We start from the raw sequence: 144,179 nt of genomic DNA on the forward strand, positions 1-144,179 counted from the left end.
CTGGATGTGAATGATTCAATGAATGTGAATGATTTATCTGGATGTGAATGATTCAATGAATGTGAATGATAACATCTGGATGTGAACGATTCATCTGGATGTGAATGATTCAATGAATGTGAATGATTCAATGAATGTGAATGATAACATCTGGATGTGAACGATTCATCTGGATGTGAGTGATTCATCATTATACTGTATGTGTGTTCTATGCAGGACGCCTGTAAAAGGGCTCGGCCCGTGTGCGGCCACAATGGCGAAACATACAACACGGTGTGCGAGGCCTACTCGGACCGCGTTGCCGTGGACTACCAGGGGCGGTGCCATGCCGTGGGGGCGGTGGCAGAGTTTGCCTCTGACTCAGGCTGTGACATGATCCCCTGCCCCGCCCTGTCCACCCCGGGCTGCATCCCTGTCACACCACCTGGTCAGTACAATAGAGACAGAAATGATATCATATATAATGTTCTATTAATGCTATGGTCAGTACACTCAGTGACCTGTTCACAGGACGATCTACCTGTCCCAGACCTGCTGTTTTCAACTCTCTAGAGATAGCAGGAGCGGTAGAGATACTCTTAATGATCGGCTATGAAAAGCCAACTGACATTTACTCCTGAGGTGCTGACTTGCTGCACCCTCGACAACCACTGTGATCATTATTATTTGACCATGCTGGTCATTTATGAACATTTGAGGCTGAGTTTCTGTACAGCACTTTGTGACATCAGCTGATGTAAGAAGGGCTTTATAAATACATTTGATTGATTGAACCACATTCACTTTGTCATATACACTCAGTGGCCAGTTTATTAGGTACACCACCCTGTTCATGAAAATGGTTCGCTCCTACAGACGGGGAGTCATGTGGCCGTAGCTTGTTATATAAATCAGGCAGACAGGCATCGAGGCATTCAGTTACTGTTCAATTGAACGTTAGAATGGGCAAAATGAGTGACTAGCCAACTGTCAACGTGGTATGATCATTGGTGCCACGCTGCCTGGTGTCAACGATACAAGAGAGTAGCGGTGGAGTAATGATGAGGGGAATGTTGTCCTGGCACAATTGAGCAACGTTTCCATGCCACGAAGAATTTGGCCTGTTCTGGAGGCAAAGGGTGGTGGGTACGACCCAGTACCAGATGGGTGTACCTAATATACGGGCCACTGAGTGTAAATCTCTGTTATACTTATGATTTTTTCTACATGGGAACACAAGTCAGATTCAGATATTGTTTTGATTGACACCTATCCTCTGACCCCTGACCTCTTGGTGCTCCACCTATCAGGCGCCTGCTGTCCTCTGTGCGCGGGCATGCTGCAGATCCTGTGGAACAAGGAGCAAATGAAAGTCTTCGCTAAGGTCAGAACCGTCTGCCATGCGCCTCAACTATCTGGGTGTGGGCCTGGGGCTTTGTTCCATTTCAGAAAAGTTGTCTCCTTCCCTCTCACTCCTTTATGGATCTGTCTAAGTCACTACAGTAACTCCACCAAGTTCAGTATGCTGTGTGCAGGTTTAGATTCCGCTAATAAAGGGCGTACAATCGTGTGTGTTAGAGCAGGGCAGGAACAAAAGCCTGCACACCCAGTTGAGTAGCTCTCCGGGAGATGGATTGGCCACCCCTGGGGCACAGGCTGTGGGTTTTGAACTGTAGTGACGCAAGACGACCACTAGAGGGAGGCATAGATATAAAATACCTAGCATCAACATTTACATTTACATTTAAGTCATTTGGCAGACGCTCTTATCCAGAGTGACTTACATCACATGCCTCCTTCTGGGATACTTAGCAAGTTTGAAATGACTCGATCGGACGCAGCTTAAAGAGCTCAGAAATGCTTTGTATACATGCTAATAACAGCTAATAAGAAATGCTTCGTATACATGCTAATAAGAAATGCTTCGTATACATGCTAATAAGAAATGCTTCGTATACATGCTAATAACAGCTAATGAAAAATGTAATTCAAAGCAGATTCATTATAAATGTGAGCTAGGGCTATTAGTCCTTAATCTCCAACACAATTATCTTATCAACGTTAAGTCTAGACCATAAGCCTGCTAATTCCAAACAAATGACCTTTGGAAATGCTTTCACGCTGAAATCATGTAGCGCTGATTAGACAACGACTCGCTCAGACCAGCCATGGAAACAGACAGCGTAGATTGTCAACCTACCCTTCATTCCCTGACAGTAGGCACTGTAAAACATTCACTGCACTTTCAACAACTGTTCACAGACACATTTCATGTTTGTTATTAAATCGGGATGAATACAATTTACTCACCACATAGAGCCAATAAACCTGTTTTTCAGTTCCGTTTTCCTCAGTCTGCAGTGAATTGAATCTCAAACTCTACATGGCTCTGGTTCTCTGTCCTGCTGGTTTGGTGTGTCAGTTGAACAGGAAGCAACCAGTGACGGTCCATGACATCTTGAGGATCCTGCGTCTCCACATCTCCGTGCCGCAGTGTGACATCTTCGGTTACCTGAGCATCGACTCAGAGATCGTCATCCTCATCGTCCCCGTGGACCAGCAGCCAACCCCACTGCAGGTAAACACACAGAAACTGAGTTCACACACTGGCTACACACTATCACACACTGGCTACACACTATCACACACTGGCTACACACTATCACACACTGGCTACACACTATCACACACTGGCTACACACTATCACACACTGGCTATACACTATCACACACTGGCTACACACTATCACACACTGGCTACACACTATCACACACTGGTTACACACTATCACACACTGGTTACACACTATCACACACTGGTTACACACTATCACACACTGGTTACACACTATCACACACTGGTCACACACTATCACACACTATCACACACTGGTCACACACTATCACACACTGGCTACACACTATCACACACTGGTCACACACTATCACACACTGGTCACACACTATCACACACTGGTCACACACTATCACACACTGGCTACACACTATCACACACTGTCTACACACTATCACACACTGGTCACACACTGGCGACACACTATCACACACTGGCGACACACTATCACACACTGGCTACACACTATCACACACTGGCTACACACTATCACACACTGGCTACACACTATCACACACTGGTTACACACTGGCTACACACTATCACACACTGGCTACACACTATCACACACTGGCTACACACTATCACACACTGGTTACACACTATCACACACTGGCTACACACTATCACACACTATCACGCAATGGTTACACACTATCACACACTGGATACACACTATCACACACTGGTTACACACTATCACACACTGGCTACAGACTATCACACACTATCACGCAATGGTTACACACTATCACACACTGGATACACACTATCACACACTGGTTACACACTATCACACACTGGCTACAGACTATCACACACTGTCACACACTATCACACAATGGTTACACACTATCACACACTGGTTACACACTATCACACACTGGATACACACTATCACACACTGGCTACACACTATCACACACTATCACACACTGGCAACACACTATCACACACTGGCTACACACTATCACACACTATCACACACTGGCTACACACTATCACACACTATGAGACACTGGCTACACACTATCACACACTGGCTACACACTATCACACACTGGCTACACACTATCACACACTGGCTACACACTATCACACACTGGCTACACACTATCACACACTGGCTACACACTGGCTTGGTTACACACTGGCTTGGCTACACACTATCACACACTGGCTACACACTATCACACACTGGCTACACACTATCACACACTGGCTACACACTATCACACACTATCACACACTGGCTACACACTATCACACACTGGCTACACACTATCACACACTGGCAACACACTATCACACACTGGCTACACACTGGCTACACACTATCACACACTGGCTACACACTATCACACACTGGCTACACACTATCACACACTGGCTACACACTGGCTACACACTATCACACACTGGCTACACACTATCACACACTGGCTACACACTATCACACACTATCACACACTGGCAACACACTATCACACACTGGCTACACACTGGCTACACACTATCACACACTGGCTACACACTATCACACACTGGCTACACACTATCACACACTGGCTACACACTATCACACACTGGCTACACACTATCACACACTGGTTACACACTGGCTTGGCTACACACTATCACACACTGGCTACACACTATCACACACTGGTTACACACTATCACACACGGGCTATACACTGGCTACACACTGTCACACACTGGCTACACACTGTCACACACTGGCTACACACTGTCACACACTGGCTACACACTGGGTATGTAACCGATGTGAAATGGCTAGCTAGTTCGCGCTCTCTCTCTGTCTCTCTCTCTTTCTCTCTCTCTCTGTCTCTCTTTCTGTCTCTCTTTCTGTCTCTCTCTCTGTCTCTCTTTCTGTATCTCTGTCTCTATCTCTCTGTCTCTCTCTCGGTCTCTGTCTCTCTCTTTCAGTCTGTCTCTCTCTCTGTCTCTCTTTCTGTCTCTCTCTGTTTATCTCTCTCTGTCTCTCTTTCTGTCTCTCTCTCTGTTTCTCTCTCTGTCTCACAGAGACCTGTCGACTGACAGGCCATTGCCCTGTTTTGTTTTGATTCTCGGTTGATCGGATGATGCATGACCTGGAACCTAATCAGCATAGCATACAGTACACCTTAGGGCCAAATCATCCCATCATGGTGTTGTGAGCATTTTTGTTTCCTACTTAGAACGGAGCCCCTTTCAGACAACACCAGCAGCATTCTCTCCCCCCTACCCTCCACCCTACCCCCGTCACTACCCCTCTACCCTACCCCCCACGCCTGTCTATAAACGCAGTGGATTACACAGTGATTACTGCAGAAAGGAGGAGGCATTTGTTAACAAGCTGAGCAGTCACACAGAGGATGTGTTTAGAGACATCTACCAGGTGTATCCATCTACCAGGTGTATCCATCTACCAGGTGTATCCATCTACCAGGTGTATCTATCTACCAGGTGTATCTATCTACCAGGTGTATCTATCTACCAGGTGTATCTATCTACCAGGTGTATCCATCTACCAGGTGTATCCATCTACCAGGTGTATCCATCTACCAGGTGTATCCATCTACCAGGTGTATCTATCTACCAGGTGTATCTATCTACCAGGTGTATCCATCTACCAGGTGTATCCATCTACCAGGTGTATCCGTCTACCAGGTGTATCCGTCTACCAGGTGTATCCGTCTACCAGGTGTATCCGTCTACCAGGTGTATCCGTCTACCAGGTGTATCCGTCTACCAGGTGTATATGTCTACCAGGTGTATCCATCTACCAGGTTGTTGCCCTTGTCCACAAACCAAACCCGGGGATTTCACCTGTTTGACGGTGACCTATACCCCTTCTTTTTATTTCTCCATTAGCCATTTTCACATGAGCTATACCAGCCAGGGAAAGTAGGCTCGGCAACGTATTCTCAGGGGGGGGGGTCAACTACAAGCCGATCTGTGGGTTTGACATAATGTTTTCATTCCAACCGCCAGTGGATTTGTTTTTTTGCGGATCAACAGCAGGGAACCTTGGGAATCCGACCCGATGCAGGACGAGTCTCAGGCAATGACTCCTAGGCAATATTTAACTGTTATTTCGAACACTACCATCTCCGGTTTTTCTCTCGAAAAATTAGATTTAATTGAGATAGGACTAACCTGGATAAACAGAAGGTTAAACAAAGATTTTCTCATGACACCAGAAACTTAGATGATGAACGAGAGACCCCCAAACCCCCGTCTCGCTGAGAGACAATCTAACTCCTCTCAGAATCTCTTTCACTCCATTGGGACTAATAATCAGACTTTTCATCTCTGCCAACAGTTCTGTCGCATCGAGTGTGAAACTCCCAATTAAGTTGGTTTTCATACCCTTTCCACCCCTTCTATTGATATCTCTGCAAAAAAAAACAGCCCAGAGCAATAATTATCGATGGAAACCAGGAAATGAAGGTTATGGACCGGCCTCCTGTCATTCTCTCCAGGAACTATTAGTCAAGAATGTGACTCACTGTCTGTAACTTTTAGGTGGTTCAATTAGGAATGTTTCATACACAAACAAAGAGCCTGGTTTGTTATGTTATAACAAAATAACGCGTTTGGATCTGCTATTTCAGAAGGGATTTAAGACCATGCATAACATCATACATGTATATGTGTGTGCGTGTGTGTGTGTGTGTGTGTGTGTATCATGTCTCAGATTGAAGCCTGCAGCATGGAGGCGGAGAAGATCGACTCACTCATCAACTACGGCAGCCCCACCCTGGTCTCCCACGTGCCTCTGTCTGCTTTCCTCACCTCCGACGTCTCCATCTCTACCATCAGGTCCACGGGATACCCCAGCTCCTCGGCCTCCTCCCTGCCCATCTTCCTCTGCCTCGCCTTGGGCCTCGTCCTCATTCTAGCTCCAGGCATAGCCGAGGCCTAGCTAGTCCCCAGTAGCCAGCCACGCCCTGGTGGCACGAGGCCTGGTGTATTGTGGACTATTCTAAGGGACCCTCTCCCAGGTCATTGCATGGCAGGAAGCATCATCCTGTAAAAGCCTTGACAATCAACCCTATAAACTCTACTGCACAAGCGTCAATCATAGACGAGAAGCTATGAGATTCATCTTGTTCCAATGACAGAGGAGACACAATCACATTCCAGCTTTGGTTCCATAGAACTCTCTATATATTGTGACAGGGAGGATTCGTTTTTTATTACACAGTGTTTTGTATCCAGTAGCTCTCTCCATCTCTAAAGCTGTGTGTGTGTGTGTGTGTGTGTGTGTGTGTGTGTGTGTGTCCTCCTTACCTTTTCCCTCGCCCACTTCTCCTCTCCCTCTCCTCTCCTCCCCTCTCCCTCACCTCCCCTCTCCTTCTCCTCCCTTCTCCTCCCCTCTCCTTCTCCTCCCCTCTCCCTCTCCTCCCCTCTCCTCCCCTAACCTTCTCCTCCCCTCTCCTTCTCCTCCCCTCTCCCTCTCCCTCTCCCTCTCCCTCTCCCTCTCCCTCTCCCTCTCCCTCTCCTCCCCTCCCTCTCCTCCCCTCTCTATCCAGGTTATGAATTTGTACTATTGTAAATAGAGAAGAAGTTGGGAGTTGCAGACTGAGACAATCTGACCGTCAGACAGGTGGAAGACAAGCATCCCCCCACTCTATAAGCTGAAAAGACACAAAAAGGGATTCCCGTTATTCCTTTAGTGTAGATAAGATATATTTAATAAAATAACAGGAACAACAGCCATGTTTTTAATGAAAATGACAATCATCACTTTACCCAGCACTGGGGTAAAACAAACGTGGGACAATATGCCTTGTATATAGTTCCCATAGAAAGCAAATGCAATAACTCTGTAATGTTGATAATAATTATTCTGAAAGAATTCTATATTTGATATGGATAAGACATGGATTGAAACGTGATTCACTATGTGCCTTTTTTATTTTTTATTTGATGTTATATTCTTGCATGATGACAATTTATTTTTTATCCAGAATGTATTGTATTTGTCCTGTCCGTTTGATTTGATGATGTTTCTATGCCTACGCAACACGAAGTGTTGTCTCCGTCGTTCTACAGTATTATCGAGGCAGCTTTGAAGCAGCAAGGGTCTTTGTAGTATTACACCTGTTTGTCTCTAAGAGTTTTTGTTTGTTTTGTTATTTTTTTGTGATATCAAATGCGTTCATATTGCCAATGTTTAGAAAGAGTAGAGATGTAGACACTTACGTAATACTTTAATCATCACTCTATTGCATCATTTTCTCGGGGCGGAGATGCCAGTACTTTGCAATGTGTAAAATGCCAACAGAATGCATATTTTAGGGAATATAAAATCCTCCAATCAAACAGACCGGTTGCTTTTTGTTTTACATTACATCATAACTCTTTTGGAATATATATATATATATAAAAAAAAAAATCATATTTCACAGGGAAGTCGAGTACTACATAAATATTACCAATCTAATCAATGTGATTTTGCTCAAGAGTGAATTAGAACTGAAACATCACAGGTTGAACTCTTCATTATCTTCCGGGACTTTCGCATTTGTTTTCCTCATCTTCCTCGTTTTCAAACGGAGAAGTTCCAAGATCCCTCCTCTCAGTTTGGTTTTGTGAGAAAGAGGCAAGGGGAGAGGACACGAGGAATCAAAGGAAAAGCCCAAAGCCCAAACCCGGCAACTCTAACATGTAATAACATACTATTACCACTAGGGGGCAGGCTGTAACAGATTAACGGAGACGAGAGTGTCTGCTTCCTCAACACTTCCTAGGTCCCCTTGTCTGTAGTGCCCCAGAAAGTGGATGAGGAAGTGGAAAGACTCTGGTGTCTGATAATGGTCTCCCCTTAAGTCTGATTTACATGATCCACTGTGTAATTAATGACCATGACAAGCACAGCCTCCATGGGTCCTCTCTCTCTCTCTCTCTCTCTCTCTCTCTCTCTCTCGCTCTCTCTCTCTCTCTCGCTCTCTCTCTCTCTCTCGTTCTCTCTTCTCCTTTCTCTCTCCCTCTTCCCTCTCTCTCTCTCTCTTCCCTCTCTCTCATCCCTCTTCCCTCTCTCTCTCGTTCTCTCTTCTTCTTTCTCTCTCCCTCTTCCCTCTCTCATCCCTCTTCCCTCTCTCTCTTCCCTCTCTCATCCCTCTTCCCTCTCTCTCTTCCCTCTCTCTCATCCCTCTTCCCTCTCTCTCTCTCTCTCTTCCCTCTCTCTCATCCCTCTTCCCTCTCTCTCTCTCTCTTCCCTCTCTCTCATCCCTCTTCCCTCTCTCTCTCTTCCCTCTCTCTCATCCCTCTTCCCTCTCTCTCTCTCTTGCTCTCTCTCGTTCTCTCTTCTTCTTTCTCTCTCCCTCTTCCCTCTCTCTCTCCCTCTTCCCTCTCTCTCTCTTCCCTCTCTCTCATCCCTCTTCCCTCTCTCTCTCTCTCCCCTCTCTCTCATCCCTCTTCCCTCTCTCTCTCTCTTCCCTCTCTCTCATCCCTCCCTCATCCCTCTTCCCTCTCTCTTATCCCTCTTCCCTCTCTCTCTCGTTCTCTCTTATTCTTTCTCTCTCCCTCTTCCCTCTCTCTCATCCCTCTTCCCTCTCTCTCTCTCTTCCCTCTCTCTCATCCCTCTTCCCCCTCTCTCTCTCTTCCCTCTCTCTCATCCCTCTTCCCCCTCTCTCTCTCTCTTCCCTCTCTCTCATCCCTCTTCCCTCTCTCTCTCTCTTCCCTCTCTCTCATCCCTCTTCCCTCCCTCATCCCTCTTCCCTCTCTCTCATCCCTCTTCCCTCTCTCTCGTTCTCTCGGATTTGGGCTTGTGTGTGTCTGCTTGAGATGTGTAAATATTTTCAGTGGGATGAACCCCTCTCGGCTCTCCCTAAGAGCAGTAATGTGATCCACTACTGAAATACCTCAACCATTGTAAGTAACAACCAGTGACCACAACCAGTGACCACTAGAACCTACTGCCCATAACAGTAATGTACTAATGCACAGATGATGTGATGAGGGTGTAATCATTAGACCAAAACGTTTTGCAACGAAGACCGTTTTGCTTCAAAACGGAAAGCGTTTTTTTTTCTCCAATTCAGGTAGGTCCTCTCCCTCTCTTTCGTTCCGTTTGCTTCCGTTCCCAGTGAAGACGCCCCTGGCTTGGGCCGTTCCCAGTGAAGACGCCCCTGGCTTGGGCAGTCATGTGATGGAGATTCCAGCGAGATCTAGGGAGGAGCGGAGATGAACCTTTTCAGGGATTTTCCAGCTTCCTGTTGTAAAGGAAGTCCGAGCGCCACTGTCTGATAATCCTAACTAGCCGAAGACACCACAGGTCACATCTACAGCCACCTGCCTCTCGAACTTTAGGAACTGCTCCTCTCTCGCTGGCTCTGTAAAGCAGTGTGGTATGTCGTCCTGTTAGATTACAGCAGAATTTATTCGATACACAGTCACTTTTCTTTCCTTTCGTGCTTATGATCATAATGGATTCAATTAATGTAACTGCTTTCAATTACAGCTCCCAAGGCTCTTTACATGGCGAGCTGTGAGTCATTTACTGTAGATCACTCATCACTGGTCATAATATCACCAGCTATAGTGATGCATGGCAGCCATTTTGTGCCAGATGGCTCGTTGTACATTAGCGGTAGCCGTGGAGAGATGAGAGATGACTAAGGTCAATACTGAGATTCCTGCTAGTGAACTCTATCCCTGAGCTCATTGTCACAATCTCTCCAGAGTGGCTCATACCTGCTTGGCAATTTACCTGCATTACAGGTTCTGCCCAAAATCATCGCTCTTGAATAGAGAAGTGATTTCTCATTCTTCCTCAGCCCTAACCCTAAATATAACGTCAAAATGCATTTATAGTACCCTTTTTTTAAACTAGGGCAAGTCAGTTAAAGAACAAATACTTATTTTCAATGACGGCCTAGGAACAGTGGGTTAACTGCCTTGTTCAGGGGCAGAATGACAGATTTCTACCTTGTCAGCTCGGAGGATTCAATCTAGCAACTTTTCAGTTGTCGCATTGCTCAGTCTACTATAATAGATCACTCCAAACAAAAGGTTCTGGATCACGTGAAGCCTTAACACTCTCCAAATAAGTAAAGTACACATTCAATTTCATGGCAGAAATTCTCATTGTTCGAAGCTGAGAAAGAGAGAGTCAGTTTAGAGCAGGTATATGATTCATCACATCCATAGTTTACAGCAGGTATAAAAGCTGCAGTGCTTGTGTGCTAGCTTCCTCAACGTTACAGAACAATGACCAATATCAATTATATCAATAATATATTATAGGAATAAATATATTATATAAATATAACAGTGTTATCTTGTGATCAAGCCGTCAATGTTTCGTCATTATTGGTGTCGTAAAAAAGGTTTAACTAACGGGTTAGCAATTAGCATGTTTGACATTTCAGTGGAACTACTACTACTATCAAATCAAAGTTTATTTGTCACGTGAAATGCTTACTTTTTGATAAGCGGTTTAGCAAAACAAGTACATCCTGTATTATCGGCATACGGCCCCCAGTTATTGGCCACCTTACTGTTTTGTTCAATTCTAAGAAATATCCGTTAAATGTTGTTCTAAAAAAGAGACACCAAAGTGTTAACTAGATAGTTAGCTGGTTGGCTAGCTTTCCGGTAAAAAAAAAAATTACTTGCCTGAAATATTTTAAATATATTTCAGAGGTAAAATGTTGGATGTTAAATGATGTGTGGTCTGTCACGCATTCACATTTTACAATATACAGTGGTCCACAAAATGTCTATATATATTAGTTTTTTTTGTTAAACTCTCAAAACCTAACTTACATAAATTGCAATGGAAATCGGTGGTCAGCTACCTAGAAGGGTGTCTTTAGTTGCAAAACGTACCGATATTTTCCAGTCCATTTAAATGTTAAACTCGAGGTGATTTAATCCTCTAATCGCTAGACCTCTGACCTCTGAAGTTAGGAGGTGTACGAAGTTAGGGGGTGTACGAAGTTAGGCGGTGTACGAAGTAGGGGGTGTACGAAGTAGGGGGTGTACAAAGTTAGGGGGTGTACGAAGTTAGGGGGTGTACGAAGTAGGGGGTGTACGAAGTAGGGGGTGTACGAAGTTAGGCGGTGTACGAAGTTAGGGGGTGTACGAAGTTAGGGGGTGTACGAAGTAGGGGGTGTACGAAGTAGGTGGTGTACGAAGTTAGGGGGTGTACGAAGTTAGGGGGTGTACGAAGTTAGGAGGTGTCCGATGTTGGGGGCAATTAGCTAGTAATTAACTGACATATACACAATAGGATATGTAGTATAGATTGTTAATGTGACATGTCAAGAATGACTTTATTTACAAATGTAGAGTGGATAGTGTCACAAAGTTGAATCAATAGTATATAATAGAACAGCAGCATTATGTGTGTGTGTGTGTGTGTGTGTGTGTGTGTGTGTGTGTGTGTGTGTGTGTGTGTGTGTGTGTGTGTGTGTGTGTGTGTGTGTGTGTGTGTGTGTGTGTGTGAGAGAGAGATAGAAAGACGGCCTTAGGAACAGTGGGTTAGCTGCCTTGTTCAGGGGCAGAGTGACAGATTTCTACCTTGTGAGTGTGTATATGTGTGTGTGTGTAAAGGATAGATGCATGGACAGTCAGTGTACGTCTGTGCAGGAAGACAATTAGGGTTAGCTGTACAGCAGTCTGATTGCCTGGTGGTAGAAGTGGTCTTGCAGCCTGTTGGTCCGAGGCCCAGACAGTAAGTCTTCCTTGTCTTCCTCCTACACCTCCTGACATAAATGACGGCAGGCAGGGAGCTCGCCCTCTGTGATGTATTGGGCTGTTCTCACCACACTCTGTGGAGCATTGCGGTTGAGGGCGGTGCAGTTGCCATACCAGGCGGTGCAGTTGCCACACCAGGCGGTGATACAGCTGGTCAAGATGCTGTCGATGTCGCAGCTATAGAACTTCTTGAGGTTCCTAGGGCCCATTGCAAATTTTCTTCAGTCGTTTGAGGTTGAAGAGGCGCTGCCGAGCCATCTTCACCACAGTGTCGGTGTGATTGGACCATGTCAGGTCCTCTGTGATGAACACACCAAGGAACTTGGTAGTCCACAATCAGCTACTTGGTGTTGGTGACGTTGAGGGATAGGCTATTTACCTGGCACAGCTCTGCCAGGGCTCTAACTTCCCTTTTCCACACTGCAGAATCCCATTGTGTGTTTGGTTTACAGGTGACAGGTTGGGGACACGACACGGTGTTGGTGGCAGACCCCTCTTCATGTGGTAAATGGGATGTCACCAGCTGTCTAGGCTGGTACATCCAGGATCCTATTTGGGAGCCATATGTGCATGCACCCCGCATCATTAGTGGGAGAGAAGGAGGGCAACACCATTAATATTCACATCTGTCACTCACTCCTGAAAGACCCCCTTCCCCCTCCCCCTCCCCCCACCACCACCACCTGGCCCCGTTGCTCCCTCTCTTTCACTTAAACTCAAAAGTACGCCCCTTTTTAAAATTGTCGCATATTATCACCACGCATTGTCACAGAGAGACACAGATGCCACGTTTCCTTCTTTCCTTCCTTGTTTACTTTCTTATTTCCTTCCTTCTTTCTGTCCTTCTTTCCTTCCTATCTTCCTTATTTCCTTCCTTCCTTGTTTACTTTCTTATTTCCTTCTTTCCATCCTTCTTTCTGTCCTTCTTTCCTTCCTATCTTCCTTATTTCCTTCCTTCTTTCCTTCCTTCTTTCCTTCTTTCTTTCCTTCTTTTCTCCCTATCTTCCTTATTTCCTTCCTTCCTTCCCTCGCACAATGCCAGACCTAGTAAGACTGAACAAAGATATGTGTAGTAAATCCCCATGTTACTGAGGAAAATGCATAGGAAAGGTGATGACATCCCTGCCAAAGGCTAAGCTAACCGAACAAGAGTGTGCAAAGCTGTCATCAAGGCAAAGAGTGGCAACTTTGAAGAATCTCAAATCTCAAATATATTATCAAAATTCTTCAGGCTCTGTTAGATTGGTTGTTGATCATTGCTAGACAACCATTTTCAGGTCTTGCCGTAGATTTCCAAGTGGATTAAGTCAAAACTGTAACTCGGCCACTCAGGAACATTCACTGTCTTCTTGGTAAGCAACTCCAGTGTATATTTGTCCTTGTGTTTTAGGTTATTGTCCTGCTGAAAGGTGAATTTATCTCCTAGTGTCTGGTGGAAAGCAGACTGAACCAGGTTTTCCTCTAGGACGTTGCTTAGCTCCATTCCGTTTATTTTTTCCCCTTAACGATTACAAACATAACATGATGCAGCCACCACTATGCTTGAAAATATGGAGAGTGGTACTCAGTAATGCCCTGTATTGGATTTACCCCAAACATAACCTTTTGTTTTCAGGACATAAAGTTAATTGTTTTGACAGATTTGGAATTCATGTTTAGGAATATTTTAATTCTGTACATGATTCCTTCTTTTCACTTTGTCATTTAGGTTAATATTATGGGGTAAGTACAATGTTGCTGATCCATCCTCAGTTTTCTCCAATCACAGCCGTTAAACTATGTAACTGTTTTAAAGTCACCTTTGACCTTATGGTGAAATCAGTGGAGGCTGCTGAGAGGAAGACAACTCATAATAATGTCTGGAACGGAGCAAATGGAATGGAATCAAACACATGGAAAACATGTTGGATGTATTTGGTACCATTCCACCTGTTCTGCTCCAGCCATTACCACGAGTACGTTCTCCCCAATTAAGGTGCCACCAACCTCTTGTGGGTGAAATCCCTGTGCAGTGTTTTTCCTCTCCGGCGACTGAGTTAGGAAGGACGCCTGTATCTTTGTAGTGACTGGGTGATACACCATTCAAAGTGTAATTAATAACTTCACCATGCTCAAAGGGTTAAGCTAATTTTAACATCTGAACTTATTTACGCTTGCCATAACAAAGGGGTTGAATACTAATTGACTCAAGACATTTCAGCTTTTTACTTTTAATTAATTTGTAAACAAAACAACAAAAAATAGAATTCCACTTTAACATTATGGCAGCGTGACTCTGTCCTTGGGACCCCAAGGAGTGCACGTTTGGTTACTGACCTAGCAATACACAGCTGATTCAAATGATTAATGATTGATGATTAGTTAATTATTTTGGATCAGCTGTGTAACCCGAAGACCGAGTTAGGGAAACCCTGCATTATGGGGGAATGGGTGTAGACCAGTGACAAAACAAATCTAAATGTAATCCATTTAAATTCAGGATGTAACGCAACAAAATGTAGAAAAAGTCAAGGGGTGTGGCTACTTTTTTCTGACGTCACTTCCTTTTTGGTTGTTTGTAAAAAAAATGTTTTTTTTGTTGTTTCTCTGTAATACTACTAGACACTTAACAATTTTATGAAGTTGTCTTCAGCCCAGATAGGGTTCACAATCTCCAAACCTCATAACTAGATACAAAGAAGCCATTTCAGGCTATCAAGTTAGAGTAGCTCGCTTGTCTAACCATCTCAGCTGGCATGCCTGCTGGCAAGGTTGGTAGACTTTGGAAAAGCAAGCAATTACTAAATGTACTGAATAAGACTCACATTCCTTTCAAACTTTTACCCCAATTTCAGCAGAAATGCAGTGAAGCATATTTATTTTCTTTAAAAAATATATATCCACCAGCCAGGAGGATATACAGACAGCTCAAAAGGTATACTTAGATATTCAGAAAAATATACATATTTATTTTACATAGAATGAAGCATAAAACAACAGGCGTAGACTAACAGTGAAATACTTCCCAACAATGCAGAGAGATATTGAAACATTTAAAAAAAAGTAATAACACAAGGAAGAAATACACAATGAGTAATGATAACTTGGCTATATACACGTGTTATCAGTACCGAGTGGATGTGCAGGGGTATGAGGTCATTGAGGTAGATACTGTATGTACATATAGGTAGGGGTAGAGTAACTAGGCAACAGGATAGATAATAAACAGCAGCAGCTGCGTATGTGACGAGTCAACAGGATAGATAATAAACAGCAGCAGCTGCGTATGTGACGAGTCAACAGGATAGATAATAAACAGCAGCAGCTGCGTATGTGACGAGTCAACAGGATAGATAATAAACAGCAGCAGCTGCGTATGTAACGAGTCAACAGGATAGATAATAAACAGCAGCAGCTGCGTATGTAACGAGTCAACAGGATAGATAACAAACAGCAGCAGCTGCGTATGTAACGAGTCAACAGGATAGATAATAAACAGCAGCAGCTGCGTATGTGACGAGTCAACAGGATAGATAATAAACAGCAGCAGCTGCGTATGTGACGAGTCAACAGTATAGATAATAAACAGCAGCAGCTGCGTATGTAACGAGTCAACAGGATAGATAATAAACAGCAGCAGCTGCGTATGTGACGAGTCAACAGGATAGATAATAAACAGCAGCTGCGTATGTAACGAGTCAACAGGATAGATAATAAACAGCAGCAGCTACGTATGTGACGAGTCAACAGGATAGATAATAAACAGCAGCAGCTGCGTATGTGACGAGTCAACAGGATAGATAATAAACAGCAGCAGCTGCGTATGTGATGAGTCAACAGGATAGATAATAAACAGCAGCAGCTGCATATGTGACGAGTCAACAGGATAGATAATAAACAGCAGCATGTGATGAGTCCAAGCACTCTGTAAAAGCGTGTCAATACAGACCATTTATTTGTCTTATGGTTTGGGAGTAGAAGCTGTTCAGGGTCCTTCCTGTTGGTTCCAAAGTTGGTGCGTCGGTACCAAATGCTGTGCCAAATGCTGTGCGATAGCAGAGAAAACAGTCTATGACTTGGGTGGCTGGAGTCTTTGACCATTTTTAGAGCCTTCCTCTGACACCACCTGGATGGCAGGGAGCTCGGCCCCCACTGCCCTCTCTATCGACTTGCGGTCGGATGCCAAGCAGTTGCAATACCAAGCGATGGTGCAGCCAGTCAATATGCTCTCAGTGGTGCAGCTGTAAAACTATTTGAGGATTATGGCTCAAAATTGCAGGAAAATGCTGTTTTCAGGTGTCCGAAAAAATACTAAATTCTTGTGCCACCTCAGATATTTGGGGTGCATGACGCCCCTGAGAGAGAGAGAGACTCTGGTTTCAGTGCTCCGCCAGATTTACTCAGCACATGGCTAATTTGCCCCTCCACCTATCTGTTCCTCTCATTTGCATGGCCATGTGGTGCAGTTGGTTTCCTTCCAAGGAGAAGAAGCCACTTCAAACTGAACCAGACACGAGCTACAGAGACTTTGGTGGAGGCCAGTGCACTTTCGAGAGACATTTCTAATCAACAGTTACAAGGTTTCTTCGAACCAACTGTTACATGGTTTCTCAAGAGAAGCCAAAACAAAAGCATGCCGTGGGAGCTGCTCACTGATAAGGGAGATGTTATCTACTCGGCTTGATTGCCATTGTGAGTCAAACGTATTGAAGTAACCATTTCCTGTGTCCTCAATAGAGAAGTAGACACAACAGAATGCTGCTGCCTTTGGTTACTCCCTCTGATAAAACATATTTATTTATTTCATCTTTATTTAACTAGGCAAATCAATTAAGAACAAATTGTCATTTATAATGAACACCTACCAAAAGGCAAAAGGCCTCTTGTGGGGACGGGGGCTGGGTCTAAAAATACAAATATAGGACAAGACACGCAATCACGACAGGAGAGAAACCACAGCACTACATAAAGAGAGACCTAAGACAACATCGCAGCATGGCAGCAACACAACATGACAGCACAACATGACAACACGACATGACAACACGACAAGACAACATGGCAGCAACACAACATGGCAGCACAACATGACAACACGACATGACAACATGGCAGAAACACAACATGACAACACGACATGACAACATGGCAGAAACACAACATGACAACACAACATGACAACATGGCAGCAACACAACATGACAGCACAACATGACAACACGACATGACAACATGGCAGAAACACAACATGACAACACAACATGACAACACGACATGACAACACGACATGACAACACGACAAGACAACATGGCAGAAACACAACATGGCAGCAACACAACATGACAACACAACATGGTAGCAACACAACATGACAGCACAACATGACAACACGACATGACAACATGGCAGTAACACAACATGGCAGCAACACAACATGACAGCACAACATGACAACACGACATGACAACATGGCAGAAACACAACATGGCAGCAACACAACATGACAACACAACATGGTAGCAACACAACATGACAACACAACATGGTAGCAACACAACACGACAACACAACATAGTAGCATCACAACATGACAACAACACAACATGACAACAACACCACATGACAACACAACATAGTAGCATGACAACAAAACAACATGACAACACAATATGGTAGCACCACAACATGGCAAAACAACATGGTAGCAACACAACATGACAACACGACAACACAACATGGTAGCAACACAACATGACAACACAACATGGTAGCAGCACATGACAACACAACATAGTAGCATCACATCACAACATGACAACAACACAACATGACAACACAACATGACAACACAACCAGGCAGCAACACATGACAACACAACATGGTAGCAACACAACATGACAACACAACATGGCAGAAACACAACATGACAACACAGCATGGCAGAAACAACATGGCAGAAACACAACATGGCAGAAACAACATGGTAGCAACACAACATGACAACACGACATGGTAGCAACACAACATGACAACATGACAACACAACATGGCAGAAACAATATGGCAGAAACAACATGGTAGCAACACAACATGGCACAAACAACATGGTAGCAACACAACATAGCAAAAACAACATGGTATCAACACAACATGGTAGAAAAACAACATGGCAGAAACACAACACAACACAGAAACAACATGGTAGAAACACAAAATGGCAGCAACAACATGGTAGCAACACAACATGACAACACGAAAACACAACATGGTAGCAACACAACATGATAGAAAAACAAATTGGCAGAAACAACACGGTAGCATCACAACATGACAACACAACATGGTAGAAACACAAAATGGCAGCAACAACATGGTAGCAACACAACATGACAACACGACAAGACAACATGGCAGCAACACAATATGACAACACGAAAACACAACATGGTAGCAACACAACATGGCAGAAACAACATGGTAGCAACACAACAGGACAACACAACATGGTAACAACACAACATGGTAGTAACACAACATGGCAGAAACAACATGGTAGCAACACAATATGAAAACACAACATAGCAACACAACATGACAACACAACATGGCAGAAACAACATGGCAGAAAGAACGTGGTAGCAACACAACATGGCAGGAAAAACATGGTAGCAACACAACATGACAACATGGCAACAATACAACATGACAACACAACATAGTAGCATCACAACATGACAACATGACATGACAACAACACAACATGGCAGAAACACAAAATGGCAGCAACAACATGGTACAACACAACATGACAATGCGACAAGACAACACGACAAGACAACATGGCAGAAACACAACATGGCAGCAACACAACATGACAACACAACATAGTAGCATCACAACATGACAACAGCACAACATGGCAACACAACATGACAACAAAACATGGTAGCAACACAACGTGGAAACAACACAACATGACAACACAACATAGTAGCATCACAACATGACAACAACACAACATAACAACACAACATGACAACACAACATGGCAGCAACACAACATGATATCAATACAACTTAACAACACAACATAGTAGCATCACAACATGGCAGCAACACAACATGGTAGCATCACAATGTGACAACACAACATGGCAGCAACACAACATGACAACACAGCATGGTAGCATCACAACATCACAACAACACAACATGACAACACAACATGGCAACATCACAACATGACAAGAACACAACATGAAAACACAACATGGCAGCAACACAACATGAGACACAACATGAAAAAACATGACAGCATCACAACATGACAACAACACAACATGACAACACAGCATGGTAGCATCACAACATGGTAGCATCACAACGTGACAACACAACATGGCAGCAACACAACATGACAACACAACATGGTAGCATCACAACATGACAACAACACAACATGACAACACAACATGGCAGCAACACAACATGACAACACAACATGGCAGCAACACAACATGACAACACAACATGGTAGCATCACAACATGACAACAACACAACATGGCAACATCACAACATGACAAGAACACAACATGAAATCACAACATGACAACAACACAACATGACAACACAACATGACAGCATCACAACATGACAACAACACAAAATGACAACACAACATGGCAGCAACACAACATGACAACACAACATGGCAGCAACACAACATGACAACACAACATAGTAGAATCACATCACAACATGACAACAACACAACATAACAACACAACATGACCACACAACATGGCAGCAACACAACATGACACACAACATGATATCAATACAACTTAACAACACAACATGACAACAACACAGCATGGTAGTAGAACAACATGACAGCAACACAACATGGTAGCAGCACAACATGACAACAACACAGCATGGTAGCATGACAACATGGTAGCAACACAACATGGCAACAGAGCAATATGGTAGCAGCACAACATGACAACAATACAGCATGGTAGCAGGACAACATGGTAGCAACACAACATTGTAGCAACACAACATGGTAGCAGCACAACAGGTAAAACAACACAGCATGGTAGCAGCACAACATGGCAGCAACACAACATGACAACAACACAGCATGATAGTAGAACAACATGGTAGAAACATAACACGGCAGCAGCACAACATGGTAGCAGCACAACATGGAAGAAACACAACATGGTAGCAACACAACATGGTGGCAACACAACATAGCAGCAACACAACATGGCAGCAGCATAGCATGTTACAATAGCAGTACAACATGGTAGCAGCACACACGGTGCCAATATTGTTAGGCACAGAATTCAACTGATTGTAAACATGGGCGAAAAAGCCAGTCTGTCACTCGGAGACAAATCAAAAGGCTGCAAAGGGATAGGAAGAATATGCAAATTGGAGGAAGGTATCATTGTGGGACGTAAAAAAAAATATACACCTACAGAGGATCTACTTTGTAAGGCCTCGCAGCAAGCGACGTCTTGCGGAAATAAAGACAGCAACCTGTCATGAATTATATCAAAGTGACTGTGCTGGTGTAATGTTATTTTTAGGATTGTATTGCTTGAACAATTGTTCACAAAGTGGCTGTGATGTATTTGTATTGATATAGCTGCATTATGGTTGGGGGGGGGGGGTCTGCGGGCTTTCAGCTTCGTTCTACTTCAGCAGATAAGCTGCTTCCTATTGGGGGGGCAAAGAATGCACACCACTTTTCATCAAAGGCGAACACCAATGATTCAAGTTTAAATCATTTTTGTGCCTCCCTGTACTCTTTCCAACAAGGAATTCTGGAGAAACGTGTAGTGGTCAACATGAAGGACAAGACTTGTAGAGATATTCAGGAGCTTTAACTTTTCTCTTTTTTCTTCTTCTTCTTCTTCTTCTAATTAGTACAGATATTCTGTTATCTTTCCAGTACTATGTAATTCACTGAACAAGTGCACTCGAGAGCAAGTCACTCCCTGAAGATAAAATATTTTTTCACTTGCCCTACTTAAATCCTTTACATTTAAACAGAAACAGTCTGGTTTTTTTGGGAGTTGAACATACATGATGGAAATGACTATGGTTCAGTGGACTGATTTGTTAGTTGCCATCGTTTCAGACATTACAAAATATGTTTAGAACATTATGTCATCTTCACTTTGACATAACGTCAAGGTTTTCGTCTGCGACCTTTACTCATCCAGATTACTAAGCCAACCAGGTTGGCTGAACATAGGCTACTGTAAGTGTGATAGTCGAGCTCATTGCCTGGCAAATACGTTGTACCCCAAAATGGTGCAAAACTGTATTGGAAGGGAGCTACTTCAGAACAATAAGAACTGAAAATTATAAAGTGACATATTATACATAATTTGACCATATGTCCTGGTTCTGATCTCGGATCAGATTTACGGTTTAAGCTCAGCCTTACAGACAAGACCAGGTGGGAGGGAGAAAACGTATTCAGGACCATCGGAATGGGCCACGCCCTCCAGAGTGAAATGACACAATTGTCAAAAGTCAACATCTTGTCTGGGGGCTGTCGTGCTAGTCTGACACAGCGTAGCATCTGTAAACTCTCCTCAGCCTTCTGCTCTGTCCCGAAGGGGACAAGACGCCACAGTGGCCAAGATCCTAATGGTGGTGTATAGAGGGGATTTTTTGGGGACCAGGTCACCCCACCAAAAATAGGAATGACAGATAAAGGACACCCAACCATTCCCGGCCTGCGCTGGCACTCCTCCATCACCACCACCAGAGCCTGGGCTGTTTCTGGGTAGATGACTCCAAGAGGGGCATAGTCCACTCTACTCTCTCTCTGTTGAGCAAACACTGGCCTGCCGGCTGTCGCAATATCCACAGAGCAACGTTTTCACGTTGATTCCCACTTCGTTTTTTTTTTTTTTAGGAGGGGACTCATTAATGCATCTGTGGGGGTTTGGTGGGACTGCAGAGTGTGCAAACTGAATATTCAGGAAATTACACAGATGAAGATCAAACAATGGACCAGCATCAATCTCTGTCACCAGCCACAGGTATTGGAGGGGAGGTCAGGGACAGTATCCTGTTGAGGGTAGCAGAAGGGCAGAGTGAGTGAGTGAGTGAGTGAGTGAGTGAGTGAGTGAGTGAGTGAGTGAGTGAGTGAGTGAGTGAGTGAGTGAGTGAGTAAGTGAGTGAGTGAGTGAGTGTGTGTGTGTGTGTGTGTGTGTGTAAACCTAGCCCTAACCATTGTAATTAACCCTTCCCCTGACCCTATCCTTAATCTAACTCCTAACATAACCCTAACCGTATTAACCCCTAAATGTAACCCCTAGCCGAGCTAACATTAGCATTAGCCACCTAGCTAAATTTAGCCACAACAAATTGGAATTTGTAACATATCATACGTTTTGCTAATTTGTAACATATTGTAAGTTTTGCAAATCTAGGTCCAGTTTCCTGATAACAATGAAACTTAAACTTGTGAGTGTTTGGACATTGTACGAATCAGTGCACTTGTTACAAATTGAAATTGAACGGATTATTTTTATTTTATTTTTTTATTTCACCTTTATTTAACCAGGTCGGCTAGTTGAGAACAAGTTCTCATTTGCAACTGCGACCGGACCAAGATAAAGCAAAGCAGTGTGACACAGACAAAAACACAGAGTTACGAATATGTAGCGAGGGCCAGCCGACTAGAGCATACAGGTCGTAGTGGTGGGTGGTATAAGATGATTTGGTAACAAAACAGATGGCACTGTGATAGACTGCATCCAGTTTGCTGAGTAGAGTGTTGGAAACTATTTTGTAGATGACATCACCGAAGTCGAGGATCGGTAGGATAGTCAGTTTTACTAGGGTAAGTTTGGCGGTGTGAGTGAAGGAGGCTTTGTTTTCAAAATAGAAAGATGATTCTAGATTTGATTTTGGATTGTAGATGTTTATTATGAGTCTGGAAGGAGAGTTTACAGTCTAGCCAGACACCTAGGTATTTATAGTTGTCCACATATTCTAGGTCGGAACCGTCCGGGGTGGTGATGCTAGTCGGGCAGGCGGGTGGGTGCGGGCAGCGAACGGTTGAAAAGCATGCGTTTGGTTTTACTAGCGTTTAAGAGCAGTTGGAGGCCACGGAAGGAGTGTTGTATGGCATTGAAGCTCGTTTGGAGGTTAGTTAGCACAGTATCCAAGGAAGGGCCAGAAGTATACAGAATGGTGTCGTCTGCGTAGAGATGGATCAGGGAATCGGCCGCAACAAGAGCGACATCATTGCTTTAAACTGTGTCTTTACAGGAGCAGTCTCGTGCTGAAAATTATTCCAGAATATTGGCGAAAGAGCTCGCTGTAGCTCTTAAATCATTTAGCGTCTGCTAAATGATTTATGGCTATTCATATTTTTTACACAATACATTTTGACCATCAAGAGAAGACTGTAGTCCATTATGTATTCTAAGTGTTTGTATTATGTTGGCCATGTGTTCTATATTCTAAGTGTTTGTATTATGTTGGCCATGTGTTCTGTATTCTAATTGTTTGTATTATATTGGCCATGTGTTCTGTATTCTAAGTGTTTGTATTATGTTAGCCATGTGTTCTGTATTCTAATTGTTTGTATTATATTGGCCATGTGTTCTGTATTCTAAGTGTTTGTATAATGTTGGCCATGTGTTCTGTATTCTAAGTGTTTGTATAATGTTGGCCATGTGTTATGTATTCTAATTGTTTGTATTATGTTGGCCATGTGTTCTGTATTCTAAGTGTTTGTATTATGTTGGCCATGTGTTCTGTATTCTAAGTGTTTGTATAATGTTGGCCATGTGTTATGTATTCTAAGTGTTTGTACTATGTTAACCATGTGTTCTGTATTCTAAGTGCTTATAATATGTTTGCCATGTGTTCTGTATTCTAAGTGTTCTATCTTGCTATTTTTTATGCAATGTTTGACTATGTAAATTCTGCATTTCTTCAGTTTGTGTAAACTGTGAGCAAGAATAAATAAAGCCAAAGCTGCTTGTTCCTTCATTTGCTATAGAAAATATCAATGTGACCTAAAAATAGGATATAATGACAATGGTTTAATACATGTCCCCCCAAAAATCAGATATAGGACAGACACTTCAGAACAAGTTCCTTTAGATTTTTTTGGGGGGGGACTATCTGTTATTCCATGTTGTGAATCTGTTGTTACATGCGTTTGTATGGGCTAATAGCATTAAGGCCAAAAATATGTTTTTATCAAATCATTTTTTAATATATATTTTTTGATACTTCACGGGGTCTTAAAACTCTAAATCATATAGCAAAATTATTTTGGGCAATTAGTCCTGGCTCGCAATCGACATTCCAATTAATCTCAAAGGTGTTCGATGGGGTTGAGGTCAGGGCTCTGTGCAGACCAGTCAAGTTCTTCCATGCTGATCTTGACAAACCATTTCTGTATGGATCTCGCTTAGTGAACGGGGGCATTGTCATGCTGAAACAGGATAGGGCCTATCCCAAACTGTTGCCTCAAAGTTGGAAGCACAAAATTGTCTCAAATATCATTGTATTCTCTAGCTTTAAGACTTCCCTTCCCTGGAACTAAGGGGCCCGAACCATGAAAAACAGCCCCAGACCATTATTCCTCCCCCTCGGGGAGGAGGAGCTTGCAACGCTAGGGTTGTGGGTTCAATACCCACGTGGGACCAGTATGGAAATGTATGCACTCACTACTGCAAGTTGCTCTGGATAAGAGCGTCTGCTAAATCACTCAAATGTAAGTGCATTTTGCCAATTAAGACAAGCAAGCTGTAAATAGGCTTGTAAAAGTTCAGTGGCAATTTTAGCATGTAAATCCTTGTGAGGCAAAAAAATAATAACGTTTTAGATGCATGCCAGCAAAGCCACAACACAATACTAAACAATAAATTAATTCCATTATAACGGTGACAAACGGTGCCCACAAACTGTTCAGGCCTACATAAAAGCTGTCCCAACAGCAGAGCTTTCTTTTCAGCACCATGGAGTGAATCCTTAAACCACTGCTACACTTTGCAATCAGCGGAGCATTGTCTTGCAGCTTTAACAGTTCATTTAGTTTAATTTGCTGCCTTTTTTTTCAGCTGACACGGCTGACTTTCTTTAAAAAAAAGTGGTTTCTACTGACAATTGAGATGAACAAATGGATAAGTATGTAAACTGTCAGGAAATGTTTACAGCGGCACGAGAAGGCTTGCTTGGTCTGGGCGGGGTTTGGTACCAGCGGTACCAGCCAATCAGACGGGTTTCCCTCAACCATGGACTAGCGAGAGAAGTTGAGACAGTCAGTCTGGAGTAAGTCTCAACTACGATGGATGCAGTACCCTATTCTCTCGTGTTAATAGTCCTGTTCTTTGGGACTATGATTCAAGAAAATTATGGTAAGTGAGTGAGGTTATGTTTTGGATTTTTTAATTTAATTTGTACGTTGTTATTTTAATAGGTTGTGGACACGAAGTTGATTTCGGGGCGTCGGTTGTTTGCTCTTTGTTTTCAAGAAGCGGCAGCCTAAAGAGACTTCTCAAAGATGGCGCAGGTCAGACTCGGAGCAAAGCGGCGCTGTCAGAGCCGATGTTTATTGTTGAGGGGAACGTCTTGCGAGAGAAAAATAGCTTTTTTTTGTTGTTGAGGACTTTGGCTTTAGACCAAGATCAATGCGCGAAGTCATTTGTAAACATGATGTTTTCGAGCTTTGACTGACTTAACTAGTAACTTGTTATTTCTCAGTTGAGCAAAGACTTTAGTTTGTATCCCTCACATTTGTTTGTGTTTGTTTTGTTTATTGGTCTTAATCGTTCATTTCTCGTGCTGGACACTGACCGAGGAGTTAGATGAAAACCTCATGGCAGAAATGTCCAGGCAATGGTTGTGTTTTTGCGTTTTTGTTCGTGTAGCTAAATAGTCACTGTTAATAAACAAACTGCTCCGGTTGGCTGTCTATTTTGAGGGAGGATTCCCCTTTAGTTAACTAGCAAATACTTATTCAATCGAAAGAGATTGGTTTAGTTGAACTTGACACCGTAATAGCTATACCGTTGGTTATAATTAACCTATTTTAGCTAGTCTTTTTGTTGTTGTTGCTACAGTATGCAGTTGCTCGTCACTCATGCTTTTTGTTTGTTTGTTGTAAAACAAGGTTTTAACGCCGTTGACAAAAGTTAAACGGCAAAACTAACGTTCGCTAGTGACTGATCTTGAGGGGATGTTCAAAGTCATTGTACGAGCTGAACTGGCAAGACAAACTGCATCTCACTCGTGGTGATTTTCAAAATAGCCAATATTTCCTTGACACACGGATTGCTGGTAACATTGTGGCTCAGAGGTTACTCCGACACCCCCGAAATAGTAATGTGAGCTAATTGTCAGCCATTGACCAAGTAAGTATTATGTAACTGACTAGTCGTTTTATCAGTTTGATGAATTTTGCTCGAAATTGTGCAGGAACTGCTACTAAAGTGTAGAGCTGGGCAGCTTAAAGTTCTCGTTCAACATTTTATCCATGCAATTGAACATCGTGATACAACCCCATAACAAGGACTTGGACCCCCCCTTTCTATGCTTTCTAAATTCCTAATGTCGATTATTGTACATTCCATAACAGCTATGTGGCTGACAATGTGCATTCACACGTTTCACGAACCTCGATTCCCTTCATCCTAAATGCCATTATTGTTTAATTAAACACACAAAAAATATATTTTTGAATACGGTCAGCCTGTGATTACCACAAACTAACTTAATTATTAACTAGAATATAGAGTAATTCTGCTGGTTTGGAACCTTATGATATTCCTTTGTGTGGACGGAGAGTCGATGGAAACATGATGACTACAGTCCCAGCTCACAGCGCTTGTATTTTGATCACGTAAAGGGAACCGTTCCCATACGTTTTAACCAGTGTCCTTTTTTTAAAAAGAATGTTATTAAATAAAACTCAAATTGTTATGTTGACCTGCAGAGAGTATTTTTTTTTTGTTGTCCGTTTTTGAAATACGATTGACATGCTTTCGGTGACGTGGGAGCTTAAACGAGGCCGGGTGTAATTTGCATTAGAAAGAAATCCATATGCTTGATGCATATAATCCTACGGATAAAGGAGCAGACCACTTTCTCATATTGAAGGTGCTGGACTATTTTTTTTGGATTACATTGACTTATTTTTACACCAATAAGAAGCTTAGCATCTAGGTGATCTATGCATTTCTGGGAAGCTGTTGTGTGTAAAATAGGGGGGTGAATCTGTACATCCCCAGTTTACCTCCCCAAGAATATTTGATGCTATCACCGCTGTCGTAAATGATGCACAACGTCAAGATACTTAGATATGAAATAGTTGACGCGAACACACGTTACGTGTCCTTATGTCAGCTCGTTGGTGATAGTAGTGCTCACCATGCAGTCGGTAACATGCATGACACACTTCCCTCTGAAATCGGACAATTGTCAGTTAGATTGGACCTCCTACCAATGCTGTTTAGGCTTCATCGTGGTGCTTCTCTCTAAACGGACTCTCTAAAAAAATTCCATCACCTTTAGCTGCGTTGGATGGGGCATTTGGTGACAATAGCAGTTCATTTCACATCTGTTCAGACAGCTGGTGTTTGACCTTTGCGTCCTCCAGTGACCTTTTGCAAACCTCATTACTGTCCAGCGTCCAGCTCCCGTGGTGTTCAACAATCCTGTGTGCCCGGCTCAGAGCCCCCTTTAATTTGCGATCTGCTCAAAACTTGCGTTGCTTGCTCCCCGCATACTGCAAGTAAACAGAGCATGTTAATCAGGGAAATAAAAAAATATGTGCAGCTTAGTTTAAGTGTCTTATCTCCATGTCACGATAAGACCACATCAAAAGCTTTAAGCACCTGTGCTGCCGTGTCGACTCAGAATCAGAAAGAGGGATAAACTCCAGGCCGCAGCAGCACAGTGCAGAGCAAGACTTTTGAATTCAGTCACATTCCATAACCCCTCCCCCAACTAGTCATAAAGGGGTGTTTGCTATGGTCAATACAGTAATTTTGCCTTTTGGTCAGAGGAATGTGAAACATTTCAGTGACTGACCCCCAAACTGCCTCTTGTCCTTGGAATAAGGAACCACAACTAATTTGAGAAGTTGTATTTGTGCCCGGCTGTGATTGGATTCAGGGGTAGTGATGCATTCAGACGGCCCCCGTCTTTTACCCGGGATCGAGAATTCTGCTGCTACGAGTTTTAAAATTATTATAAAAAAAATAAAAATAAAACTTTTCACATGAGTTCCAAATATCTGTAACGGTCTCCTCAGCGTGAGTTGTTTTATAAACGTGATGTCAGAATGCACTCACTGTTCTAATATGTGATTTGTTACGCAACAGTGCAGTGAACACATGCTGCCTGATAATTATCTATAGGCAATGTTTCGTCTTGTCAATTTCAAATTATTTTCGGAACAAGTTTTATTTCCGAACGACAGTTGTAAATTGAGGTGTGTTCCGCCCTTCTCCTTAATTCACATAGAGGTAGCCCATTTCCGTGTTGAGGACAATTTTATTTTGGAGGCATTGCTGAGTCTGACAAACTTCTCTCTTTGAGGAGAGCCCAAGTACTTCCTAGTTTTTCCGCAGATCAAGTATGCAGACATTTACGCAGTCTTGCACGAACTGGTACATTTTCTGTCTGGAATTTATAGTTTAATTCACATGTTTTCAAGTACTGGTGACATCAAATGTATTCTGATTATTGCATAGATTATTGTAATGGACACGTGTGTAAAATACAGTTTTGAAGGTTGTACTGATTTACAATGAGCTAATGATATGCTGTTTGCCAGCTCTGTGTGGCGCCATGTTTTTTGACATTATACAATGCATTCTGGGTGTCACATAAACGTCTGTCAGACCAAAGATGTTCTACTGAGGTGAAGGAATGGCAACTCATCATTCAAGCAAACTACCGGAAGTGAATGATCGTACACGACCCCCGTCCGCCAGAGCGACGACACCCGTCTGAGCGTACGCTGCATGGACCCCTGTAGAATGATTACACCCGTCTGAGCGTACGCTGCATGGACCCCTGTAGAATGATTACACCCATTTGATGGTACATGTGAAAAGGGCTGAAGAAAGGAGAGACAGAATGCTGCCAGGGAAGGAGAACATTGATCATTCTCTTCTGTTACATTGCAAAACAGGTAGTCCTTGACTATTTCCAATCTGTTTCAAACAGTCGCTGACTTCCTGTCCCCCAAATGCTCTACAGACACTCCTATTAAAGCCACCGGGTGAATTGCTTTTGTCATTATCCTTTTATCTGGAGGATATTTCCAGAAGCAATTTTGGCTAAGTGCCTTTCTCAAGGGCAAAACAAAAAAACTGTACCTCTGCCCCTCCCCTATTAGTATGAACTTGACCCATCTAGCCCATAAAACTCCTGGCCATCATGATGGAATGACGTGCACATACAGCCGGAACTACTTTCCTGCATTGAGGTGTGTGTGTTGAGCCCCCCCCCCCCGCACTGAGATGACTGGGGTTGGCCGCCTCTTCAGACCTTCCAATCACCTCAGCTGACACATGCTTTGAATAGCCTACCTGCAATGAACTCGCTTTTTTTTTTTTGGACTGGGGGGGGATCATTTTACGTAACAGTATACAGCCCACTTGAGTCGGTGCTTTTGAACACTCCCCTGACATGTGCAATTTTTTTGACACCGTCAACTTGTGTACATAACCACACGGCACAGTAGCTCCACCGCACTGAGTAGTTCAATGTGTATCGGATTTATCTGCCTCTGCGCTGATAGGAAAAATCCTCCCGACATATAAATGTGCTGCTGAGATTGTCCCCCCCCCCCCACATCTGCCAGTGTTATAGCAGGATTGTTTTGTCTCATGGTTTCTTAAACTTTCATTAGTCTTTTCTGGTTTTATCCTACAGTGATCTCCGGTGTGAATTAGCCAGTCTAACGGAGAAATGTGTGTCCTGTTCAGTGTGTTGTGCGCTTGGCAACATCTATTTGGTTAATGGCTGAATGTGGATGCTAGCTTTTGAACGGGCTGTATCAAACATAAAATGTGCCCTCTCAGGGCTCCCTCCCTCCCCTCTAGCAGCAGAAGGGAAGGTTTTACGACTCCTCGGTGTGCCACTGAGGCAGCTTGGTGAGCAGGGTATTTATAAAGAACACTCAGTCATATGCTCTGACATGCAAGCAATTAGTAAGGCCTATGCAAAGAGAGGGGCGGAAAAAAGTTGCACTTAAAGGGGCAATCTGCAATTTTTTTGTTACATTCATTTTTTTTTTTATTTGACTTTTAAATGAATGATTCATAGCCATTTTGATTCTTGAGCATAAATGCGTCATGAGCTTAGTTCAACTGTCTAAGCTAATCGGAACCCAAAATATAAGCTTGTAAACAAACACTGTATTGCCTCAACATGGTTAACTGTAATGTTGATATCATGGATGGTCAGTCCTTGGATCCATAGCCCTGAATTTGAGAGTGGTTACATTTCTCCAGCCCTATCCCATAGCAGTTTACCAGAAACAGTGGCAGCATGGCAATTGTTCGTTGTTTTTAGTTTGAATTGCAGATTGCCCCTTTTATTTACGCATTGACTGGGACTCGCTGTGCGACTTACTCCCTGAAGTGTTATTAGCAGGTCAGGATAGTGGCAAACACCAGTAGAAATGCAATGTACAGGCCAGGCATACGCAGCTGTTTCAATAGGCTGAAGTATCCTTGCATATCTTGAACAATAGTGAGCTATAGTCACCCACAAACCCATTGCAGTATTGATAGTTGAAATTTTGGCATTTTTGAAATTTTTGTTTGGGTGAATAAGTGTTCAACCGTTTTGGAAGGAGTTTCGCTTTTTGAACACACTAAAGATATTGGCCGACTTATCTTGATGAGACGAGATGGTGTTTTTCTGTCCAGTTTTATGGGTGAGATTGTGCCTTTAAACTCCATGCTCAACAATTTGAGGCAGGCAGCAGGCAACAAACCCATGTAATCTTGAGCACATTTGGAATAAAAAGCTGTGTGTGTGAGATATATAAATTGTTTTCATTATGCAGATATTACTACCTTGAGGAATTTTGTAGTCTCTTTTGCGAAAACATCTGTTGCGAACCGACTCTCATCCCAGTGAGTCAGTGGAGCATCTGCTCTGGTGAGGCTGAAGGTCTCTGCTGAACAGCTGGCATCAACGGGAGACTTTCTCTTAAATCAACCTGATGCATATTCATTAGAGGGCTCGTTCAGCCATCACCATGTTTATATTGAATGTCTGCTCGCAGGGAATTGGCCGTCAACAGTATTTAAACTCACTGCTCCCTCAACGCAGCTGTGAAAAAGGATATTGGCCATTTTTTTTATTATTTTTTTAATTTTTTGCAATTTTATTTTGACTTTCTGTTTTAACCTACTAAGAATAACTTACAAATATTACTATAGCCAGTTATTTGTGACACGTAGGCCTAATTGAGAGAACTAACTGATGTGCTTCCTTTTTTCCCCACCAGTTCCTTTTTGAGAGTCCTAAACCCTGAGCTTGTGCTTTTTGTTTCTGCTTGAGCAGCCAGACAGTGTTTTGGTCTGAGAGGACGGTCCACCTCGCCCATCCCCACATCTGGTGTGGACAAAAGCACTGCCGCAATGGGGGGAATGAGGGAAGGATGGGGAGCGGCTCAGGCCCTGCCATAATGGGGCAGACCGTAGTGGCCATAGTGGTAGGGGCCCTGCCATAGTGGTAGGAGGGGGAGGGCCAGGGAGTGGGCAGTGGTAATGGAGAGGGAGTGGGCAGGCCCTGCCATAATGGGGCAGACCGTAGTGGCCATAGTGGTAGGGGCCCTGCCATAGTGGTAATGGAGGGGGAGGGCCAGGGAGTGGGCAGTGGTAATGGAGGGGAGGGGCAGGCCCTGCCATAATGGGGCAGACCGTAGTGGCCATAGTGGTAGGGGCCCTGCCATAGTGGTAGGAGGGGGAGGGCCAGGGAGTGGGCAGTGGTAATGGAGGGGGAAGGGGCAGGCCCTGCCATAATGGGGCAGACCGTAGTGGCCATAGTGGTAGGGGCCCTGCCATAGTGGTAGGAGGGGGAGGGCCAGGGAGTGGGCAGTGGTAATGGAGAGGGAGTGGGCAGGCCCTGCCATAATGGAGGGGGAGTGGGCAGGCCCTGCCATAATGGAGGGGGAGGGGGCAGGCCCTGCCATAATGGGGCAGACCCTGCCATAATGGGGCAGACCGTAGTGGCCATAGTGGTAGGGGCCCTGCCATAGTGGTAATGGAGGGGGAGGGCCAGGGAGTGGGCAGTGGTAATGGAGGGGGAGGGGGCAGGGAGTGGGCAGGCCCTGCCATAATGGAGGGGGAGGGGGCAGGCCCTGCCATAATGGAGTGGGAGGGGGCAGGCCCTGCCATAATGGAGTGGGAGGGGGCAGGCCCTGCCATAATGGAGGGGGGGGGCAGGCCCTGCCATAATGGAGGGGAAGGGGGCAGGGCCTGATGTTAACCGTTAATCGGTTGGCTCTTAGCAGCCAAAAATACATTTGACCAGTCATGCTTATCGGTCTATAGGGTAATTTGCATAATTTTGTGCAATTTAAATTGGCGCGTGTGTATTTTTGGTTAGTTGTCACGCATCTTATTTATCACATGAACAGCATACAGAGCCTAGATTGAGGAGAGGAATACCCCACCACCTGTCAGACAGCATGCAGAGCCTAATTAAAGCGTGCAGTTGCCATTTGGGTCTATCCTGCCTACCGTTAACTATCCGTTAACTATCAGCGCATCACCCACCACTTTGCAATGTGAACTCTGAACGTTTTACTTTACTTCAAATAATGAGGCATGCCTTGCTTAGTCATAACAGCAACCCATCATAGTTGTTGATATTAGATTCCTCCTCTTTCTAAGAGATTTCTAACAGAGATTTTAATGTCTCTCAACTGTTTGCATTAGGTTTAGAACTGTTTTCTGCGAATTGCGTTTTGTTTGAAAATTACGTTTTTATTGGCTAAGTCATTACAGGAGTTGCATGCACAATAATAGGCTATATAGCCTCTTGTTATTGTTGCATGTTTCCATTTAAGCTCTTAATTAAAAATGTCAGGTCCTTTTGTATGAATGCATAGTATCAGAGAGGAAGAGGCAAAGCAAGAGGTTTCACTCTCGCCAGAATATGTCAAAAAAAGCCCAATGTGTTTCTATGGATTATTTTGGACCTAAGCTTGTCGCCTTCCTTCCTGCCTTGGGCAGACTCCCATTGTTAGGGCGGAAACATAAGTATCTCGTCATTATATACAGACCTATAATAGTATTTTGCTGGTCACGTCATTTTACTGTTTTGGAAACAATTTAACCGTTTGTTGACTGGTTGATTGAGGGTTTGTTTGTCGGTAGCAAAATTGACCGAACTTAACCATGACTGAGAAGCTCCATCAGACCTTCAGATATCAGACATCCCCAAATTAGCACTTTGCTACATTTGTGCACAGCAGGCCAGGTACTTATCAGGACAAAGAAACCAGAGACATCCTCATTTCTCACTTTTTATTTATATATATATATATATATTTTTACCTTTTATTTAACTAGGAAAGTTAGTTAAGAACAAAGTCTTATTTACAATGATAACCTACTGTTCCTAGGTCAACTGCCTTGTTCAGGGGCAGTACAGCAGATTTTTACCTTGTACACTTGGGGATTCGAACTTGAAACCTTGCGGTTACTGGCAAACGCTCTAACCTGCTAGGCTACCTGCTAGGCAAGAAACAACAACATCAAAATCAAATGTATTTATATAGCCCTTCTTACATCAGCTGATATCTCAAAGTGCTGTACAGAAACCCAGCCTAAAACCCCAAACAGCAAGCAATGCAGGTGTAGAAGCACGGTGGCTAGGAAAAACTCCCTAGAAAGGCCAAAACCTAGGAAGAAACCTAGAGAGGAACCAGGCTATGTGGGGTGGCCAGTCCTCTTCTGGCTGTGCCGGGTGGAGATTATAACAGAACATGGCCAAGATGTTCAAATGTTCATAAATGACCAGCATGGTCAAATAATAATAATAATAATAATCACAGGCAGAACAGTTGAAACTGGAGCAGCAGCACGGCCAGGTGGACTGGGGACAGCAAGGAGTCATCATGTCAGGTAGTCCTGAGGCATGGTCCTAGGGCTCAGGTCCTCCGAGAGAAAGAAAGAGCGAATTAGAGAGAGCAAATTTTAAATTCACACAGGACACCGAATTGGACAGGAGAAGAACTCCAGATATAACAAGCTGACCCTAGCCCCCCGACACCTAAACTACTGCAGCATAAATACTGGAGGCTGAGACAGGAGGGGTCAGGAGACACTATGGCCCCATCCGATGGCACCACCGGACAGGGCCAAACCGGAAGGATATAACCCCACCCACTTTGCCAAAGCACAGCCCCTACACCACTAGAGGGATATCTTCAACCACCAACTTACCATCCTGAGATAAGGCCGAGTATGAGTGGGTGACTCAATCCACTCAAGTGACGCACCCCTCCTAGGGACGGTATGAAAGAGCCCTCGTAAGCCAGTGACTCAGCCCCTGTAATATGGTTAGAGGCAGAGAATCCCAGTGGAAAGAGGGGAACCGGCCAGGCAGAGACAGCAAGGTTCGTTGCTCCAGAGCCTTTCCGTTCACCTTCACACTCCTGGGCCAGACTACACTCAATTATATGACCCACTGAAGAGATGAGTCTTCAGTAAAGATTTAAAGGTTGAGACAGAGTTTGCGTCTCTCACATGGGTAGGCAGACCATTCCATAAAAATGGAGCTCTATAGGAGAAAGCCCTGCCTCCAGCTGTTTGCTTAGAAATTCTAGGGACAATTAGGAGGCCTGCGTCTTGTGACCGTAGCGTACGTGTAGGTATGTACGGCAGGATCAAATCAGAGAGATGGGTAGGAGCAAGCCCATGTAATGCTTTGTAGGTTAGCAGTAAAACCTTGAAATTAGCCCTTGCCTTGACAGGAAGCTAGTGTAGGGAGGCTAATATGATCAAATTGTTTGGTTCTTGTCAGGATTCCAGCAGCCGTATTTAGCACTAACTGAAGTTTATTTAGTGCTTTAGCCGGAAAGTAGAGCATTGCAGTGGTCTAACCTAGAAGTGACAAAAGCATGGATTAATTTTTCTGCATCATTTTTGGACAAAAAGTTTCTGATTTTGCAATGTTACGTAGATGGGGGAAAAAAGCTGTCCTTGAAATGGTCTTGTTCTTCAAAAGAGAGCTCAGGTTCCAGAGTAACGCCGATGTCCTATTTATTTGAGACGACTGTACAACCATTAAGATTATTTGATTCAACAGAAGATCTAGCTACCTGCTAGGCTACCTGCTAGGCTACCTGCTAGGCTACCTGCTAGGCTACCTGCTAGGCTACCTGCTAGGCTACCTGCTAGGCTACCTGCTAGGCTACCTGCCGCCCCACATGAACCTCTCTAAACCAATTAAAAAAAAAATATAAAAATTGACAACTCGTAAATGATGGTTATGAAATATACCAGAAACAAGTGTAGCAGTTTGAACTCTGGAAACAATGTTTCCACTCAGAATGAGAATGGTAAATTACTGTAATTTTTTTACTGACGTTAACAGAAATGAGTGTAACCAAATGACAGAGATTAACGGTACATTTACAAATGGTGACATGCAGTACCAGTCAAAAGTTTGGACAAACCTACTCATTCCAGGGTGTTTAAAAAAATTCTACATTGTAGAATAATAGTGAAAACATCACAATTATCTGAGCGTCAGGGAAGCCGGCAGGGTAGCCTAGTGGTTAGAGCGTTGGACTAGTAACCGGAAGGTTGCAAGTTCAAACCCCCGAACTGACAAGGTACAAATCTGTCGTTCTGTTAACCCACTGTTCCTAGGCCGTCATTGAAAATAAGAATTTGTTCTTAACTGACTTGCCTAGTTAAATAAATAAAAGATTAACTAAATAAATAAACAATTATAAAATAACTCTTGGAAGCATGTATTAACCAAAAAAGTGTTATATATTTGAGATTCTTCAATGAAGGAGTTCCCACATATGCTGAGCACTTGTTGGCTGCTTTTCCAGTATGTATTTACTTTCAGAATTTAGACTTGAGCTAACAGACTGGTATAGACCACTGTGACTTCACACCCCATCCCTCCTGTCCTGCTGCCACTTCTCTCAGCCTGGTCTAGTCAATGAGAGTTCGGCTACCCCAAGGCTGACTGGGTGGCGCAAAGCAGCCATAGGCTAAGCTCTGGAGCAGAGCAGGTTACATATTTATTTATTTTTTTAGATCTTTTTTATTTTATATATTTATTTTATATTTATTTATTTTTTGACAGGGAAGTTTTACTGAGACTAAGGTCTCTTTCAGTTGAGCCTTGCATAAATAACTCAAACATATTTATTTAGAGATAGAGACATTAAGAAAAATACATTTTATAAACATAGAGGTCTCTTATCATTTATCTGAACAGACCAATGGGGGCCAGAACATCTCATTTCATTATAAGATCTCTGTTTCACATTTCAAAGCCCGTGTGTCTGTAACATCTGCCAGTTGTTCCACATTTGAAGCATATGTGTCTGTAAGGTTTCTAAGTTGTTCCACAGTTTTGTGTGTGTGTGTGTGTGTGTGTGTGTGTGTGTGTGTGTGTGTGCGCACGCGCACAAGGAAAGGCAGCGACTCAGGCAATTTTCATAGTAGTGTAGAGAGGATGAGGTCGCACCAATTTGGCATAGAGATACTCACATTGTGTGATTTATTAGCAAGAGAGAACTCTCAGTCCCAGGTGAACATTGTTTCAAGTACAGTGTGCTAAATCAAAGTAGGCCATCCGTTATTTCAGTGTTCGCGGTGGTGACTGGCTCTGTCTTGTTGCCCTCGGCAGGAGAGGACCAATGCCTGACACTGGTTGGTCTGAGTGGATTGTCATAAACACTTGAGATTTAAAGAAGAGCATTGGTACAAGATAAGTGTGATTGGAGTATACGCCGACTTAAAGGCAATGTCCTGAAAGACTTTTATAGCCACACACTCGACGATGGGATGCGTATTATCAGTGGGCTATCAACAACAAGAAATGTAGCCAGTGATATGTTCACATTCCAATAGTTGTTGATTTACATGATATGCTGAGCCCATCAAGCAATCATATTCCACTTGAACAAGATTACCTTTTTCTAGAAGAGTTCTACTTCTGTAATTCGTTTTAGTGTCTCGCCTGTAAATCGTACTGTGCTTTTTAATGAATGAAAAAATTCTGACAGAGACAAAGTAGGCCTACCCACCATTTTACTGTAAGAGAACGCACAGGATATCAATTGGCACAGTCGTCTATACACCACAAAGAAACGAGGACTCCTTTCTCTTTTCTCTCTCTCTCTCCGCTGCTGCATAGCAATTGAACGGGTCGCTCTGCTATTGAATGCGAGATAATTCAATTACCTCATTAGAGGTTGCAGCCACAGGCTTCAAAGATGTGAAAATCCAATTGCCATTGATTTTTGAAATCTGAGGCTGTTGTCTTTTGCTTCTCTTTTTGCAGTGAACCGGGTATTAGATTAAACTTTATACCATCCTTTTCATTTGCAGCCTCTCTGGGGGGGGGGCTCTTCTGTGCAGCAGGAACTTGAAGCTTGGTCTTAGCAAACTCCCCCCCCCCCCAAACGCTGTTAGAAAATGGCTGATTTAGTCGTAATCAGATTGTGCGCTATGGAATGAAGTTAATTAGAGGACTTCAATGACTCCAGGTGATATGAGGCTCTCAAATGCCAGTGTAAATCACAAAGGTCTTGCTGTTGCCGAAATGCATTATTGACGACTGCATGTTTCATTCAGATAAATGTGCCGTCGCCCTCCGAAACAAGTTTAACCCAGTGCGGCTTGCAGCTTACCAGAATTGGACCCTTATCAGTGTGAAGTCAGCCACGTTCTCTGCTTTGTATGTGATAATGCTTTGTCAGTTGTGTTTGCATAGGGGGCAAAGAGGAGAAATCTCTTGATTTGCTTCTGACAGTTAATTGAATGGACCTAGGCCAGCCTATCGTCTAAACAGCCTTGCTGTCAATCAGTACATCTTCTTTGAACCTGGAGAGACCAGACTTTTCCTAAGTTGCCTCCTAGCAGCAGTTCCCACTAGATGGCCAAGCTGCTAAGTCAAATTTGGCGATATACGGTGCATTTGGAAAGTATTCGGACCCCTTGACTTTTCCCACGTTTTGTTATGTTACAGCCTTATTATAAAATGGATTAAATCTTTTTTCACCCTTTATAAATCTTCACACAATAACTGACAAAGCAAAAACAGTTGGAGTTTCTCCCATTCTTCTCTGCAGATCCTCTCATGCTCTTAGGTTGGCTGAGGAGTGTCGCTGCACAGCTGTTTTCAGCTCTCTCCAGAGATGTTCGATCAAGGTTCAAGTGTGGGTTCTGGCTGGGCCACTCGGACTTGTCCTGAAGCCACTCCTGTCTTGTCTTGGCTGTGTGCTTAGGGTTGCTGTCCTGTTGGAAGGTGAACCTTCGCCAACAGTCTGAGGTCCCGAGCGCTCTGGAGCAGGTTTTCATCATGGATCTCTCTGTAATTTGCTCCGTTCATCTTTCCCTCGATCCTGGCAAGTCTCCCAGTCCCTGCTGCTGAAAAACTTCCCCACATCATGATGCTGCCACCACCATGCTTCACTGTAGAGATGGTGCCAGGTTTCTTCCCAGACATGATATTTGGCATACAGGCCAAAGAATTCAATCTTGGTTTCATCAGACCAGAGAATATTGTTTCTCATGGCCTGAAAGTTCTTTAGGTGCTTTTTGGCAAACTCCAAGTCGGCTGTCGTGCCTTTTGACTGAGGAGTGGCTTCAGTCTACCTTATGTTCCAGGCAGCCTGTAACCAGCCGCTGGCTCTCTCTGGGTCAAGGCCAGCATTCGTTTTAGCCTCAAATCTCTTAGTCCACCTGCCTATGGTCTGGCCTAGTTGCCTTAGTGGTTTTAAGGCATGGTGGATGACTGTTCCCTCTACCTAGTAGTGACAGATGAGACAGTGAGCTGTACCCTGTGTGCCAGCAGCCTCTAAGTGTTAGGTATGCTCTTTAAAAATGTCTTAGTTCTGCAATCCCGTTAACGGGATCGATATGACAACAGCCAGTGAAAGTGCAGGGCGCCAAATTCAAAACGACAGAAATAATAATAAATAAATTTCTTCAAACATGGATGTATCTTCTACCGTCTTAAAGGTATTCTTGTTGTTAATCCCACCACAGTATCCGCTTTCAAATAGGCTTTACAGCGAAAGCACCACAAACGATTATCTTAGGTCACCACCAACTCACAGAATAATTCAGCCATTTTTCTAGCCACAGAGAGTCCCAAAAAAACACAAATAGAGATAAAATGAATCACTAACTTTTTTGATGATCTTCATCATATGACACTCATAGGACTTCATGTTACACAATACATTTATGTTTTGTTTGATAAAGTTCATATTTATATCACAAAATCTCAGTATACATTGGTGCGTTATGTTCACTAGTTTCAAAAACATCCAGTGATATTGCAGAGAGCTACATCATTTTACAGAAATACTCTTTATAAATGTCGATAAATACAATTGTTAGACATGGAAATATAGATATACCTCTCCTTAATGCAACCGCTGTGTCAGATTTCAAAAAAACTTTACGGAAAAAGCAAGCCATGCAATTATCTGAGACTGCTCAGAAAATAAATACAATTATCTGCCATGTTGGAGTCAACATAAATCAGATATCACATTTTAAATATTCCCTTTGACGATCTTCATCAGAATGCAGTCCCAGGAATCCTAGTTCCACAATAAATGCTTGATTTGTTCGATAATGTCCATTTATTTATGTCCAAGTAGCTACTTTTGTTAGCGCATTTAGTACACAAATCCAAGCGCTCGTGCAGGTCCAGCAGAATGTCAGACAAACTTTAAAACCTTATATATTACAGGTCGAAGAAACTTGTCAAACTAAGTATAGATTCAATCTTTACGATATCATAAATCTTCAATAAAGTTCCAACTGGAGAATTCATATGTCTGTAGAGAAGCTATGGAACGCATGTCGCTGTCATGTGAAATGCACGTGACCAGGACCTGGCTCTCTGCCAGACCACTGACTCAAAGAGCTCCCATCTGGTTCCACCACACAGAAGCCTCATTCAAGTTTCTAAAGACGGTTGACATCTAGTGGAAACCCTAGGAAGTGCAACTTTATCCATATCCCACTGTGTATTCAATAGGGACTGGGTTGAAAATCGACCAACCTCAGATTTTCCACTTCCTGTTTGGATTTCTTCTCAGGTTTTTGCCTGCCATACGAGTTCTGTTTATACTCACACATCATTCAGTTTTAGAGACTTGTGTTTTCTATCCAATACTAATCATAATATGTATATATTAGCAACTGGGACTGAGGAGCAGGCCGTTCACTCTGGGCACCTTTCATCCAAGCTACTCAATACTGCCCCTGCAGCCATAAGAAGTTAAAGATTCACTTTTTCTTTCTCCACCCAGAACCAGAGTCTGTCTCCTCTCTTGGGATAGAGGATGTGAGCCCTCGCTGCCTTATTGGGATGCAAAACTACATTTCTGCTGGAGCATCCATAAGTGATGAGGTGTGATATGCCTGGGCTGGTACAGTGTCCCTGATCTGGAGGGCAGGCGGCGGGCTGATTCGTAGAGCAACGCACCGCCATGCCCCAATGGGCACTCTGTTGCTACTACCCCAGCCCAGAATCCTTAACACACCGATCCAATCAGGGTTGAGTGAAGCCCCCAGTGCGCTGAGCACATTCATTTTGTTGTATCGGGTAATTCCACAGTAACAGAATTACACTTTGACTCTGATTTTTCACTTTAAAATGTATGCCAAACAAAAAACACAATGGGAATTACACCATGGGTTTCTGATAGATAGGGCGACAGGTAGCCTAGTGGTTAGAGCGTTGGGCTAGTAACCGAAAGGTCCCCGGTTCAAGTACCTGAGCCGTCAAGGTGAAAAATCTGTCATTTGAGCAAGGCACTTAACCCGAATTTGCTCCAGGGGCGCCGTACCACTATGGCTGAATCTGTAAAACACATTTCTCTGCACCTTTCCGGTGCATGTGACACAATATATCTTTTTTATCTGTACTTTATAGAAATGCATAATTATGGTTATCATTCTCCATGGTGATATCCTGAATAGGTACACAAAAGTAGAAAACGAGGGGACTGGAGGAGGAGGAAGGAGATCCCGGGGGGGATCCCGGGGGAGGAAGGAGAGCCCGGGGGGGGGGGGGGGCCCGAAGGAAGGAAGGAAGGAAGGAGAACTGGGGAAGGGTAGATGGCTCTGGTCTAGCTTGAATTTGAAACCTGTCTAGAATCCATTTGAGTGCACAAGCGACAAACCGGCGAGGCGATGTGCAGCGTGGCTGGTAGCTCATTTGAAACTAGCCTGTACCATTTGTACAAGTCAGGTTGCTTAGTCACACCTCAGGCCCTGCTCTCATGCTGCGCCGAAAGTTTCTGCTTTCAGCACATACACTGCTAGAGTTCTCTGGTTGGTAGGACTAAAGTTCATTTAGAAAGGTTGATGTAACATATTCATTATATTTGGCAGGTGGTAGTAGTAGTGATGGCACAATTACCGTATAATTGTGTAATCTATGATTCTGGAAGGAAACTGGCAGAAAAATAACCATCATTACTTGTATTTTTTTTTTTTTTTGCCTATTGTCACAATACTAGAACGTTTACTTCAATACCATGTTTAGTATCACAGGTTTATAATTTTGGGGCGGCAGGGTAGCCTAGTGGTTAGAGTGTTGGACTAGCAACCGGAAGGTTGCAAGTTCAAACCCCCGAGTTGACAAGGTACAAATCTGTCATTCTGCCCCTGAACAGGCAGTTAACCCACTGTTCCTAGGCCGTCATTGTAAATAATAATTTGTTCTTAACTGACTTGCCTGGAAAATAAAGGTAAAAAAATACTCAATACCACTGTGATACTCAATAGATAAACTCTCTGTTCAGTTGTTGGGCATCTTGAGTTCAATATCATTATTAAACATTTTACATCAACGTTTTTCAGGGACAGACATAAATGCATCAATTTGACTAAAAATAATCTAACTACGTAGTAATTTAGTTGATTGGTAAATCTCTATTGATAAACTGGGTAAATCAAGATGTGGCCCAGGCCTATTAACAGTACAGGTGAATGCATATTCACCTGTATATGTCTCTAATCTGAAGGTTAGCATTGCTAACAAGTACATGTAATATCCCATAGAGAATGTTAACTAAATGCTAATGAACACGTTGCAAACATTTTTACAGTCTCTGACCTGAAGTATTCACTGTACAGACAACCCAGCTCATAAAGTTATACAAGTAACTACAGTTTGCTGCACGCACAAAACAAATATTTATCCAGGAGGGGATTCTCTGCTGTTACCAAGCGGTGCTTGATTTTGGAAGAAGCTAACCACTTAGCTAGATGGCTAACTAAATCAAACCAAATCAAATTTTATTTGTCACATACACATGGTTAGCAGATGTTAATGCGAGTGTAGCGAAATGCTTGTGCTTCTAGTTCCGACAATGCAGTAATAACCAACGAGTAATCTAGCTAACAATTCCAAAACTACTGCATTATACACAAGTGTAAAGGGATAAGTGATGGTACAGAGGCATAGGCAAGATGCAGTAGATGGTATCGAGTACAGTATATACATATGAGATGAGTATGTAAACAAAGTGGCATAGTTTAAAGTGGCTAGTGATACATGTATTACATAAAGATGCAGTAGATGAGAGTACAGTATATACGTATACATATGAGATAAATAATGTAGGGTATGTAAACATTATATTAGGTAGCATTGTTTAAAGTGGCTAGTGACTATATTTTACATCAATTGCCATTATTAAAGTGGCTGGAGTTGAGTCAGTGTGTTGGCAGCAGCCACTCAATGTTAGTGGTGGCTGTTTAACCTCTGGCCCACCCGGGACGCAACCGCACCCCCTGCCAACAATAAATGCAAATGCGCTACGCCAAAAGCTAATAGCACTCGTTAAAACTCAAACGTTCATTAAAATTCACATGCAGGGTAGTCAATTCAAGCTACACTCATTGTGAATCTAGCCAACGAGTCAGATTTGTAAAATGCTTTTCGGCGAAAGCATGAGTAGCTATTATCTGATAGCAGGCAACACACCGAAATACCAGAAGGGGACGTAAACAAAGGAATTAGCGTAGCCGGCGCTACACAAAACGCAGAAATAAAATATAAAACATTCATTACCTTTGACGAGATTCTTTGTTGGCACTCCTATATGTCCCATAAACATCACAATTGGGTCTTTTTTTCGATTAAATCGGTCCTTGTGTACCCAAAATGTCAATTTATGAACACAGTCAGATCCAGTAGAAACACATTTTTTTAAACGCGACGTTATTTTTTAAAATTAAAAAAGTTGCCTATAAACTTTGACAAAACACTTCAAACTACTTCTGTAATCCAACTTTAGGTATTACTAAACGTTAATAAATGATCAAATTGATCACGGAGCGATCTGTATTCAATAGGCACGAGTTTGGGAAACGTAGTCAACTTTTCTGGTTCCATTGTTTACAGCTGTGGACTTGACAACCGGATGTGGCTATTACTCAGATGACCAACTATTTAGTTGAATCAAAATCACAACACTGGCGACATTGTGTGGAAGCTATAGGAACTGTATTCTCAGCCTTAACTATTTTTCCTTCCAATAGACAATACATGGACTGGCGGATTGATTTTTTTCTCCGTCGATTTAGTGACCAGGTTTTCTGGCGATTTTGACCACGGAACTCGTTCTATTATAGTCACAGACACCATTGAACCAGTTCTAGAAACTTCAGAGTGTTGTCTACGCACACATACTAATCATATGCATATACTATATTCCTGGCATGAGTAGCAGGACGTTGAAATGTTGCGCGATTTTTAACAGAATGTTGAAAAAAGTAGCCCGATCTCTAAGAGTTAGTCTGATGGCCTTGAGATAGAAGCTGCTTTTCAGTCTCTCGGTCCCAGCTTTGATGCACCTGTACTGACCTCGCCTTCTGGACGATAGCAGGGTGAACAGGCAGTGGCTCGTGAGGTTGTTGTCCTTGATGATCTTTATGGCCTTCCTGTGACATTGGGTGGTGTAGGTGTCCTGGAGGGCAGGTAGTTTTCCCCCAGTGATGTGTTGTGCAGACCTCAATACCCTCTGGAGAGCCTTACGGATGTGGGCGGAGCAGTTGCCGTACCAGGCGGTGATACAGCCCGACAGGATGCTCTCGATTGTGCATCTGTAGAAGTTTGTGAGTGCTTTTTGGTGACAAGCCGAATTTCTTCAGCCTCCTGAGGTTGAAGAGGTGCTGCTGCGCCTTCTTCACGATGCTGTCTGTGTGGGTGGACCAATTCAGTTTGTCTGTGATGTGTATGCCGAGGAACTTAACGTACTACCCTCTCCACTACTGTTCCATCGATGTGGATAGGGGGGTGTTCCCTCTGCTGTTTCCTGAAGTCCACAATCATCTCCTTAGTTTTGTTGACGTTGAGTGTGAGGTTATTTTCCTGACACCACACTCCGAAGGCCCTCACCTCCTCCCTGTAGGCCGTCTCGTCGTTGTTGGTAATCAAGCCTACCACTTGTGTCGTCCCCAAACTTGATGATTGAGTTGGAGGCGTGCACGCAGTCGTGGGTGAACAGGGAGTACAGGAGAGGGCTCAGAACTCACCCATGTGGGGCCCCAGTGTTGAGGATCAGCGGGGTGGAGTTGTTGTTACCTACCCTCACCACCTGGGGCCGGCACGTCAGTACCCAGTTGCACAGGGCGGGGTCGAGACCCAGGGTCTCGAGCTTAATGACGAGTTTAGAGGGTACTATAGTGTTAAATGCTAAGCTGTAGTCGATGAGCAGCACTCTCACATAGGAATTCCTCTTGTCCAGATGGATTAGGGCAGTGTGGTTGAGATTGCATCGTCTGTGGACCTATTTGGGCGGTAAGCAAATTGGAGTGGGTCTAGGGTGTCGGGTAGGGTGGAGGTGATATGGTCCTTGACTAGTCTCTCAAAGCACTTCATGATGACGGAAGTGAGTGCTACGGGGCGGCCGTCGTTTAGCTCAGTTACCTTAGCTTTCTTGGGAACAGGAACAATGGTGGCCCTCTTGAAGCATGTGGGAACAGCAGCCTGGGATAGGGATTGATTTGAATATGTCCGTAAACACACCAGCCAGCTGGTCTGTGCATGCTCTGAGGGCGCGGCTGGGGATGCCGTCTGGGCCTGCAGCCTTGCGAGGGTTAACACGTTTAAATGTTTCACTCACGTCGGCTGCAGTGAAGGAGAGTCTGCATGTTTTGGTTGAGGGCCTTGTCAGTGGCACTATATTGTCCTCAAAGCGGGCAAAAATGTTATTTAGTCTGCCTGGGAGCAAGGCATCCTGGTCCGTGACTGGGCTGGTTTTCTTTTTGTAATCTGTGATTGACTGTAGACCCTGCCACGTACCTCTTGTGTCTGAGCCATTGAATTGCGATACTACTTTGTCTCTATATTGACGCTTAGCTTGTTTGATTGTCTTGCGGAGGGAATAGCTACACTGTTTGTATTCGGTCATGTTTCCGGTCCCCTTGCCCTGATTAAAAGCAGTGGTTCGTGCTTTCAGTTTCACGCGAAAGCTGCCATCAATCCACGGTTTCTGGTTTGGGAATGTTTTAATTGTTGCTATGGGAATGACATCTTCAATGCACATTCTAATGAACTCGCTCACCGAATCAGCGTATTCGTCAATGTTGTTTGACGCAATACGAAACATATCCCAGTCCACGTGATGGAAGCAGTCTTGGAGCGTTGAATCAGATTGGTCGGACCAGCGTTGAACAGACCTCAGTGTGGGAGCTTCTTGTTTTAGCTTTTGTCTGTAGGCAGGGAGCAACAAAATGGAGTCGTGGTCAGCTTTTCCGAAAGGAGAGCGGGGGAGGGCCTTGTATGCATTGCGGAAGTTAGAATAGCAATGATCCAAGGTTTTACCAGCCCTGGTTGCGCAATCGATATGCTGATACAATTTAGGGAGTCTTGTTTTCAGATTAGCCTTGTTAAAATCCCCAGCTACAATGAATGCAGCCTCGGAATATGTGGATTCCAGTTTGCAAAGAGTCAAATAAAGTTTGTTCAGAGCCATCAATGTGTCTGCTACAAAATAAGCAAAATTAGCAAACCAAATTAGCAAACCAAATGCAGAACTGCAGAGCATTTTAGCACATTTTAGCCAGATAACTTAATAGTTATAAGATATCGAGCTGGCAAACATTTACTTGTTAATTCCATATTGTAACTTCTATGCAACATGAGTTGGGAGCTAACATGATGCACCCCAGACTCCCAGCGCAGGCTAAGTGGAGTAGGCATGGTGTGCGCTACATTAGGTGGTTGGCTGTGCTGATACAGGCTTGATCTGTGAGACACATTTGACAGAAGTACCGAAATAAAAAATTCTAGTACCGAACTGTTTTTCTATTGTTTTATTAATCGAAGAAGTACCTGAGTTTTGGTATACCGTTCAAAACGATAATGTGGATAGTGATAATAATAATGAACTCTTTACAACGTGTTGAAACAACACCTTGGTTGTTTCATCACGTTGTAATCAAACACGTATTTGGTAGTCTAGGCAACCCCCCCCCTCCCTGCAGCAGTACATGCAGTCAGAAGCTGTCACCGCCCTAGGTAGTAGTGTGATTTACTCATCAGTTCAGATGTGCCTCCTATACAGATTCATGCTGAGTGGATGCTCTTTCTGTTGATCTCAACGTAATCCAACCAGCCATGCATGCTCACAACACAGCCCAGCCTTCCTAATGTCCATCTGGCAGTTAATTTGATTCCACTAAATACTTTCCCAGACTGCTGCCTCAGGTATTAGCAGTGCTTGTCTTTTTAACTGGAGGTTCCTGGAGGCGGGTTAAGGGGGTCCTGGGAGACAGAACGATGTGGGGGAACATAGAATGACGTACCTTCTCTACTTTTTACGCGTCAGCTCGGTGCAAATGTAAATTATGCGTCGGAACTCCAGACTTAGATTGGACCAAATTCATTTCATGCCCCCCTCCGCTAGAGTGTTGACTAGAGGTCAACCGATTAATCGGAATGGCTGATTTTAATTAGGGCCAATTTCAAGTTTTCATAACAATTGAAAATCTGTATTTTTGGCCGCCAATTAAAAAAAAAAAAAAAAAATTGTATACCTTTTTATTTAACTAGGCAAGTCAGTTGAACACATTCTTATTTTCAATGACGGCCTAGGAACGGTGGATTTAACTGCATCGTTCAGGGGCAGAACGACAGATTTTCACATTGTCAGCCCGGGGGATCCAATCTTGCAACCTTTATAGTTAACTAGTCCAACGCAATAACGACCTGCCTCTCTCTCGTTGCACTCCACAAGGAGACCGCCTGTTACGCGAATGCAGTAAACCAAGGTAATTTGCAAGCTAGCATTAAACTTATCTTATAAAAAACAATCAATCATAATCACTAGTTAACTACACATGGTTGATATTACTAGATATTATCTAGCGTGTCCTGCGTTGCATATAATCTGACTGAGCATACAAGCATCTAAGTATCTGACTGAGCGGTGGTAGGCAGAAGCAGGCGTGTAAACATTCATTCAAACAGCACTTTTGTGCGTTTTCCCAGCAGCTCTTCGTTGTGCGTCAAGCATTGCGCTGTTTATGACTTCACGTCTATCAACTCCCGAGATGAGGCTGGTGTAACCAAAGTGAAATGGCTAGCGAGTTAGCGCGCGCTAATAGCGTTTCAAACATCACTCACTCTGAGCTTTCTAGTAGTTGTTCCCCTTCCTCTGCATGGTTAACGCTGCTTCGATCGTGGCTGTTGTCGTTGTGTTGCTGGTTCGAGCCCAGGGAGGAAGGAGCGAGGAGAGGGACAGAAGCTATACTGTTACACTGGCAATACTAAACTGCCTATAAGTACATCCAATAGTCAAAGGTTAATGAAATACAAATGGTATAGAGGGAAATAGTCCTTTAACAACTACAACCTAAAACTTCTTACCTGGGAATATTGAAGACTCATGTTAAAAGGAACCACCAGCTTTCATATGTTCTGAAACGTTAGCTTTCTTACCTAGCACATATTGCGCTTCTACTTTCTTCAAAAACACTTTGTTTTTGCATTATTTAGACCAAATTGAACATGTTTCATTATTTATTTGTGGCTAAATTGATTTTATTGATGTATTATAGTAAGTTAAAATAAGTGTTCATTCAGTATTGTTGTAATTGTCATTATTACAAATAAATAAATAAAAATTGGCCAATGTATCGGTATTTGGTCCTCCAATAATCGTTATCGGAGTTGAAATATCATAATCGGTCGACCTCTAGTGTTGACTCGAGTGCCCGGGCTTGTCGTTAGGTCTCGCCTATTTGTTCCCCCCTCTTGTTACTTTGTCTCACTGTTACAAGAGGCAGGGGGTGAGATTTTACCCCCCTAACTGCATACTGACAGCTATGCCTTGTTCGTGCGTTGCCTGGTTACGGCATGCTGGTGAAAAAAATAGTGTAGTGTTTAATGGATTAAAGGCTGTGGCTCGAGGCTCTGTGTGCGCTAGGCGCTTGGCACTGGACTAGTGTGGGTAGTAGCGTGGCTGGGCCTCACGGGGCAGGGCAGCGTGTCACCAGACATCAAACCTCCCTCACCTCTTTCCTCCTCTTGGGTTAGGATGAGCCCCCACTGGAATATTGGAGGCTGATAGCTGAAAACGACCTCTTCTCCTCAAATCCTCCCCCCTTCCTCTGTTCCTCCTCTTCTACCCTCTTCCTCTTTCCACTACCCTCTTCCTCTTTCCACTCCCTCTCTATCTATCTCCCTTTCTATGTTGGTCCCAGAAAGCCTTCTCTTGGCACCGCCTCCATGCCAGCCGGTTGCTCATTGACTTAACGTGGATATACACATTTACACTCATCTGGTCTCTTTCTCCGTCTTCCTCTCCTTCAAAACCTGGCTCGGCAGCCAATCAGATGTGGATTGTGGAAGGCCCTCTTCCAACTCCCTCTCTCTGCTCTGGCTACGGCTGCGTGATATGGCCTAAAAATGATATCTAGGTTTTAATTACTTTTCTAAATAAGCCTTGTAGCACAATTTTAAAGGTCAATACACTACATTTCAAACAGTCAGGAATCTATTGAATACAGGGCTTGTAAAATTATACATTAGCTTAATATAAGCCTTTAACCATAAGACCCACTAATAATATAACTATTTTATCAAAATAGGTCCACCTGCTTTTTTATGCAATAATACATGAAGTTTGTCGATTTTAAAAATTCCCTTAAAATTCCCAGAACCATTAGTGCTAAGCGACTAGTGCTTAAAAAAAGAAAAATATGTTCGGTTTAATTTCAATTATTAAAAAAGAATCAATAATAATCAATTGATTTGCAGTTTAGATATGTTTTATCTTTTTAAACATTAAATTCACTATGCATTATGTAGGTTGAATGTATTAACACAGAATAAAAGTCCCATGATGGTATTGATTGCCCATGACTGCTGATCACTTAACCATCATTTATTCATATTACTTTACTATTTCATTCCAAGCCATCACATCTTTGTAGAGCTGCAGTCTGACAAAATCACTATTTTAGTAGTTCTTCAAAGTAAAAAAATACCTTGTTTTGTGACTGCTGAATATCAACTATCAGTCACTTAGATCATGTATTTTTAGTCAGAGATACATCGGGAAGAAACTGCTATTTATCCCGTCGTGATCACTCATTCTTCTGTCGCTTACATCGCAGGCGTAAAAAAACAACAACATGCCGAACAAGTTTAGACACGCAATGGATTATGGTCATTGTAGTTAACTACATAGAACATTGGCCTGTTGGGAAACTAACTCCCTACTACGTCGCAGAGTTCAGGCATATGATCTGATTGCACTACACTATTTTATGGTCTACTTGCGGCGCCGACAGAGATGGCCGCCTCGCTTCGTGTTACTAGGAAACTATACAGTATTTTTGTCTTTTTTCGTGTTATTTCTTGCATTGGTACCCCAGGTAATCTTAAGTATTATTACATACAGTCGGGAGGAACTACTGGATATAAGAGCAACGTCAACTCACCATCATGACGACAAGGAATACGACTTCCCTGAAGCGGATCCTGTGTTTTGCCCACCACCCAGGACAACGGATCGGATTCCAGCCGGCGAACCAAAACAACGACGCCGTGAAAGGGGCAGACGAAGCGGTCTTCTGGTCAGGATACGGGCGCACCGCTCCCGAGCATACTACTCGCCAATGTCCAGTCTCTTGACCACAAGGTCGATGAAATCCGAGCAAGGGTAGCATTCCAGAGAGACATCAAACTGTAACATTCTTTGCTTCACAGAAACATGGCTCACTCGAGACATACTTTCTTAGTCGGTACAGCCGGCTGGTTTCTTCACGCATCGCGCCGACAGACACAAACATCTTTCTGGTAAGAAGAGGGGCGGGGGGGTATGCCTTATGATTAACGAGACGTGGTGTGATCATAACAACATACAGGAACTCAAGTCCTTCTGTTCACCTGACTTAGAATTCCTCACAATCAAATGTTGACCGCATTATCTACCAAGAGAATTCTCTTCGACTATAATCACAGCCGCATATATTCTCCCCCAAGCAGACGCATCGATGGCCCTGAACAAACTTTATTTCACTCTATGTAAACTGCAAGCCACATATCCTGAGGCTGCATTCATTGAAGCTGGGGATTTTAACAAGGCTAATCTGAAAACTAGGCTCCCTAAATTCTATCAGCATATCGATTGTGCTACCAGGGCTGGTAAAACCCTGGGTCATTGTTATTCTAACTTCCGCGACGCATATAAGGACCTCCCCCGTCCTCCTTTTGGAAAAGCTGACCATTACTCCATTTTGTTGCTCCCTGCCTATAGACCGAAACTAAAACAGGAAGCTCCTGGGCTCAGGTCTGTACAACGCTGGTCCGACCAATCTGATTCCACGCTTCAAGATTGTTTCGATCACGTGGATTGGGATATGTTCCGCATTGCGTCAAATAACAACATTGATGAATCAGCTGATTCGATGAGCGAGTTTATTAGCAAGTGCATCGGCAATGTTGTTCCCACAGCATCTATTAAAACATTCCCCAACCAGAAACCGTGGGTTGATGGCAGCATTCGCGCAAAACTAAAAGCGCAAACCACTGCTTTTAACCAAGGCAAGGTGACCAGAAACATGGCCGAATACAAACAGTGTAGCTATTCCTTTCGCAAGGCAATCAAACAAGCTAAGCGTCAGTATAGAGACAAAGTAGAGTCGCAATTCAATGGCTCAAACCCGAGAGGTATGTGGCAGGGTCTACAGTCAATCACGGGTTACAAAAAGAAAACCAGCCCGGTCGCGGACCAGGATGTCCTGCTCCCAGACAGACTAAACTACTTCTTTGCTCGCTTTGAGGACAATACAGTGCCACTGACAAGGCCCGCTACCAAACCCTGCTGACTCTCCTTCACTGCAGCCGACGTGAGTAAAACATTTAAATGGGTTAACCCTCGCAAGGCTGCAGGCCCAGACGGCATCCCCAGCCGCGTCCTCAGAGCATGCGCAGACCAGCTGGCTGGTGTGTTTACGGACATATTCAATCAATCCCTATCCCAGTCTGCTGTTCCCACATGCTTCAAGAGGGCCACCATTGTTCCTGTTCCCAAGAAAGCTAAATGACTACCGCCCCGTAGCACTCACTTCCGTCATAATGAAGTGCTTTGAGACTAGTCAAGGACCATATCACCTCCACCCTACCTGACACCCTAGACCCACTCCAATTTTCTTACCGCACCAATAGGTCCATAGCCGACGCAATCCCAACCAACACTGCACACTGCCCTAATCCATCTGGACAAGAGGAATTCCTATGTGAGAGTGCTGCTCATCGACTACAGCTCAGCATTTAACACCATAGTCCCTCTAAACTCGTCATTAAGCTCGAGACCCTGGGTCTCGACCCCGCCCTGTGCAACTTGGTACTGAACTTCCTGACGGGCCGCCCCCAGGTGGTGAGGGTCGGTAACAACATCTCCACCCCGCTGATCCTTACTCCCTGTTCACCCACGACTGCATGGCCATGCACGCCTCCAACTCAATCATCGAGTTTGCAGATGAAACTACAGTGGTAGGCTTGATTACCAACAACGACGAGACGGCCTACAGGGAGGAGGTGAGGGCCCTTGGAGTGCGGTGTCAGGAAAATAACCTCACACTCAACGTCAACAAAACTAAGGAGATGATCGTGGACTTCAGGAAACAGCAGGGGGAGCACCCCCCCTATCCACATCAACTGGACAGTAGTGGAGAGGGTAGTAAGCTTTAAGTTCCTCGGCGTACACATCACGGACAAACTGAATTGGTCCGCCCACACAGACGGAGTGGTGAAGAAGCCTCAGGAGGCTGAAGAAATTTGTCTTGTCACCAACAGCACTCCCGAACTTTTACAGATGCACAATCGAGAGCATCCTGTCGGGCTGTATCACCGCCTGGTATGGCAACTGCTCCGCCCTCAACCGTAAGGCTCTCCAGAGGGTAGTGAGGTCTGCACAACGCATCACCGGGGGTAAACTACCTGCCCTCCAGGACACCTACACCACCCGATGTTACAGGAAGGCCATAAAGATCATCAAGGACAACAACCACCAGAGCCATTGCCTGTTCACCCCGCTATCATCCAGAAGGCGAGGTCAGTACAGGTGCATCAAAGCAGGGGCCGAGAGACTTAAAAACAGCTTCTATCTCAAGGCCATCAGACTGTTAAACAGCCACCACTAATATTGAGTGGCTGCTGCCAACACACTGACTCAACTCCAGCCACTTTTAATAATGGAAAACATGATGTAACAAATGTATCACTGCCCACTAAAAAATGCCACTTAATATGTTTACATGCCCTACATTACTCATCTCATATGTATATACTGTACTCTATACCATCTACTGCCTCTTGCCATCTTTATGTAATACATGCATCACTCACAGACATCGGTCAATTAGTTAAAAAAATCTGAACAGACATTTCGGTTAATTGCTACGACCCATGCACAATGCATATCCACTGATAATGACCAACTTCTGTTTGCAGGAATTCTAGAACATGAACACAGGTCTCATGAACAGTCTCTCAAGCACGAGTCCACGTGCTAGTGAGTAGCCAGCTAAACTTTGTATTTAAAGACTCGCCAATGTTGGCAGTTGATGTTACTCTTCAATAACACAAACCCCCAAATCAAATCTGGGCGGAGGAAAATTAGGTTTATTCAAAGCAGACAAGTCATGCTTGGAAGTAGATGTACATGCTCCCCTGTCCTCAGTCTCCAGTGAACAAAGAAACAGGAGGTAGTTTATAACCAAACCCTAGCCTGTGGTTGACCAATTAGAATTCCTTGCAATAAAACTGGACCAATGGCCAAATAGCAAGTATCCAATTTCAGGCTCACTGTATAGACAAATTCCTCCCATGGCTCTGACCCATTGCTAATTTAATTCCCTATTGCAGAAAAATCTCTCTTTCCATTGATCGTTAGTACTCTATTGACTATTAGTCTTCTTGACCTTTAGTACTGTATTGACCTCTCATCCTCTGTCTCTGCGTTGTGTATTTATCTTCAAATTATTCCTATACCAACTTGGATCTATTTGCTTGCTAACAAGGTAGAACAGTTGAACTGTTATGAATACACCCTCTTGCCCGTCTCCAACTGTTTGAACAACACGGCCTGTTCATTTTGTTTAGATGTTGAAATCCAAATGGCCTACCTGGAAAATGATGATGCTTAATTCTCAGAATGAGAACGAGTTGCCAATTCCTTATGTGTAAATTGATATTTTTATGCTTTATTGCACATTCTATAAAACACAGGCTAAACAGTCTGTGCGAGCAGTACCACAATGCCGTGCGCGACAAACAACATTAATAATCCACAGTGATGTTCATTGATACTCCCGTCTTAGTTCTGTTCTCAATGTGGGAAGTTAAGAAAGTGTTCGGTCTCCTCTATTACAGTAAAATAATGTGTCCATATGACCAATTTTTTTTAATGTCTGACCAAACATCAAAATGTAAATGGCGAGTTGAAACTGCTTGTTGTCAGAGAGGAAGAAGTGCTCTTTCGGTCTCGTTGTTGTGATTGGCAGGTGGAGGAGGAGGGGCTTGGTGTCTGTGCGAATGGTAGGCGTGGGCGGTGTACAGTCCATTCGAAAGGTATTCAGACCCCTTGACTTTTTCCATACTTTGTTGCGGTACAACTTTGTTTTAAAATTGAGGGGGACTTATTTTTTTATTTTTTTACATCTACACACAATACCCCATAATGACAAAGCAGAAACAAATGTATTAAAAATAAACTCGTATCACATTTCCATATAGGCCGTCATTGTCAATAAGAATTTGTTCTTAACTGACTTGCCTAGATAAATAAAGGTTACACAAGTATTCAGACCCTTTACTCAGTACTTGAAGCATCTTTGGCAGCCATTCCAGCCCCCCCCCCAGAAAATATATATAAAACGTGGCTGGTCACTGCACCATACACAGCTACGGGAGCGTGATAGAGGCAGGTGAGGCCACATCCTGGCATACAGCCAAGAGGTCGCCAAGACTGAGGGCAAGGAGATGAGGGGGGAAGAGCAAGGAGACGAGTATGTATGTATGTATGTATGCATGCATGCATGCATGCATGCATGCATGTATCAATCAGAAGGGATTGCTGCTTGCCAGGCAGCAGGTCGAGCAGGGCTCAGTCAGGCATGAATGAGTCCCTGCCTGGCAGGCCCAAGCTCTGCTCTACTCTGAGTGCAGCTAAGGCCCTAGGCTGGTGCTGTAGTGGAAGAATGAGAGGGGATACTCGCGACTTGGCAAGCGTGGGAGCCTGCCTTGTTGAATCAATTTGGCATTGTCTGGATGGATTGCTATATATTTGCTTCTCACAAGAGAGAGTCACGTCTTTGCCGGTGGCAGTCTCCAGGTTGAAACATTTCTCACAGAAGGCACCGGGGTCACTGATGCCAGGAGAGGTGTGACGACTAATGAAAACTTTTTATTGACTAAATTAATGTTACTGTGTGAGTTAATTGTCATATTTGGATTGTTTTCAAGAGTTCATAAAGAGCTATGGATGTTGATGTGTTTCATTGTACTGTACGTGCTATGGATGTTGATGTTTCATTGTACTGTACGTGCTATGGATGTTTGTTTCATTGTACTGTACGTGTTACAGATGTTGATGTGTTTCATTGTACTGTGTGTCAAATTGCCAACCCATCCCTTATGGGATTAATTGACACAAAGTGAATTATTGTAATGTTTTGTGTGTTTTTTTTGGTCTGGTTCATCATGAGTCTCCATCTTTTACACGAACAGACTGCACATAATAAGCTTGTTCAGTCATCATAATAATATCATCAGTAAAATAAAATAAGCATTTCATCATACCTTACTCATCTGTTATTTTACCAGAACACATTCTCAGTTGCAGCAACAACCTGGGGAATAGTTACAGGGGGATGAATGAGCCAATTGTAAACTGTGGATTATTAGCTGACCGTGATGTTTTGAGGGCCAGATTGGGAATTTAGCCAGGACACCTGGGTTAACACGCCTACTCTTACGATAAGTGCCATGGGATCTTTAATGATCGCAGTCAGGACACCGGTGTAACGTCCCATCTGAAAGACGGCACCCTACACAGTGCATTGTCCCTAATCACTGCCCTTAGGGATTGGGATATTTTTTTAGACCAGGGGAAACAGTGCCTCCTACTGGCCATCCAACACCACTTGGTCTCCCATCCAGGGACTCACCAGGAATAACCCTGCTTAGCTTCAGAAGCAAGCTTGCAGTGGTATGCAGGGTGGTATGTTGGTATGCTGCTGGCATGCAATATCAAACTGTTTAATTTATTTAGCTATGGATGGTGTTTCATTGCACTGTAAGTGCTATGGATGTTGTGTTACAGAGACTGTTATTCTTTTCGTCAGACATTCCTTGATTTATTATTCAGTGAAATGTCCAATGGTAAAATGTTATTCACAATATACATATCCTATATTATAGGTCTCTAACTGTGCGTCTTTGATTTAACTTAAGCATTTAATGGTAAGACATCGATTGCAAGATATTAGCTCGTTGTACCTTAGCCTCTTAATGACGATACACTTAGACACGTACATCTTATCGTATTGTGAGTAGTGACACAAGCCCTTGCTCCCTAGGCTGTACCCACAGGATACGATAATGGGCCTATAGTATTCGCATAGTAATGGAGTTGGATGGATGGGAGGTAGTTTTATTATTGTTATTATTCAACATTTTTCACACATCTACATAATGGAGACCTCTCATCGTCAGTTGATGGGGATTTCCACCAACCTACATAATGGTTGGATAATATCCACCAAACTATAAATGGTCATTTATCCAGTTGATGTGGATTTTCTATTACGCTACAGTGCTGCCCAGACCTCTGGGACTGGGCTATATGTGGGCCCTTACTACCTTACCCAGACCTAGAGGACAAGGCTCTCTGTGGGCCCTGCCCTTAGTACCCAATCCTGACCAAGGGTGTAGGCTATATCTGGGCCATGCCCTTACTACTTTACCCAGGGCGAGGGGACTAGGCTATATGTAGGTCCTTACCCAGGCCTAGGGGACTAGGCTATATGTGGGTCCTTACCCAGGCCTAGGGGACTAGGCTATATCTGGGTCCTTTACCCAGGCCTAGGGGACTAGGCTATATGTGGGTCCTTACCCAGGGCTAGTGAACGAGGCTATATGTGGGTCCTTACTACCTGACCCAGGGCTAGGGGACTAGGCTATATCTGGGCCATGCCCTTACTACTTTACCCAGGGCTAGGGGACTAGGCTATATGTGGGTCCTTACCCAGGGCTAGTGAACAAGGCTATATGTGGGTCCTTAGGGCTACCTGACCCAGGGCTAGGGGACTAGGCTATATCTGGGCCATGCCCTTACTACTTTACCCAGGGCTAGGGGACTAGGCTATATGTGGGTCTTTACCCAGGCCTTAGGCTATATGGGGCCTTACCCAGGGGGACTAGGCTATATGTGGGTCTAGGGGACTTATGTGGGTCCCAGGCCTAGGGGACTAGGCTATATGTGGGTCCTTACCCAGGCCTAGGGGACTAGGCTATATGTGGGTCCTTACCCGGGCCTAGGGGACTAGGCTATATGTGGGTCCTTACCCGGGCCTTACCCAGGCCTAGGGGAGGCTAGGCTAGGCCTAGGGGATGTGGGGCCTTACCCAGGCCAGGCCTATGGGGACTAGGCTATATGTGGGGCCTTACCCAGGCCTAGGGGACTAGGCTATATGTGGGGCCTTACCCAGGCCTAGGGGACTAGGCTATATGTGGGTCCTTACCCAGGCCTAGGGGACTAGGCTATATGTGGGTCCTTACCCAGGCCTAGGGGACTAGGCTATGTGTGGGTCCTTATTACCTTACCCCTAACACCTACTCCTCTGTTGTTTTTTTAGTGAGGCTGGGACTGCCTCATTGCCACAGTTCCGCTGAGTGGTTTATTTTTTTCTCTCTCGACACGATTGAGATCAACAGTAGGGGGAGCCATTTTAAGAAAATAATTAGGAAATAATTCCAATTATACCTCGAGTTGATATTTTGTCATGAGAGCTGTTTTTAACGGGCAGCTTTTGTTGACTTGTTGTATCTCAGCTAGCCAGCAAGCGGTTGGAGGAAGTGACAGAGAGCAGGGTTTTATTTATATATATATTTATTTAAATGTTTCTCCCTACTGAATTTAGTTGAATTCATTGACTCTGTATGAGAACTTCTGCTAAACAACTTCAATGTGAATGTAGTAATCTACTTGGGTGTAGTCTGTACATGTAGCTTGTTTTATCCAGCCCAGCTCTTTATACACTTGCTTCAGCTGATCAAAGTCCATGTGGTCAGGTGATGAGCTGACACATATCCAACATCCTCTTCAGGGACAGAAACAGACTGGTGTGACTGACCAGCCAGCCACTACCCCCTAAAGTCACTTTTATAAGACTGGCCTGGGATCAGATGAGACACGGCGTGTTGTTTTCGTGTAGCCGTAGTCGCTGTGTCTGCGATTCATTTTCCAAGCGGGCAGTGAGTTACCCGCCCCCCCCACCCCCCCAGATTCAGAATAGGAACAGGCTGTGACTGAGACATCTTGTCCCAACCCTGACTGTCTCTGTCTGTCACACCCATCCTGCTGTTCTGGCAGACACTGACACATGACAGACTAGTCTCCTCTCCACACTGTTAGCCTAAATGATTTAATCTCAGTCCTCAGTTTATCTTCAATGATCACTGATAGGTGACGGGTTTAGAACCTAGATTTCCGTCATAGTGCCTTGACGTGCCATGTTGGTTCAGAGCAGTGCTGTTTAACTTAATTACAACATTTCTTATGTTTTATGATAGGAGGGGAAACAAGGAAGTTCAGGTCTATTGGGCCCGAGAGCCAAGGTGTCTTTCCCATGACCACAAATATACACTGGAGTTGCTTACCAAGACAACAGTGAAATGTTCCGGAGTGGCCAAGTTACAATTTCGACTTAAATATTCTTGAAAATGGTTGTCTAGAAATGATCAACAACCAACTTGAGAGAAATTGAAGAATTTGTATGATAATGTGCAAAAAAATGTTACAATCCAGGTTTGCAAAGCTCTTATATGCTGATCTGTTCTACGTGTGCAAGCTTGTGGCAAAATGGCTTAAGGACAACAAAGTCAAGGTATTGGAGAAGCCATCACAATTCCCTGACCTCATTCCTATAGAACATTTGTGGGCAGAACTAGAAAAAGTGAGTGTGAGCAAGGAGACCTACAAACCTGACTCAGTTACACCAGCTTTGTCAGGAGGAATGGGACAAAATTCACCCAAGTTGTTGTGGAAGGCGACCCGGAATGTTTGAGCCAAGTTAAACAATTTAAAGGCAATGCTACCAAATACTAATTGCGTGTATGTAAGTGTCTGACCCACTGGGAATGTGATGAAAGAAATAAAAGCTGAAATAAATAATTCTCTCATTTTATTCTGACATTTCACATTCTTAAAATAAAGTGGTAACTGACCTAAAACAGGATTTTTTGGCTAGGATTAAATATCTGGAATTCTGAAAAACTGACTTCAACTGTATGTAAATGTCCATGAATGTTTCATATGTGTTTCGACCTGTCCCCAAATTAATATAGTTTCACCCCGTGTATCCTGATCGCGGCTTTTGAGTAAATTAACTAACAATGAAAAAGCAAGGTATTTTTGAGCTATGCATAGAAAGAATGTAGTCCTCTACATTTCCTTGTTTTTTTGCATTTTAACTTGCTACCAGGTAAAAACTAAACCAGACGGAGCATTCTGCTGTTCGTGAATGAGGGAATCTGATTTATCAAGATGATAGCAAATATTTATTATCTGTGTGGAGAAGTGCAAACTGAAGCACAGCCATTTTACATTCATGAAATTTACAATAGTGTTCAATGGAACACAGAAAGAAGAAGGACGCCGGAAGGGCACACATTCAACAAATCTGATCTAACAAAGTGGATTACCGTCAAATCTGTCACGATTGGTGTACAGTCATGGCCAAAAGTTGAATGACACAAATATACATTTTCACAAAGTCTGCTGCCTCAGTTTGTATGAAGGCAATATGCATATTCTCTAGAATGTTATGAAGAGTGATCAGATTAATTGCAGTTTATTTGCAAAGTCCCTCTTTTGCCATGCAAATAAACGGAATCACCAAAAAACATTTCCACTGCTTTTCAGCCCTGCCACAAAAGGACCAGCTGACATCATGTCAGTGATTCTCTCAGTAACACAGGTGTGACTGTTGACTAGGACAAGGCTCTGTCATGCTGATTGAGTTTGAGCAACAGACTGGAAGCTTCAAAAGGAGGGTGGTGCTTGGAATCATTGTCCTTCCTCTATCAAACATGGTTACCTGCAAGGAAACACGTGCCGTCATCATTGCTTTGCACTAAAAGGGCTTCACAGGCAAGGATTTGCTGCCAGTAAGATTGCACCTAAATCAACCATTTATCGGATTATCAAGAACTTCAAGGAGAGCGGTTCAGTTGTTGTGAAGAAGGCTTCAGGTCGCCCAAGAAAGTCCAGCAAGCGCCAGGACCGTCTCCTAAAGTTGATTCAGCTGTGGGATCGGGGCACCACCAATACAGAGCTTGCTCAGGAATGGCAGCAGGCAGGTGTGAGTGCATCTGCACGCACAGTGAGGTGAAGTCTTTTGGAGGATGGCCTGGTGTCGGGAAGGGCAGCAAAGAAGCCACTTCTCTCCAGGAAAAACATAAGGGACAGACTGATATTCTGCAAAAGAGAAACTTCTCCCAACCATCCAGGAACAATGCCTTTTCCAGCATGATGGAGCACCTTGCAATAAGGCAAAAGTGATAACTAAGTGGTTCGGGGAACAAAACATCAATATTTTGGGTCCATGGCCAGGAAACTCCCCAGACCTTAATCCCATTTGAGAACTTGTGGTCAGTCCTCAGAGGCGGGTGGACAAACAAAAACCCACACATTCTGACAAACTCCAAGCATTGATTATGCAAGAATGGGCTGCAATCAGTCAGGATGTGGCCCAGAAGTTAATTGACAGCATGCCCAGGCAGATTGCAGAGGTCTTGAAAAATAAGGGTCAACACTGCAAATATTGACTCTTTGCATCAACTTTATGTAATTGTCAAAACTTTATGAAATGCTTGTATTCCATAGTAACATCTGACAAAAAATCTAAAGACACCGAAGCAGCAAACTTTGTGGAAATTAATATTTTTCCATTCTCAAAACTTTTGTCCACAACTATATTGTAACAGGCCCACTATGGTTGCTAAAGTCTGATTTGGAGATATATTATATATTTGGTTGTTTTCGCTGCACAACATTTAGAAGTTGTCTCTTTTCAGGTTTAGTAGAAGTGACTGCTAAATGCTAACTCCCATTTGTATAAGCTGGTAGCATATAGCCAGCATAGAGAAATCAGTGGGGGGTGGTGAAGTTATTATTAACTAATGCAGTTGATTGGTGACGATGACATTAACATTTTTTTTTGTATTTATTAGGGATCCCCATTAGCTGTTGCCAAGGCAGCAGCTACTCTTCCTGGGGTCCAAACACATTAATTAAGACACTTGCAATTATTGTTTTATATGTTGTGTTTTGAATAAACTGCCTTAATTTTGCTGTACCCCAGGAAGAGTAGCTGCTGCCTTGGCAACAGCTAATGGAGTTCCATAGTAAATACAAAAACAAAATATAGAACAGTACATATCTAGAATACAAAATGTATAATACATATATAATTATACTCATTTTTTACCTCAACATAGTGTGAAACAATAGCTTACATATAGGCTCATTTTCCTGAGGAGACTCTGGATTTTCCCTGACACATTTCCATCGCATTTCAATTGTTTTGGTTGAGTTCCCTTGCCCGCTGTACCGCATCTGCACTGGGAGTGAAACACATTAGGAACACCTGCTCTTTCCATGACACAGACTGACCATGTGAATTCAGGTCAAGGCCATGCTCCCTTTTTGGTGTCACCTGTTAAATCCACCTCAATCAAGTAAAAAAAAAATTGTCTCATGCACAAGTACAGTGAAATGACTTTTCTTGCAATCAATGTAGATGATTGGTGTGGAGACTGGTTAAATAACTGTATATATCCCTCCCCCTTTCACTAACAACCATACCATTAGACTAGGAACTTGACTGGACTCTATGTAAATTGGAAACCATATATCCTGAGGCTGCATTTGTTGTAGCTGGGGATTTTAACAAAGCATATTTGAGAACAAGGCTACATAAATGCTATCAGCATATTGATTGCACTATGTGCAGGGGTGATACTCTTGACCAGTGCTACTCTAACTTATGCGATGCATACAAAACCCCCCCTTTGGCAAATCCGACCACTACGACATTTTGCTCCCACTGCCTTATAGGTTGAAACTCAAACAGGATATAGCAGTGATGATTATAACCATTCAACGCTGGTCTGACCAATCGGAAACCACTCTTCAAGATTGTTTTGATCAGGCGGACTGGAATATGTTCCGGTCAGCCTCAGAGAACATCATCGACGCTGACTCGGTGAGTGAGTTTTTATAAAGAAGTGCATTGGAGATGTTGTACTCACTGTGACTAAAACCTACCCTAACCAGAAACCCTGGATAGATGGTGGCATTCGCGTAAAACTGAAAGCGCAAACCACCGCATTTAACTATGCAAAGGGGTCTAGAAACGTGAGTGAATATAAACAATGTAGTTATTCCCTCCGCAAGGCAGTCAAACAAGCGAAATGCTGGGACAGGGACAAGTTGGAGTCGCAATTTAACGGCTCAGACGCTTCCAGACAAACTAAACACCTTCTTTGCCTGCTTTGAGGATAATACAGTGCAACCGTTGCGGCTCGCTAACAAGGACTGCACCCCCCCCCCTCTTCTCAGTGGCTGACGTGAATAAAACATTTAAATGTGTTACCCCTCGCAAGGCTGCTGGCCCAGACGGCATCCCAGGTCGCGTCCTCAGAGCATGCGAAATCCAGCAGGCTGGTGTGTTTGCAGACCTATTCAATCGCTCCCTATTCCAGTCTGTTGTTCCCACATGTTTCTAGATGGCTACCATTGTTCCAGTACCCAAGAAGGCAAAGAAAACTGAACTAAATGACTACTGCCCCGTAGCACTCACTTCTGTCATCTTTAAGTGCTTTGAGAGGCTAGCCATGGACCATGTCACCTCCACCTTACCGGCCACCCTAGACCCAATTCAGTTTGCACACCACCCCAACAGGTCCAAAGATAACAAAATTGCCATCACACTGCCCTATCCGATCTGGACAAAAATAATATCCATGTAAGAATTCTGTTTGACTACAGCTCACCATTCAACAACATAGTACCCTTCAAGTTCATCATCCAGCTGGAGGCCCTGGGTTTCAACCCCGCCCTGTGCATTTGGGTCCTGGACTTTGTGACGGGCCGCCCCCAGGTGGTGGAGGTAGGAAACATCTCCACTTCGCTGACCCTCAACACTGGGGCCCCACAAGGGTGCATGCTCACCCCTCTCAGGTACTCCCTGTTCACCCACAATTGCGTGGCCGTGCATGCCTCCAACTCAATCATCAAGTTTGCAGATGACACAACAGTAATGGGGTTGATTACCAACAACGACGAGATGGCCTACAGGGAGGAGGTGAGGACACTCAGAGTGTGGTGTGAGGAAAACAACCTCACACTCAACGTCAACAAAACAAAAGAGATGATCGTGGACTTCAGGAAACAGCAGAGGGAGCACCCCCATATCCACATCGACGGGACAGTAGTGGAGAGGGTAGTAAGTTAAGTTCCTCGTCATTCCCATCACAGACAGTGTGGCGAAGAAGGCGCAACAGCGCCTCTTCAACCTAAGGGGGCTGAAGAAATTTGTCTTGTCACCCAAAACCCTGACAAACCTTTACAGAAGCACAATCGAGAGCATCCCGTCGGGCTGTATCACAAACTACCTGCCCTCCATGACACGGAGAGCACCCAATATCACAGGAAGGTCAAAAAGATCATCAAGGACAACAACCACCTGAGCCACTGCCTGTTCACACGGCTACCATCCAGAAGGTTAGGTCAGTACAGGTGCATCAAAGCTGGGACCGAGAGATGGAAGCTGTTTTCAATCTCAAGGCCGTCAGACTGCTAAACAGCAATCACTAACTCAGAGGGGCTGCTGCCTACATTGAGACCCAATCACTGGCCACTGTAATACATTGATCACTCGTCACTGTAAACAATGCCACTTTAAATAATGCCACTTCAATAATGTTTACATATCTTACATTACTCATATCACATGTATATACTGTATGTATTTTATACCATCTATTGCACCTTCCCTATGCCGCTCATCCATATAAACGCATCCATATAAACCAAACGACTTCACAGATCTTCATTGTTAATGGTTTAAACACTGTTTCCCATGCTTGTTCAATGAACCATAAACAATTCATGAACATGCACCCGTGGAACGGTCGTTAAGACACTAACAGCTTACAGACGGTAGGCAATTAAGGTCACAGTTATGAAAATTTAGGACACTACAGAGGCCTTTCTACTGACTGAAAAACACCAAAAGAAAGATGCCCAGGGTCCCTGCTCATCTGCGTGAACGTGCCTTAGGCATGCTGCAAGGAGGCATGAGGACTGCAGATGTGGCCAGGGCAATAAATTGCAATGTCCGTATTGTGAGACGGCAGCGCTACAGGGAGACAGGACGGACAGCTGATCGTCCTCACAGTGGAAGACCACGTGTAACAACACCTGTACAGGATCGGTACATCCGAACATCACACTTGCGGGACAGTTACAGGATGGCAACAACAACTGCCTGAGTTACACCAGGAACGCACAAGAGTTGAGAGAGGCTGAACTGAGGGCTTTTAGGCCTGTTGTAAGGCAGGTCCTCATCAGACATCACCGGCAATCGAGGTGGAGGGTCCGTCATGGTCTGGGGCGGTGTGTCACAGCATCATCGGACTGAGCTTGTTGTCATTGCAGGCAATCTCAAAGCTGTGCGTGACAGGGAAGACATCCTCCTCCCTCATGTGGTACCCTTCCTGCAGGCTTATCCTGACATGACCCCTCCCCAGCATGACAATGCCACCGGCCATACTGCTCGTTCCGTGCAATATTTCCTGCAAGACCGGAATGTCAGTGTTCTGCCATGGCCAGCGAAGAGCCCGGATCTCAATCCCATTGATCATAGAGCCATTCCCCCCAGAAATGTCTGGGAACTTGCAAATCTGGTGCAGTCCACGAGGAGATGCACTGCAGTTCTTAATGCAGCTGGTGGCCACACCAGATACTGACTGTTACTTTTGATTTTGACCCCCCCTTTGTTCAGGGACACATCATTCCATTTCTGTTAGTCACATGTCTGTGGAACTTGTTCAGTTTATGTCTCAGTTGTTGAATCTTGTTATGTTCATCCAAATATTTAGTCATGTTAAGTTTGCTGAAAATACATGCAGTTGACAGTGAGAGGATGTATCTTTTTTTGCTGAGTTTACTTATATGTACATTATCTTTCACCCTTTTTTAGATTTGTGTGTATTTGTTGGGGAATTGTTAGATTACTTATTAGATATTACTGTTGGAACTAGAAGCACAGTCATTTCCCTACGCTCGCATTAACATCTGCTAACCATGTGTATGTGACCAATACAATTTTATTTGATTTTGAACCTTTTAGCAGAGGAAGAGATGTTTTTCATCTGCAAGTGCCCTGACTGCAAAAAGGCTGAGCAAGGAAGATGGCTTAGAGGCAGTGAGCCCCTGGGTGGGGAGGTGGATCACCTTGGAGACCAACTAACATTGTTGAAGACTTGTTGTTTATTGTAGCAAACTGGGCTGAGTTTTTTTGTTTGTTTTGCACTGTAGCTATTTATCTGATGTTTTTAGCCGAGCTGTAAACTCGCTCAGAACACGTATCGTGTACACACACACACACACACACACACACACACACACACACACACACACACACACACACACACACACACACACACACACGCTGTTATATGATATTGCACTCTGGTATTTTATCAAATGCTTTGTTGAGTTTCTTTTTGTGGGGAAGAAATCATTCCGGAGTAATTTTGTTGTTGGTATTAATTAGAGGTCAACCAATTTTTGATCGCCGATACCGATTATTGGAGGACCAAAAAAATGCAGATTTGCAGATTTTAACATGCCTATTTAAAAAATAATAATGACAATTACAACAAACCTGAATGAACAATGAACAGTTTTATTTTGACTTAATACATAAATAAATCAATTTGGTCTCAAATAACATTTACATTTACATTTAAGTCATTTAGCAGACGCTCTTATCCAGAGCGACTTACAAATTGGTGAATTCACCTTCTGACATCAGTGGAACAGCCACTTTACAATAGTGCATCTAAATCATTTAAGGGGGGTGAGAAGGATTGCTTTATCCTATCCTAGGTATTCCTTGAAGAGGTGGGGTTTCAGGTGTCTCCGGAAGGTGGTGATTGACTCCGCTGTCCTGGCGTCGTGAGGGAGTTTGTTCCACCATTGGGGGGCCAGAGCAGCGAACAGTTTTGACTGGGCTGAGCGGGAACTGTACTTCCTCAGTGGTAGGGAGGCGAGCAGGCCAGAGGTGGATGAACGCAGTGCCCTTGTTTGGGTGTAGGGCCTGATCAGAGCCTGGAGGTACTGCGGTGCCGTTCCCCTCACAGCTCCGTAGGCAAGCACCATGGTCTTGTAGCGGATAAATAATGAAACATGTTCAATTTGGTTTAAATTTGGCAAAAACCCAGTGTTGGAGAAGATAGTAAAAGTGCAATATGTGCCATGTAAAAAAAAGCTAACGTTTAAGTTCCTTGCTCAGAACATGAGAACATATGAAAGCTGGTGGTTCCTTTTAACATGGGTCTTCAATATTCCCAGGTAGGGTGTTTTAGGTTGTAGTTATTATTGGACTATTTCTTACCATGCGTTTTTCATAGACCTTTGACTATTGGATGTTCTTATAGGCACTATAGTACTGTCAGCCTAATCTCTGGAGTTGATAGGCTTGAATTCATAAACAGAGCTGTGCTTCAAGCATTGCTAGGAGCTGCTGGCAAACGCAGGAAAGTGCTGTTTGAATGAATGCTTACGAGCCTGCTGCTGCCTACCACCACTCAGTCAGATCGCTATATCAAATCATAGACTTGATTATAATATAATAAACACACAGAAATACTAGTCTTAGGTCATTAATATGGCCAAATCTGTAAACTATCATTTCGAAAACAAAACGTTTATTCTTTCAGTGAAATACGGAACCTTTCGGTATTTTATCAGACAGGTGGTAACCCTAAGTCTAGATATTGCTGTTACATTGCACAACCTTCAATGTTATGTCATAATTATGTAAAATCCTGGCAAATTAATTAGTCTTTGTTAGGAACACATAGTCTTCACACAGTTTGCAACGAGCCAGGCGGCCCAAACTGCTGCATATACCCTGACTCTGCTTACACTGAACGCAAGAGAAGTGACACAATTTCCCTAGTTAATATTGCCTGCTAACATGAAATTCTGTAAACTAAATATGCAGGTTTAAAAAAATATATTTGTGCATTGATTTTTAAGAAAGGCATTTATGTTTATGGTTAGGTACATTAGTGCAACGATTGTGGTTTTCTCGATTTTCGAGAATGTGCTTTTGTTAAATCATCACCCGTTTGGCGACGTTGAAGTAGGCTGTGATTCGATGATAAATTAACAGGCACCGCATTGATTACGTGCAACGCAAGACAAGCTAGTTAACCTGTCTGGCCCACCCGGGACGCAACCGCACCCCCTGCCAACAATAAATGCAAATGCGCTACGCCAAATACTAATAGCACTCGTTAAAACTCAAACGTTCATTAAAATTCACATGCAGGGTACTCAATTCAAGCTACACTTGTTGTGAATCTAGCCAACGAGTCAGATTTGTAAAATGCTTTTCGGCGAAAGCATGAGTAGCTATTTTCTGATAGCAGGCAACACGCCGAAATACCAGAAGGGAATTAAACAAAGGAATTAGCGTAGCTAGCGCTACACAAAACGCAGAAATAAAATAGAAAACATTCATTACCTTTGACGAGATTCTTTGTTGGCACTCCTATATGTCCCATAAACATCACAATTGGGTCTTTTTTTTCGATTAAATTGGTCATTGTGTACCCAAAATGTCCATTTATGAAGACCATCAGATCCAGGAAAAAAACATTTTTTTTAAACGCAACGTTATTTTTTTAAATTAAAAAAGTTGCCTGTAAACTTTGACAAAACACTTCAAACTACTTCTGTAATCCAACTTTAGGTATTACTAAACGTTAATAAACGATCCAATTGATCACGGAGCGATCTGTATTCAATAGGCACAAGTTTGGGAAACACAGTCAACTTTTCTGGTTCCATTGTTTACAGCTCTGGACTTGACAACCGGATGTGGCTATTACTCAGATGACCAACGATTTAGTTGAATTGAAATCACAACACTGGCGACATCGTGTGGAAGCTATAGGAACTGTATTCTCAGCCTTAAGTATTTTTCCTTCCAATAGACAATACATGGACTAGCGGATTGATTTTTTTCTCCGTCGATTTAGTGACCAGGTTTTCTGGCGATTTTGACCACGGAACTCGTTCTGTTATAGTCACAGACACCATTGAACCAGTTCTATAAACTTCAGAGTGTTTTCTATGCACACATACTAATCATATGCATATACTATATTCCTGGCATGAGTAGCAGGACGTTGAAATGTTGCGCGATTTTTAACAGAATGTTGAAAAAAGTAGCCCGATCTCTAAGAGGGTATTAACCTAGTAATATCATCAACCATGTGTAGTTAACTAGTGATTATGTGAAAATTGATTGTTTTTTCTAAGATCAGTTTAATGCTGGCTAGCATTTTACCATGGCTCCTTGCTGCACTCGCGTAGCAGGCGGTCAGCCTGCCCCCCAGTCTCCTTGTGGACTGCAATGTAATCGGGCGTCCAAAAATAGCGATTACCGATTTGTTATAAACTTGAAATCGGCCCTAATCAATCGATCATTACGATTAAAGTGTTGACCTCTAGTATTCATCTCTCTCCTTTGTCCTCTCTCTTGTTCCCTCCCCTGCTTTCTCTCTCTACCTCTGTCTCTCTACCTGAAACTATGTTCCATCACTCTTCTCCCTCCAGCCCTGCAGTGCTATTGCCAGCGCTGTCTCAACTCTACGTGCACCACGGACGGTCTGTGCTTCGTGACGGTCATGAAGTCTGGCAGCCGGCTCACCACCGAGCGCAGCATGTGCGTGCACGAGAGCGAACTGATCCCCCGCGACCGCCCCTTCATCTGCGCGCCCTCCACCAAGGACGACACAGGCATCTACCCAATGTGCTGCGCCTCCGACTGGTGCAACAAGAACCCCAACCTCAGCGTCTTCCCAGGTCCGTCCCCATCTCTCACTGTCAGTCAGTCCCTTCCCTCATGGGTGCATCTCAAGAGAGCAGAGAGCTAACCCCTGATAAGTAACTTAGTGCAGTTAGCCAGTCCCTGTACCAACCTAGTGGAGTTAGCCAGTCCCTGTACCAACGTAGTGCAGTTAGCCAGTCCCTGTACCAACGTAGTGCAGTTAGCCAGTCCCTGTACCAACGTAGTGCAGTTAGCCAGTCCCTGTACCAACGTAGTGCAGTTAGCCAGTCCCTGTAGCCAGTCCCTGTACCAGCGTAGTGCAGTTAGCCAGTCCCTGTACCAGCGTGGTGCAGTTAGCCAGTCCCTGTACCAGCGTGGTGCAGTTAGCCAGTCCCTGTACCAGCGTGGTGCGTAGCCAGTGCAGTTAGCCAGTCCCTGTACCAGCGTAGTGCAGTTAGCCAGTCCCTGTACCAGCGTGGTGCAGTTAGCCAGTCCCTGTACCAGCGTGGTGCAGTTAGCCAGTCCCTGTACCAGCGTGGTGCAGTTAGCCAGTCCCTGTACCAGCGTAGTGTGCCAGTTAGCCAGTCCCTGTACCAGTCCCGTAGCGTGCAGTTAGCCAGTCCCAGTACCAGTCCCGTACCAGTGCAGTTAGCCAGTCCCTGTACCAACGTAGTGCAGTTAGCCAGTACCAACGTAGTGCAGTTAGCCAGTACCAACGTAGTGCAGTTAGCCAGTACCAACGTGGTGCAGTTAGCCAGTCCCTGTACCAGCGTAGTGCAGTTAGCCAGTCCCTGTACCCCTAGTGCAGCTAGCCAGTCCTGTACCAGCGTAGTGCAGTTAGCCAGTCCCTGTACCAGCGTAGTGCAGTTAGCCAGTCCCTGAACCAGCGTAGTGCAGTTAGCCAGTCCCTGAACCAGCGTAGTGCAGTTAGCCAGTCCCTGAACCAGCGTAGTGCAGTTAGCCAGTCCCTGTACCAACGTAGTGCAGTTAGCCAGTACCAACGTAGTGCAGTTAGCCAGTCCCTGTACCAACGTAGTGCAGTTAGCCAGTCCCTGTACCAACGTAGTGCAGTTAGCCAGTCCCTGTACCAACGTAGTGCAGTTAGCCAGTCCCAGTACCAACGTAGTGCAGTTAGCCAGTCCCAGTACAAATGCATCTTTTGTATTGTGATCCAGCTAAGTTGTTGCAGTTATCAGGAGTGGACTGCTATCTATGGCAATTCATCAAGGATAGAAACAACAGATTGGATTGATATTCATTGCAGTTTGAGTGAGGTGCTGTGTGGTTACCTAACTGCTCTATTACTGGACTAATTTGTATCTCTGCATCCTTACCCCTGATTGGTGTATCTATAAATATTGAGATTATTTTGTCACGAATGTTCACGTTCAAGGTTGATTCATTTGATTATAGATACACTTTGTATTCAAGCCACGGGTCAATTGTGTTGTTCAGTTGGGAGGCAGATATATTAACCGTCCTATAAGACTGTAAGACCCCCCCCCATCTCACACCACAACATCACACACACACACACACACACACACACACACACACACACACACACACACACACACACACACACACACCCCTTATTATGTATGTTATTTTCCTTGCCAATCTTGAGTAGCCTTACCTAGCAATTATAATAATCATACCACCCTTCTGTCTGGCCATTCCGAACTACCAGCACGACGACGACGCCATCAAAAATCTTTTACAACTGCCCTCTGCACAGAATTCATACTATTAGAATTATGACAGAAATAACTGTCTGGGAATTAGGGATATGCACGGTTATTTGTATAGCCGAACTGACATTGGTATTTGAATACTTGTGATTATTTATTTTTGTTTATTTTGACACGGAAAAGTATTTTTTCAAGGTATTTTATATTCAAGATATTTTAACTTTATTTAAGCAGGGAGTCACCATTGAGACCAGGGTCTCTCTCACAAGGGAGCCCTACGTAAACAATTGAATATTATATACCATGTTAAAACCCAGGCCCTGCATGTCCCCAGGCACCCTCATTTGTTGACTTCTGTGATCGGAAAAGCCTTGGTTTCATTCATGTTAACATCAGAAGCCTCCTCCCGAAGTTTGTTTTACTCACTGCCTTAGCACACTCTGCCAACCCTTATATCCTTGCCGTGTCTGAATCCTGGCTTAGGAAGGCCACCAAAAATTCTGAAATTACCATACCCAACTACAACATTTTCCGTCAAGATAGAACTGCCAAAGGGGGAGGAGTTAGCCTGCAAAGTAATGTCATACTTTCCAGGTCCATACCCAAAAGGTTCGAACTACTAATTTTAAAAATTACTCTCTCCAGTTATCTTGACCAACTGGCCCTCCAAATACACCTCCGCTGTCTTCAACCAGGATCTCAGCGATCACTGCCTCATTGCCTGTATCCGCTACGGGTCCGCAGTCAAACGACCACCCCTCATCACTGTCAAACGCTCCCTAAAACACTTCTGCGAGCAGGCCTTTCTAATCGACCTGGCCCGGGTATCCTGGAAGAATATTGACCTCATCCCGTCAGTTGAGGATGCCCGGTCATTCTTTAAAAGTAACTTCCTCACCATCTTAGATAAGCATGTTCCGTTCAAAAAATGCAGAACTAAGAACAGATACAGCCCTTGGTTCACTCCAGACCTGACTGCCCTCGTGCAGTTAATACAGGTAATGAGTGGAGAACAGGAGGGCTTCTTAAAGAAAAACTAACAAGTCTGTGAGAGCCGGAATTCTTACTGGTTGGTAGGTGATCAAATACTTATGTCATGCAATAAAATGCAAATGAATTACTTAAAAATCATACAATGTGATTTTCTGGATTTTTTGTTTTAGATTCCGTCTCTCACAGTTGAAGTGTACCTATGATAACAATTACAGACCTCTACATGCTTTGTAAGTAGGAAAACCTGCAAAATCGGCAGTGTATCAAATACTTGTTCTCCCCACTACTGTATATGGGATGATGAATAACATTGTGTCTGCTTCAAGTCAGATAGCCGAGTTGCCTTGGCTACTGGTTCTTTCTCTGCCTCCGTCGACTCGCTCCAATCTCATCGCGGCCCATCTGCAGCAGCCTCTCTCCCTCGTACAGCAGGTTAAAAATGTACGTTTAAAAATAAAAAAATACACGTCTTTACAGTGAACTCTTTGTTTAACTATTTAACTAACTACACTGAATAAAAAAAAATATAAATGCAACATGTGAAGTGTTGGTCCCATGTTTTCATGAGCTGAAATAAAAGATCCCAGTATTTTTCCATACACACAAAAAGCTCATTTCTCAACTTTTTGCCTCAAATGTGTGTACATCCATGTTAGTGCGCATTTATCATTTGGCAAGATTATCCATCCACCTGACAGGTGTGAAATATCAAGAAGCTGATTAAACAGCATGATCATTACTTGGGCTGTCCCTGACAAAAAACAACAACATCTTTGTCGACCAACAGACTGTTCTTTCGACCAATCGATTGGTAGAAATGTTTAAACGTGTATTTTTCCATAAGTAGACACATCATCCTATGTATTTTAATCAAATCAACTATATTAAATGAGCTTGTCTGATGCTTTAAGCCAACTGTTTGATGAAATAACAAAGACACACAAATGACTAGAGGGAGTCCGCCCGCAATTGATTTTTATTCTGCTGGACTTGGACTTGCTGCACTGTGTTAAAAGAAATACAGTGATTAACTGTGACGAGCACCCGTTCTTTCTCTCTCTCCTCCCTGCTGCAGCGTCCACCACTGAACATTAACAACGTGTATTGTGCTGTCCGTGTTGCTGAAACATGACAGGCATTTCTGACTGAAGTTCTGTTATGTTAATCCCTCATTTGTTTAGGATAAACATTTCCTATTCCCTCAACCCTTGCTCTCTTTACGTGACACATGTATGTTGGGCTGACGTCATTTAGTCGTTTGGTCGATTTTGGCTGTTGGTAGACTTAGATTATTTTAGTTGAGCAGTGGCACATATATTTCTTTTAAATTATGGCACACGAGACAGCTGTCTCATTCACGCCTCTGAATGGACTTTGTAGATGAGAAATGATGGTATTTAAGGATAAATGTACTACTGGTGATACGGGTGTGCCCCCCGCGACTAGAATGGACTCGCCCACTGCGGAGGCCGCGGGGGCACACCAGTATCACCAGTAGTACATTTATCCATAATTACCATCATTTCTCATCTACGAAGTTTATTTGGTTATGGGAATTTGTAATTTATGTTAAACCTCTCTGGGATATGTGCGTCCCACCTCGACCAACAGCCAGTGAAATTGCAGGGCACCAAATTCAAAACAACAGAAATCACAGAATTAAAATTTCTCAAACATATACAAGTATTTTACACCATTTTAAAGATAAACTTCTTGTAAATCCAGCCACAGTGTCCGATTTCAAATAGGCTTTACGGCAAAAGCACACAAAACGATTATGTAAAAAGGAAACCATGAAGCCATTTTCCAGCCAAGGAGAGCCCTAACAAAAGTCAGAAATGGCGATTAAATTAATCACTAACCTTTGATCTTCATCAGATGGCACTCACAGGACATGTTACACAATAAATGTGTATTTTGTTCGATAAAGTTAATCTTTATGTCCAAAAACCTCATTTTAATTTGATGTGTTATGTTCCAAAATGCATTGTCTCAAACAAACATCCAGTGAAAGTGCAAAGAGCCACATCAAATTACAGAAATACTCATAATAAACATTGATAAAAGATACAAGTGTTATGTATGGATAAACTTCTTCTTAATGCAACCGCTGTGTCAGATTTCAAAAAGGCTTTACGGCGAAAGCACACCTTGTGATTATGTTAGGTCAGAACCTAGCCACAGATAAACATACAGCCATTTTCCAAATAAGGAGAGATGTCACAAAAGTCAGAAATAGCATTATAAATATTCACTTACCTTTTGATCTTCATCAGAATGCACTCCCAGGAATCTCAGTTCCACAATACATGTTTGTTTTGTTCGATAAAATTCATCATTTATGTCCAAATACCTCCTTTTTGTTTGAGCGTTTAGTTCACAAATCCAAACTCACGAGGCGCCAGCAAGTCCAGGCGAAAGTTCAGACGAAAAGTCCAAAAAGTCATATTACAGTTCGTAGAAACATGTCAAACGATGTATAGAATTAATCTTTAGGATCTTTTTATCATAAATTTTCAATAATGTTTCAACCGGACAATTCCTTTGTCTTTAGAAATGCAATGGAATGCAGCTAACTCTCACGGGCGCGCGCGCGAGACTGACCTCATGGCTCTCTGCCAGACACCCGGTTGAAACAGCTCTCATTCTCTCCCCCTTCACAGTAGAAGCCTCAAACAAAGTTCTAAAGACTGTTGACATCTTAGGAAGTGCAATATGACCCGACAGACACTGTATATTCGATAGGCTATGAGTTGAAAAACTACAAACCTCAGATTTCCCACTTCCTTGTTGGATTTTTTCTCATGTTATTTCTGTTATACTCAGATGTCATTCAAAGAGTTTTAAGAAACTTCAGAGTGTTTTCTATCCAAATCTACTAATTATATACATATTCTAACTTTTGGGCCTGAGTAGCAGGCAGTTTACTCTGGGCACCTTATTATCCAAGCTACTCAATACTGCCCCCCAGTCCCAAAGAATTTAATGAGTTCAATATATTATGATTTATTATTATTATTATTACAGTCTTCATTGTAGGAGTGGACACATTATTTGCAGAGCATACAACCTAGGCGACACTTGGTTTATTTAATTCCATTTACGAGTTGCCCATTTATTCATTGTCTTCTGTTTGGCGAGCTCCTGTCAATCTTGAGAAAGGAAAAATCAAATCAAATATATTTATATAGCCCTTCTTACATCAGCTGATATCTCAAAGTGCTGTACAGAAACCCAGCCGAAAACCCCAAACAGCAAGCAATGCAGTTGTAGAAGCACGGTGGCTAGGAAAAACTCCCTAAAAAGGCCAAAACCTAGGAAGAAACCTAGAGAGGAACCAGGCTATGAAGGGTGGCCTGTCCTCTTCTGGCTATGTCAGGTGGAGATTAACAGAACATGGCCAAGATGTTCAAATGTTCATAAATGACCAGTATGGTCAAATAATAATAATCACAGTAGTTGTCGAGGGTTCAACAGGTCAGCACCTCCGGAGTAAATGTCAGTTGGCTTTTCATAGCCGATCATTGAGAGTATCTCTACCGCTCCTGCTGTCTCTAGAGAGTTGAAAACAGCAGGTCTGGGACAGGTAGCACATCCGGTGAACAGGTCAGGGTTCCATAGCCGCAGGCAGAACAGTTGAAACTGGAGCAGCATCACGGCCAGGTGGACTGGGGACAGCAAGGAGTCATCATGCCAGGTAGTCCTGAGGAATGGTCCTAGGGCTCAGGTCCTCAGAGAGAGAGAAAGAGAGAATTAGAGAGAGCATACTTAAATTCACACAGGACACCGGATAATACAGGAGAAGTACTCCAGATATAACAGACTAACTCTAGCCCTCCGACACATAAAATACTGCAGCATAAATACTGGAGTCTGAGACAGGAGGGGTCAGGAGACACTGTGGCCCCATCTGATGATACCCACGGACAGGGCCAAACAGGCAGGATATAACCCCACCCGCTTTGCCAAAGCACAGCCCACACACCACAAGAGGGATATCTTCAACCACCAATTTACCATTCTGAGACGAGGCCGAGTATAGCCCACAAAGATCTCCGCCACGGCACAACCCAGGGGGTGGGGGCGCCAACCCAGACAAGAAGATCACGTCAGTGACTCAACCCACTCAAGTGACGCAACCCTCCTCGAGACAGTATGGAAGAGCACCAGTAAGCCAGTGACTCATCCCCTGTAATAGGGTTAAAGGCAGAGAATCCCAGTGGAGAGAGGGGAACCGGTCAGGCAGAGACAGCAAGGGCGCTTCGTTATTCCAGAGCCTTTCCATTCACCTTCACACTCCTGGGCCAGACTGCACTCAATCATAGGACCTACTGAAGAGATGAGTCTTCAGTAAAGACTTAAAGGTTGAGACCGAGTCTGCGTCTCTCACATGGGTAGGCAGACAATTCCATAAAAATGGAGCTCTATAGGAGAAAGCCCTGCCTCCAGCTGTTTGCTTAGAAATTCTAGGGCCAATTTGGAGGCCTGCGTCTTGTGAATGTAGCGTAGGTGTAGGTATGTACGGCAGGACCAAATCGGAAAGATAGGTAGGAGCAAGCCCATGTAATGCTTTGTAGGTTAGCATTAAAACCTTGAAATCAGCCCTTGCCTAAACAGGAAACCAGTGTAGGGAGGCTAGCACTGGAGTAATATGATACATTTTTTTGGTTCTGGTCAGGATTTTATCAGGATTCTATAAGTTTGTTTAGTGCTTATCCGGGTAGCCGAAAAGTATGGCATTGCCGTAGTCTGACCTAGAAGTATCAAAAGAATGGATTAATTTTTCTGCATCATTTTTGGACAAAGTTTTTTAGATTTTTGCAGTGTTACGTAGATGGAAAAGAGCTGTCCTTGAAACAGTCTTGATAAGTTTGTCAAAAGAGAGATCAGGGTCCAGAGTAATGCCGAGGTCCTTCACATTTTTATTTCAAGATTACTTGTCATATTCAACAGAAGATCTCTTTGTTTATTGGGACCTAGAACAAGCATCTCTGTTTTGTCTGAGTTTAAAAGTAGAACGTTTGCAGCAATCCACTTCCTTATGTCTGAAACACAGGCTTCTAGCGAGGGCAATTTTGGGGCTTCAATATGTTTCATTTGAAATGTACAGCTCTGTGTCATCCACATAGCAGTGAAAGTTAACATTATGTTTTCAAATAACATCCCCAAGAGGTAAAATATATAGTGAAAACAATAGTGGTCCAAAAACGGAACCTTGAGGAACACCGAAATTTACAGTTGATTTGTCAAAGAACAAACCATTCACAGAGACAAACTGATATCTTTCCGACAGATAAGATCTAAACTAGGCCAGAACTTGTCCGTGTAGACCAATTTGGGTTTCTAATCTCTCCAAAAGAATGTGGTGATCGATGATATCAAAAGCAGCAATAAGGTCTAGATGTAGAGCCTCGGTCTCATGCCATTAAAAGGTAATTTACCACCTTCACAAGTGCAGTCTCAGTGCTATGATGGGGTGTAAAACCCGACTGAAGCATTTCGTATATATCATTTGTGTTCAGGAAGGCAGTGAGTTGCTGCACAACAGATTTTTCCAAATTTTTTTGAGAGGAATGGAAGGTTCAAGAGTGGCGGATTTAGTGTTTTAAAGTTTTCTGGGTCAAGGTTTGGCTTTTTCAAGAGAGGCTTTATCACTGCCACTGTTATTGAGTTTGGTACACATCCGGTGGATAGAGAGCCGTTTATTATGTTCAACATAGGAGGGCCAAACACAGGAAGCAGCTCTTTCAGTAGTTTAGTTGGAATAGGGTCCAGTATGCAGCTTGATGGTTTAGAGGCCATGATTATTTTCATCATTGTGTCAAGAGATATAGTATTAAAACACTTGAGTGTCTCTCTTGATCCTAGGTCCAGGCAGAGTTGTGCAGACTCAGGACAACTGAGCTTTGGAGGAGTATGCAGATTTAAAGAGTAGTCCGAAATTTGCTTTCTAATGATCATGATCTTTTCCTCAAAGAAGTTCATGAATTTATTACTGCTGAAGTGAAAGCCATCCTCTCTTGGGGAATGCTGCTTTTAAGTTAGCTTTGCGACAGTATCAAAAATACATTTTGGATTGTTCTTATTTTCCTCAATTAAGTTGGAAAAATAGGATGATCGAGCAGCAGTGAGGGCTCTTCGATACTGCACGGTAGTGTCTTTCCAAGCTAGTCGCAAGACTTCCAGTTTGGTTTGGCGCCATTTCCGTTCCAATTTTCTGGAAGTTTGCTTCAGAGCTCGGGTATTTTCTGTGTACCAGGGAGCTAGTTTCTTATGAGAAATGTTTTTAGGGGTGCAACTGCATCTAGGGTATTGCACAAGGTTAAATTGAGTTCCTCAGTTAGGTGGTTACATCTATGCTATTTCATTTTTGTCCTCAATATTTTGACATCCTTGGGTGGTCCAGAACTACCAAGATATTTTCTGTGCGTGGAGTCTCAGGCAAAACCAAGATGCATCCAGGAAAAGAGCAGGATTTTTGAAGCTCTGAGTGATGGCTGTGTGGAGTTTCCCCAAGGTGTCTGCGCATTGTGAGAGGCAGATTTGGAAAACACCATTTATTCCGGAACAATCCATTCAGAGAGGAAAGCAAGAACAAATCAATGAAGAGGTGAAAAAACACCGGCAAACACATGGCGATATTATGTAGTTAATTTGGAAAAAGTTAGTCCAAACACTCCAAAATGTACAACACCGCTTTCAGGAAAAACATACGCTGAAAACATAGCTCTTCAAAGGTAAATGATTTTATTTAGTTATCGGAAATAAATTACAGGCATACTCTTACACTCCTGCATATTTTGAAAATCTGAGATGACAGTGTTGTTAAGAAAAAAGCAGACGCATACAAGCCCGCACAAACACAGGCGGGCTAACTGAACTTAAATAACCCCAACCCAAAACCCCAAACAAGGAACAGTTGAAACCAATTAGACCAAACAAAACGAAAAGGGGAAAAAGAGATCGGTAGCAGCTAGTAGACCGGTGACGACGACCGCTGAGCGCCACCCGAACGGGAAGGGGAGCCACCTTCGGTGATGGTCGTGACAGGAAGGGCGTCTGAGAATTTTTAGCACGACTTTTGATTCTCCTTGGTTGGGGTCTGAGCAGATTATTTGTTGCGATTGCAAATGTAATAAAATGGTGGTCCGATAGTCCAGGATTACGAGGGAAAACATTAAGAGCCACAACATTTTTTCCATGGGACAAAACTAGGTTCAAGCACCTGTTTTACGCATAGAAATAGTCCAAAGCTACCTGAACTGCGTGTAAATGTAGGCCTATAAATGTTTTGCTTTGAGAAGCTCCACGGTGATGGAGAGACAAAGTAAAAAAAAATCACTTCAAAAGTCCTAAGTCCTGTTTTTTTTTTCATGTTTTATGCACATTATTATTATTATTATTCAATTGTTGCTTTATTTTATTTTGAAACTATATAAAATGCTTAATTGCATTTCAAATCATGAATGACTCCTATGCTGCGATGACATGAACAAAATAAATGATTGATTTGATTCAGTAGCCCATATAAGAATTGAAGTATAGGCCTAAGTTGACATTTCAACACTAAATAGGATGCGCTTTTAGGCCTCCGGCTCAATGGTGGTTATACAAGGCTGCTATTCTAAGCCTTCTTATGATATTACTGATTTATTATAATGTTGATCATAATAACAATAAGAAAGAGTTCAAGAAAATAGGAGGGCTATTATAAATAGATATTTTTCTGACGATTTGGAATAGTGTAAACAGCACTAAATCAATCAATTCTGAATAACACCAGACAAGCTGGTCTAATGAGGAAAAGTCTAAAGCCTTTATTACAGCATAGCAAAGATTAGACATTTTGTGAAATTGTTTATCCGGCATGTTGTGGTTGCCTGAGGCTTCGTACTCACGGAATCATTAGACTATTTAACAAACACTCAAACAGGACACAGAAGCAGGATCTGTCTTTCTTTCTGTAGATATTTATGGATGATTTATTATAGCTAAGGTTTGCACAAACGGTCAATTTTTTTTTTTTTTTTTTTTTCTCGCCAACTGTCAGAAAGCGTCTCGGGGAAGCTCATCTGTGTGCTCGTCGTCCTCACCAGGGTCTTGACCTGACTGCAGTTCGGCATCGTAACCGACTTCTTCAGTGGGCAAATACTCACATTCGATGGCCACTGGCACGTTGGATAAGTGTGCTCTTTACAGATTAATTCCGTACCGGGCAGATGGCAGACCTGTGAAATCCATAGATTAGGGCCTAATGAATGTATTTTAATTGACAGAGTTTCCTTTACATATGAACTGGTGTTCATTAAAATCTTAAGAATTGTTGCATGTTGCCATTATATTCGGGGGTTGAATATCTGGATATTCAATAAAAATGAATGATACTATTCGAATAGTGAATAGTGAAATTATTTCAAACCTTCATCCCTACTGAGAATGCACTATATAGGTGGAGGAGGCCCAAAACCCTGTTTAAAGGATCAACCTAGGTTAGCCGATTACCCGTTTTTTAGTGGAGGTGTTTGAATGAACATATTCCAGCTACACAAAGCATTTAGTTCTGGCATTGCTGTCTGTATAGGGACATGTAAATGTTGTTGACAACAGATGGCTTTTGCCCACACAGTGCAGTGGCCCTGTTTTCAACAAACTCCCCAAAATTCTCTGCCGTTGCACCAACGTAAGCCCACCTCTGACTTTTTATTCTATTTTTTTTTTAAAGTGTTTGCCAAAAGCCTTGTACTAGGGAGCACGCTGTTCCTGGGACATTAATACAAGGCGGTGGTTCTCAAACTGCTCCTTAAGGACCACCAGACATTTCACAATGTTGTTGTAGCTCTGAACTAGCTCACTCGATTGACCTAGTCAAAGGCTTGATGATTAGTTGACCAGGTGAATCAGGTGTGCTAGCTGTGGAATAGATGAAGTATCCGGAATGGCAGAGGGCCCCGGGTAGAGGTTTGAGAACCACTGCACTAAGACACTGTATGGTAGCTCTCAAACACATGGAATATCTGGAAGGTCCCCCCGAGGAGAGGTTTGAGAACCACGAGGAGAGGTTTGAGAACCACTGCACTAAGCCACTGTGTGCTAGCTCTCAAACACATGGAATGTCTGGGGGTCCCCCCGAGGAGAGGTTTGAGAACCACTGCACTAAGACACTGTATGGTAGCTCTCAAACACATAGAATATCTGGGGGTCCCCCGAGGAGAGGTTTGAGAACCACTGCACTAAGACACTGTATGGTAGCTCTCAAACACATGGAATGACTGGGGGGACCCCCCGAGGAGAGGTTTGAGAACCACGAGACGAGTGAGTGCGCTGTTCTAGGACTTTTAATACACTTCTTCAGCGCACCCCAAACTTGATTTATTTTTCCCTAGCTTCCCTAAGTGATGTTTACAAAAGATGGCCACCCCTAGTGAGTCATGTTTGTTTTCTAACCGTTAGTGATCACGTACAGGCTATTGAGTGGCCAACACAGTTGGAGCCTTTGTCAGTCTTGTGATCAAAACCAGATTTTCCAGCAGCTTTGGGTTGTGAGCAGCTTCTCTCTTCCATTACTATTGATGTAGCCAGCCTTCGCGTCACCACGTGTCATCCTTTAGCCATGTACTGTACCGTAACGACTTATGAATGCCTATTAACCGGTGACTCGTGACATAGACAAGCGTGTGAGCCATCCAATTCATAACGTTCATTTATATTGGATGCCTTTCGACGACCGAAGGACCGAAGAGCCAAGACCAGGTACTGGTCAGACATTTTTGGGGAACACTGGTGTATTCTGGGTATTGTAGATTACCTGTCCTTTTGTACCCATAACTTAATGGGTGTACAATTGGTCTCACTCCATGCTATCTCAACCAACAGCCCTTTCACCCACTCTTATCCCGGAACCATCTCCAGAGTCATCTGATAATTACATATTCAGATGGAACAATTTGAATCAATTATGTTCATAGTTGCCAAATAGATGAACACCTGTGAATAGTTAATGTCTATTGTGGCGTGTCTGGCCAGAGTGGATTTTTTTGTTTGTTTTTGTGTCTTAACTATTTTTAAAATCCTTTAATACTCTCCCTTCCCTTTCACCCCCCCACAGTGCCGACGATGAAGCCGGTCCCTCTGGGGCCTGTGGTTCTGGCGGCAGTGATCGCGGGGCCCGTGTGCGTGCTGTGCTTCGTGCTGGTGCTGGTCTTCTACGTTTGCCACAGCCGGGTGGGTGTGCATCAACGCGTGCCCAACGAGGAGGATCCCACCATGGATCATCCCTTCCTCACCGTGGGTTCCACTCTCAAAGACCTCATCTACGACATGACCACCTCTGGCTCCGGCTCTGGTGGGTTAAGTAGCCGTGGGGTTTTGGGCGGGAATGTGTGTAGAGTGTTCAACTGTGCCTCGCGGTGTGTGTCGTGTTAGTGACACAGCCTCGCGGTGTGTGTCGTGTTTGTGACACAGCCTAAAGGTGTGTGTCGTGTTTGTGACACAGCCTAAAGGTGTGTGTCGGGTTAGTGACACAGCCTCGCGGTGTGTGTCGTGGTAGTGACACAGCCTAAAGGTGTGTGTCGTGTTTGTGACACAGCCTAAAGGTGTGTGTCGTGTTTGTGACACAGCCTCACGGTGTTTGTCGTGTTTGTGACACAGCCTCGCGGTGTGTGTCGGGTTTGTGACACAGCCTCGCGGTGTGTGTCGGGTTAGTGACACAGCCTCGCGGCCTCGGTGTGTGTCGTGTTAGTGACACAGCCTCGCGGTGTGTGTCGGGTTAGTGACACAGCCTCGCGGTGTGTGTCGGGTTAGTGACACAGCCTAAAGGTGTGTGTCGTGTTTGTGACACAGCCTCGCGGCGTGTGTCGGGTTTGATACAGCCTCACGGTGTGTGTCTTGTGTGTTATCTGCTACGGTGTGGCTTCTTGTGTTGGGCCTCTTCTTTGTTTGCCCTTTGTGTGTGCAATTGTATCAGAGTACTATTGTTCAGTGCGTGTGTGTGCACTTACCAGCATGCGTCTCTGTGTGAGTGTGTGAATAACTGCCAGTTTGTGTAGCTTCAGAACAGCTCTTAGGGAGGCACCCTGCTGTGACATGGTGGGGCAGACTGAGTCAGTGACTCTCTCTCCCTGCCTCTGTGAGGTGAGTGTGTAGTGAAAGCAGCAGTTATCTTATCAGTCCATCTCTGGCTCAGGTGGGCTCAGGCTTAACCATGGCGTAATGGGTGCAGAGCTGTGCAGGGCTCTAATGATGGGGTGGTGTTGGGGCTGTGTGGGGGTCTAATGACAGGGTGGTGGCGTTGGAGCTGTGTGGGGCTCTAATGACAGGGTGGTGGCGTTGGAGCTGTGTGGGGCTCTAATGACAGGGTGGTGGCGTTGGAGCTGTGTGGGGCTCTAATGACAGGGTGGTGGCGTTGGAGCTGTGTGGGGCTCTAATGACAGGGTGGTGGTGTTGGAGCTGTGTGGGGCTCTAATGACAGGGTGGTGTTGGAGCTGTGTGGGGCTCTAATGACAGGGTGGTGGTGTTGGAGCTGTGTGGGGCTCTAATGACAGGGTGGTGGTGTTGACAGGGTGGTGGTGAGCTGTGTGGGGCTCTAATGACAGGGTGGTGGTGTTGGAGCTGTGCGGGGCTCTAATGACAGGGTGGTGGTGTTGGAGCTGTGCGGGGCTCTAATGACAGGGTGGTGGTGTTGGAGCTGTGTGGGGCTCTAATGACAGGGTGGTGGCGTTGGAGCTGTGTGGGGCTCTAATGACAGGGTGGTGGCGTTGGAGCTGTGTGGGGCTCTAATGACAGGGTGGTGGTGTTGGAGCTGTGTGGGGCTCTAATGACAGGGTGGTGGTGTTGGAGCTGTGCGTGGCTCTAATGACAGGGTGGTGGTGTTGGAGCTGTGTGGGGCTCTAATGACAGGGTGGTGGTGTTGGAGCTGTGCGGGGCTCTAATGACAGGGTGGTGGTGTTGGAGCTGTGCGTGGCTCTAATGACAGGGTGGTGGTGTTGGAGCTGTGTGGGGCTCTAATGACATGGTGGTGGTGTTGAAGCGGTGTGCGGCTCTAATGACGGGGTGGTGGTGTTGGAGCGGTGTGGGGCTCTAATGACAGGGTTGTGGTGTTGGAGCTGCTGGAAACTGCTGTCACCCCCAGATGCCAGCCCTGCTAGCCAGGAAACGTGATGTGAGAACTGGCAAGCGGACAGGACACATTGTCATCTCGTTCCGACCAGAAATGAACAGCTTGCCATCAGTAGCGGCATAGAAATCCACACATCTAGGAGACCTGGATTTAATTCAGAATCGTGTTCCTGGGATATTTTACTGGGAAAAGTGGGAATCAATATTTATGTAGGATTTTCTGATATAGGGCAAAGTGGATTTAAAAAAAATAAAAAAAATTCTGCGTGGTACCAAGACCGTCACATCTGGTGGTACCAAGACCGTCACATCTGGTGGTACCAAGACCGTCACATCTGGTGGTACCAAGACCGTCACATCTGGTGGTACCAAGACCGTCACATCTGGCAGACTGTCTAAGTCCACAGTGAAGTTTGATTTGATGTACACACCGACCCTATCTAAGTTTCCTTGTTTCAGGCTTTTAAAATGGGATTTCTTTGTGACAATAGGATCATAAAAGGATGACCCAGCTCAATGTTTTGCTCTTTTAATCGAGGCAAGTAGCTCAATCCACAGTCTGCCTGGATGTTGTACACATTAAGGTGGCGAGTGAGTGGGTTTAAGGTTTAAATGTCTTTTATATTGTCTCAAAAGCCATAGCACAGCCAGTTCATTGTAACTTTTTAAACTGTCGTTTGGTCCAGGTAATTTTCATGTCTTCCTTTGAATTGAGTCTTTGCTAGTGTTAAGCAACTGTTATTATGTACTGTACATTGCAGTGAGAGACCAGGTCCTTTTGAAGTGTTTTTCTAAAATGCCTTCCTCCTCTACTTCCTCCCAGGTCTGCCCCTACTGGTACAGAGGACCATAGCCCGGACCATCATCCTCCAGGAGAGCATCGGGAAGGGCCGCTTCGGCGAGGTGTGGCGGGGCAAGTGGCGAGGCGAGGAGGTGGCGGTCAAGATTTTCTCCTCCCGTGAGGAACGTTCGTGGTTCCGTGAGGCCGAGATCTACCAGACGGTCATGCTGCGTCACGAAAACATCCTGGGCTTCATCGCCGCCGACAACAAAGGTACAAACAATCACAGCTCACCTCTAAAGCGTCAAATCACTTTTGTAAGGGTGCGTATACTGACTAGGGCCTCTTTTCCTTACCCTTCTATCAGGGATCTAGGTAGGGGTTCTGGTCTGTAGTACCCTTCTATCAGTGATCTAGGTAGGGGTTCTGGTCTGTAGTACCCTTCTATTAGTAATCCAGGTAGGGGTTCTGGTCTGTAGTACCCTTCTATCAGTGATCTAGGTAGGTGTTCTGGTCTGTAGTACCCTTCTATCAGTGATCCAGGTAGGGGTTCTGGTCTGTAGTACCCTTCTATCAGTGATCTAGGTAGGGGTTCTGGTCTGTAGTACCCTTCTATCAGTGATCCAGGTAGGGGTTCTGGTCTGTAGTACCCTTCTATCAGTGATCCAGGTAGGGGTTCTGGTCTGTAGTACCCTTCTATCAGTGATCCAGGTAGGGGTTCTGGTCTGTAGTACCCTTCTATCAGTGATCTAGGTAGGGGTTCTGGTCTGTAGTACCCTTCTATCAGTGATCCAGGTAGGGGTTCTGGTCTGTAGTACCCTTCTATCAGTGATCCAGGTAGGGGTTCTGGTCTGTAGTACCCTTCTGTCAGTGATCCAGGTAGGGGTTCTGGTCTGTAGTACCCTTCTATCAGTGATCCAGGTAGGGGTTTCTGGTCTGTAGTACCCTTCTATCAGTGATCCAGGTAGGGTGTCTGGTCTGTAGTACCCTTCTATCAGTGATCCAGGTAGGGGTTCTGGTCTGTAGTACCCTTCTATCAGTGATCTAGGTAGGGGTTCTGGTCTGTAGTACCCTTCTATCAGTGATCTAGGTAGGGGTTCTGGTCTGTAGTACCCTTCTATCAGTGATCTAGGTAGGGGTTCTGGTCTGTAGTACCCTTCTATCAGTGATCAAGGTAGGGGTTCTGGTCTGTAGTACCCTTCTATCAGTGATCAAGGTAGGGGTTCTGGTCTGTAGTACACTTCTATCAGTGATCAAGGTAGGGGTTCTGGTCTGTAGTACACTTCTATCAGTGATCCAGGTAGGGGTTCTGGTCTGCCGTGGCAGTATGGTCTGGACTTGTGTGGGCTTGTATGAATATTTGAATGATCTCCGTGCACAAACCCTGCTCGGGGTGTGTGTGTGTGTGTGTCTGTTTTTATGGAGCCGGGTCAATGGTTGTCCAGCTGCTCTGAGCTCTCTCTGGCTATCTGTAGTTAACATCACGTTGCTCTGAGGACAACCGACTCACTCTGTTCATTAACCTCTCCACTCCTTCTGTTTTTCTCTCCATCATTCCAATTACTCAACTTTTTTTTGTTTTGTCTTTGTACATGTCTCACCCTTTGCTCTCTGTCAGATAACGGGACATGGACCCAGCTGTGGCTGGTGTCAGACTACCACGAGCACGGCTCTCTGTTTGACTATCTGAACCGCTACACAGTCACCGTGGAGGGCATGATCAAACTGTCACTGTCCACCGCCAGCGGTCTGGCCCACCTCCACATGGAGATCGTTGGCACGCAAGGTGAGTGACAGCCACGTTGACCAATCAGTCAGAGGGGACAGCAACTCCCACCAATCAGCGACTGAGGACTTTTTTTTTGGTTGAGAGATGGAGTATTCCTTTTTGGTTTCATGTATAATATTTATGTTATAAAATCCTATGTTATAAACTGTGTTAGAAACATACTATTTCTGGTTGTCTTAACTCACCACCACTGTGACCCCTGGTGTAGCCTATTACCGGCGACTTCAGGAGCTTAACGCCAGAATCTGTGATGACCAGCAGCAGGAGGTGGGGCGGGAAGAGTTTTTTTTTTTTTTTTTTTTTCTGGTTAGGCTAAATTGATCTCTGGCTCCCTCTATAGTAATTTGTGTGTCTGAATTTTTAATCGCAGTGCTTAAAGCATCAGACCAGCTCAGTGGCCTACGTAGATTTGATTTTTATTAACACACAGGGTGTGTCTATATGTGGGAAAAATACACGTTTTAAAATGTTCACCAATCGATTGGTCGAAAGAACAGATGACTCTGTCGACCAAGATTTTTTTTTTTGTTGTCTCGGGGACAGCCCAAGTCACATGATGTATACAGGCAAAAAACGAGACACAGCTTTAATATAAATAGTAACTTGACAGTATGACGCATTCAACTAGGCCACGTGTCTTGTCCTCCACAGAACAGGAGGGAAGACAGTCGAGACTGTCATGGAATCTACTTTCCTCATTGTACAGTTCTGTACATTGGGTTTTGCCCTCTTGCTCAGGATACACGCTATAGGCCATGTCCACTAGGCAGTGGTGCAGTATTTGGGGAATAAACAAAACTGTTTATTTAGCTAGTGGAGCCTCCGAGCAGAACACTTTCTCAGTAAAGCAGAGCGTTCCGGAGAGACTGTATGTGAAATCCCAATCCCCCCCTGCAGAATCTGTAAATAGATGTTAAATCATCCCTGTCAGGCCTCTGTAGTTTCTCTTCTAACTGTACACTATTACCCCCCAATATACCTAGTTATTACCCCCAATATACCTAGTTATTGCCCCCAATATACCTAGTTATTGCCCCCAATATACCTAGTTATTAGCCCCTATCTGCCTAGTTATTAGCCCCTATCTGCCTAGTTATTAGCCCCTATATACCTAGTTATTAGCCCCTATATACCTAGTTATTAGCCCCTATCTGCCTAGTTATTAGCCCCCATCTGCCTAGTTATTAGCCCCCATCTGCCTAGTTATTAGCCCCCATCTGCCTAGTTATTAGCCCCCATCTGCCTAGTTATTAGCCCCCTATTGTTACTGTAATTTAATTATACCAATGTGTTTTCATTAATTGAATTCCCTTAATTTATTTTATGAGAATTTGTAAGATTCTTGTTTGCATAAAATAGACGGAGACCAGTCTTATCAGTAATAGGTAACAGAATTTATTATCGGAGCGCTCTGCCACGTTACTACGAGCAACAGTTTACATACAGTAACATGACGTCATTTCATTGGTTATTAACAGAATCCCCTCCTCTCGACCGGGACAAAGGGAACTTCATTCCGAGTTCATTCTAACCCTCCCCCAGGACACACAACTGAATTAACTTTTGACTCCTCACCAACTGACCTAAAGGTTTGGGGAATGATAAGTGAACGTTCTCATCCGTCAGGCTTAAAACGTATCGGGTGCACGTGCAGCGGATCAATAAAATATTCTAATAATTGTAACTTACCTCAATTCAAATACTATGGCGACACTATACCAAAGATGGTTTGGTATGGTTTAGAATCTTGGGAACTAATCCCATCCGGATTAACGGACATTTTTGTTTATTTGACCTTTATTTTAACTAGGGCAAGTCAGTTAAGAACACATTATTATTTTCAATGATGGCCTAGGAACAGTGGGTTAACTTCCTGTTCAGGGGCAGAACAACAGATTTGTACCTTGTCAGCTCAGGGATTTGAACTTGCAACCTTCCGGTTACTAGTTCAACGCTCTAACCACTAGGCTACCCTGCCGCCCCGTTCTCTAGTGATACAAGTCCAGAGCGAATAGGGTTTATGATATGTAGAATCATACACGGGTTTATAAAATATGATGAACTCTTTCCATGACATAGACTGACCAGGTGAATCCAGGTGAAAGCTATGATCCCTTATTGATGTCACCTGTTAAATCCACTTCAGTCAGTTTGGAAGAGAGGGAGGAGAACGGATGAAGAAGGATTTTTAAGCTTTCAGATGATTGAAACATGGATTGTGTTTGTGCCATTGAGGGGGGGAATGGACAAGATGAAAGATTTAAGTGTCTTTGAACGGGATATGGTAGTAGGTGCCAGGCGCACCGTTTTGTGTCAAGAACTGCAACGCTGCTGGGTTTTTCCACTCTGAACCGTTTCCTGTTTCCCGTGCCTGCCCAATAGAAAGGATCAAAGCTGGCGGTGGAATATAAATGGGAACATTTACCAGTTTCATTTGAAGACCAGGATGTTGACAGCTGTGCCATACATATTGCAAAATAGTTGGGAATAGATTTTTGATGTGCCGATTCCATGGTACAGGGAGTATGAGTTGATGTATAAAACGATGCAAGATTCCAGGCGTCGTGATTTATTTATTTTTTTTAGCAAAAATGATTGTACAGAATTCTTGCCACCAACAAAATGTTGAATATTTGGGGCATATAATCATCGCAGCTCTGCAGATGTTGTTGTGAGGATACAGAATCAATAGACCATGTATTTTGGTATTGCCCTCTGGTAGCCTGGTTCTGGTCTCAGGTTCAGGAATGGCTGTAAAATGCATAGCAATGATCTAAAATTGACCCCAAAAATAGTACTGTTAGGAGATCTGGAGAGACCGGGTCAGTCAATTACTAATATACTAATACTCTTAGTAAAAGTATTGATCTAAAATTGACCCCAAAAATAGTACTGTTAGGAGATCTGGAGAGACCGGGTCAGTCAATTACTAATATACTAATACTCTTAGTAAAAGTATTGATCTAAAATTGACCCTAGAAATGAACTGTCAGGAGATCTGGAGATCTCAATTACCAATACTCTTAATTGATCTTAATTGATCTTCCTCTGTGGATTCTATTCGATTTAGATTCAAATTGTGTGTTAAACATCACATCATAGTAGAAAGATGTATATGGCGAATTGTGTGGGGAGGGTTCTCGAATGGTTGAGTGGCAGCTCTTGATGCTTGGTGGCTGATGGGTAGCTGTTTCAAGTCCCTGTTTTTTATTTTCCCTTCTCTACCTTGTGGGAGATCGACGTGCCTTTGAGCAGGGTGTTGACCCTGGTTGCGTCTGTGGGTCGGGCTCTGGATGGGAATCAGTTGGATGACTGAATGGGACGTAGATGTTGAGAGACTTCACTGCACTTAGATTGTATGTTTTTTATATATTCAATAAAATGGTCCACTGCAGAAAGGGGGAGAGATTCAACTCAATATTAGGAAGGCGTTCCTAATGTTTAGTATATGACATCTACCGGACCATATTATGGACTAGATTTTCTTTTCATTTGAAGAAGGACGCAGGGTAATTTAAAGCTAAAAACGGTATTTTAGCTGTCCAGTTCTTTCACATCAGTGTATACTGCTGAGATGCTCCTCCCTCCTCCCTCTCCAACATGTCAAATACAATCATGTTCTTTTGAATCGGTGAGCTCTCGTCTAATGCTTTTCCTCTTCTCTCCCCTTTTTCTTCTCTCTCTCTCTCTCTCTCTCTCGCGCTCTCTCTCTCGCGCTTGCTCTCTCTCTCGCTTCTCTCTCTCTCTCGCTTGCTCTCTCTCTCGCTTGCTCTCTCTCTCGCTTGCTCTCTCTCTCGCTTGCTCTCTCTCTCGCTTGCTCTCTCTCTCGCTTGCTCTCTCTCTCGCTTGCTCTCTCTCGCTCTCGCTCTCTCTCTCTCTTGCTCGCTCTCTCTTCCTCAACGCCATATGTCATAAATTTCAGGGAAGCCGGCCATCGCCCACAGGGATCTGAAATCTAAGAACATCCTGGTGAAGAAGAACGGGACTTGCTGCATTGCCGACCTGGGCTTGGCCGTGCGCCACGACTCTGCCACCGACACCATCGACATCGCCCCCAACCACAGAGTGGGGACCAAAAGGTAACTGGATCCCCCATTCGGGCTCTGTCATGACTGTTATTTGGGATGGCAATTTGATAAAGAGTGAGCCGCCATGCCGGCTCTTTGATGTGGTTAGTGGCAACTTCAAACTAGTCCACCTCAACCATTGAGCAGGAATCAGAAGGTGACAGGTGGGGATCACACCTGCCATTTGCTGTAACGATGTGATGGAAGATGCCATTCTGGCTCCCACAGCTCATTGTAATGGCTGGAGGTGCCTTGAAACTGGTTGTCCATTCTGGCTCTAGAGTGCTGCCGAGCCCTCAACCACAGAGCAGGGGAAACTCAAAGATAACTGGAGCCCCACGGGGCTGTCATTCCGCCTCGTTTGAGCCGTCATTTGTAGTGACGGAGCCGCCATCTTGGCTCTCACAGCCGCCACTCGCCATCAAAGGCAAAAGGTGAAGGTGCAGTGAAACCGGTCATCTTCTCCGGTTCTCCAGAGAGGTGTAGCAGGTAGGTGAGGAGGGGAGGAGGAACACACGGCGTGAGTCATGCCATGGAAACACGGCGCTCATACCAACCCTGCAGCAGAATCGATGACATTTCCCCCTTTTTCCACAAGACAAGCCTGTGTGGTTGGAAAACACAGAGGGGATGATGGCCACACACACACAGCCGTTCGCTCAGGCCAGGCAGTTACTAGCGACGTGCGTCGACTCTTCTATAGCTCAACTCCAATAGAAAGAGGAGAAAATTGTCTTGACAACCGCATCGCTGATTTTGCTTTCTTCTTGAATAACACTGTCTTGATTCAGTCTTCTGCGGTGTGTATCAAGCATCCCACCAATCCACGATGTAGATTCTATTCCGGCTGCCGTTATTGACTGGACGGCTGCCACACGGAGCAGCTGTGTTACAACACTCTGCTGACTACGGAGCACAATGTGTTGTGTAACACAGCTCTGCTGGTATAGAACTGAGGCCCAGCTCATTAATATCTCATGGTATTATTCATAGTTCACATCCGTTGTTGTTGCACTTTGTTGTGGTCGGCTCCAGGACACGGCACCGTGTAAAATAACACGCTCAAATGGTAGCAGATTGAATCCTGCCTCCCTTGTCTAAGTGCCCTCGACAAGCATCTGGGAACCTGCTAGCCATTAGCCTAGAGGTGGAACCATGTGTGACTTGTTTTCTCAGCCTTTATGTCCCCACTGCCCTTCCTTACCTCTCTTGCACTCCTCCCCTTCTCACTTGCTCCCCTTCCCATCCCTCTCTCTTGCCCTCCCTCCCCCTCTCTCTTCACCCTCCCTCCCCCTCTCTCTTCACCCTCCCTCCCCCTCTCTCTTCACCCTCCCTCCCTTCCTATACATCTCATCCTCCCCTCCTCTCTACTCTCTTCTCCCCCTCTCATCCTCCCCTCCTCTTTCTCTTCCCTCTCTTGCTCTCCTCCCCTCTCTTGCTCTCCTCCCCTCTCTTGCTCTCCTCCCCTCTCTCTTGCTCTCCTTCCTCTCTTGCTTTCTGTCCCTCCCTCCCTCTCTTGCTCTCCTCCCCTCCCTCCCTCTCTTGCTCTCCTCCCCTCCCTCCCCCTCTTGCTCTCCTCCTCTCCCTCCCTCTCTTGCTCTCCTCCCCTCCCTCCCTCTCTTGCTCTCCTCCCCTCCCTCCCTCTTGCTCTCCTCCCCTCCCTCCCTCTTGCTCTACTCCCCTTCCTCCCTCTTGCTCCCCTCCCTCCCTCCCCCTCCCTCCCTCCCTCCTCTCCCTCCCCCTCCCTTGCTTCCCTCCCCCCTCCCTGCTCCCTCCCTCCCTCCCTCCCTCCCTCCCTCTCTTGCTCTCCCTCCCCTCCCTCTTCCTCTCCTCCCTCCCTCCCTCTTGCTCCCTCCTCCCTCCCTCCCTCCTCCCTCCCTCCCTCCCTCCCTCCCTCCCTCCCTGCCTCCTCCCCTCCCTCCCTCCCTCCTCGCTTGCGCTCCCCCTCCCCTACTTCTCTTGCTCTCCCTCTCCTCTCTCTCTCAATTCAATTCAAAGGGCTTAATTGGCATGGGAAACATATGTTTACATTGCCAAAGCAAATGGAATAGACCAGTAAACAAAAGGGAAATAAACAGGGTAAACAACATTAAACATTACACTCATTATACAAACCTTTTAAAAGAATATCGACATTTCAAATGTTATATTATTGGCAATGTACAGTGTTGTAACAGGTAGTTGAAGTATGAAAGGGAAAATAAACAGATAAATATGGGTTGTATTTACATTGTTGTTTGTTCACCACTGTATGTCCTTTCTGATGGCAATGGGCCACACATCTTTGCTGCTGTGACGGCCCACTGCGATATTTACCCTAACCGATATGGGAGTTTTTCAATCTTTTGATTTCTTTTCAAATTCTGTGTTGGTCTATGGAAAATTTGTGTCTCTAATGTGGTTGTACATTTGACAGGAGGTTAGGAAGTGTAGTTTAGTTTCCACCTCCATTTTGTAGGCCATGGGCACATAGGTAGACCTGGCTCTCGAGATGACAGGCTATGGCGGCCTCTCTCAATAGCAAGGCTATGCTCACTGAGTGTACATTTTGGTCTCAATAGCAAGGCTATGCTCACTGAGTTTACATTTTGGTCTCAATAGCAAGGCTATGCTCACTTGAGTGTACCTTTTGGTCTCAATAGCAAGGCTATGCTCACTGAGTGTACATTTTGGCTATGCTCACTGAGTGTACATTTTGGTCTCTCCCCCTTCTCCCTGGGCTAGGCAGGTAGTTGAGTGTTTTGGTCCAGGCTGACTGACTGTATGTCTGTCTACCTGGCTGGCCCACTGGAATCTGTGGGGCTTAATTAAGCGGAAGTCTCAGACATTTACCCCCCTCTGGAACTGTGGAAGATTAGGCCCAGCGCAGCTAACACCTTTCCTTCCTGTGGCTCCAACTTTCCAGAGGAGAGAGGAGCCCCCTTCCCAAAACATTACCCCCCTCTCATCTCCCGCTAGGAATCTGGGATTTCCCCCCTTACGGAACAAAATGGCCACTAACAGGATTAGAGATGTTGCCCCTGAAGACTGGTTTAAGGTCAGTCTAATGATGCAGGTTGGGATCTGGAGGGGAAACTGATCCTAAATCTGTGCCTAAAGGCTGGGAAACTTCCAAACTGCGATAGATTAGCTGGCTTCATCTCCAAATGTTCAGGGGGATAGTGTTTCATATCGCTCTGAGATACTGTGTTGGGAAATTGCGCCAGGCTGAGGATATCAATCAGTTTTATTGTTGTTTAAAAACCGAGGAACGGTTGCATTTTTTATGCTTTGGAGTGTTCAGCAAATATTGATCAACTTCTTTAACTACTTTGAGCATTCTGAATTATAGGACACATCACTGCACTCTATACTCCCCTGTAAACTGGTCATCTCTGTATACCTGTCGCAAGACCCACTGGTTGATGCTTATTTATAAAACCCTCTTAGGCCTCACTCCCCCCTATCTGAGATATCTATTGCAGCCCTCATCCTCCACATACAACACCGGTTCTGCCAGTCACATTCTGTTAAAGGTCCCCAAAGAGCACATATCCCTGTGTCGCTCCTCTTTTCAGTTCGCTGCAGCTGGCGACTGGAACGTGCTGCAACAAAACACTCAAACTGGACAGTTGTATCTCCATCTCTTCATTCAAAGACTCAATTATGGACACTCTTACTGACAGTTGTGGCTGATTTGCTTGTTGCCTCTACCTCCTTGCCCTTTGTGCTGTTGTCTGTGCCCAATAATGTTTGTACCATGTTTTCTGATGCTGCCGTGTTGTGCTGCTGCCTCAATGCTGTGCCGCCTCCTCGCCTCAATGCTGTGCTGCCGCCTCGATGCCGTGCCGCTGCCTCGCCGCCTCCTCAATGCCGTGCCGCCGCCTCGATGCCGTGCCGCCGCCTCGCCGTGCCGTGCCGCCGCCTCAATGCCGATGCCGTGCCGCCGCCTCAATGCCGTGCCGCCTCCTCAATGCTGTGCCGCCTCCTCAATGCTGTGCCGCCGCCTCAATGCTGTGCTGCCATGTGTTGCTGCCTTGCTATGTTGTCGTCTTAGGACTCTCTTTATGTAGTGTTGTCTCTCTCATCGGGATGTGTGTGTGTTCTCCTATATTTGTATGAATTTATTTTGATTTTAAATCCCAGCCCCTGTCCCCGCAGGAGGCCTTTTTGGTAGGACCGTCATTTTAAATAATAATTTGTTCTTAATTTCTACTAGGGCAAGTCAGTTAAGGTTAAATAAAACATGAATTCAAAAGGAATCAACAAGTGTATCACCACCAGATCTTAATAAGGAAGGTGTTTCGCGATGTTTATCATCGAAGTGCAACACCTGCTCACGGAATTCAGACATGTTTTCCCTCAGTGTGGAAGGCTGTGGATTGGTCTTGTGAAATGACCGCTTGTGACTTGTTCGTTGATGGTTTTTACCCTTTGTGGGAAACAGGGGCTTCGTTTTTTTCAAAGGTCCCTTTGCCAGTTTTCCTGCAAACGTCAGTATTTATAAATGTTGAACTTGACGGGAAAGTGTGCGTATGTGTCCACGCAAATCTCAAACCGTACGTGCGCACAACCTCTGGGAGGTTGATCAATTGTAATTGCAAGCGAATGGGCTTATTGATCGATAGGTGTTTGATGCATGGGAATTATAACAATGGTATTAAAAAACGTTGGCCATGTTGCGTGCGACAATTTGGATAAATCCCAATATAAATAATATCAATACCAATAAATCCTATAATCTCCACATCCGGGCAGGATTTAGTATCAAATTGTATGCGTTGTTGATAAATGAGGCCCCAGAAGGATAGTGAAACAAGGGGATATTTTACCGGTCCCCAGACCCCCACGAGGTTAAGGTTACAATCAGGTTTACGGTTAGGGGTTACAATCAGGCTGTACGGTTAGGGGTTACTGATCAGGTTAGGGGTTACAATCAAGGGCGGTTAGGGGTTACAATCCACCTCGGTTGGGGGTTACAATCAGGCCTCCCTACCGGTTAGGGGTTACAATCAGCCCAGTTCAAACTGTTCGCGGTTAGGGGTTACAATCAATGGTTGGAACAAACTCCGGTTAGGGGTTACAATCAGGGGTACGGTTAGGGGTTACAATCAGGGCCACGGTTAGGGGTTACAATCAGGGGTACGGTTAGGGGTTACAATCAGGGGTACGGTTAGGGGTTACAATTAGGGGTTAGGGGTTACAATCAGGGGTTAGGGGTTACAATGGGTTAGGGTTACAATAGGGGTTAGGGTTCCACTGATGTTAGGGGTTACAATTAGGGGTTAAGGGTCTGCTAACGGTTAGGGGTTAGGGGTTACAATTAGGGGGGTACGGTTAGGGGTTACAATTAGGGGTTAGGGGTACGGTTAGGGGTTAGGGGTACGGTTAGGGGTTACAATTAGGGGTACGGTTAGGGGTTACAATTAGGGGTACGGTTAGGGGTTACAATTAGGGGTTAGGGGTTACAATTAGGGGTTAGGGGTACGGTTAGGGGTTAGGGGTACAGTTAGGGGTTACAATTAGGGGTTAGGGGTACTGTTAGGGGTTACAATTAGGGGTTAGGGGTACGGTTAGGGGTTACAATTAGTGGTTAGGGGTACGGTTAGGGGTTACAATTATGGATTAGGGGTACGGTTAGGGGTTAGGGGTTACAATTAGGGGTTAGGGGTACGGTTAGGGGTTAGGGGTTACAATTAGGGGTTAGGGGTACGGTTAGGGATTACAATTAGGGGTTAGGGGTACCGTTAGGGGTTACAATTAGGGGTTAGGGGTACGGTTAGGGGCTACAATTAGGGGGTTAGGGGTTAGGGGTTACAATTAGGGGTTAGAGGTACGGTTAGGGGTTACAATTAGGGGTTAGGGGTACGGTTCGGGGTTACAATTAGGGGTTATGGGGTACGGTTAGGGGTTACAATTAGGGGTTAGGGGTTACAATTAGGGGTTAGGGGTACGGTTAGGGGTTACAATTAGGGGTTAGGGGTACCGTTAGGGGTTACAATTAGGGGTTAGGGGTACCGTTAGGGGTTACAATTAGGGGTTAGTGGTACCGTTAGGGGTTACAATTAGGGGTTAGGGGTACCGTTAGGGGTTACAATTAGGGGTTAGGGGTACGGTTAGGGGTTACGGGTACGGTTAGGGGTTACAATTAGGGGTTAGGGGTACGGTTAGGGGTTACAATTAGGGGTTAGGGGTACGGTTAGGGATTACAATTAGGGGTTAGGGGTTACAATTAGGGGTTAGGGGTACGGTTAGGGGTTAGGGGTTACAATTAGGGGTTAGGGGTACGGTTAGGGGTTAGGGGTACGGTTAGGGGTTACAATTAGTGGTTAGGGGTTACAATTAGTGGTTAGGGGTTACAATTAGGGGTTAGGGGTCGGGTTAGGGGTACGGTTAGGGGTTACAATTAATGGTTAGGGGTACGGTTTGGGGTTAGGGGTACGGTTTTGGGTTGGGGGTACGGTTAGGGGTACGGTTAGGGGTTAGGGGTACGGTTAGGGGTAGGGTTAGTGGTTACAATTAGGGGTTAGGGGTACGGTTAGGGATTACAATTAGGGGTTAGGGGGTTAGGGGTTACAATTAGGGGTTACAATTACGGTTAGGGGTTACAATTAGGGGTTAGAGGTACGGTTAGGGGTTACAATTAGGGGTTAGGGGTACGGTTAGGGGTTACAATTAGGGGTTAGGGGTTACAATTAGGGGTTAGGGGTACGGTTAGGGGTTACAATTAGGGGTTAGGGGTACCGTTAGGGGTTACAATTAGGGGTTAGGGGTACCGTTAGGGGTTACAATTAGGGGTTAGGGGTACGGTTAGGGGTTACAATTAGGGGTTAGGGGTACCGTTAGGGGTTACAATTAGGGGTTAGGGGTACGGTTAGGGGTTACAATTAGGGGTTAGGGGTTACAATTAGGGGTTAGGGATTACAATTAGGGGTTAGGGGTTACAATTAGGGGTTAGGGGTACGGTTAGGGGTTACAAATAGGGGTTAGGGGTTACAATTAGGGGTTAGGGGTACGGTTAGGGGTTAGGGGTTACAATTAGGGGTTAGGGGTTAGGGGTTAGGGGGGTTAGGGGTTACAATTAGTGGTTAGGGGTTACAATTAGTGGTTAGGGGTTACAATTAGGGGTTAGGGGTCTGGTTAGGGGTACGGTTTGGGGTTAGGGGTACGGTTTGGGGTTAGGGGTACGGTTTGGGGTTAGGGGTACGGTTAGGGGTTAGGGGTAGGGTTAGTGGTTACAATTAGGGGTTAGGGGTACGGTTAGGGGTTAGGTTAAGGGTTCAGGGCAAATACGATACTGAATTGGAATCAATTGTTTGGTCCCCACAAGGATAGTAAAACGTGTGTGTGTGTGTGTGTGTCTGGGACCGTGTGTGTGTGTCTGGGACCGTGTGTGTGTGTCTGGGACTGTGTGTGTGTGTCTGGGACCGTGTGTCTGTCTACTATAGTATCTAACCAACATTACGGTCTCTCTCCCTCTAGGTATATGGCACCAGAGGTGCTAGACGACTCGATAAACATGAAGCATTTTGAGTCGTTTAAGAGGGCAGATATCTACGCCATGGGCTTGGTGTTCTGGGAGATAGCCAGTCGATGCTCTCTGGCAGGTAAGTGTGTGTGTCCCCCTATAGTCACTCAGTTATCCAGTAGGTGTTCTGACAGGTATGTGTGTTGGTCCCCCCCCCCCCCCTATAGTCACTCAGTTATCCAGTAGGTGTTCTGACAGGTATGTGTGTTGGTCCCCCACCCCCCCCCTATAGTCCCTCAGTTATCCAGTAGATGTTCTGACAGGTATGTGTGTTGGTCCCCCCTGTAGTCACTCAGTTATCCAGTAGATGTTCTGACAGGTATGTGTGTTGGTCCCCCCCTATAGTCCCTCAGTTATCCAGTAGATGTTCTGACAGGTATGTGTGTTGTCCCCCCCTGTAGTCACTCAGTTATCCAGTAGATGTTCTGACAGGTATGTGTGTTGGTCCCCCCCTATAGTCCTCAGTTATCCAGTAGATGTTCTGACAGGTATGTGTGTTGGTCCCCCCCCCCCCCCTATAGTCCCTCAGTTATCCAGTAGATGTTCTGACAGGTATGTGTGTTGGTCCCCCCCCCTGTAGTCACTCAGTTATCCAGTAGATGTTCTGACAGGTATGTGTGTTGGTCCCCCCCCTATAGTCACTCAGTTATCCAGTAGATGTTCTGACAGGTATGTGTGTTGGTCCCCCCCACCCCCCTATAGTCACTCAGTTATCCAGTAGGTGTTCTGACAGGTATGTGTGTTGGTCCCCCCTATAGTCCCTCAGTTATCCAGTAGATGTTCTGACAGGTATGTGTGTTGGTCCCCCCGTAGTCACTCAGTTATCCAGTAGATGTTCTGACAGGTATGTGTGTTGGTCCCCCCTATAGTCACTCAGTTATCCAGTAGATGTTCTGACAGGTATGTGTGTTGGTCCCCCCCCCCCCCTATAGTCACTCAGTTATCCAGTAGGTGTTCTGACAGGTATGTGTGTTGGTCCCCCCCCTATAGTCCCTCAGTTATCCAGTAGATGTTCTGACAGGTATGTGTGTTGTCCCCCCCCTATAGTCCCTCAGTTATCCAGTAGATGTTCTGACAGGTATGTGTGTTGGTCCCCCCTATAGTCACTCAGTTATCCAGTAGATGTTCTGACAGGTATGTGTGTTGGTCCCCCACCCCCCTATAGTCCCTCAGTTATCCAGTAGATGTTCTGACAGGTATGTGTGTTGGTGTCCCCCCCTGTAGTCCCTCAGTTATCCAGTAGATGTTCTGACAGGTATGTGTGTTGGTCCCCCCCCCCCCTGTAGTCCCTCAGTTATCCAGTAGATGTTCTGACAGGTATGTGTGTTGGTCCCCCCCCCCCTATAGTCCCTCAGTTATCCAGTAGATGTTCTGACAGGTATGTGTGACCCCCCCCCCCCCCCCTGTAGTCCCTCAGTTATCCAGTAGATGTTCTGACAGGTATGTGGTTGGTCCCCCCTATAGTCCCTCAGTTATCCAGTAGGTGTTCTGACAGGTATGTGTGTTGGTCCCCCCCCTATAGTCCCTCAGTTATCCAGTAGATGTTCTGGCAGGTATGTGTGTTGTCCCCCCTGTAGTCACTCAGTTATCCAGTAGATGTTCTGACAGGTATGTGTGTTGGTCCCCCTATAGTCCCTCAGTTATCCAGTAGATGTTCTGACAGGTATGTGTGTTGGTCCCCCACCCCCCCTATAGTCCCTCAGTTATCCAGTAGATTTTCTGACAGGTATGTGTGTTGGTCCCCCCTATAGTCATTCAGTTATCCAGTAGATGTTCTGACAGGTATGTGTGTTGGTCCCCCCCCTATAGTCACTCAGTTATCCAGTAGATTTTCTGACAGGTATGTGTGTTGGTCCCCCTATAGTCCCTCAGTTATCCAGTAGATGTTCTGACTGTTATGTGTGTTGGCCCCCCCTATAGTCACTCAGTTATCCAGTAGATGTTCTGACAGGTATGTGTGTTGGTCCCCTTGTCCCCCCCCTATAGTCCCTCAGTTATCCAGTAGATGTTCTGACAGGTATGTGTGTTGGTCCCCCACTATAGTCCCTCAGTTATCCAGTAGATGTTCTGACAGGTATGTGTGTTGTTCCCCCTATAGTCCCTCAGTTATCCAGTAGATGTTCTGACAGGTATGTGTGTTGGTCCCCCCCTATAGTCCCTCAGTTATCCAGTAGATGTTCTGACAGGTATGTGTGTTGTTCCCCCTATAGTCCCTCAGTTATCCAGTAGATGTTCTGACAGGTATGTGTGTTGGTCCCCCCTATAGTCACTCAGTTATCCAGTAGATGTTCTGACAGGTATGTGTGTTGGTCCCCCACCCCCTATAGTCCCTCAGTTATCCAGTAGATGTTCTGACAGGTATGTGTGTTGGTCCCCCCCCCCCCCCCCCTGTAGTCACTCAGTTATCCAGTAGATGTTCTGACAGGTATGTGTGTTGGTCCCCCCACCCCCCTATAGTCCCTCAGTTATCCAGTAGATGTTCTGACAGGTATGTGTGTTGTTCCCCCTATAGTCCCTCAGTTATCCAGTAGATGTTCTGACAGGTATGTGTGTTGGTCCCCCCTATAGTCACTCAGTTATCCAGTAGATGTTCTGACAGGTATGTGTGTTGGTCCCCCCCCCTGTAGTCACTCAGTTATCCAGTAGATGTTCTGACAGGTATGTGTGTTGGTCCCCCCCTATAGTCACTCAGTTATCCAGTAGGTGTTCTGACAGGTATGTGTGTTGGTCCCCCCCCCCCTATAGTCCCTCAGTTATCCAGTAGGTGTTCTGACAGGTATGTGTTGGTCCCCCCCCCTGTAGTCACTCAGTTATCCAGTAGATGTTCTGACAGGTATGTGTGTTGGTCCCCCCCTATAGTCACTCAGTTATCCAGTAGATGTTCTGACAGGTATGTGTGTTGGTCCCCCCCCCCCTATAGTCCCTCAGTTATCCAGTAGATGTTCTGACAGGTATGTGTGTTGGTCCCCCCCCCCCTATAGTCCCTCAGTTATCCAGTAGATGTTCTGACAGGTATGTGTGTTGGTCCCCCCCTATAGTCACCCAGTTATCCAGTAGATGTTCTGACAGGTATGTGTGTTGGTCCCCCCTATAGTCGCTCAGTTATCCAGTAGATGTTCTGACAGGTATGTGTGTTGGTCCCCCCCTGTAGTCACTCAGTTATCCAGTAGATGTTCTGACAGGTATGTGTGTTGGTCCCCCACCCCCTATAGTCCCTCAGTTATCCAGTAGATGTTCTGACAGGTATGTGTTGGTCCCCCTTTAGTCCCTCAGTTATCCAGTATATGTTCTGACAGGTATGTGTGTTGGTCCCCCCCCCTGTAGTCACTCAGTTATCCAGTAGATGTTCTGACAGGTATGTGTGTTGGTCCCCCCCTATAGTCCCTCAGTTATCCAGTAGATGTTCTGACAGGTATGTGTGTTGTCGTCCCCCCCCTATAGTCACTCAGTTATCCAGTAGATGTTCTGACAGGTATGTGTGTTGGTCCCCCCCCCTATAGTCCCTCAGTTATCCAGTAGATGTTCTGACTGTTATGTGTGTTGGCCCCCCTATAGTCACTCAGTTATCCAGTAGATGTTCTGACAGGTATGGTGTTGGTCCCCCCCTGATAGTCCTCAGTTATCCAGTAGATGTTCTGACAGGTATGTGTGTTGGTCCCCCCCTATAGTCCCTCAGTTATCCAGTAGATGTTCTGACAGGTATGTGTTGACCACCCCCCCCTATAGTCCCTCAGTTATCCAGTAGATGTTCTGACAGGTATGTGTGTTGGTCCAAACTATAGTCACTCAGTTATCCAGTAGATGTTTGACAGGTATGTGTGTTGTCCCCCCTATAGTCCCTCAGTTATCCAGTAGATGTTCTGACAGGTATGTGTGTTGGTCCCCCCCCTATAGTCCCTCAGTTATCCAGTAGATGTTCTGACAGGTATGTGTGTTGGTCCCCCCCTATAGTCCCTCAGTTATCCAGTAGATGTTCTGACAGGTATGTGTGTTGGTCCCCCCCCTATAGTCACTCAGTTATCCAGTAGATGTTCTGACAGGTATGTGTGCCATTTGGTCCCCCCCCCCCTATAGTCCCTCAGTTATCCAGTAGATGTTCTGACAGGTATGTGTGTTGGTCCCCCCCCCGTAGTCCCTCAGTTATCCAGTAGATGTTCTGACAGGTATGTGTGTTGGTCCCCCCCACCCCCCTATAGTCCCTCAGTTATCCAGTAGATTTTCTGACAGGTATGTGTGTTGGTCCCCCTATAGTCATTCAGTTATCCAGTAGATGTTCTGACAGGTATGTGTGTTGGTCCCCCCCCCCTATAGTCACTCAGTTATCCAGTAGATTTTCTGACAGGTATGTGTGTTGTCCCCCCCCTATAGTCCCTCAGTTATCCAGTAGATGTTCTGACTGTTATGTGTGTTGGCCACCCCCTTAGTCACTCAGTTATCCAGTAGATGTTCTGACAGGTATGTGTGTTGGTCCCCCCCTATAGTCCCTCAGTTATCCAGTAGATGTTCTGACAGGTATGTGTGTTGGTCCCCCCCTATAGTCACTCAGTTATCCAGTAGATGTTCTGACAGGTATGTGTGTTGGTCCCCCCCTATAGTCCCTCAGTTATCCAGTAGATGTTCTGACAGGTATGTGTGTTGTCCCCCCCCCGTAGTCCCTCAGTTATCCAGTAGATGTTCTGACAGGTATGTGTGTTGGTCCCCCCACCCCCCCTATAGTCCCTCAGTTATCCAGTAGATTTTCTGACAGGTATGTGTTGGTCCCCCCCTATAGTCATTCAGTTATCCAGTAGATGTTCTGACAGGTATGTGTTTGGTCCCCCCCCTATAGTCACTCAGTTATCCAGTAGATTTTCTGACAGGTATGTGTGTTGGTCCCCCCCCTTCTATAGTCCCTCAGTTATCCAGTAGATGTTCTGACTGTTATGTGTGTTGGCCCCCCCCTATAGTCACTCAGTTATCCAGTAGATGTTCTGACAGGTATGTGTGTTGGTCTCCCCCTATAGTCCCTCAGTTATCCAGTAGATGTTCTGACAGGTATGTGTGTTGGTCCCCCCACTATAGTCCCTCAGTTATCCAGTAGATGTTCTGACAGGTATGTGTGGTTGGTCCCCCGTAGTCCCTCAGTTATCCAGTAGATGTTCTGACAGGTATGTGTGTTGGTCCCCCCCCTATAGTCACTCAGTTATCCAGTAGATGTTCTGACAGGTATGTGTTTTGGTCCCCCCCTATAGTCCCTCAGTTATCCAGTAGATGTTCTGACAGGTATGTGTGTTGGTCCCCCCACCCCCTATAGTCCCTCAGTTATCCAGTAGATGTTCTGACAGGTATGTGTGTTGGTCCCCCCTATAGTCCCTCAGTTATCCAGTAGATGTTCTGACAGGTATGTGTGTTGGTCCCCCCCCCCCCTATAGTCCCTCAGTTATCCAGTACGTGTTCTGACAGGTATGTGTGTTGGTCCCCCCCACCCCCCCTATAGTCCCTCAGTTATCCAGTAGATTTTCTGACAGGTATGTGTGTTGGTCCCCCCCTATAGTCATTCAGTTATCCAGTAGATGTTCTGACAGGTATGTGTGTTGGTCCCCCCCCTATAGTCACTCAGTTATCCAGTAGATTTTCTGACAGGTATGTGTGTTGGTGCCCCCCCCTATAGTCCCTCAGTTATCCAGTAGATGTTCTGACTGTTATGTGTTTTCTCCCCCCTATAGTCACTCAGTTATCCAGTAGATGTTCTGACAGGTATGTGTGTTGGTCCCCCCCCCCCCCCCCCCCCTATAGTCCCTCAGTTATCCAGTAGATGTTCTGACAGGTATGTGTCTTGGTCCCCCCACTATAGTCCCTCAGTTATCCAGTAGATGTTCTGACAGGTATGTGTGTTGGTCCCCCCCCCGTAGTCCCTCAGTTATCCAGTAGATGTTCTGACAGGTATGTGTGTTGGTCCCCCCACCCCCTATAGTCACTCAGTTATCCAGTAGATGTTCTGACAGGTATGTGTGTTGGTCCCCCCCTATAGTCCCTCAGTTATCCAGTAGATGTTCTGACAGGTATGTGTGTTGGTCCCCCCACCCCCCTATAGTCCCTCAGTTATCCAGTAGATGTTCTGACAGGTATGTGTGTTGGTCCCCCCCCCCCTATAGTCCCTCAGTTATCCAGTAGATGTTCTGACAGGTATGTGTGTTGGTCCCCCCCACCCCTATAGTCCCTCAGTTATCCAGTACGTGTTCTGACAGGTATGTGTGTTGGTCCCCCTCCCCCCTATAGTCCCTCAGTTATCCAGTAGCTGTTCTGACAGGTATGTGTGCCGGTCCCCCCCCCACCCCCACCATAGTCACGCAGTTATAAATGTCCCTTGATTTAAATAAAGGTTTAAAAAATATATAATAATGTCGGTAGTGGTATCAGGGTTGTTTGCCCCTCTGATAACAACAGTTATTGAATAATATAATAATGAAGTATATGAGCTACTTTTGATGCATATTAAGCAGAGGGAAAAAAACACCATTTTCCCTTGAGGAACAATAAAGTTTTGTTTTGCACTCTGTCAAGCCATTGTGATGTATTTGAACGCGTCTGACGTGTTTTGCGCCAGGCATCGTTGAAGACTACCAGCTGCCATACCATGACCTGGTGCAGTCAGACCCTTCTGTGGAGGAGATGAGGCGGGTGTGTGTGATCAGAAGCTACGGCCCAACATTCCAAACCGGTGGCAGAGCTGTGAGGTAGGTGACACGTGCGCACACACACACACATATATCTTTGGTTGTTAAACCTTCCACATTCCTAGTTCTGAAGTGGGAATCACTGGAAAATTTGTAGCGTCTTCTCTTTGAATGGGGCCGTAATAAGTTGCCTATTTCCTCAACTGAAAATCCACACGAGAGGATTTCTCTCCAGATAGTCTTTCCGAACTACTGTCTGCCTCGCGGTGCGTTTAAACCCAAGAAAGATCAAAGCCCACAAACCTGAGACTCTCCAATGTGTCCATCTATCTCAGTAAGACTCAAGTGTCACATAAGAGGCGCACAATTGGCCCAGCGGAGGGTTTGTCCGGGGCAGGCTGTCATTGTAAAAATAAGAATTTGTTCTTAATTGACTTGCCTCGTTAAATAAAAGTTACTTCCCACCCTAGGGGAAAGTAAGTGTGTTGCAACTCTCCCGCTCTCGCCGTCTCAAGTTTTCCCCCTTCACATTCTCATTTTACTTGACACCCTCTCTCTCTTTCGGTCTCTCTTTGTCTCCTTCTCTCTCTTTCGGTCTCTCTCTGTCTCCTTCTTTCTCTTTCGGTCTCTCTCTGTCTCCTTCTCTCTCTTTCGGTCTCTCTCTGTCTCCTTCTTTCTCTTTCGGTCTCTCTCTGTCTCCTCTCTCTTTCGGTGTCTCTCTGTCTCCTTCTCTCTCTTTCGGTCTCTCTCTGTCTCCTTCTCTCTCTTTCGGTCTCTCTCTGTCTCCTTCTCTCTCTTTACGTTCTCTTTCTCTCTCTCCCGCCCCACCTCCGTTTATTGGTGTCCCTGTTTGTTGACTGTAAAAACTGATACATTAGATTAGAGTCAATCCACAGTAATACAATCCTGTAATCTAATCTGGCAGCTATGACCTGGCCTAAATGGCTGCCAAGATGTTAGGACTGAGCTGAATCTGCTATTAACACAACACCGTGACAAGACACTGAGAACACTGTACCTGATACCAAAATGACAGTCTGATTGGCATAAATAGTGCTTCTACACATGCATTGCTTGCTGTTTGTGGTTTTAGGCTGGGTTTCTGTACAGCACTTTGAGATATCAGCTGATTTACGAAGGGCAATATAAATAAATGTGATTTTTATTTTTTTTTATTTTTTTTTCGCCTAGCAGGTATCAGCTGATGTAAATTGATTTGATTTGAATATATTTTTATGGTTTGGCCAGAAAATGTTGCCCCACAGACACACACACACACACACACACACACACACACACACACACACACACACACACACACACACACACACACACACACACACACCAAAGTTTAAAAAAATGTAGACACCACAACACAAATATTAAGCATTGTAACAAATCAATGCCAATTGATCACACTCATACCTACAATACAACTAACACAGGATGTCAAGACCGTCCACCTGCTTAAACTGTATCTGTACCCTCCCTTATATGTATATAGAAACATTTACATTTACATTACATTTAAGTCATTTAGCAGACGCTCTTATCCAGAGCGACTTACAAATTGGTGAATTCACCTTCTGACATCCAGTGGAACAGCCACTTTACAATAGTGCATCTAAATCATTAAGGGGGGGGGGGGGTGAGAAGGATTACTTATCCTATCTATATACAGTGCATTCGGAATGTATTCAGACCCCATGACTTTTTCCACATTTTGTTACATTGCAGCCTTATTCTAAAATTGATCTATCTACACACAATACCTTATAATGATAAAGCAAAAACAGGTTTTTGGATTTCACATTTCCATAAGTATTCAGACCCTTTACTCGATACTTTGTCGAAGCACCTTTTGGCAGCGATTGAGTCTTCTTGGGTATGATGCTTCAAGCTTGGCACACCTGTATTGGGGAGTTTCTCCCATTCTTCTCTGCAGATCCTCTCAAGAGTGGTTTCTGTCTGGCCACTCTACCATGAAGGCCTGATTTTGGTGGAGAGCTACAGAGATGGTTGTCCTTCTGGACGGTTCTTCCATCTCCACAGAGGAACTCTTCAGTGTGACCACCACCTTGACCAAGGCACTTCTCCCCTGATTGCTCAGTGTGGCCGGCCAGCTCTAGGAAGAGTCTTGGTGGTTCCAAACTTCTTCCATTTAAAAAAGACTGAGGCCACTGTCTTCTTGCGGACCTTCAATGCTGCAGAAGTGTTTTGCGGCGATCTGTGCCTCGACACAGTCCTGTCTCTGAGCTCTACAGATATTTCCTTCAACCTCATGGCTTGGTTTTTGCTCTGACGTGCACTGTCAACTGTGGGACCTTTATATAGACAAGTCATGTCTAATTGAATTACCGTAGGTGGACTCCAAGTTGTAGAAACATCTCAAGGATGATCATTGGAAACAGGATGCACCTGAGGTCCATTTCGAGTCTCATAGCAAAGGGTCTGAATACTTGTGTAAATAAGGTATTTTAGATTTTTATTGTAATACATTTGCAAAAATGTATGGGCTATTGTGTGTAGGTGAGAATTATTTATTTATTGAATCCATTTTAGAATAAGGCTGTAATGTAACAAAATGTGGAAAAAGTCAAGGGTTCTGACGTGTGTGTGTGTGTGTGTGTGTGTGTGTGTGTGTGTGTGTGTGTGTGTGTGTGTGCGTGCGCACATATATACAGTTGAAGTCAGAAGTTTACATACGCCTTAGCCAAATACATTTAAACTCAGTTTTTCATAATTCCTGACATTTAATCCTAGTAAAGATTCCCTGTCTTAGGTCAGTTAGGATCACCACTTTATTTTAAGAATGTGAAATGTCAGAATAATAGTAGAGAGAATGATTTCTTTCTTTCATCACATTCCCAGTGGGTCAGAGGTTTACATGCACTCAAATAGTATTTGGTAGCATTGCCTTTAAATTGTTTAACTTGGGTCAAACGTGTCGGGTAGCCTTCCATAAGCTTCCCACAATAAGTTGGGTGATTTTTGGCCCATGACTCCTGACAGAGCTGGTGTAACTGAGTCAGGTTTGTAAGGCCTCCTTGCTCGCACACGCTTTTTCAGTTCTGCCCACTAATTTTCAATAGGATTGAGGTCAGGGCTTTGTGATGGCCACTCCAATACCTTGACTTTGTTGTCCTTAAGCCATTTTGCCACAACTTTGGAAGTATGCTTGGGGTCATTGTCCATTTGGAAGACCCATTTGCGACCAAGCTTTAACTTCCTGACTCATGTCTTGAGACGTTGCTTCAATATATCCACATAATTGTCCTTCACAAAATAGATGGCATCATGAGGAAGTGCACGGGTCCCTCCTGCAGCAAAGAACCCCCACAACATGATGCTGCCACCCCGGTGCTTCAGGGTTGGGATGGTGTTTTTCGGCTTGCAAGCCTCCCCCTTTTTCCTCCAAACATAACGGTGGTCATTTTGGACAAACAGTTCTATTTTTGTTTCATCAGACCAGAGGACATTTCTCCAAAAAGTACGATCTTAGTCCCCATGTGCAGTTGCAAACCGTAGTCTGGCTTTTTTATGGCGATTTTGGAGCAGTGGCTTCTTCCTTCCTTTCAGGTTATGTCATTATTGGACTTGTTTTACTGTGGATATAGATACTTTTGTACCTGTTTCCTCCAGCATCTTCACTGGGTCATTTGCTGCTGTTCTGGGATTGATTTGTACTTTTCGCACCAAAGTACATTAATCTGTAGGAGACGGAACACGTCTCCTTCATGAGCGGTATGACGGCTGCGTGGTCCCATGGTGTTTATAGTTGCGTACTATTGTTTGTACAGATGAACATGGTACCTTCAGGTATTTGGAAATTGCTCCCAAGGATGAGCCAGACTTATGGAGGTCTACAAGTTTTTTTTTTTTCTGGGGTCTTGGCTGATTTCTTTTGATTTTCCCATGATGTCAAGCAAAGAGGCACTGAGTTTGAAGATAGGCCTTGAAATACATCCACGGGTACACCTCCAATTGATTCAAATGATGTCAATTAGCCTATCAGAAGCTTCTAAAGCCATGACATATTTTTCTAGAATTTTCCAAGCTATTTAAAGGCACAGTCAACTTAGTGTATGTAAACTTCTGACCAAGTGGAATGGTGATACAGTGAATTATAAGTGAAATAATCTTGTCTGTAAACAATTATTGAAAAAATTACTTGTCATGCACAATGTGGATGTCCTAACAGACCAAAACTAAATATTTACTCTGAGCTGCGCTTCAGTAGGTAGTAACGTTGTTGTGTGGTAGACGGGATACTCTGTCTGTTCCTTCCTAACCTGCGTTTGCAGCTGCGGTCGCTAACTCAAAGGCTAGGAGGTATCACTTCTGTCGTGAATAAGAGTTCACAGTTCATACCATTCGCAACCAAAGCTCACGCTGATGTTGGCTTCATTCTGTAGTTATTATCTGAACCATTCTGACATAGGACCGTTGTCCTCACGTCCCGGAACAGGAAGTTGTGTTGTCATCAAGGGCTTATATAGGAAGGGAGAGGGGTGTGTGTTTGAAACGTTTTATAGCCTTTGTCCCTTCACAGGGGAGGGCCACTGATTGAGCAGCCCTATCTTATGAAAACCCACATCTCACATTTTAGAAGCTAAAATCACATTTCATCCCATCACAAATCATTTCATAATTAAACATTTTAAATTGAACAACAATTCCATGTGAATCCGATAACTCTGATGTGTAGACTTTCCACTGTAGAGTTTATGTCATCTTATCATTGATGAGAATGTCTCAGATGACAACCGAACTGACATCATATTCATTAAGTACCACCGCACATGTTCCCTTGGTCGGATTACCAGTTCATTTCCCCCCACAATCTGATGTTTCCAGAATCTCTATGTTAACCAAGGGTTTTTCAAATGTAACCTCAGTTGGGTAGAGAGAAGAAAAAGGGGGGGAAGAGGTATTTATGACTGTCATAAACCTACCCCCAGGCCAACGCCATGACATTGTACTGTAGGAGATGTTGTACTGTAAGAGATGCTGTACTGTAAGAGATGCTGTACTGTAAGAGATGTTGTACTGTAGGAGATGCTGTACTGTAAGAGATGCTGTACTGTAAGAGATGCTGTACTGTAAGAGATGTTGTACTGTAGGAGATGTTGTACTGTAAGAGATGCTGTACTGTAAGAGATGTTGTACTGTAAGAGATGCTGTCCTGTAAGAGATGTTGTACTGTAAGAGATGCTGTCCTGTAAGAGATGCTGTCCTGTAAGAGATGTTGTACTGTAAGAGATGCTGTACTGTAGGAGATGTTGTACTGTAGGAGATGTTGTACTGTAGGAGATGTTGTACTGTAGGAGATGTTGTACTGTAGGAGATGCTGTACTGTAAGAGATGCTGTACTGTAGGAGATGTTGTACTGTAGGAGATGTTGTACTGTAGGAGATGCTGTACTGTAAGAGATGCTGTACTGTAAGAGATGCTGTACTGTAAGAGATGCTGTACTGTAAGAGATGCTGTACTGTAAGAGATGTTGTACTGTAGGAGATGCTGTACTGTAAGAGATGCTGTACTGTAAGAGATGTTGTACTGTAGGAGATGTTGTACTGTAGGAGATGCTGTACTGTAGGAGATGCTGTACTGTAGGAGATGTTGTACTGTAGGAGATGTTGTACTGTAGGAGATGTTGTACTGTAGGAGATGCTGTACTGTAGGAGATGCTGTACTGTAGGAGATGTTGTACTGTAGGAGATGTTGTACTGTAGGAGATGCTGTACTGTAGGAGATGCTGTACTGTAAGATGTTGTACTGTAAGAGATGCTGTACTGTAAGATGCTGTACTGTAAGAGATGCTGTACTGTAAGAGATGTTGTACTGTAAGAGATGTTGTGCTGTAAGATGCTGTACTGTAAGAGATGCTGTACTGTAAGATGTTGTACTGTAAGAGATGCTGTACTGTAAGATGTTGTACTGTAGGAGATGTTGTACTGTAAGAGATGTTGTACTGTAGGAGATGTTGTACTGTAGGATGTTGTACTGTAGGAGATGTTGTACTGTAAGAGATGCTGTACTGTAAGAGATGTGTCAGAGAAGCCTACTTGTCAGAAGGCTATGGAGTGGTATTTGTCACAGTTAGTTAAAATGAGTGCACTCTGTCTTAATAAACACTGGTGGAAATCTCCAAGATGATGTCCTTGACAGGCCTCTGAGAAATGTAGACAAATGATGGGCTGAACACAGATGCTGTTTACAAGGCTGGCAGAAAAAAATTATTCAGCGTCTCATTCCATTCCAAACTGTTTACCTTCTTCAACAAGCTTCAGAGGAGCTTTAGAGGAGAGGTCCTGGTTTTGAGGAGGTAGGTATTGGGTAACCTTGTCTGTCCAATGGCCACATCCTCTCAGGAGTCTAAAAGTGGAAACGATTAAAAAAAGCCCTGGCGAGTCCGCGTTTGATCGAGGGTGGGTGAGGGGTGTGTGTGACACACTGGTAAATTGCCTCGCTATGTGGTGCTGGAAATACAAATCCTCACTTTTTAAATCTATTTATATCATATCCATGATTAAAAGGACTCTTACACATTACCGCTACATTCATTTAGTGATGTTTTATCAAGTTATCCTTAACTCCCTGACTCTCTCTTCCCTCCAGGCTCTGCGGGTGATGGCTAAGATCATGAGGGAGTGCTGGTACGCCAACGGAGCCGCCCGCCTCACAGCGCTGCGCATCAAGAAGACCCTGTCCCAGCTCAGCCAATCAGAGGGCATCAAGATGTAGACATTTCCTTTAGTCTTATTATATTATTCTGAATATTATTATTTTCATCGTCATCATTGGTTCTCTTCGGGCTGCTCCTCCTCTTGGTTTGAAAGGGGAGGCGATGCAGCATGGTGAAGTTTTACTCTGATACCCCCTAACCCCTCTCTAAACGCGGGCATCCTTATATTTGTCGCCGTGCCGACCGGCGCGATTTTGTGTCTGAGGTGGATGGATCTGATGGAGGGATGTTGTCAGAGAGTGTGATTTTTTTTTTTGGAGAGAAGTGGTATGGCTGGGTGCTAAAGCTGTCCCCACTACACACCACCACCAACCTGTGTCAGTTCAGACACCAACCCCCTGTACTCACGATTGGTGGGATCTCCTCACCCAGTGCTCGTGAAGGACCTATAACAGTGATTACAGACAGCCGTAGTCCCGCCCTGCCACAGACCCATCTGCAAACCGGAGGAAAGGATCATCAAAACACCACCCAGAAACCCCCAGGTTTCATGACTGCTGGCCGTAACATGCAGGTGTCAATGCCTCCATTCAAACAACATGTGTTACATTCTGTCACTGGCTGTGGTGGCTCGGACTCAACGAGAGAAAAAGACTGAAGCAGCAAACTTCAGTTTTATTTAGGACCATCTGGTACTTGTTAACAATCATTTTATTGTAGTTATTTGTGTGTGTTTCCATGGAGAGGTGCTGTGCACTCGTGTCCAGAGCATGTCGCACCGTGTGTTTCTCCCTCTTTTCTCCATGTATCACAGTACCGAGGGACTACAGGTCTGTTTCACTTATTTGCTTAGATTGTTTGCAAAAAAACAACAACTGGACATGACCTCATTCAGTCTCCAACCAACTGGACATGACCTCATTCAGTCTCCAACCAACTGGACATGACCTCATTCAGTCTCCAACCAACTGGACATGACCTCATTCAGTCTCCAACCAACTGGACATGACCTCATTCAGTCTCCAACCAACTGGACATGACCTCATTCAGTCTCCAACCAACTGGACATGACCTCATTCAGTCTCCAACCAACTGGACATGACCTCATTCAGTCTCCAACCAACTGGACATGACCTCATTCAGTCTCCAACCAACTGGACATGACCTCATTCAGTCTCCAACCAACTGGACATGACCTCATTCAGTCTCCAACCAACTGGACATGACCTCATTCAGTCTCCAACCAACTGGACATGACCTCATTCAGTCTCCAACCAACTGGACATGACCTCATTCAGTCTCCAACCAACCGGACATGACCTCATTCAGTCTCCAACCAACCGGACATGACCTCATTCAGTCTCCAACCAACCGGACATGACCTCATTCAGTCTCCAACCAACTGGACATGACCTCATTCAGGCTCCAACCAACTGGACATGACCTCATTCAGGCTCCAACCAACCGGACATGACCTCATTCAGGCTCCAACCAACTGGACATGACCTCATTCAGTCTTGGCGAACATGCTATGACATATGCAATATAGATAGTGTATCTATTTTATATACTCTGTTCTGCTGCTACTACAACGTCAACGACAACAGCTCGACAGTCGCCACCATGCCTTCCAAGCCAGGTGTTAACTGATGTCACTGCTTTAAACCTACCCCTTCAACCCTCATGTTGGTTTGTGTCTGTGTGAGATTCTATGGAGTATTGACAGAGGCCCTCAGCTGGAGGAGCAGCATGGAGCAAACCCTCTCAGAGCTGGAGGAGCAGCATGGAGTAAACCCTCTCAGAGCTGGAGGATCAGGATGGAGTAAACCCTCTCAGAGCTGGAGGAGCAGCATGGAGTAAACCCTCTCAGAGCTGGAGGAGCAGCATGGAGTAAACCCTCTCAAAGCTGGAGGATCAGGATGGAGTAAACCCTCTCAGAGCTGGAGGATCAGGATGGAGTAAACCCTCTCAGAGCTGGAGGATCAGGATGGAGTAAACCCTCTCAGAGCTGGAGGATCAGGATGGAGTAAACCCTCTCAGAGCTGGAGGATCAGGATGGAGTAAACCCTCTCAGAGCTGGAGGAGCAGGATGGAGTAAACCCTCTCAGAGCTGGAGGAGCAGCATGGAGTAAACCCTCTCAGAACTGGAGGAGCAGCATGGAGTAAACCCTCCTATGCAAATGGTAGGACGTGACCTCCCCATGCTGCCTAGGGCAGCCACAACACCAACTTGTTGGTACCATCTACTCAAGGGGTCTCTCTCCCTTCCCGTCATCTGTCTCTTTCTCTCTACTCTGTATGGCAAATCTCCGACTCACTGAATACCAGACTGATCGGGGTGCTCGTACTACCCACTGGACTACACTAAGTCCCCCGCCAAGGTGGCTTTAAGGAAGAAGGAAACAACTACTCATTACTGGAGTTGTTCTATAATCATGCATTCTTCGATGTCACTTTGTTTCCGTCTTTGCGTTGTTTCGAAGTGTGTGACGGCACATGTCTCTTCAAAAGACTAAACAAGGTGAGGTACATTCATTTAAATATAGAAAATGAATTTTTACTAAGCCATAGGTTACCAATGTTTTTTTTTTTTTTGTGGCAACTTTTTCTACTACTTATAAGAATGTACGTTTATGTAGGATGAACGACATAGTATCACTGTGTGAACTGCTTGACATTTCAGCTTAGCAAGCCGTAAGGGACCAATGGAGAGAGTCAATCCTGTTATGTAAAAAGTCAGATTTATAAATCATTACTATTATAAAAAATAGGGTCAATGTTCTATATAAAGGAATTACAAGTCAATGTAGCAGCAGATTTAATAAGTAATTTTTTTTTGGTTTGTATTTGTAAGATATTGCCACACGCCTAAACCTGCAAGCTGCCTATTTATACCAATTTGGATTGTGTTCGTTTTGGTATGTCCACAGTCTTGATGTCATTCGAGTTTCTTGCTCTATTTCAGCATGTTTTTGAAATACGATACCGCAAACCATCACAATAGAAAGACAATGGAGCCCCAAAAGATATCTGATTGTTTGACTACAAGTGTACTTCTTCTGACCTACGTGCAGGTTTACCTGTGTGGCCGTTGTTTTGAGTTTCTTATTTTTAATGCATTCTTCTTTTGAATGCCTCTTGAACAGTCTGCTGTTTGGATGCATTCTATGTATCTATCTGTGTTACTACAAAACGTCTGACTCTGAGACACTCTGTTCTGTTCTGAAACCAGGGGAGGTCAGAGACACTCTGTTCTGTTCTGAAACCAGGGGAGGTCAGAGACTCTGTTCTGTTCTGAAACCAGGGGAGGTCAGAGACTCTCTGTTCTGAAACCAGGGGAGGTCAGAGACTCTGTTCTGAAACCAGGGGAGGTCAGAGACTCTCTGTTCTGAAACCAGGAGAGGTCAGAGACTCTGTTCTGTTCTGAAACCAGGGGAGGTCAGAGACACTCTGTTCTGTTCTGAAACCAGGGGAGGTCAGAGACTCTCTGTTCTGAAACCAGGGGAGGTCAGAGACACTCTGTTCTGTTCTGAAACCAGGAGAGGTCAGAGACTCTCTGTTCTGTTCTGAAACCAGGGGAGGTCAGAGACTCTGTTCTGTTCTGAAACCAGGGGAGGTCAGAGACACTCTGTTCTGTTCTGAAACCAGGGGAGGTCAGAGACTCTCTGTTCTGTTCTGAAACCAGGGGAGGTCAGAGACACTCTGTTCTGTTCTGAAACCAGGGGAGGTCAGAGACACTCTGTTCTGTTCTGAAACCAGGGGAGGTCAGAGACTCTGTTCTGTTCTGAAACCAGGGGAGGTCAGAGACTCTCTGTTCTGTTCTGAAACCAGGGGAGGTCAGAGACACTCTGTTCTGTTCTGAAACCAGGGGAGGTCAGAGACTCTGTTCTGTTCTGAAACCAGGAGAGGTCAGAGAGACTCTGTTCTGTTCTGAAACCAGGGGAGGTCAGAGACACTCTGTTCTGTTCTGAAACCAGGGGAGGTCAGAGACTCTCTGTTCTGTTCTGAAACCAGGAGAGGTCAGAGACTCTGTTCTGAAACCAGGAGAGGCCAGAGACACTCTGTTCTGTTCTGAAACCAGACGAGGTCAGAGGTCATAACATTACAACATACCACATGCCTCTTGTTAAATCTATACCATGATGCTTTTGTCTCTACATGACTATTCACTGTTGGTGTTCCCCAAGGGTGAGTGCAGGGACTTCTCTCTCTGTCTCCTTGTCTCTCTGTTTCTCTCTGCCTCCTCTCTGTCTCTGTGTGTGTGTGTGTGTGTGTGCATCAGGTCAGTCTTCATCTATAATGCTGGTAACCCTCCTCCTCTAGATAAGTGCAGAAATAGTAATTTTAAGTGTTTCCTTGTTATGTCTGATTAGCTTCAGGAACGGAAGATCATCTTTACATTGAGTTCAACAGAAAGAAAACCTCCTCATTTCAGATGGAATGATTTATATGCAGTGTCACACACTGGTTCCTTGGTACATGTAAATATCTAGATGTATCTCTTGTATTATTGGCTGGAAGCTTTGTCTTGCACAGTTGGTCAGCATAAAAAAAAATAGTGAACAAAAACCGTGAAATCTATCACATTATTAAGAGAGACTAACGGATATTGCTGCTATGATACATGGCGAACAAAACGAGAAAGAAAAATAGCTGAAATTTCATCATGCTGAATTTGGTGCGTGTGTGTGTGCGTGCGTGTGTGTGTGTGCGTGTGTGTGTGTGTGTGTGTGTGTGTGTGTGTGTGTGTGTGTGTGTGTGTGTGTGTGTGTGTGTGTGTGTGCTGGATCTCAGACAGTGTGGGACATCTCTGGGACATTACAACCACAACACTCAACAACAGCAGAAGTTCAGCTGACCACTACTTCTCTATCTATGCCTTCGTCGTCAACACTGGGCCAACGTTCATTCTATATCCTACCAACATTTCTCTTAAAAATCACCAGCAGCCTTTTTTTGGTTTTCAAAATCAAGTGTGACTTCTTCTTATTGCGGTGACTGTAAAAAACACATTACTCATCCAGGTATTCCTGTTTCTCAGTGATATGCAGGGCAATTTTCCCTTGAAACAATGTTCACGCAACAGGTTAACAGAAAAAAACAACCATATCTTTTGCACCTCTGGTTTCATCAAAAATGGGTTGACACAATTAGTCGCAGCTTTCCAAACCTTTCTGTGCCTTCATTCTGCTCAAGTTCCACCCAGACATTGTAATAGAAACACTAGTCAGGAGGTCCCAGGCAGCAGACAGCCGGGGGGTGCAAGGCAAGCAGACAGCCGGGGGGTGCCAGGCAAGCAGACAGCCGGGGGGTGCCAGGCAGCAGACAGCCGGGGGTTGCCAGGCAGCAGACAGCCGGGGGTTGCCAGGCAGCAGACAGCCAGGGGTTGCCAGGCAGCAGACAGCCGGGGTTGCCAGGCAGCAGACAGCCGGGGTTGCCAGGCAGCAGACAGCCGGGGTTGCCAGGCAGCAGACAGCCGGGGTTGCCAGGCAGCAGACAGCCGGGGGTTGCCAGGCAGCAGACAGCCGGGGTTGCCAGGCAGCAGACAGCCGGGGTTGCCAGGCAGCAGACAGCCGGGGTTGCCAGGCAGCAGACAGCCGGGGGTTGCCAGGCAGCAGACAGCCGGGGTTGCCAGGCAGCAGACAGCCGGGAGGTGCCAGGCAGCAGACAGCCGGGAGGTGCCAGGCAGCAGACAGCCGGGAGGTGCCAGGCAGCAGACAGCCGGGAGGTGCCAGGCAGCAGACAGCCGGGAGGTGCCAGGCAGCAGACAGCCGGGGGTTGCCAGGCAGCAGACAGCCGGGGGTTGCCAGGCAGCAGACAGCCGGGGGTTGCCAGGCAGCAGACAGCCGGGGGTTGCCAGGCAGCAGACAGCCGGGGGTTGCCAGGCAGCAGACAGCCGGGGGTTGCCAGGCAGCAGACAGCCGGGGTTGCCAGGCAGCAGACAGCCGGGGGTTGCCAGGCAGCAGACAGCCGGGGGTTGCCAGGCAGCAGACAGCCGGGGGTTGCCAGGCAGCAGACAGCCGGGGGGTGCCAGGCAGCAGACAGTCGGGGGGTCCCAGGCAGCAGACAGCCAGGAGGTGAAGGGTTGAGGAGGGAGGGAGGGTTGTTGGCTGTATGTGCCCTTTTGTGACCCAAACCAACGATATGATCTGGTAATTCTATAACTAGCAGGCGGATGGTGTTGAGGGCGCTGCTGGATATGCAGTCTGCTCAGACAAACACAGTACTGTTGCACCGAGCGAGGATCAACACTAATTAACCAAGCTGAGTTTGCTATTGTGTGATCTAATTGAGGCCAGGGAGACATGCCAATGTTGCCAGCTATGCCAAGCTTCTATTTTTTTTTTTTTTTTTTAGTTTTTAGAGCACTGAAACTAAACTCTGATGGCTCCACCTTCCCCGAGAGGCCGCAAACCAGAGCACAATTTGCATAATCTCTTCAAAGGTCATGCATATACCCAGTTTGTAAAACCGCAACTGGTTCCTAGTCTTGGGTCATAGTTTTACCAATCTTTCTATCAACGCTAATATCCAGACACTGAAGAATACCGGGTGGGGGGTGGGGGGGGGGGGCAGTAGTGTCAGAAAGAGCAGGCATTATCATCCTAGAGATACTTTACGACTGCCAATTAATAACCAGAGAAAGGAAAGCGATAGTTGGTGTCACGAAAGGGCCCTGCTTGCTAAATGAACAGCCGGCCGTTCTACTCCTGTTCTGTGTGCCTGCTGTAGTGAGACCATTGTGCTTTATCCTGTTTTATACGGTGCCTGCAGTTGGTTGGACTGTACTCTCTTATTGGTTCTTACAAGCTGCATGTGATTTGTGTTCCAATGTTTCAGCATCACTTTATAAATAAAATATTTAAAAAGTTGAAGAAAAATAAACCGTAGTTAACAGGATATAACCTAAGGAAAATACCTCCTAAAGAGCAATGTGTTTTTACCTCGGGTGTATATAGTCGATTTGTTTACTCCAAAGTTTCAATTTTTGTTTCTATGAAATGCTAAATTGAATACACATTTGTAAATGGTACTTTTTTTGTCAATGGTAATTGTGTTTTGTGGTGTTCCCAAGTAGTATATTGCTCTAGTTACCATTATGTGTATTTTGGCTTTTTATGGTCTGTCCCAAATGTAAATGCTTTACCAACGTCAAAACTAGTCTTCTTTCCAAGTCCCATCTGAGCTGTGTTGAAAATGTCTCGTAGGAGAGGCTACGAGGAGAGATGTCGAAGACCCTCAAAAACCATTACAGAATCGCCTGTGTCACCCTTCTGATTATTTCTAAACCGTATGTATTAGAATTTTTCACAACGTGCTACAGGAGAATGAACACTCAACATAGGAAAGTAGCTGATTGACGTTTCAGTTCCAACATAGTTGGAGTGAAAAATGGTGTGAATAAAATAAAAAAGTTTGTAAATCCATGGTCTTGTTTATTTGTTTGTGGAGTTGGAATTCACAATCACAGCCCGTGAATGAACTGTGTGTTTCATTCCAGTACACAGGACTGAGACCTTGCTATCAAAGAGAATGAAATGGATTGTTGTTTTTCTTGGCTGTAGGCTAGTATAACACTTAACAACAGTGGGCCCATGGTAGCATGTTTTTCTACATTCGTAGGCTTTGTCACATGTCTGAAATAGGTTTCCTTGTCTTTTTTTTTTTTGCTTAATTTACACCGATTTATATAATGAACTGGGTTACTGTAATTTGTGTGCCTGTCGTTTACTGATGTGCCAGTACAATGGATTGAGACCTTCCTGTCAAAGAAAATGTAATAGATAGTCTATTGGTTTTGGCTGTAGTCTATGGCCTCACCAGTGACCATGTACAAAGTACAAGACGATGCTGGCTGGGTCAGAGTACAGTTCTCTACCTTGAAAACATTGCTTGTAATGGTTTAGGTGATTTTTGTTTTCGCTGGTATTAATACCATGGTATTTCATTGAAGATTATGTGTTATCAATGGGTACTTTCTTGTACTTTAAATAAGTCAACACAATAGTGGATGGCAGCCCTAGGGCTGTTGCGGTGACCATATTACCACCACATTGGCTGATTGTAGTAAAATACCACGTGACAGTCATGGTAATCTCCCGTTATGCACTCTGGACATGCTTTGTTATTGCCCAACTTGCTAATGACCTGGTACTCAGGGCTCTATTGTGTTCTCCATCAGGTCCTAATGACCTGGTGCTCAGGGCTCTATTGTGTTCTCCATCAGGTCCTAATGACCTGGTACTCAGGGCTCTGTTGTGTTCTCCATCAGGTCCTAATGACCTGGTACTCAGGGCTCTATTGTGTTCTCCATCAGGTCCTAATGACCTGGTACTCAGGGCTCTATTGTGTTCTCCATCAGGTCCTAATGACCTGGTACTCAGGGCTCTATTGTGTTCTCCATCAGGTCCTAATGACCTGGTACTCAGGGCTCTATTGTGTTCTCCATCAGGTCCTAATGACCTGGTACTCAGGGCTCTATTGTGTTCTCCATCAGGTCCTAATGACCTGGTACTCAGGGCTCTGTTGTGTTCTCCATCAGGTCCTAATGACCTGGTACTCAGGGCTCTATTGTGTACTCCATCAGGTCCTAATGACCTGGTACTCAGGGCTCTATTGTGTTCTCCATCAGGTCCTAATGACCTGGTACTCAGGGCTCTGTCCCCCACTGACATCAATGTAAATTTGATCTAAAATCACATCAAACACTTATCATCAAAACAGTATAGTGCTTTTAAAACTCACCTCACGGTGAGCAATTTGAATAAAGAAGTTAAGCAGCAGGTTGAAAAGTGTAAAACATGGTTGTTGTGCGTGTTGTTTCAAAGCCAAGCACAATGACATGGGCAGTGCTTTCTAGGGTGATGGTTAATTAAAACATCCATAGGCATTTTAGAGTTTACTCGTTGTCTTATTTCCATAAGACCAAGAAAAATAAAGCTTAAATTAAAATCATTGTGCCGTTATACAATACATAGCCTACCGCATGTTACATCTAGCAGAAACACGTCAAAATAAACTGATTTAAAATATCTTTGGTACCAAATTCGTCTTGACTATATTCCAAAATTAAATAGATTTGACTAATCGCCTTTGAGCGTGGACTGTTATTATACATACTGGATGGACTGGTTGGCTACTTTATGCTACGGTCTAACCCTTTAGCTACGTATAGCGATGCTGATAGTTCATGACTGTGCAGGGCGGCTTACAGTTAGCCTACTTTTAGTGAATTTGTATTTGATTTTTGAAAAGCCTAGTAATGTGGCATTTTTTATATTTTCATAATTAATTGGGTGATATTACTGTTAGCTACAGAATATCTCACCACCATGCGTTTCCATCTCTTCCTCTCTCCGTTATTCCTCTCTAGAGCGCGCAGACGGGCTGTCAACAGTTTAGTCAAATGTATTTTTTTTAAATGCAAAAACATGTTATTTTCAATGTTCCCTAACAGATTTCACTTGGTTTCCCAAATAAAGCACTGGGTAGCTGCAGGAACAGGGTTGGAGAGGCCATGGCATAGAGAGTTTGGGCCGAATATCACATATTTGCGCAGCTAGAGCATGCTCTTCCGTAGGTGATGTTTGCAGTGACATACCCGGAGTAGCCTACCTTGCATGATTGAAAAACAAACTGACGTGAAAGCGGCCTCCATGTTCAGCAATAGAGTGCATACAGATTATTAGCGCAGTATACATGATCCCAATTCTAGCTCCAGGACGGCATCAATTTGAAAAACCCAACCAGTATAATGTGCTGGTTTATTGGTGATGGGGCCGTGCTGTTTACAAACTCTGGATAGTGGTAAAACGATGTCATATCTGAATTCTGAAATCTTTACACACCTTCTCCATTGGTAACCACCATGTGATTTATATATGAACAGAGATCTGCAGGTGTTTTTGAGGCACCATCAGAATGGCGACAAGCTTGCCTTCTGTAAGCGCTTGTGATGATGAAATCAGGAACATATCTATAGTTCCCATTTTGTAATGAACAAAGCGGTAGACTATCTTTCTCATTAGCAATTGAGTGAAAATATAAAAGTGTGTATTTACTGAGGTGTATGTTTTGTCTTAACTGGGATATACAGTGCATTGTGAAAGTATTCAGACTCCCTTGACTTGTTCCACATTTTAAGTTACAGCCTTATTCTAAAATTGATTAATTTGTCCCCCCCCCCCCCCCCTCAATCTACACACAATACCCCATAATGACAAAACAAGGACATTTTATCACATTTATTAAAAATAAACTGAAATATCACATTTCCATAAGTATTCAGATCCTTTACTCAGTACTTTGTTGAAGCATCTTTGGCAGCGATTATTGCCTCGGGTCTTCTTGGGTATGACGCTACAAACTTGGCACACCTGCATTTGGGGAGTTTCTCCCATTTGTCTCTGCAGATCCTCTCAAGCTCTGTCAAGTTGGATGGGGAGCGTTGCTGCACAGCTAATTTCAGGTCTCTCCAGAGCTGTCCGGGCTCTGGCAGGGCAATTCAAGGACATTCAGAGACTTGTCCCGAAGCCACTCCTGCATTGTCTTGGCTGTTTTCTTAGGGTTGTTGTCCTGTTAGAAGGCTGAGCGCTCGGGAGCAGGTTTTCATCATGGATCCCATTGTACTTTGCTAAGTTCATCTTTGCTTCGATCCTGACTAGTCTCCCTGTCCAATGCCACTTAAAAACATCTCCACAGCATGTTGCTGCCATCGCCATGATTCACTATAGGGATGGTGCCAGGTTTCCTCCAGATGTGATGCTTGGCATTCAGGCCAAAGAGTTCAATCTTTGTTTCATCAGACCAGAGAATCTTGTTTCTCATGGTCTGAGAGTCCTTTAGGTGCCTTTTGGACAGCCCACTTGGTTTTTGCATGTCTTTTACTGAAGAGTGGTTTCCGCCTGGCCGCTCGACCATAAAGGCCTGATTGGTGGAGTGCTGCAGAGATCGGAGAACCTTCCAGAAGGTTCTCCGATCTCTGCAGAGGAACTCTGCAGAGGAACTCTAGAGATCTGTCAGGGACCATCGGGTTCTTGGTCACCTCCCAAACCAAGGCCCTTCTCCCCTGACTTCTCAGTTTGGCCAGCAGTTTCTGAAGGCACTGTATGTTTTTTTTATTCAACAAATGCCAGCGGGTGCCATGTCTCACCATCAATGGAAACCACCAAAGGAGGGAGCTGTTGCCCACCAATTCTGAGACACTGCTATGTACGGTGGGTTGGTTCGTTTCCCTCTTCATTCCCAATCGTCTGCATCACTCCCACTGAGATTACTTCACACCTATCTTATCCATAAATGTGGCTGATAAAACCACTGTTGGTTTAAAAAAAAGAGAATTGAAATAGGTATTTTAACAGGAAAGGTTGTGTCTGGTGGGCCTACGAATTGATCCAGGGTTACAAACATCTGGTGGGCCCACAAACTGAACCATGCATAACCCAGGGTATGAACATCCAGAACCATGCCTAACCCTTGGTATGAACATCTGGTGGGCCCACAAACTGAACCATGCATCACCCAGGTTATGAACATCTGGTGGGCCCACAAACTGAACCATGCATAAGCCAGGGTATAAACATTTAGGGGGCCTACAAACTGAACCATGCATAAACCAGGGTATAAACATTTATAAAAAACCAGGAAATAAACATTTAGGGGGCCTACAAATTGAACCATGCATAAACCAGGGTATAAACATTTAGGGGGCCTACAAACTGAACCATGCATAAACCAGGGTATAAACATTTAGGGGGCCTACAAACTGAACCATGCATAAACCAGGGTATAAACATTTAGGGGGCCTACAAACTGAACCATGCATAAACCAGGGTATAAACATTTAGGGGGCCTACAAACTGAACCATGCATAAACCAGGGTATAAACATTTAGGGGGGCATACAAACTGAACCATGCATAAACCAGGGTATAAACATCTGAACTGTGCATAACCCAGTGTATAAATATTTGGGTGGGCTACAAACTGAACCATGCATAACCCAGTGTATAAATATTTGGGTGGGTATGTTAGTACATATTAGAATGTTGTGCTGCCTGATCTGCCATGTCGTGGTGGAAAAAGTACCCAATTTACATAAGTCTAAAAGTATTTGATATTAAGCAAGCCAGAGGGCACCATTTTCTTGTTTTTATTTTATTTACAGATAGCCAGGGGCTTATACTCCAACACACAGACATCATTTACACACAAAGCATTTTGTGTTTTAGTGAGTCTGTCAGATAAAAGGCAGTAGGGATGAGTGTGTGTATTGGACAATTTTCCTGTCCTGCTAAGCATTCATGTATGGAGTTTTTAAAAAAGTACATTATTTTCTTTAGTAGTAGTAAAGTAAAAGTAGTAAAACACAAATAAAAAAAACTACTTAAGTAAAAAATACTTTAAAGTACTACTTCAGTCCTTTACACCACTGCTGGCTGGCTTGGCAAATATCTTATTAATTATAAAACAAACAATAAGGGTGTCTATCAGTGTCAGCACCTGTGCAGTCTGGAGATGGAAAAACTAATTAAAATGTTTGGATCAGAGGAGCTCAAATATCAGACAACAAGATGCAGACTGTCCTTGCTCTACTGTCTGACTGGATATATGATTGAGGACATTTGATTGAGATGTTTTCAAAGTATGTTTATATTTTCTGCAGTTACATTGGCACATAATATTGTCTGGCTTCTCAGACGCAAAATCCCTTTTTACTTATCCTTTATTTAACAAGGTAAGTCATTTAATGAACAAATACTTATTTACAATGAATGGCCTACCCCAACCCAACCCTAGTGACGCTTGGCCAATTGTGCGTCACCCTATGGGACTCCCAATCACAGCCGGTTGTGATACAGCCTGAAATTGAACCAGGGTCTGTGGTGATGCCTCTAGCACTGAGACCACTGCGCCACTCGGGAGGCAAAACTTTACAGAACTTACATTTGTATAAGATAATGTTGGTGATATAGTTTAATGTTACATTTATTTGGTCTGCCGCATGTTTTGCTTTCAGTACAAGTATACTTTTCCGGGCCCAAAGTAGAATACAGTTTTCTACAGTTTAGGATTGTTTAACATTAAGTCAACCATAGATGTGACTAATTTCCCCTTGAATAAATAACTGGAGTGTGAAATATGTGCACAAAGAATAGTCAGATCTCCATGAATAGAATCTGGAATTAGCCAATCCCTTTTAGTTATTCCTTCCTTCCTCGATCAATGACTGATCTGAAAGCACCGATCAGGTGAGAGGAGATTCAACCACGTTTGCTTTCATCTATTCAGATCAGTGCTGATGTGAGCCTAAACTAGACAGGGAGAGGCTGAAAGCCCCCCGGTGTTCCAATCACAGACTTCCTCTGTAATCCACATCAAATGTTGTTAGGCATTTGAGGGTAATTAAAGATAATGAATTTAACCTCCCGGCAACATGTGCCCATTTAGCAAGTCGTCCTTTTGTTTAGCACCCATTTGTACACACATGAGGATGGTATGAGGAATGAAACCTGCAAAACTCTTATGATAATAGCTCCCTGTTGTTAGCGTTCCTCTGTTGCCAGGCTTTGATATGTAATTAAATTAAAGTGAGATCCACAAGAGACGAATGACTGGGTTTACCTCAGAGGAAACTTCCAATGAATATGATTATTTTGCAGTTGTTTACTGCTGGAAAAAATAGATTAATTGAGATTGTCAAGTGGTTTTAACACGTTATGACATTCCTTTCTAAAAGCTTCATTCTGTCACATTTTAATTGCCCCTCAGGTGTGTGTGTATGTGTGTGTGTTTGGTGTGTGTGTGCGTGTTTGGTGTGTGCGTGTTTGGTGTGTGTGTGTTTGGTGTGTGTGTGTGTGTGTGTGTGTGTGTGTGGGGTGTGTGCGTTCGCTCACACAGCAGCGTGTGTGCTTGCAATGATGTAACACTAATCAATTAAATCCAAGCAGAAGACACTGGTACCAACCAAACAGCAATCACTGGCTCAGAGAGGCTGCTGCTACCTACACTGAGACCCAATCACTGGCTCAGAGAGGCTGCTGCTGCCTACACTGAGACCCAATCACTGGCTCAGAGAGGCTGCTGCTGCCTACACTGAGACCCAATCACTGGCCACTTTAATAAATGGATCACTAATCACTTTATACAATGCCACTCTAAATAATACCACTTTAACAATGTTTACATATCTTCCATTACTCATATCACATGTATATACTGTATTTTAAGCCATCTATTGCACCTTGCCTACGCTGCTCGGCCATGGCTTATCTATATACTTACATGTACATATTCTCATTCACCCCTTTAGATTTGTGTGTATTTGGTAGTTGTTGGGGAATTGTTAGATTACTTGTTAAATATTACTGCACTGTTGGAACTAGAAGCACAAGCATTTCGCTACACTCACATTAACATCTGCTAACCATGTGCATGTGACCATTAACATCTGCTAACCATGTGCATGTGACCATTAACACCTGCTAACCATGTGCATGTGACCATTAACACCTGCTAACCATGTGCATGTGACCATTAACATCTGCTAACCATGTGCATATGACCGTTAACATCTGCTAACCATGTGCATGTGACCGTTAACATCTGCTAACCATGTGCATGTGACCATTAACATCTGCTAACCATGTGCATGTGACCGTTAACATCTGCTAACCATGTGCATGTGACCGTTAACATCTGCTAACCATGTGCATGTGACCGTTAACATCTGATTTGATTGGCTAAAGCCTTTCAGACATAGTAGTGGTCAAACATCATCACAATGGGCGTGAGGCACTGTGGGCATTACACTAACCTGTGACATGAATAAAACCCAACAGGTATATGTTTCACTTAATATTACTATATTCATTGCGAAGAGTCAATGCAAAGACTCCAGGAAGCCATTTGATTAGCGGTTCAGGAGTCTAATGGCTTGGGGGTAGAAGCTGTTAAGGAGCCTTTTGGACCTGGACTTGGCGCTCTGGTACCGCTCGCCGTGTGGTAGCAGAGAGAACAGTCTATGACTAGGGTGGCTGGAGTCTTTGGCAATTTTTAGATCCTTGCTCTGGCACCGCCTGGTGTAGAGGTCCTGGATGGCAGGCAGCTTAACCCCAGTGATGTACTGTGCCGTACTCACTACCCTCTGTAGTGCCTTGTGGTCGGAGGCCGAGCGGTTGCCATACCAGGTGGTGATGCAACCAGTCAGGATGCTCTCGATGGTGCGGCTGTAGAACTTTTTGAGGATCTGAGGACCCATGCCAAATCTAGAATAGCAGCTATGTGAAAGCTATCTTTATATAAGTGACCCTGGAGCAGATCCAGGCGTTTGTCTTTATGTGCCCTATATTCCATCCCCTCTCTCTGATTAATTTGTGTGTGTGTGTGTGTGTGTGTGTGTGTGTGTGTGTGTGTGTGTGTGTGTGTGTGTGCGTGATGTTTAGCTGTTCAATCTGCTAGTACATTTCCTACATTTCCTCACAGAGGCCATGGTAGGCCTGTTACCACAGAGTTAATCTCCCCCATCTCTCGCCTCCTGGGCCGGGTGTTGCCGGGCAGGAAATCTGTGAAAAACTGTTGTAATCCTCTGATGCCAGAGTGATGTGTGGTGCTGCACAGCATGACTGTCTGTTTGTAGCGGAGTCCGATTAAACTGTGGGGTTGTTGAAAAGGCTGTGGTGGGAGTCACATTACCCTATTGGCTGTTGATAAAGGCTGTGGTGGGAGTCACATTACCCTATTGGTTGTTGATAAAGGCTGTGGTGGGAGTCACATTACCCTATTGGCTGTTGATAAAGGCTGTGGTGGGAGTCACATTACCCTATTGGCTGTTGATAAAGGCTGTGGTGGGAGTCACATTACCCTATTGGCTGTTGATAAAGGCTGTGGTGGGAGTCACATTACCCTATTGGCTGTTGATAAAGGCTGTGGTGGGAGTCACATTACCCTATTGGCTGTTGATAAAGGCTGTGGTGGGAGTCACATTACCCTATTGGCTGTTGATAAAGGCTGTGGTGGGAGTCACATTACCCTATTGGCTGTTGATAAAGGCTGTGGTGGGAGTCACATTACCCTATTGGCTGTTGATAAAGGCTGTGGTGGGAGTCACATTACCCTATTGGCTGTTGATAAAGGCTGTGGTGAGAGTCACATTACCCTATTGGCTGTTGATAAAGGCTGTGGTGGGAGTCACATTACCCTATTGGCTGTTGATAAAGGCTGTGGTGGGAGTCACATTACCCTATTGGCTGTTGATAAAGGCTGTGGTGGGAGTCACATCACCCTATTGGCTGTTGATAAAGTCTGTGGTGGGAGTCACATTACCCTATTGGCTGTTGATAAAGTCTGTAGTGGGAGTCACATTACCCTATTGGCTGTTGATAAAGGCTGTGGTGGGAGTCACATTACCCTATTGGCTGTTGATAAAGGCTGTGGTGGGAGTCACATTACCCTATTGGCTGTTGATAAAGGCTGTGGTGGGAGTCACATTACCCTATTGGCTGTTGATAAAGGCTGTGGTGGGAGTCACATTACCCTATTGGCTGTTGATAAAGTCTGTAGTGGGAGTCACATTACCCTATTGGCTGTTGATAAAGGCTGTGGTGGGAGTCACATTACCCTATTGGCTGTTGATAAGGGCTGTGGTGGGAGTCACATTACCCTATTGGCTGTTGATAAGGGCTGTGGTGGGAGGCATGCTGCAGCCATACCACCCTGCACCCACCGCTCATCTGCCTCTGAAGCTAAGCAGGGTTGGGTCTGGTTGATCCTTGTATTGAAGACCAAGATGCTGCTACAAGATGTTTTGTTGGGCCAGTAAGGGGGCACTCTTCCCTTTAGTCTATGGATACCACAATTCAACAGGGCAGTGTTGCAGATACTGTCCCGTAGAGCAGTGGTTCCTATCTCCAGTCCTCCAGTACCCCCCAACAAAATTGTGTGCAGGTGGGGGTACTGGAGGACCAGAGTTGGGCTAGAGTTTTGGTGTTAGGGGTACTGGAGGAGAGGAGTTGGACTGTTGGGGGTACTGGAGGACTGGAGTTGGACTGTTGGGGATACTGGAGGACTGGAGTTGGGAACCACTGATGTAGAGGTTTACAATGGCAGAATTATCCCATATGCCTGAGACTGATACACCATTAGGGAGCGATGAGTTGGTGACCTGGTTATAGCCCTGTGATTAATACAGTAGCCCAAGGGGTGCATTGGAAAGGGTAGTCTTGTGCTAGGATTGACCAAGGCTAGCAGGGGTGGCTGGTGGTGATGGTGGTAGCAGTAGCTCACAATGTCTAAACTTGTCAGTGAGAGTCGTGGCAATGTCTACCTTAGGACCTTCAACTGTGACCTTCGACCTTCAACTGTGACGTCAGGCTGCATCCCCTTTCTCTAACCATGTTAATTTGATGTGACAAACACACAGAATGCTCATATCACACCGTGCCAGCTCCTTCACAATTTATTTTTATTTATTGAACCTTTATTTAACGAGGCAAATCAGTTATGAACAAGTTCTTATTTACAATGACGGTCTACCAAAAGGCAAAAATGGCTCCTGCGGGGGACGGGGGATTAAAAATAAAAATGAAAATGGTATAAATATTGGACAAAACACACTGCTTGACATGAGACAACACAAAATAAAGAGAGACATTAGACAACATAGCAAGGCAGCACCACAGCATGGTCGAAACACAACACGATAAGAACATGGTAGCAACACAACATGGTAGCAGCAAACTGAAAAGAGGAGCGACCCAGGGATGTGTGTGCTTTGGGGACCTTTAACAGAATGTGACTGGCAGAACAGGTGTTGTTTGTGGAGGATGAGGGCTGGAGTAGATATCTCAGATAGGGGGGAGTGAGGCCAAAGAGGGTTTTATAAATAAGCATCAACCAGTGGTTCTAGCGACATGTGTACAGAGATGACCAGTTTACAGAGGAGTATAGAGTGCAGTGATGTGTCCTATAATGAGCGTTGGTGGCAAATCTGATGGCCAAATGGTAAAGAACATCAGGCCGTTCGAGAGCATCCTTACCCGCCCATCTATAAATTATGTCTCCGTAAATCTAGCATGGGTAGGATGGTCATCTGAATCAGGGTTAGTTTGGCAGCTGGGGTGAAAGAGGAGCGATTACGATAGAGGAAACCAAGTCTAGATTTAATTTAGCCTGCAGCTTTGATACGTACAGTGTACCGTCTAGCCATACTCCCAAGTACTTGTATGAAGTGACTCAAGCTCTAAACCCTCATAGATAGTAATCACACCTGTGGGAAGAGGGGCATTCTTCTTACCAAACCACATGACCTTTGTTTTGGAGTTGTTCAGAACAAGGTTAAGGGTAGAGAAAGCTTTTTGGACACTGAGAAAGCTTTGTTGTAGAGTGTTTAACACAAAGTCCAGGGAGGGGCCAGCTGAGTATAAGACTGTCCCATCTGCATATACATGGATGAGAGAGCTTCCTACTGCCTGAGAAGTGGCTGAGACAGCATACTTTCTGACTTCGTACACTCCACTCTTTGAGAGAGGTAGTTAGCAAACCAAGCCAAAGACCCCTCAGGGACACCAATATTCCTAAGCCGGCCCTCAAGAATGGAATGGTCTACCTTATCAAAAGCTTTGGCCAAGTCAATAAAAATCAGAGCACAACATTGCTTAGAATCAAGGGAAATTGGAAGGGAAACATCATTGGAAACATCATCAAGGGAAACATCATTGAGGACCTTTAATATTTCAGTGACACATGCATAACCTGAGCGGAAACCAGATTGCATACCAGGGAGAATACTATTGTCACGTCCGTCGTTAGAATGACCAAGTTGCAGCATGGTAGGCGTACATTTTTTCTTTATTCAAAATGAAAACGAAAAACAAACAAAATAAGAAAACGAACATAAAGCTATAAGAAGTGCAAAAAGCAACTACACACAAGCAAGATCCCACAACTGAAGGTGGGAAAAAGGGCTGCCTAATTATGATTCCCAATCAGAGACAACGATAGACAGCTGCCTCTGATTGGGAACCATACCCGACCAACAAAGAAATAGACAAACTAGAATGCCCACCCAAATCACACCCTGACCGAACCAAATAGAGAAATAAAAAGGCTTGCTAAGGTCAGAGCGTGACAACTATAGACATCAAGAAAGCCAGTCAGTTGATTATTGACAAGATTTTCTGTTGATAAACAGGGCAAAAAAGGGGTGAGGGGTATCACCCACTTGGGAGAAGCTTTTTTTTCTGGAGGCAGATTTCTTGTAGAAAATGCCGGTCTCTGAACAGCAGGAGGGCGCTTCAAGGCCTCTGGGTTTGGGTGGGGCAGAATTTACCATTCTGAGACAAGGCCGAGTATAGCCCACAAAGATCTCCGCCACGGCACAACCAAAGGGTGGGCACCAACCCAGACATTAAGATCACGTCAGTGACTCAACCCAATCAAGTGACGCACCCCTCCTAGGGACGGCATGGAAGAGCACCAGTAACCCAGTGACTCAGCCCCTGTAATAGGGTTAGAGGCAGAGAATCCCAGTGGAGAGAGTGGAACCGGCCAGGCAGAGACAGCAAGGGCGGTTCGTTGCTCCAGAGCCTTTCAGAGAGATCAGGGTCCAGAGTAACGCCGAGGTCCTTCACAGTTTTATTTGAGACGACTGTACAACCATCAAGATTAATTGTCAGATTCAACAGAAGATTTCGTTGTTTCTTGGGACCTAGAACAAGCATCTCTGTTTTGACCGAGTTTAAAAGTAGAACGTTTACAGCCATCCACTTCCTTATGTCTGAAACACAGGCTTCTATCAAGGCCAATTTTGGGGCTTCACCATGTTTCATTGAAATTTACAGCTCTGTGTCATCCACATAGCAGTGAAAGTTAACATTATGTTTTCAAATGACATCCCCAAGAGGTAAAATATATAGTGAAAACAATAGTGGTCCTAAAACGGAACCTTGAGGAACACCAACATTTACAGTTGATTTGTCAGAGGACAAGCCATTCACAGAGACAAACTGATATCTTTCCGACAGATTGGATCAAAACCAGGCTAGAACTTGTCCGTGTAGACCAATTTGGGTTTCCAATCTCTCCAAAAGAATGTGGTGATCGATGGTATCAAAAGCAGCACTAAGGTCTAGGAGCACGAGGACAGATGCAGAGCCTCGGTCTGACACCATTAAAAGGTAATTTACCATCTTCACAAGTTCAGTCTCAGTGCTATGATCGGGTCTAAAACCAGACTGAAGCATTTCGTATACATTGTTTGTCTTCAGGAAGGCAGTGAGTTGCTGCGCAACAGCTTTTTCATATTTTTTTGAGAGGAATCGTAGATTCGATATAGGCCGATAGTTTTTTAAATATTTTCTGGGTCAAGGTTTGGCTTTTTCAAGAGAGGCTTTATTACTGCCACTTTTAGTGAGTTTGGTACACATCCGGTGGATAGAGAGCCATTTATTTTGTTCAACATAGGAGGGCCAAGCACAGGAAGTAGCTCTTTCTGTAGTTTAGTTGGAATAGGGTCCAGTAGGCAGCTTGAAGGTTTAGAGGCCATGATTATTTTCATCATTGTGTCAAGCGATATAGTATTAAAACACTTGAGTGTCTCTCTTGATCCTAGGTCCTGGCAGAGTTGTGCAGACTCAGGACAACTGAGCTTTGGAGGAATACGCAGATTTAAAGAGGAGTCCGTAATTTGCTTTCTAATGATCATGATCTTTTCCTCAAAGAAGTTCATGAATTTATTACTGCTGAAGTGAAAGCCATCCTCTCTTGGGGAATGCTGCTTTTTAGTTAGCTTTGCGACAGTATCAAAAATAAATGTTGGATTGTTCTTATTTTCCTCGATTAGGTTGGAAAAATAGGATGATCGAGCAGCAGTGAGAGCTCTTCGATACTGATACTGCACGGTACTGTCTTTCCAAGCTAGTTGGAAGAGGTCTAGAGACATGTTGGACAAAACCCACTGAGTCGATGATGGCTCCGAAAGCCTTTTGGAGTGGGTCTGTGGACTTTTCCATGTGAATATTAAAATCACCAAAAAGTTGAATATTATCTGCTATGACTACAAGGTCTGATAGGAATTCAGGGAACTCAGTGAGGAACGCTGTATAATGCCCAGGAGGCCTGAAAACAGTAGCTATAAAAAGTGATTGAGTAGGCTGCATAGATTTCATGACTAGAAGCTCAAAAGACGAAAACGTCATTTATTTTTTTGTAAATTGAAATTTGCTCTCGTAAATGTCAGCAACACAATAAGAATGTGGTGATTGACAGAGTCGAAAACCTTGGCCAGGTCGATGAATACGGCACCACAGTAATTTCTCTTATTGATGACGGTTCTAATATCTTTTAGAACCTTGAGCATGGCGGAGGTGCACCCATGACCAGCTCTGAAACCAGATTGCATAGCGGAGAAGGTACGGTGGGATTCGAAATGGACGGTAATCTGTTTTGTTAACTTGACTTTCAAAGACCTTAGAAAGACAGGGTAGGATAGATATAGGTCTGTAGCAGTTTGGGTCTAGAGTGTCACCCCATTTGAAGAGGGGGATAACCGCGGCAGTACTCCAATCTTTGGGAATCTCAGACGATACGAAAGAGAGGTTGAACAGGCTCGTAATAGGGGTTGCAACAATTTCGGCAGATCATTTTAGAAAGAGAGGGTCCAGATTGTCTAGCCCGGCTGATTTGTAGGGGTCCAGATTTTGCTGCTCTTTCTGAACATCAGCTATCTGGATTTAGGTGAAGGAGAAATGGTGGGGGCTTTGGCGGATTGCTGTGGAGGGTGCCGGGCAGTTGACCGGGGTAGGGGTAGCCAGGTGGAAAGCATGGCCAGCTGTAGAGAAATGCTTATTGAAATTCTCAATTATAGATGATTTATCGGTGGTGACAGTGTTTCCTAGCCTCAGAGCAGTGGGCAGCTGGGAGGAGGTGCTCTTATTCTCCATGGATTTTACAGTGTCCCAGAACCTTTTTGAGTTAGTACTACAGGATGCAAATTTCTGTTTGAAAAAGCTAGCCTTAGCTGTCCTAACTGCCTGTGTATATTTGTTCCTAACTTCCCTGAAAAGTTGCATATTGCAGGGCTATTAGATGCAAGTGCAGAACGCCACAGGATGTTTTGTGCTGGTCAAGGGCAGACAAGTCTGGAGTGAACCAAGGACTATATCTAGTCCTGGTTGTACATTTTTTGAACGGGGCATGCTTATTTAAGATGGTGAGGAAGGCACTTTTAAACAATAGCCAGGCATCATCAACTGACGGGATGAGGTCAGTGTCATTCCAGGATATCCCGGCCAGGTCGATTAGAAAGGCCTGCTCGCAGAAGTGTTTTAGGGAGCGTTTGACAGTGATGAGGGGTGGTCGTTTGGTCGCAGACCCATTACGGATGCAGGCAATGAGGCAGTGATCGCAGAGATCTTGATTGAAAACAGCAGAGGTGTATTTGGAGGGCGAGTTAGTTAGGATGACATCTATGAGGGTGCCCGTGTTTACGGATTTGGAGTTGTACCTGGTAGGTTCATTGATAATTTGTGTGAGATTGAGGGCATCAAGCTAGGATTGTAGGATGGCCGGGGTGTTAAGCATGTCCCAGTTTAGGTCACCTAGTAGCACGAACTCAGACGATAGATGGGGGCAATCAATTCACATATGGTATCGAGGGCACAGCTGGGGGCTGTGCTTTCTGGAAAGTTGAATTTTTAGAAGTAGAAGTTTAAATTGTTTGGGTACAGACTTAGCCTGCAGAGTTATGTATTACTTTCTATCTTTGCAGTAGATTGCAACACCGCCCTCTTTGGCAGTTCTATCTTGGCGGAAAATGTTATAGTTAGCAATGGAGATTTCAGGGTTTTTGGCAGTTTTCCTAAGCCAGGATTCAGACACGTCTAAGACATCCGGGTTGGAAGAGTGTGCTAAAGCAGTGACTAAAACAAACTTAGGGAGTAGGCTTCTAATGTTAACATGCATGAAACCAAGGCTTTAACTGTTACAAATGAGAGCACCTGGGAGTGGGAGTGGAGCTAGGCACTGCAGGACCTGGATTAACCTCTACATCACCAGAGGAACAGAGGAGAAGTAGGATAAGGGTACGGCTAAATGCTATATGAACTGGCCGTCTAGCACGTTCGGAACAGAGTAAAAGGAGCAGGTTTCTGGGCACGATAGCATAGATTCAAGGCATAGTGTACAGACAAAGGTAAGGTAGGATGTGAGTACATTGGAGGTAAATCTAGGCATTTAGTAATGATGAGAGAGGTATAGTCTCTAAACCAGGTGATGTCATCGCATATGTTGAAGGTGGGACAACATGGTTGGTTAAGGCATATTGAGCAGGGCTAGAGGTTCTACAGTGAAATAAGACAGTAATCACTAACCAGGACAGTAATGGAAGAGGCATATTGATATTAGAGAGAGGCATGCGTAGCCAAGTGAACATATGGGTCCAGTGAGTGGTTGGGCTGACTGGGGACACGGCGATTCAGACAGTTAGCAGGCCAATGCTAACACGCTAACAATTAGTAGGCCGGGACTAAACAAGCTAGCAGTTAGCAGACCGGGTTAGCGAGCAAGCAGTTAGTAGGGGCTAGCAGTTAGCAGACCGGGGCAGGCAAGCTAGCAGTTAGCAGACCGGGGCAGGCAAGCTAGACTATGGGGGACGTCGCGATGGGGGTAAGTCTGTTTTTGCCTCTTCGTGCGGTGACGTCGATAGACCAGTCGTGGAATAGGCCTATTCTCATTTATCTTCAGAGATTCCCACAATGGTGAGATGTCGCTGTCCAGTACCCAGGTGCTGAACTTCAAACGGATGTCGCTGTCCAGTACCCAGGTGCTGAACTTCAAACGGATGTCGCTGTCCAATATCCAGTTGCTGAACTCCAACAGGATGTCACTGTCCGCTTCAGCGATGCTGAATTGCTGCTATTGGCATCTTTGTTGTTGCATTAGTTATTAAAGCAAAAAGACACATCTTGGTGCTCTTAAAGGAGCAGGTCTAGATTGTTCTTTAGTTGTTATTCTTCTCTGGAATGGCTGTCTAAACCAACATGTTGACCTGATTGGCATTGAATTCTCAGTTTCAATTTGTCTTGTGTTGCCCCTTTTAATCCAGAAATGTTTTTTTTTTCTGGCAGACAAATATGACATTTTCATTGACATATAAGACACCCACCTACACAGACAAACTGTACCATGTTCATTATTCTCACATCTACAGTTCCTTCGAAAAGTATTCAGACCCCTTGATCTTTTCAAAATGTTGATAGGTTACAGCCTTATTCTAAAATTATATATACTTTAAATTCCCTCATCAATCTAGACACAATATCCAAATGTAAAAACTGAAATATCACATTTACATAAGTATTCAGACCTTTTACTCAGTACTTTGTTGAAGCACCTTTGGCAGCGATTACAGCCTCGAGTCTTCTGGGTATGACCCTACAAGCTTGGCACCCCTGTATTTGGGGAGTTTTTCCACATTCTTCTCTGCAGATCCTCTCAGGGTGGTTGGGGAGTGTTGCTGCACAGCTCTTTTCATGTCTCTCCAGAGATGTTCGATCGTGTTCAAGTCCGGTCTCTGGCTGGGCCACTCAAGGACATTCAGAGACTTGTCCCAAAGCCACTCCTGCATTGTCTTGGCTGTGTGTAGATTGATGAGGAAACAAATTCATTTAATCTATTTTACAATATGTCTGTAAAGTAACAAAATGTGGAAAAGGGGAAGGGGTTTGAATACGTTCCGAATTAATTGTATTATATACTTTAAGCATACATTCATAAGCCCTTGGGCTGAATACTTGTTAACCTACATCACTACACTCCTAGTATTTACAGTATGTGTAGGTCTGTTACCAGCCTAAACCAATCCCTCTGCTGATTGATAGCTAAGTCAAGGGGGAAGAACCATTAGGTGGTGGAGATATGGAGTACTTGATATCTAGGGACAAGCTGACTGATAGCTTTTTTAGGTGTGAGTGGACAAATTGCTGAAATTGTATTTCACTCTGTTATTAATGGTTCTCATTAAGGAATATTGCAGAGGTACGAGCAAGGTGAAATAAACATAGTGAAAAAACATGTATTTAGTGTGTTCACTCTTAAATCGTTTTATGTTAACCCTTTCTGCAATGGCTTTGGTGAGGAATAGCTTTAATGATGACATAATAAATGAAAGAGGTGAATCCGAGCCTACTCAGTCCTCACAGAGAATAACCTGACTCATTTTTGTATAGCCTGATAGAATATGTATAAACAAAGCAGGCCTCATCTCTTTTGGTTGAGAAATGCACAGTGTGCAGAAGAGAAGAGAATAGAATGGCATTGTTATTTCTCCAGCAGAATCACTTGCCCCTGTCAATGAAAACTAATGCCGAGAGTTAAAGGTATGAGTGAACGAGCGAGGGGGGGATGGATATGTTTGCTGTAGCATAATCCATGCGGGTGCGGGAATTCGGTACACAGCAGAAACCTCATCTGTTTCCTCTGATGCTCGGACTCAAATTTGGTCACACAAGATCGGCACGAAGAGAGCTGCATAAAGCAGAACCGGTGGGCTGTAGCCTGTCAACCGGTTTCCCGAATTAAAAACCACCCTCACCGACTGCGAAACATAAAATGGGAGCCCAAACATGATGAGAATTAATATCGCGGAGAGAGTGATTGTGTGGATGTGTTTAGGTTTTGAGCTGTATCCTATACGCATAATTGGTTACATTTCCGAGAACAGATTTAAAGGACTGATTCGGATGAGGATAACAAATAACAACCCCCCCCCTGCACCGATGAAGCGCTTGCAACTGCTGCAGACAAACTAAATGAATCATATGGTCATCATATGGTCATTATTTGATAGCATACATTGGTGAGACTGAAGAGTTTTTATGTTCATTAATATTCTGAGTGTTGAATTGTGGGTTTGATTTTGTCAATTGACAATGCCCTTTGCAGTAGGCTATAGCTTTATGTGACCACTCATGTCTGATCACTTTTCATTTAGGCATTCAGTGCTTTCATGTTTGCTTTAGTCATTAGCCTAACTCTCTGCCCGTTTTATGATTTCATTATAAACATTTCGTCCTGGGGCGGCAGGGTAGCCTAGTGGTTAGAGCGTTGGGCTAGTAACCGGAAGGTTGCGAGTTCAAACCCCCGAGCTGACAAGGTACAAATCTGTCGTTCTGCCCCTGAACAGGCAGTTAACCCACTGTTGCCAGGCCGTCATTGAAAATAAGAATTTGTTCTTAACTGACTTGCCTGGTTAAATAAAGGTAAAAATAAAGAAATCTATTAGTTGCCCTGATTCAGATTAACTAATTTTTTGATTGAGGAACTACGTTTTATTGCTATTTGCGCTCTGAGAATACATTCCTTGTCATTAACAGATAGCCACCATTAATTCATTTTTAGTATCCTCCTTTTCCACAGGTGTTTGGACTCAAAATCTGTTTTTCTTTTTTGACAAAACTTGTCCTATATTTCGCTACTGGGAGGCTATTGACAAACTCGACAGATTTATTCAGAGTCCGTTCCACAAGTGAAATATATTGGTAATATATTTCCTCATTTTAAAACGCGCTTTCCTGTATACCAACAGGGCGTCCGTATACATTTTGACCTTGACGAGCTGCGGTTGAAATGGGAGACGACGTGTCCAAAGTATTGAGATTGGTGTCGGCAACTGAAGCGGGGATGGAGGAAAGATATTTTATCAACACCTTCCCCGACTGGGACCATGCAGTCTTCACATTTTCCAACTCAGGAACGGACAGTGACTGCAACGAGCCGTTCGACGGAAATGGAGAAGTAAGAGCCTCGACTTGTGCTTTTCACGTTGGCATAACTTTGACACGCCGCACTGTTGTGATTCACTTGCACATGCCATAGTCTTATTTGTGTAATTTTAAAGATCTCCATCTCTGACAAAGTACAGTTTATCCCCAAAGTAGACTGTTATTATTAGTCAGTAAATAGACACTCTTACTTAGTAATAGCAGCCATTCCTGAACAGAGCCTACACAACTAGACTGACACAGGTGTGCTGAATCTTCTCATATCCAGCTGGGAGGTGGGTTTGGTGCTGTTCAGGGGCCATGGTGCTGAAACTGTTGACCTCGCTGACCGTTGTGCTGTCCGTGGTTCAGTCGCAGGTTCGTTCGGGTGTCTTTATTTTTTTCTGCAGCCTTTCCCATATAACAGATGGCCTCATGGTAGCGCCATCCCACTTCTGACACCAGTGCAGCACATTCGTCCCTGGCATCATAGTGGAGAGAGTGGTCTGGAGAAAACAACATGTTTTTGGAGACTGTCAAGACGATTAGCAAGGCTGCTGCAAGGACAATGGTTTTTATTCAGTGTGGGGTTGAATTGTGACATTTGAAACTGCAGGTCCCCCTAGGAAAAGTCATTGAATCTAGCTGCTAATAAGGTTCTTTCGTGTGACTCGGTCTTGCCAAGTTTTCGCTAATGGCACTGGGGCACAATTATGAATCAAGAAACTGTAGTAATGGCCAGCTCCAAACAGTCTCGCCAGCATCGTGTAATCATTTAATGCCCTCTCAGCCATTATTATAGGGCTACACATACGCTCTCTCCCCAAAGCTACGACATGATGGTTATCACACATTGTGCAGTCACGTGACACTGCCTTAGAGACTACAATTTCTGACCCTCCTCCTGAGACTGCATGTCATTTGATCTCCTTCTCTTTGATACTTTAATCAATACCCAGACCAGTGAGTTCCAGAACCATGTTGTGTTGTGACCCCTCCCCTTAAAGCCTTTTAGATTTCCCTGTGGCCCCCTGTAAACAAATCAAATCAAATGTTATTAGTCACATACACGTATTTATCAGATGTTTTTTGTGGGTGAAGCGAAATAGTTGTGTTCTTAGCTCCAAATTTGGAGTAGTATCTAAATAATACACCAATCTCAAAGAAATAGAATGGAATTAAGAAATATATAAATATTAGGATGAGCAATGACTAAAATACAGTACATACATATGAAATTAGTAAAGTAGTATGTAAACATTAAAGTGACTCGTGTTCCATTATTAAAGTAGCCAGTGATGTCTATGTATATAGGGCAGCAGCCTCTAAGGTGCAGGGTTGAGTAACCATGTGGTAGCCGACTAGTGATGGCTATTTAGCGGTCTGATGGCCTCGAGATAGAAGCTGTTTTTCAGTCTCTCGGTCCCAGCTTTGATGCACCTGTACTGACCCCGCTTTCTGGATGATAGCGGGGTGAACAGGCGGTGGTTGATGTCCTTCATGATCTTTTTGGCCTTCCTGTGACATCGGGTGCTGTAGGTGTCCTGGGCGGCAGGCAGTGTGCCTCCGGTGATGAGTTGGGCAGACCTCACCACCCTCTGGAGACCCCTGCGGCTGTGGGCGGTGCAGTTTCCGTACAGCCCGACAGCATGCTTTCAATTGTGCATCTGTTAAAGTTTGTGAGGGTCTTAGGGGCCAATCCAAACTTCTTCAGCCTCCTGAGGTTGAATCGGAACTGTTGTGCCTTCTTCACCACACTGTCTGTCTGTCTGGACCATTTCAGATTGTCAGGGAAGTGTACTCTGAGGAACCACTGTGGTTCCGTCAATGTGGATAGGTGCGTGCTCCCTCTGAAGTCCACGACCAGCTCCTTAGTTTTGTTGAGGGAGGGGTTATTTTCCTGGCACCACTCTCCGAGGGCCCTCACATCCTCCCTGTAGGCTGTCTGGTAATAAGGCCTACTACTGTTGTGTCGCCTGCAAACTTGATGATTGAGTTGGAGGTGTGTGTGGCCACGCAGTCATGGGTTAACAGGGTGTACAGGAGGGGGCTGAGCATGCACCCTTGTGGGGCCCCTGTGTTGAGGATAAGTGTAGTGGAGGTGTTGTTTCCTATCTTAACCACCTGCAGGTGGTCCGTCAGGAAGTCCAGGACCAAGTTGCACAGGGCGGGGTTCAGACCCAGGGCCCCGAGTTTAATGATGAACTTGGAGGGGACTATGGTGTTGAATGCTTAGCTGTAGTCAATGAACAGCATTCTTACATAGGTATTCCTCTTGTCCAGATGGGATAGGGCAGTGTGCAGTGCAATGGTGATCGCATCGTCTGTGGATCTATTGGGGCGGTAAGCAAATTGAAGTGGGTCTAGGGTGTCAGGTAAGGTAGAGGTGATATGATCCTTAACTAGCCTCTGAAAGCTCTTCATGATGACAGAAGTGAATACTACGGGGCTATAGTCATTTAGTTCAGTTACCTTTGCTTTCTTGGGTACAGGAACTATGGTGGACATCTTGAAGCAAGTCGGGACAGCAGCCCGGGATAGGGAGAGATTGAATATGTCTGTAAACACTTTAGCCAGCTGGTCTGTGCATGCTCTGAGAATGCGGCTAAGGGGGCCCGCAGCCTTGAGAGGGTTAATGCGCTTAAATGTCTTACTCACTTTGGCCACGGAGAATCAGAGCCCACAGCCCTTGGGAGCGGACCATTGTGGTGGCACTGCGTTATCCTCAAAGCGGGCAAAGAAGGCGTTTAGCTTGTCGGTTCAGCAAGACGTCGGTGTCCGCATGGTAATACTTTGATTTTGAGGTATTTTGAGGTATTCATTTGATTGTGAGGTATTCTAGGTATTCTAGGTCGGGGGAATGAAAGGACTTGAGTTTCTGTATGTTGTCACAATCACACCATGAGTTGTTAATCATGAAACATACACCACTGCTTTTCTTCTTCTCAGAGAGTTCTTTATTCTTGTCTGAGTAATGCACTGAGAACCCAGCTGGCTGTATGGATGGGGACAGTATATCCAGAGTTCTTTATTCCTGTCTGAGTAATGCACTGAGAACCCAGCTGGCTGTATCTATGGGGACAGTATATCCAGAGTTCTTCATTCCTGTCTGAGTAATGTACTGAGAACCCAGCTGGCTGTATGGACGGGGACAGTATATCCAGAGTTCTTTATTCTTGTCTGAGTAATGTACTGAGAACCCAGCTGGCTGTATGGATGGGGACAGTATATCCAGAGTTCTTTATTCCTGTCTGAGTAATGTACTGAGAACCCAGCTGGCTGTATGGATGGGGGACAGTATATCCAGAGTTCTTTATTCTTGTCTGTGTAATGTACTGAGAACCCAGCTGGCTGTATGGACGGGAACAGTGTATCCACAGTGTATCCCGAGAGAGCTATGATTCTGTGAAACAGAGTATGTTACAGTCCCTGATGTCTCTCTGTAATGAGACCCTCGCCCTGAGCTCATCAACTTTATTGTCCAGGGACTGAACATTAGCGAGTAATATGCTCGGAAGCGGTGGATGGTGTGCACGACTAGAATCCCACTCCAAATACCTCTTCTCTGCCAGCGCCGTCTTGCAGCAGCCTCTGGGATAAGTTATGAACAAAGAATCCAATTCGGGAAAGTTGTATTTCTGGTCGTAATGCTGGTGAGTTACCGCCATTCTGATATCCAAAAGTTATTTCCAGCTGTATGTAATAAGACAAACGTTCTGGGTTAATAATGTAAGAAATAACATATATATATATATATATATCTATATATCTATATATCTCGCTCCCACCTCGCATTCCGTGAGGGGCGAGTGTCCCATAGGAGTGACGTCATATTATGCAAGATTTATGGGTCTTTGTCATCTTTCTGAACACTCATACAATACATTACATTAAAACTGGTTGAGTCCTTACCTCTCAACCTTGATGCTGTTATGGTCGATTGAAAAATAGCTTCTGCACCTTGAGTGGATAGCTTGACCTGAATAAACTTAGGCCAGGCCTGACACAATATCTTTGTTTTCTCCTCCTGAGCGGCTTGGCGGGTAAAAAAAACATTTAGTCTGGCTACATCAGTCAAACGGAGAGGGGGGACAAGTTATGTTGTCAATTGAATTTGTGAGTCGAGTGTTTCTTCAGCAGCAGTACTACAGAACCCCTGTGGTAGGAAACGGAAGAATAACCCAATAAACCAGAATCACTAGTTAACACAGCCACAAAGTTAGAATTATGGCTCGACTCCACCCAGCTTTGCAATTCCTCTACTTAAAATCTGATTTTAAACCTATCCTTAACCTTAACCACACTGCTAACCTTAAATACATTTTTTTTTAGCTAATTTTGAATTTGTGGCTGTGGAATCTGGCTTGTGGGTTGAGATTTGGATCATATTCAGGGGGCACCCAGGGAGCGATGGAAGCTCGCACTGCCATAGAGAACTCCATTTTTATTTAGTAATAAAAGGTATAGCCTGAAATGTCATGGAAACATTGGCGCGAAACATGGTATCTTTGAAAAAGTAATGTCTGCATTATAAACTGAGTTTGATAAACTCTTTATGGCTGTTCGGTGCCTCAGAGAGAGTAGCTGCAGATTTTTAGTGTCAGTCTTCGCATTGAGAAAGGATGCTGGTCTGGAAAGAAAGATGTGTTTTGTTTTGCTATAAAAGTGAACCGCTTCCAAACGCCAAGATCTCAAGCCGTGATTTGTGACCAAACGTCCTCCTACTATCAATCTTCCGGAGAAGATTCAAAACATTTCTGGGCAACTTACTTGCCTCTTTACTACATATCTTTTTGGGAATTTGACTAAATTGTTCTCCTTAGTTTTATGTTCCCCTCCTTCATAAAGTATTTATGTATATAAATATATGTACATCTATTGATCACATCAAATGTTTTGTGGGGCTGTATCATTCTGAATCTAGGCCTAGTTGCAGATAGTCACTGAAATTACAATAACCTTTACTTCTAGTAAGGAGATGTTGAAGTGAACTATACAGTTGAAGTCGGAAGTTTAGATAAATACATTTCAACTCAGTTTTTCACAATTCCTGACATTTAATCCTAATAAAAATTCCCTGTCTTAGGTCAGTTGGGATCACCACTTTATTTTTAAGAATGTGAAATGTCAGAATAATAGTAGAGTGATTTATTTGAGCTATTATTTCTTTCATCACATTCTCAGTGGTTCATAAGTTTACATACACTCAATTAGTATTTAGTAGCATTCCCTTTAAATTGTTTAGCTTGGTTCAAATGTTTCGGATAGTCTTCCACAAGCTGTGTGAATTTTGGCCCATTCCTCCTGACAGAGCTGGTGTAACTGAGTCAGGTTTATAGGTCTCCTTGCTCGCACACGCTTTTTCAGTTCAGCCCACACATTTTCTATGGGATTGAGGTCAGGGCTTTGTGATGGCCACTCCAATACCTTGACTTTGTTGTCCTTAAGCCATTTTGTCACAACATTGGAAGTATGCTTGGGGTCATTGTCCATTTGGAAGACCCATTTTTTTTTAAACCTTTTATTTTACTAGGCAAGTCAGTTAAGAACAAATTCTTATTTTCAATGACGGCCTAGGAACAGTGGGTTAACTGCCTGTTCAGAGGCAGAACGACAGATTTGTACCTTGTCAGCTCGGGGATTTGAACTTGCAACCACTAGTCCAACGCTCTAACCACTAGGCTACGCTGCCGCGACCA

The 144,179-nt window shown here is 44.5% G+C and overlaps 1 protein-coding gene and 1 pseudogene across 1 annotated transcript in view; both read left to right on the forward strand.

The window, feature by feature from the left end:
* LOC135522932 (reversion-inducing cysteine-rich protein with Kazal motifs-like) overlaps window positions 1–7,952 on the forward strand; it is a 97,899-nt gene extending 89,947 nt beyond the window's left edge. Inside the window, exons 18-21 of the mRNA XM_064949648.1 lie at window positions 217–427; window positions 1,290–1,363; window positions 2,402–2,557; window positions 6,318–7,952. Coding sequence (XP_064805720.1) covers window positions 217–427; window positions 1,290–1,363; window positions 2,402–2,557; window positions 6,318–6,545 — 669 coding nt within the window. The 3' untranslated portion in view covers window positions 6,546–7,952. The remainder of the gene's footprint in view (window positions 1–216; window positions 428–1,289; window positions 1,364–2,401; window positions 2,558–6,317) is intronic.
* Window positions 7,953–25,635: 17,683 nt separating this feature from the next.
* On the forward strand, window positions 25,636–120,680 carry LOC135522933 (TGF-beta receptor type-1-like; annotated as a pseudogene).
* The last annotated feature ends 23,499 nt before the right edge of the window (window positions 120,681–144,179 follow it).

The sequence above is a fragment of the Oncorhynchus masou genome, chromosome 30 (assembly GCF_036934945.1).
Source record: "Oncorhynchus masou masou isolate Uvic2021 chromosome 30, UVic_Omas_1.1, whole genome shotgun sequence".
In the NCBI taxonomy this organism is placed as follows: domain Eukaryota; kingdom Metazoa; phylum Chordata; class Actinopteri; order Salmoniformes; family Salmonidae; genus Oncorhynchus; species Oncorhynchus masou.